General features: G+C 41.1%; 11 protein-coding genes and 2 pseudogenes across 20 annotated transcripts; 7 read left to right on the forward strand and 6 right to left on the reverse strand.

Annotated features, from left to right (window-relative positions):
- Positions 1–199: 199 nt before the first annotated feature.
- grk1a (G protein-coupled receptor kinase 1 a) lies at positions 200–7,386 on the reverse strand (the record flags this gene model as incomplete). Its single annotated transcript, XM_083776813.1, has 7 exons — positions 200–486; positions 608–812; positions 925–1,049; positions 2,467–2,550; positions 2,870–3,027; positions 5,216–5,343; positions 6,691–7,386. The coding sequence occupies 7 exons, from the start codon at positions 7,384–7,386 to the stop codon at positions 200–202; spliced, it is 1,683 nt and encodes a 560-aa protein (XP_083632939.1).
- Positions 7,387–10,184: 2,798 nt separating this feature from the next.
- LOC310866527 (transcription factor Dp-1-like) lies at positions 10,185–23,484 on the reverse strand. 3 transcript variants are annotated; one of them, XM_083776167.1, is made up of 12 exons: positions 23,362–23,484; positions 21,134–21,219; positions 20,856–20,925; positions 20,520–20,641; positions 19,780–19,901; positions 18,620–18,785; positions 17,371–17,517; positions 16,705–16,773; positions 15,673–15,824; positions 13,441–13,607; positions 11,767–11,845; positions 10,185–11,324 (listed from the first exon to the last, which is right to left on the reverse strand). In XM_083776167.1, the coding sequence occupies exons 2-12, from the start codon at positions 21,143–21,145 to the stop codon at positions 11,186–11,188; spliced, it is 1,245 nt and encodes a 414-aa protein (XP_083632293.1). In that variant the 5' UTR covers positions 21,146–21,219; positions 23,362–23,484; the 3' UTR covers positions 10,185–11,185. The 3 variants fall into 3 exon arrangements, with proteins under 3 accessions (XP_083632293.1, XP_083632292.1, XP_083632294.1); XM_083776166.1 differs by lacking the exon at positions 23,362–23,484 and adding an exon at positions 22,004–22,054; XM_083776168.1 differs by lacking the exon at positions 23,362–23,484 and adding an exon at positions 21,575–21,847.
- Positions 23,485–25,819: 2,335 nt separating this feature from the next.
- On the forward strand, positions 25,820–32,122 carry dcun1d2a (DCN1, defective in cullin neddylation 1, domain containing 2a). 3 transcript variants are annotated; one of them, XM_083777013.1, is made up of 7 exons: positions 25,820–25,907; positions 27,057–27,273; positions 27,435–27,603; positions 30,300–30,430; positions 30,637–30,719; positions 30,870–30,966; positions 31,417–32,122. In XM_083777013.1, exons 1-7 carry the CDS (start codon positions 25,905–25,907, stop codon positions 31,494–31,496), a joined length of 780 nt encoding a protein of 259 aa, XP_083633139.1. In that variant the 5' UTR covers positions 25,820–25,904; the 3' UTR covers positions 31,497–32,122. The 3 variants fall into 3 exon arrangements, 2 of the variants coding, with proteins under 2 accessions (XP_083633139.1, XP_083633138.1); XM_083777012.1 differs by lacking the exon at positions 25,820–25,907 and having other exon boundaries at positions 26,790–27,273; XR_014569980.1 differs by lacking the exons at positions 25,820–25,907; positions 30,637–30,719 and having other exon boundaries at positions 26,790–27,273; positions 31,417–31,469.
- Positions 32,123–33,876: 1,754 nt separating this feature from the next.
- On the forward strand, positions 33,877–38,845 carry LOC310867178 (growth hormone-regulated TBC protein 1-A-like). The gene is made up of 8 exons (XM_083777039.1): positions 33,877–34,021; positions 34,870–35,015; positions 35,294–35,452; positions 36,641–36,765; positions 36,869–36,965; positions 37,134–37,306; positions 37,866–38,051; positions 38,603–38,845. Exons 1-8 carry the CDS (start codon positions 33,966–33,968, stop codon positions 38,702–38,704), a joined length of 1,044 nt encoding a protein of 347 aa, XP_083633165.1. The 5' UTR covers positions 33,877–33,965; the 3' UTR covers positions 38,705–38,845.
- A 3,323-nt stretch (positions 38,846–42,168) lies between these two features.
- lamp1b (lysosomal associated membrane protein 1b) lies at positions 42,169–50,201 on the reverse strand. Its single transcript, XM_083776248.1, has 6 exons — positions 49,821–50,201; positions 47,765–47,961; positions 46,261–46,383; positions 45,595–45,661; positions 45,248–45,415; positions 42,169–43,822 (listed from the first exon to the last, which is right to left on the reverse strand). Exons 1-6 carry the CDS (start codon positions 49,885–49,887, stop codon positions 43,683–43,685), a joined length of 762 nt encoding a protein of 253 aa, XP_083632374.1. The 5' UTR covers positions 49,888–50,201; the 3' UTR covers positions 42,169–43,682.
- A 2,120-nt stretch (positions 50,202–52,321) lies between these two features.
- LOC310867022 (T-cell surface glycoprotein CD3 zeta chain-like) lies at positions 52,322–56,811 on the forward strand (the record flags this gene model as incomplete). The annotated part of the gene is made up of 5 exons (XM_083776815.1): positions 52,322–52,475; positions 53,855–53,952; positions 54,398–54,427; positions 55,663–55,701; positions 56,803–56,811. The coding sequence occupies exons 1-5, from the start codon at positions 52,412–52,414 to the stop codon at positions 56,809–56,811; spliced, it is 240 nt and encodes a 79-aa protein (XP_083632941.1). The 5' UTR covers positions 52,322–52,411.
- Positions 56,812–61,684: 4,873 nt separating this feature from the next.
- Positions 61,685–65,815, forward strand: LOC310867023 (uncharacterized protein; the record flags this gene model as incomplete). The annotated part of the gene is made up of 5 exons (XM_083776816.1): positions 61,685–61,736; positions 62,223–62,465; positions 63,064–63,336; positions 64,567–64,809; positions 65,543–65,815. Exons 1-5 carry the CDS (start codon positions 61,725–61,727, stop codon positions 65,813–65,815), a joined length of 1,044 nt encoding a protein of 347 aa, XP_083632942.1. The 5' UTR covers positions 61,685–61,724.
- A 2,891-nt stretch (positions 65,816–68,706) lies between these two features.
- On the forward strand, positions 68,707–71,131 carry LOC310866644 (gamma-crystallin S-1-like; annotated as a pseudogene). The gene is made up of 4 exons (XR_014571066.1): positions 68,707–68,831; positions 69,658–69,727; positions 70,019–70,246; positions 70,643–71,131. The product of XR_014571066.1 is annotated as a gamma-crystallin S-1-like (transcript).
- Positions 70,696–79,395, forward strand: LOC310866643 (gamma-crystallin M1-like; the record flags this gene model as incomplete). The annotated part of the gene is made up of 4 exons (XM_083776332.1): positions 70,696–70,772; positions 72,005–72,069; positions 78,689–78,940; positions 79,108–79,395. Exons 2-4 carry the CDS (start codon positions 72,055–72,057, stop codon positions 79,393–79,395), a joined length of 555 nt encoding a protein of 184 aa, XP_083632458.1. The 5' UTR covers positions 70,696–70,772; positions 72,005–72,054.
- Positions 75,540–76,435, forward strand: LOC310866408 (gamma-crystallin M2-like; annotated as a pseudogene). Its single transcript has 3 exons — positions 75,540–75,548; positions 75,742–75,982; positions 76,163–76,435. The product of its transcript is annotated as a gamma-crystallin M2-like (transcript).
- A 5,732-nt stretch (positions 79,396–85,127) lies between the features above and the next one.
- On the reverse strand, positions 85,128–102,068 carry LOC310866640 (gamma-crystallin M2-like; the record flags this gene model as incomplete). 2 transcript variants are annotated; one of them, XM_083776326.1, is made up of 4 exons in its annotated part: positions 85,128–85,400; positions 85,557–85,796; positions 101,370–101,612; positions 102,039–102,053. In XM_083776326.1, the coding sequence occupies 4 exons, from the start codon at positions 102,051–102,053 to the stop codon at positions 85,128–85,130; spliced, it is 771 nt and encodes a 256-aa protein (XP_083632452.1). The 2 variants fall into 2 exon arrangements, with proteins under 2 accessions (XP_083632452.1, XP_083632453.1); XM_083776327.1 differs by lacking the exons at positions 85,128–85,400; positions 85,557–85,796 and adding an exon at positions 100,186–100,467 and having other exon boundaries at positions 102,039–102,068.
- A 3,371-nt stretch (positions 102,069–105,439) lies between these two features.
- LOC310866641 (gamma-crystallin M2-like) lies at positions 105,440–112,914 on the reverse strand (the record flags this gene model as incomplete). 3 transcript variants are annotated; one of them, XM_083776328.1, is made up of 3 exons in its annotated part: positions 105,440–105,733; positions 105,851–106,093; positions 112,882–112,914. In XM_083776328.1, 3 exons carry the CDS (start codon positions 112,912–112,914, stop codon positions 105,440–105,442), a joined length of 570 nt encoding a protein of 189 aa, XP_083632454.1. The 3 variants fall into 3 exon arrangements, with proteins under 3 accessions (XP_083632454.1, XP_083632456.1, XP_083632455.1); XM_083776330.1 differs by lacking the exon at positions 112,882–112,914 and adding an exon at positions 106,196–106,216; XM_083776329.1 differs by lacking the exons at positions 105,440–105,733; positions 105,851–106,093 and adding exons at positions 112,129–112,422; positions 112,540–112,782.
- An 8,618-nt stretch (positions 112,915–121,532) lies between these two features.
- LOC310866642 (gamma-crystallin M2-like) lies at positions 121,533–122,346 on the reverse strand (the record flags this gene model as incomplete). Its single annotated transcript, XM_083776331.1, has 3 exons — positions 121,533–121,832; positions 121,953–122,195; positions 122,332–122,346. 3 exons carry the CDS (start codon positions 122,344–122,346, stop codon positions 121,533–121,535), a joined length of 558 nt encoding a protein of 185 aa, XP_083632457.1.
- Between the last annotated feature and the right edge of the window lie 3,275 nt (positions 122,347–125,621).

The following is a 125,621-nucleotide window of genomic DNA, read 5'->3' on the forward strand; positions in this document are numbered from 1 at the left end:
TCCAGCAAAGCTTATGGTTGTTAAACACATAAGTTAGAATTCATTGTCATATACCGATAGCAGCACCTATTTGTCCAGGAGCTTATTGGTATTTTGGTTCAGACCAATTACGAACCGTTACCAAATTGGCACTCGTTCTCGGTACCCCCTCCCCAGCTATGTGTGGGTTTGGTTTGGGGGGAGCATTGACCGCATCACTCTATGACACACAGCAGGTAGATGACTTGGCGTCTCCATCTCCCGTTGACTGATCCCCAGCAGGAAGGCTGCCATCAGGGTTCCACAGGTTGAGCTCCCCGTAGATTCCGGTCTCGATCATTTCCTCCTGCCAGGGTATGGAGATGTTCCCTGAAGAGAACTCATCAAAGAAGATGAGGTCAGGATTGTCTATGACCACTCCCTTCACTGAGGAGAATTCCCCGACAGCATCTAGACCCTTGGCATACACAACTCTAGAGTCAGGGACGAAAGGTGGAGGCAGGATACCTAAGGACAAGAAACAGAGCAAATCCAACATATCAGACAAACGTGATCTAATGTGCTATGGACACAGCAAAAAAAAACCATCAAGATTTGTGGAAATGTGAGGCATCAGAGAATATAGTACCTGCGTTCAGTTTCCTCCAGTTGATATCACCGAAGAAAGGGTCTGCTCTGATCGCATCACAGGTTCCATCCTTAAAGCCCAGTCTCTTTTCCACGTCTGCGATAAGGAGCGCTTGACAGAAGGCCTTTGTATTTTTATTGAATTTGTCATTTTCATATTCCACCTCCTTGGTCAGGATTCGTTCCTTCCATTGTTCACGCTCAAGCTGGATGATAAAGCAACAAGGGAAAATCACAGAATGTCAGAAAGACTTTCAAATCTATGCCCTGAGTAAAATGAAGGTCTGAACAAAACATTCAGGCCAGTCAAGGCGTTACCTTTTCCCCCTTGGTCCTGAAGGGGTTCCTAGCTGCAATGAACTCATACAATGTCACCCCGAGGCAGAAGTAGTCCACGCAGTAGTCATATTTATCACCGCCTAGCATTTCTGGTGGCATGTACCCTGCAGGGTGGAAATTAAGATATTAGACAGCTGTAGGTGTAGGCTACTCCCTCTTTCTTTGCTGTTTCGCCAAAGTGGGCGTGGTTACATGGCTATAAGAGCGTCGCAGTCCCGCCCCCTCCCGAGACCCAGAAGTGAATTCCCTGTTAACTTTTCTCATAGACTTTTCAAAAAGTATTTATATAAAGACGTTCACACCGCGGACAAAGCCAACTCGCGTTGTGACAAATCATGACAGTAAACACAATGTTTTGGGCCGATCAAATCATTTGTAAGAAGAAAAACATGGCAGGTTACAACACTTTTTGTTTTGTTTCTTGTTCACTTTCTCTGTGACTGTCGGCGGCGTCTGCCATGATTGGGGTCTTGGTCTATCGATAAATGTGTGTATTCTGTGTTCATGTCAAGGTGCGGGTTTGTCAAATAGAATCAGAGAATCACTGTGTTTACTTATTCATAACCATACTATTAAATGTTTCCCTTAAAAAACGGCACTATCCACATTTAAATCATTGAATCACATCGTATCATCTATGAATGAACCAATCAATATATCCCATGTATCGTATCGTCAACCATGTATTGTGATGCGTATCGTATTGCTGTTAAAATGTATCGTTACACCCCTAATGCCTAACCCTAACCTTAAAGAAAGGAAAAGAAGCAAGCACTCAGTTGAGTAGTTCAAAGTGATAGAGTCTCGGGTGCACGGTTCAGGTAGATACAGTACATAGAAAAGAATACCAGCACTCACATTGTATCCAATAGGATTCTTTTTTTTTATTTTCAGCGTTCCCCCAGCAACAAGCAAACATGAGATGCGATTTACACTGTGTCTACTCAGCGTGAATATCAGATTTACGCTGAGAAAGGCCTCTGAAATAAAACAAGAATCCTATTGGATAGAACGTGAGTGCTGGTATTCTCTTCTATGGACTAACCCTAATCCTAACCTTAACCTCACAAAAACGATGCCTAAAATGAACCTCAGAACCACTCCTACTTAGGCGAAACACCAAAGAAAAAGGGAGTCTCGTAAGCTACCACTGTTAGTTAAAGGTATATTCAGTGATTTCACTTAATTCAAATATCACTTATTTTTTTGTTTTGTTGTGATAATCCTCCCTACTATAGAGTGTGCTGGCCATATAAGGAGTTCCTCCCTGTCCCCAGTTAACCCCTGGGGGTCAAAAAACCGTAGGTTTCGTTTTTGACTCTCTATCCTGATTGGACGAAAGGCTGGGTCCCACAGCCAAAAACGAAACCTAAGGTTTTTTGAGTGAAATCACTGAATATACCTTTAATAGTAAACACTGTTGTTGAGTGATCAAAAATACTTCATCGTACTGTCATACTGTATAAAACCAAGAACATGACTCTGCTTAATAGTTTTGCAGATACAAGAGGTGAGACAAACCTGGAGTTCCGGCATAGCCCTTGGTGTGTGTAGCACCTTCTTTTAACTCTAGAGCAAGACCCAAGTCAGATATACGCACATTCCCTAATGGAAGAAAGAAAAGCACGCGCACGCACACACGCACACGCACACGCACACGCGCACGCGCACACACACACACACACACACACACACACACACACACACACACACACACACACACACACACACACACACACACACACACACACACACACACACACACACCCACACAAACACACACACACACACACACACACACACACACACACACACACACACACACACACACACACACACACACACATAAATAAATACATCTCGCACACAAATGTTGCGCAGATATGTATATGTTATTGAGCTTGCCTCAAGATACTGTAGTTACCTTCATTGTCAAGCAGCACGTTTTCTGGTTTGAGATCTCTGTAGATGATTCTCTTCTGGTGGAGGTGCTCTAGGCCTTGGATGATCTGGGCAATGTAGTAACAGGCTCTGGGCTCATTAAACCCCGGGTTTGCCTCATCCACCAAGTAGACATGGTACCTAAAGTGATTTGGGAATGAGAGAATGTTACCCTTTTGTTTATAAAATGTCTGCAATGTATAGAGACTTGAATATGTACATAGATAGCAGAGAAAGTTGTAACACTCTTGTTTCTATGAGCTGTAGCAGAAATAGTCTAATCTGTTGCGCGGTGCTTTGCTGAGATAAAGTCCTGGCCCTGCATCCTAGACAAATTGTATAATTGAAAGCAATAATAACTAGAAAAAGTGCCCTTCCGGGCACAGGTCTCCACCAGGTTATCCACAGATCCGTGCAGTTAGAGGTAAAAACACTTTTCGGCCAGTTATAGCGCCACCTTGAGGCTGAGTTGAAATTGTTCATGTGGCATTTCGTCCTCGGCCTAGTGGGAATGTGGGTGCACAATTTCACGGAAATCACGCGATGTGTTCATGATTTGCAGCATTTTGTTTGAAACTGAGCACTCCTGTGAACTTTGGAAGCCAATCTTAACCAATCAGGATGGAGTCTGATAAATCTGAAAGACCCGTTTCGTTGAATGGCTCTAGAGAGACTGTGTACCAATTTGCGTGATGTTTGGACAAAATCTGTAGGTGTACTGTGCAAAAACTTGTTTAGCACAAAGCGGCCTCCTGGTGGCGCTATAACAGGCCGTTCTGGAAAGTTTGGGGCAGAGGTTCATGGTTGGCATCCAGGGAGTGTGTGTGCAAAATATGGCATCGACCGGGTTAACGGTGGCCGAGATTAGCTGTTCACGGACACACGGACGGACGGACGGACGGACACACACACGGACGGACGGACACGCGGACGGACGGAGTGCAAAACATACTCTCCCCACATGCCTTCGGCCTGGTGGAGACAATAAATAATGCAACTTTTTTTTGGGGGGGGGGGGGGGGTTTATACATTTGTATTTTGTCAAATCGGTATGGTAGAGCAGTGTTTCCCAACCAGTGTTGGTGTTCCATGTTAGATGACAAAGTATGTTAGAGTATGTTAAAACGACACAAATTTTGACCTGAAGGTCAAAAATGTCAATTCTCCCCAGAGCAAGTATAGGCATTAGCTCAGTGGTAATAATGTTAATCTAAGTACTTGCGCAGGAGGACCAGGGTTCAAATCTGGGTTAGAGTTAAGGGGTCACCACTCATTAATAACATGGTTAAAATGGAGTTTGACGTTTCAATGGGTTTATATAGGAAGGGGGCATGTCTGATCAAAGGCATATCAAATATCTAAACACTGAATCAAGCAACTTAAAAATGGTCTGGGGTGCTCACAAAGGCCTAGACTCTAGAGGTTAAAATGACACTAAACATGTTTGAAAGTGAAATATCCCGGCTTTACTCCAATAGAAATATTGTGGAAGGGCCTTAAGTGAGCAGCTCCTGTGAGGAAACCCACCAACAGTTTAAACTGTTCTGTATGGACGTATGGGTTTAAATTCCTCCAAGCCAATAGGATAGGACAGTTAGAACAACCTTTTAGCTGCAGCTGCTGCACAAGGCGGTCACACCAGTTATACTGAAAGCAAAAGGTTCACATACTTTTGCCACTCACGGTCATAGATATATAATGTTGGGATAATCTTCCGGAATACATGATCTATGCCCTCCCAGTTGTTTAATTGGGTTTATCTTTTTTTAGGCCTGTGAAAATCTGGTCTTTAGGTCATTCTCAAAACGTTCACAAACTTCCAAGCATCACCGCGAATTACCTTTGTTCCTGCATTTCTCTTATAACTATGTAGAGAAGCTAGTTATGTGTTGTTTAACTCAATTGTGATTTTGCTTTAAAAGAAACCACACAATTTTATTTGATTTAAGTTGATTGATTAATATCTTGTTTAAATGCAGCATAATTACACCTTCATTATGAATTAATGAGTTAATTTGATTAAAGTAAGTTGATTGGTGCCATTAGCTCTGAGTGGTGGGACTGGTTGTCATTGTTGATCGTCATGCGGACTGGGTTTCCACAGATACTCAGAATCAACATTAACTATATAATGGATTATTATCGTTATGCCATTTCATTGCAAACATTTGTAGGTACTTTCTGCCCCATTGAAGTCCATAGATGAAATAACCGCATAGTAATGGGGTAATAAGAAGGGGGAAAAAATTGTTTTAACTGTCTCCCACTTGCATGGCTGTGTTGTGTTTGTGCTTTTAAGTGTTATTTTGCATCAGACTTGTGAAGTTACTTGAGATCTCCTCCGTTCATGATGGTCATAACCAGACAGAGCTCCTCCTTGGTCTGGAAAGCATATGCCAAAGACACAATGAAGCGACTGTGAACCCTGGCGAGAATATTCTTCTCCACCATTGCCCCCTGCAGGAGAAGATTATGATCAACAACACTGAACAAAGTATGTCAACAAGACCTTTTCTTGTGTTTAAAATGCAAAGTGAACATTGTGCAGACATGGCTCATAGGGTCAAATGGGTGTGTTGGTGGAATACGTGCCTACTTAAGTACATTTTTGTCATCTTGTGAAACTATTTGGGAAATATGAATGCATTTCATGATGACCCCAGATGAGTCAAGGGCAACATATAATCATGCCACACAGTTCCATTCAGACCGGCTTTCCACTAAAGCTCTCAGTAATCACTCTATCCCCGTCTCAGTGTTTAATACCATGAGCTAAGGCCAGAAGAGAGGGAGGACAAACATGATTAAGTCCTATCATACTATATATCCTGCTCATTGCAGATCATTCTGGAACTGAACAGGCATATACATAACATAATATACATGTTTTTGGACCAGGCAAACACTGTAAATAAAATAATGTCTGGGAGGAAAAAAGGAGATGAAAATATACACCTACTTAATATTAACGAACACATTTCAGTTCCATTTTTAAATAATGCTTAAAGGGATATTTCACTTTCAAAAAAACTTTTGGTCATTTTATCGTCTACTCAGGCTTATGTGAAAACCCCAGACAGTTTTTAAGTTGCTTGATTCAGTATTTAGATATTCGATATTCTTTTTAGCGCCCCACCCCCTTCCTATACAAACCCATTATAACTTAAAACTCCATTTTAACCATGATAGATTCATCGAAAACACCCAACCTTTTTTCTATTGACTGTCCTTCTAATACGCGAGGGGGCCGTGGATTTTCGTTCACGGTTTTCATATCTTTTTTATAATTCTTTTTTATTTTGTGAGTGGAGCTGGAGGAGGTTCTTTTCCAAAAGAATTATTAAAAATAAATGAAAACAGTAAATGATGAATCTATCATGGTTAAAATGGAGTTTGAAGTTATAATGGGTTTGTATAGGAAGGGGGCGGGGCAGCTCAAATGAATATCAAATATCTAATTACTGAATCAAGCAACTTAATAACTGCCGGGGGTGTACACATTAGCCTGAGTAGACGATACAATGACCAAAAGTTTTTTTGAAAGTGAAATATCCCTTTCATTACATTTCATTTCCTGTCCCATGGCACATTTTAGCCTTTATGCCTGATTTGGACACACCTAATAAATAGTGGCCTCTTATGCCAGTGTTCCTCCCTGCAAATACAATATATTATTTCACATAAATGATAAAATCATGCCATTATAATTACTCACTTCAGTGATCTATGGTTAAGTAACCAGCCACTTCTAGAGACTTTAAGTAATGATGGGACAAGTTCAAGTTCAACAGTTGTTTGTCTTACCTCAAAGCCATTCCTCTTCTTCAGCCTCTTTTTGCCGAGCTTCTTAGTAGCATATAGTTTCCCTGTGGCCTTCATCTGACAGGCAGACACCTCCCCGAACCCCCCTCTCCCAAGCACACGAAATTCCAGAAACCAGTCGTCATCCATGGGTTGACTCTCCAGCCATTTCCACTGCGTGTACCTCTTCAGGAACACGCTCTCCAGGAATAACTTATATGGGTCCGCACGCAGAAAATCCAGAACTGAGGCCAATGTTGGGGCAAACAGTCCATCCGAGGCAGTCCCTTGGTCTTGTTTCGCCTTGGCTGTGATGTCTGCCGGTAGGAAGGAACAGAGTCGCTTGCCAGCGGGTTCCATGTAGCGTTCAACAATCTTGGTGGCCTTCTGCAACCTGTTGGCGTCTTCCTCTAGGTCGTATTCCTCAATGTCCCTCCAGAGAGAAGACGCGTTTTTGTAGTCTGGCTTTGCTTCCAGGAATTCTCTGAACAGGCGCTTGCCAATAGGTTGATCCATGCAGAGTGTTTCGAAGGACAAATCCAATTTATTCTTCAGGCCTTCACATACGCCGATTGCAGGAAGCTTGAGGCGGGAAAGGTACTTCTTGTCTCGTGCAGCTGCCGCGCTGCCATCAACGCTCCCGCGGGCAGAAATGTAGGCAGAATTGGCTACCACTGTGGTTAGGCTACCCAAATCCATCTTGAGTGACTCAAAGGGAGACCACTAGAAAAAACTGAGGGAGAGAAGTGGTGGGGAGTCCAAACAGGTGTGAGCTGGTGAAAGAAGGGGGCTAGGGTGAGAAAGCTAAAGGAATCAACAGCCGAGAGGAAACACAACCTAGTGATGGAGCATAAGGAGGGAGACTGAAAGAGAAATGGGAGATTTGAGACTTGCGTCTGCACCCGACCTAGGCATACTCCGTTGAGCGCTTTACCTTACACATTCCCCCATAGACACAAGTACAAGTGTGCACATATAGACACACATACCTGAGTCAACACCTTTCTCCAGTAATCCACCACTAACACCTTAATGCCCCAGACAATGTGCACGAGCTCCTGTTGAGACAGAGCGATACAGACAGGTGGTGCAATTAGGCTGCCACAGACATCAGGGGAAAACAAACTTGCAAACTACTTAAATGTTGCTTGTGGTAAATGGTTTTGAATGCCTAATTCAAGTAGGAGACCATCTAAATATATAAAAGGAAAACCACTTCCCCCAAAGTTTCAGCATTACAGTGTTGGTGGTGCAGGTCAATGAGGTTAATGAGGGGACATCCCATTGGCTTCACGCAATTAGGGATAGCTGGTAGTTAGTAATGCGCCAGACGGACCATTGACATTTCATGGTTTAAAGTTTGGAATGTATAGAATTCCAGAGAAATTGTCCATTGCTAATAAATGCCAATATATCCTAATAAACCTACATATACATTGAGTAATTCGTGTAATTTAAAGAGCCAGTAATCTAGCAAAATATGAATCCAACCAGTGTTTACTGTAGACTATGTTCAATCTGTCATCACAATAGAAAATAATATAATAGTTATGCATACATTTTTGTCTCCATCAGGCCAAGACTATGTTTTACCCCGACCGTCCGTCCGTGTCCGCCCGGCACTATAACGGGCCAGTTTTTACCTATAACTGCAGCGATCTGCATGGAGCTTTCCACAGACACTCCCTACTAGAGGCCAAGGAAAGACCTCTGCCATGCAATTTACACATCTGCCTTTTATAGTGCCACCAGGAGGCAGACTTTTGTGAAACACATTTGATATCACTCCTTGAAATGACACAAATCGGTACACAGCATCAAGACGGATCTTTTCAGCAGAAAACTCCCTGCATTACATTTTAAACTCACCAACATTGCAGCAGTACGGAAAGCTTGAATTATCCCGTTAGGTTAGCCAATCGAAGCTAAAAAGGGGCATGACCCAAAAGAAACTGCAATACTAATCTTTTTTTTATTTTTATCCTTAGGGTCATACAATAACATTAAATACAGATTATATAAATTGTGGATCATGGTAAATTCAAAGATTGCAATTTCTGAATCCATTCCAAGCATTAGTTTTGCACGAAAAACACTTCCTGACCTCATCACATTTGTGATGACGGCTATTGTTGTCACGGAAACGGTCAGTGGCGTGACGTCAGGCCACGACGTCACGTCACCCTATAAAGTATGGCTCAGAAGACAGTTCCTCAGAAGTGTTCCAGAGAGATTACCTCAGAAGCGTCAGAAGCATTCAGTGTATTCCAGAGTTCCTCAGAAGTGTTCCAGAGAGATTACCTCAGAGGCGCCAGATCTAAGTGTACCAGTCAGTGTCAGGGGAAGACTGACAAAGTGTGCCAGTTCAGTAAGGAGAAGATCAATATAATATAAGCACTATAAAAGGTGGTACCCGAATTAAGATACTTCGGGCTCAAGCCTTAAATCCCACCCACAAACCTACCAGCCCCTTGACAGCTACCTACCAATATAGGAAATCGTTATTACAGCTATGGATATGACTGGCCTATTTTATCAGTTTGGATGTGCTCGTTTTCAATAACCAAACTGGATTTTGATTGGACAGAGCATGCATAAAGTCAATGGCAAATCACGTGGCAAAGTGAGTGAAATCATTGTTTAACACAATCAGATAGGACTTTTGTTTGGATGCACGGTCTGTCAAGGCCAGAAAGTAGTTTTGACACTCAGTAGGCGTTCCTGCATAACTTCCAGGTATGTCCAGAGATGGGCAAAATACATTGAAAATGTATTTTGATACAAAATACAAATACTGGGTCAAAAAATTTATCTAAATACAAAATACTTCTTCCATCTTCCATCCCCATCGAAATACAAATTACTAATTACAAAATAGTATTTCAAATACATGTATTTCAAATACTGCCCATCTCTGATGGGCAAAATATATTGAAAATGTATTTTGATACAAAATACAAATACTGGGTCAAAAAAATTATCTAAATACAAAATACATCTAATTTCTTCCATCTCAGCGAAATACAAATTACAAAATACAAAAAAGTATTTCAAATACATGTATTTCAAATACTGCCCATCTCTGGCGTATGTCACATGTATGTCACACGCATCCCCTCTAGAGAACGGCGGATGGAGTTTATCACCCGCAAATTCATTATACACCCGGAATCCAACCGCATTAATTATATCAGTCTATTTATAATTATATTAACTGTGCCAGCCACGAGCAGCGCAGGGAAGCACATGGGATTCTTTAAAGTACACCGATACTTTGTGCATTTTAAAAGCTATACCTACAGATAGATGCCATGAATTTATTTCTAGCATCATTTCACCAGCAGTTTATCCAATCTTAACTATTTTATTCACTCAAATCCATCCACAACTGCAGTTAACTACTACATCCATTAACTGATTTAAAATCTATTCCTTTAAAACAACTCACTAAATTAAAGAACTCACAAAATTGATAAGATGCCAACTTATTAAAACAATCTATATTTTATTTGCAAACTTATATTAGATTACAGAAAAGGTATTTGGAAGAGTCAGTACGTGTTGCTCAGTTTTAAAAAGGAGATCTTTGAAGGGTACATAAAGACCTTTACAACCACATATTTGATACATCAATAATCTTCAGGTCTACCTTTCACCACTGGCCTCTAAAGGATACTATAAGCTACAAATCAATCAGGGTCCATAATATATGTATTCAACAAACAGCTTATTTTCCTATAGGGAGCCTGGGTTATGGAGGTCTTTACCTTGCTGGTGCAATTTTTATGTAAACACTACCAAGGTGTGACAGGGAAATGAAGGAGAATCCCTCAACAACTCCAGAATACAAAACAAAAATAAACAAGCAAACAATATCAGGAAAGCAGCTGCCTACAGAACAGAAGGAAGCCAGCCCAACACAGTGGGGGATAAGAACTTTTTGAGATCAATGTCCAGAACAAAACAAAAAAAGTATCCACACATTCGATGAACCATCCTGGGGTACCACGGCAACTGTATAGGCCATTATTGATTTCATGGAGTCACACTGTGTGTGTCAACACATTTTAGTGGCCATTTGGGAACATTGGCTCATCTGAAAGTCTGCCAAATGCAAGCATAACATAATAGGGGTAACTATTTCACACACATTACACTATACATTCTCCAACAGCAGTGGGTTGTACTTTTTAATTTTCAAGTGGGATGGCTTTTTTGAAAAGTGGGTTCAGACATAGCCACACATACTACAGTTCCCCCAGAGCTGTGGTGCAGGTGCACGTGAATTCAGGAGCCACAGAAAAGAAAAGGGTGTAACACACACACACCTCTTTACCTCAATATTCATCCACACCCCTGAGAAAGCCAGGCTGCGAAAAATACTGGTAGTGGGGGAAGGGAAGGGGGGGCACACACACTAAAGGAGATTGGAATCCTTCTGTGACGGTGGTTTTGAAGGACTGTGCTTGTTGGAGAGAGCAAGGCGTGGAGTGGCAGGTTAGTCTTCATCATCATTCTCATCATAGTCGTCCTCATCATCTTCGTCCCCCATGTAAGACACCGGGGTCTCCACACGAGACCCACTATAGTGAGAGTCGTTAGAGCTGGAGGCCATGGTACCGTCTGCGCCACTATCGCTACAAAGGAAAGCACACAATTTGGGGTCTTTATTATTACTAAACACTAAGATAATTTAACAGAGATTAAAATAGGCTGCATTTTGCATCCCAAAACGCAGTTTATAGTTAAGGGACGCAATACAACGACCTCTGCATCCATTCTACATGAATATAACTACATTATAACCATATAAAATGAAATGGGAGTTAAATGCTGCGATTTGTAAAAATGACAACATATGACTCCTAACATCTCTGAAGTGGGACTCATCAAATGTCCCTGGGACTCATCTAAAAGAACACCATCCCGGGACTCATTAGATTGAAAACCTATTTACATCACCGTTTCACAAAGACAAGATAATAAACAGAGAGCAAGGAGTTCCGAGGTGAATTTGGGTCATTAAATGTCCTTTAGTTTGTCGTTTCTGGTCTCTCATTAGTTTGCGAGGCCTCTCACCTGCCCACGGGGTAACGGGATCCATTGGCAGAGGACGTTCCAGTGATGTAGACATTGTTGATGGGACCCTTTGCCATCTCTGTGGGAGAAGAGACAATGATTGACACATCGAGAAAATAAAGCGAAGATGTTGAGATGATTCCATTTACAACACAGTTGACACGTCTTCAGAAACATGTGCCACATGTAGAAATGTCGCTGGATTTGTGGTCATACTAAAATAAATGGAAATGTGCCCATCAGACATCAGAATCCATTTGTGTAAAAAATAAAAACTGATTTGATAATCCGACAAATTACATTAATGTCCCATGATGTCCCATCATGACAAAGAAAACTCTTGTAGGCAATAATAACTAAAACAACTCTCATCTCGACTTTTGCATCTGTTGTTCATTGCATATGGAATATGGAACATATACTTTTACGAAGCAATAGTTTAAGGTGAGACATGATAGGTGAATAGGGAAAAAAGTTAATGGCTATCACAATGAAACTTCTCCAGTTGATTACTTATATTAAGACTAAGATTTTTGTATTATGTTGAATTATTCCTGAAATTATGTTTAAATATGAAAATTACGCATTATATGCGCTAATTTGCATCGATTTCGGGACGATAAATCTGAAGATCGGATAAAGCCAGGTTCAAAATGATGTTTTATTTTGTTGACATATTAGAGACAAAGAAAAGAGGGGATTTTAGATATCTCTAATTATCACTCGACAAATCAAAAAATTGTGTCAACAGGCGTAAAAAGAAACATTCGCCATGTTTTTAGGAATAAGATGTGATGTAAATCAACAAAGCCTTCTTTAAATTCCTGCAGAACATAGTTATGAATAAGACTGGTTTGGTGTATGTGAGTGCAACTGAAGTGGAGATTATTAGGTATGAGGAAAACTCATTTTGAGAAAACGACTTTAAAGATTTCTATTGTAAAATTCCAAAACGTTTTATTTGAAGCCACTATTTTGAGACAAAATATCTCATCCAAACCTTGGCAACATCATATCATGCCATATATCATTGGAAAGGTCTGGGCCTCGAGCTGGTTTGATCCAAATATGGTCACTTCCATTGTCCCAACAACCAATGATGAAAATAGAGAGGGTGGATTTTCACCCAGCAAAACGAGCTGTCATTGGCTAAAATAAACTACTAATATAAACAACAAAATCTGTATTTTGAATGTTTATTTTTGCTTTAGTTTGAAAGAAAACATGTTTAGGAAGAAAGATAGCACAAAATCTCTAAATTGAAAAATCATGATTTCACCTGCCATGTCTGGCCTTAACTGCTAGTTTAGCACTACTGTAGTGTGTTCTTTTCTTATACGGCCCTGCTACTGCAAATGTTATTGAAATTTCTATTCAGTTTGTAGAATTGGTACAGATCAAACTAAAGTAGCCTACACGGGTCATACATAAAATCTGACTGCGTAAAAAACCAGAAAAAGCTCTCAAGACTTGTTATATCAGGGTACTCCATTTTCAATTCATCATGACATTTAAAGGGATAGAAAAACGTCTATACTGACGGGCAGGTGGGTCAAATTTGTCTAAAAGATATATATTTAAAAAAAAAACGAATTTCGCGTGTGCATGCACGCGAGCTCCGGCAGCTAATAATTTACAAATTAAGCACTAGATAACACTATCTGCGTCTCTGACCTGTGACATAGGGCTCCAGGGCTTTGGGTACCAGGCTGCGGGCAACCTTCAGGTCCTCCGGTGAACACTTGCCCACTTCCAGACCACAGGCCATGCCCATACGTTTCAGAACCTCGATGTCGTCATGGATCTCAAACATGCTGTCAAAGTTAAACAAGTACTCAAACCTGCAGACAGATGGAAGGAAAATGTGAGTTAATGTGGTAGTCCCTAAATAAATACAATGGGTAAATAAATAGCCCTTTACTACACAGGGCCATTTTAATGTACATTAGCAGAACTGTAAATATATGGCGATAAGGACAGCTAACATACATTAAGATGGCCAACACAGACATGTATATTAAAGGGTAAGACCACTTTTTTTTAGAGGTTTGGGTTGTTTTATCCATATTATGGGCAAATAGTCCATGCCATGAATTATTTCGCTCCGTTGTGTTGTTTATTAGCAATTTAAGAAATACAGTTAGGGTCTCATAGTCTTCCATTGTAACGGGGAAAGGGATCTCGAAGTCACTCTTTTAGCACATAAACTAACGCAACATAGGCCGATTCTGACAGTTTCACATCAGGAAAACCCATGCGGTTTTATAAAGTTACTATTTTGTTTGGATATATGAAGCAGTACTGCAGCGTTCCCAACTCACGGGGACATCTTGCGAGGTTTCGTTTGTAAACAAGTCGCCACACTGTTTGAGATGCACTCAGCTGCAGTCCCAGACACACTTATTCTAAGGTGTCTTCTAAAGCAGGGGTCTGCAACCTTTTTTAAATGAAGTGCCATGTTTTTATTTTCTAGATCGTCAGTGTGCCATATCAACATTAATTAATTTTAATGACACCACAGGAAAAATTCCAACTTATTTTGATTGTCAACAAATATAAAGTTTTTCCATCTTTTTAAATATTTTCTTTCACGTTGTTATAATGATCATTAGACTCAGGGCAGAGTTCAGTTTTAATGAATGTAGAATGCAGGATGTAATTTACACACTAATGTGAGGGACTTCATTTATTTGACTGCATTTATTTTAAAGTTTATTTAAAACCAAAAATACTCTCTCACACACTTGCCAGTGTGCCAGTGATCACCCTCCTTTGTGCCAATGTTGGCACTGGTGCCTAAGGTTGCCTACCCCTGTTCTAAAGTGTCTCCCTCAAACACGGGCATTGTGTATGTTTTTAGCGACAAGCGGACGACATCAAATCCGTTAGTGTACATCCCCGTAGTGGCTCAACGGCATTCTAATAACACGCTTCCGGAGTGGGTGCACAGATTTGCTGTGTTTACATTTCCAAAATGCTGAAAAACTGCACACCCACACAGACACACACACACACACACACACACACACACACACACACGGAGATAGAAAGAAAGAAAGAAAGAAAGAAAGAAAGAAAGAAAGAGAGAGAGAGAGAGAGAGAGAGAGAGAGGGGGGGGGGGGGGAGAGAGACTTTTTGTGATAAACAGTGCAGGTGCCAGAACTGCTATAAAACAAGGAGCATATGTCAAAAGCTGCGATTGTTTAAACTCTAACACTTACATATACACATGCACACACACACATGCACACATGCACACACACACACACACACACACACACACACACACACACATGGTCGAGCTCCAAGTCCAACAGTATCTATTATCTGGTAGTGTCTATAGCAGGCACGCCGTAGCCTCCGTCCGTCCGTCCGTCCGTCCGTCCGTCCGTTTTCCTTTTTAACTTTTGTCAAGAAATGTCCAAATGCCCCCTCATATTTCTAGGCATATTTTCAGCACATAGTATCTCAGATCGCAATGTGTGAATATAGGTGTAATCATCGGGGGTTAAAGTACTATTTTATTTTAGCTTACTTTCACCTACAAGCATCACCACCATGGGCAACCAACCCACAGGTTAGCTGCCTCCCGACAGTGAAATGCACACTCCTTGTGCAGCAACACACCTGGATTGTGTACTTGCAGACTCCCAGGGTGTTCCACAGTCAAAAGTCAGAATCAGCTTTTGTTTCGTTCGTTTATGAGTGACTTTGAGAGCTGTTTCCCCCCTTAAAATGGAAGTCAATGAGACCCTATTTTATTTCTTAAATTGCTAACAAACAACACAATGGAGCAAAATAATTAATGGAATGGACTAGTTTGCCCATAATATAGGTAGGAAAACAACCCAAACCTCTAAAAAAGTAGTCTTACCCTTTAAAGATGGCCATCACACACGCACATACTTGTCATTGGAGATGCTACAGTCGATGACTGTCTTCTTGCTGGTGTTGACAATAATGAAGGGGAGGTGGATAACAGAGTTGGGAGGCGGGGGTCTGTTTGTCTGCTGCTCTGCCTGTCTGTTCCTTTGCACCAGGTTCTTAAATGCTATTTGCTGCAAACAAACAAGTATATCCATTGAAAACACTCCAGGACTTAAAAATGGCACCCGATTGTAATGATCTTATGGCTTATTTGGGCGGGAACCCCTTTTGGTGTTGGCATTATGTTATGCTTTAGCTATTGAAAAATAGCAGTTCTACAAGCTACGAGCTTGTAGGTCTGCAATTTTTGAAAAATCGAAGAACGACTGACATAGAAACATAGCTTTTTCAGAAAACTGTAATTTCCAAACAGACATTTTTAGAATCTGATCTCAGATCAAAATGGGTAAAAAAAAAGAAGAACACACACACACACTTTAAACACCCGTGTGAAGTGAGGGGCCCTCTTATCATACATCATCTCATTGCAGCCAATCACAATTTGCGTCCTCACTTTTGTCTTCAATGTTTTTAACCCATTTAGACCGGACTTAGAAAATGTCTTCTTTCTTTAAAACTTGTTTCTGCATCAGTGGTGCTAAGATTTGAGTTAAAATGTTCACTCTGTAATAATATATATATATATTCAAAGATTTGAGGCACATTTTCACGATTTTTCAAAAATATCAGAACTACAAGTTCATGAGCTTGTAGATCTGCTATTTTTTCAACAGCTAAAGTATAATGCTTTAAAACACCAAAAGGGGTTCCCGCCCAGACTTACTTACTCAAATCTGGACATAAAATCTGGACTTTTTTGAGGGGGGGGGGCTAAAATGAACGTAACAAAATAGTAATAATAACTCTTTTCTTCAACTTTTGACTTATAATTATTGTGGGTCAGGCAGGGGTTTTTGACATCTATATATCATTTTCAGATTCATTCTCTCATATTTGCGTAAATCTGGGTAATGGTATAAAGGAGTGGCGTGCCCGTTTTCTTATTCCCACCTGCAATATGAGCTCTTGAAGCTGCGACTGTTTCTGCTTGATTCTCTCTAGTCGTCTTTGTCTCTCCACCTGCAATTGGAGGGGAATTGAGTGACACAATTGGGGAAAACGTTAGTTTTCGCTTTAGGCCGTTGCTAAATTTTTCAACTTCCTCCATCAGTCAAATGCAATATTCCAATGCCTTACGTACAGTGTTGATTTCGTCGACTAAAACTAAGACGAAAAATGCTCGTCGACTACCTTTTTTCACTGACAAAAACGATTGGAAACTAAATGAAAACTAAGCTACGATATCTAAAAATAATGACAATTTCGTCTACAAATTAAAACTATACTAAAATGTTCGGGACTAGTGGACAAGAGATATTATAGTATAAATAGATATAGATAGTATAAATCATTTTACACTTGGTTACATGCTGAAAATAGCCGATCTAGCTGCGACGCGTTGAGCGCTTGTAGATCGGCTATTTTCAGCAAGTCTAAAAACACTCATCAAGGCCCGCCAAAATACATTTTAGTCGAGTAAATCAACTGTAGATTTGGTCGACTAAAATCTTATGACATTTAGTTGACTAAAACTAGACTTTTCAGTTTCAGTCCAAAGACTATGACTAATATACGAACTAAAAAAGATTTGCTGCCAAAAATAACACTGGTGTGCACCTCTAGGTTTTGGCACTCCTGGGCCGAGTTTGTAGGTAGACCAATCCATTTGATTTCCTTCTTTTCTTTTGAGATGATGTTCATGGCCATGAGCACATTAAGTGCATCGTACACACGTCTCCGGATATTCTTCTGGTCATATACATGCTGCATTGAAGAAGAAGGAAAGAAAGAGGGGGAAATGGATGTGAGCAACTGGGTGAAACCATACAGGCTGGGTCGGCACCGGTCAGTGGGGGATAGTTAGGGAGAATTAGCAAAAGTTGTGGCAAATCTGCAAAACAATGCTAGTTAAAAGGTTCAACACACTATATTGTAACACAGGTCTCCCCATCTCTTTAACCCATTTAGACCTGAGGACGGTCCAACAAAAATGTTTTCTGAAAGTCCTCATGTTTCTATATCAGTGGTGCTCAAACTTATTCATATCAAGGACCCCCAGAATGATCTGTATTTGGCCACGGACCCCCATCTGAAGATATTTGTTCCAGGGAACCCCCAGAAGCAAAGATTTGAGTTAAAAGCATTCGCTGTGTGAGAGATATATATATATATATATATATACACACATACACACAAAGATTTGCGCCACATTTTCACCATAGCAGACCTACAAGCGCACTAATACTTAAAACACCAAAAGGGGTTCTCGCCCAGAATGAGTTGTTAAACATTTTTTCGGTCATGTTATGAACATAGAATGTATTGGCTTGTTTAGATGGCCAACATGACACATGCACTAAACACAGGTTACACAGTTCTGTATCCAAGACCATCAATATGCAATGCTTCATTGTGGACATCATAAACATTGAGCGGAAGCTACTCCCATTAATCTATATTTCTGATTGTTTTATAGCCCTATAAAGCTGTTATATGTCGAGCCTGATTCTGGAAGGCCAGCATGCCATGTGATATCACATGGAGTCCGTTTGGTTCCGAGTGAAGAAAGCAAAGCCAGCGTTAATGACTGCTCTTCTTTACACCACCATTGTGGATCTCTGTACAAAAGTGGCTATAGAGTTTGCTCATCATGCTGCTAAATACGAATGCACTCCATCTCCATAAAGTATTGCCATAATATCCCTGAGGGAAGAAGCTGTTCTATCATAGCTCAGAATTCCATTTGAATGGGATGTTATAATGGACAGAGCTCTGCCTTCATATCAAAGAATTTCCCAGGGACAAAAGTCTATTGCGTTTGCATGACGTTCATGTAAGGTCAAGGCTTTATTGTTGCAGCACTAACCGAGTCATTGGGCGACATGTGGTTGTCTGTGGAGCTGAATTCTGCAACCAGTTCATCTGCCACTTCATTGTAGGTCGTGACACCTTTCTTCTGCACTTTCTCACAGACCTTCATGGAGAAATGCCTCAAGCCCTTCCCATTCTTCTCGCCTTTCTTACCCCGTTTCCTGTGAACAGGAATACCAACACATTATATCATCAAACACAGAGATTCTTAGTACACAAAAGCAGTTAACACACATTTAACAAAACTGACAAGCGCTACAACAATACAATATTAGAAGAAAAAAAATGATCAATCTACTGTCACTATTTTGGCACAATACCATTCTACAGAATAAAAGACAGCTTAATTGGTTACGGGTAAAATGAGGGTGCTCGGGTGCCATAGTGGTAAAGTAGCTAACCGGTGACCAGTCACCACGCCACCAGTCTGGGGTTCAAATATACCGTAGTGCATCCAGCTTTGTCGAGCTCAAATGAACACAATTGGACCCCGTTTGGGCCGGGGAGGGTAATATTCAACACTACACATACTCCTACAGGCTGGGTTGGCACCAGTCAGCGGGGAGTGTTGGGCACGAGGAGTAGGACGAAGGCTTTACGTCCTCCCGATGGGGGCTACTCACTAGCAGGTGAGACAGTAGGATACAACAGCAGTGACAACACACAGAAATGTGTTGTTAAAAGTATATATTTTTTTAAGGTTAAACTCACTACATTGTGATAGTAATCATTGCTATGGAGTAGTTTGTTCAGTAAGAGGGGTCTCTCCATCTCTTTAACAAAATATATTTGTCACAGGTCGAAGAATTCCAGTCAATCAGGAAAGAGTACACATTTATAAGCTTCAATTTTGTCTGCTCATTTCTTTACCCCAATTTGGACTGAGGCCGATTCTAAACGCCTTCTAAATCCTGATCTACATTTTCTTCACATCCATGTTAAAACCTATAAAGGTGCAAGCAATATGACACTTAGTATATATGTAAGCTACGGCAGTAATGCTTCCCTCCAGAAAACCCCCAAATCTGTACAATTATGCTACTGTTTTGTCGTTTTCTAGGTGTGCATGTAGGGAAATGCCAATCTGTGTTAATTTCACCGTGTTTGGGTGAGACCAGGTTGATGAAAGTTAGGGTGGACTGGTTAACCCCTTACCCCGACGACCATGGAGAGGCATCTGGTGGCTGACTCTGGGTAAGGAATTGGGAGCTGGGTGTATGTGGACTGTTCACCAATATGGTATTTGAGACAGTGGGCCTCTGGGGTGTTCCAATCACCTGCAAAAGGAAAAATAAAATATTTAAATACACATGTATCCAATACAATACTTTGTGCATGACAACTTGGGACATCCAAAAAAAATTGTCCCAAAAATAAATATGTTCAAGTAATGGGTCTGTGAATAACTATTTACCTTTTTTTGTTAAAATATTTACATAAAAACAGCAAAAAGACATCCATTCATTCAGATATCTATTACATGTATATAATGGGATGATGGGAGTAATCCTGCTGACGGTAGTTTGATTAGATTAGGATCAACCACCCACCCTCCCCCAGTCACCTCACCATGCTAATAGAGGGGCTTAAATAAACATGTGAAAGATACACAGCGGAGCACCTGGGCAGGCAACTTGATGCACAATTCCAAACACCAAGAGGCTGTGAATGAGTAACAAGCCTTAAGCTATGTGAAAGGTGTTCTTAATTATGGCATGATAAACCACACAATCAACAACCATGCTGGTTCATATAGATAACTAATATTCTCAAAAACTGTCTTTAGGCAAGCAAGCTGTTAGAAGAAGCCGACTATACACATTAGAATTACATATTGACCAATATGTGCTTCATCATTTCAACCATGATTTATTGCTGTGTGACACATCACTCACCATGTGTGGCAAATGTTGCATGTGTGGGGCGATGTTGACATTGGACGGCCCAAGGGTTTTGGGCAGTAGCTGTTTGGCCAAAGGAAGACTGGCAGGCTGAACGGTAACCAAAGACAGTACACCTAATAGAAGTTAGAGAACGGGAACAGATTAGATTAGGCCTCTTACCTGAGGCTGAATTGCCCCCTGTTGTCAAACCAGATACACATGGGCCTACACCAGAGAGGTGGAGCTACAACTAAATCAATGCCTCTTTGTGACTAGCATTAATGCATAGAAAGTAAACAGTAAAAGTAGAAAATTATAAGTGCAGAAAATATTTAGTATAAGTTGTACCTTTACTAGCAGGGCTCAGATTCTGATCGATGAAAACCTTCAGCTCTCCATTTGTTTCAATCAGACCAACCTGTAGAGAATTAAAATACAGTAACTCTTGTTCATCATTCTCCATTGAAGTACACTACATAAACAAGGGCACTGTGGACAAACAGAAACCAAAAGCAGATATTCTGTAAATGATTAAGGTTATATACAATATTTTGGGGCTCGAAGCCATACTCATATTGTTATGTTAAAGCATCAGTGTATTGTTGCGTTGTGCAAGTGTCACTTACATCTTTAGCCATGATCCCAAAGGACCTGAGAAGTAAAGCTTCAGATTGAAAAGAAAAGCTTCTTCTATTTTTCACTAATCAGATACCTGCAAAAGAGCAAAATGACATGAAATATGTGTTAATTTCTTATATCTCAGCAAATACATATATTTTGAATACAATCAATAAGTATTTTGATCGGAAACTACACAAACAACTCAAAAGACATGTCTTGAACAAGGCCCTCCGCATTTGCTTGCAGCCAACACAATTGTACAATGCACCCCCACTAATGTTAGCTTTACTAGCAAGCTCCTCAGTTGACGAGCACAAGACGAAACTGACGGATGGGGGGGTAATCGGATAACCACGTCGATTGCATACATATTTGAACAAATTTCGAAAAGTTTTCCCTGTATCCCAAACAACGTTAAACCCACCAAAGATGCTCTCAACTTTTACCATGCTAACTGGGTAGTAAGGCCTAGCTAAGACCACGTCCGGGAGAGATGCATCGACGAACTTCAGCTACAGGTCAACTTAAACTCGCTAACTTCACTTTACCGTTGAAGAATATCGCTGTTACCAAATGAGGTTTAATATTAGGTTAAGAACGATAAATTGCATATGGCAGCAACAGCACCCGATGCCAGCTCCCGATGCCAATGAGCAAATCTTTTGTTGAGTTCAGCTAGCTGCTGCTAACAGTTGGGTTAATGTTGCTGACGGTAGCTAGCTAGTTAGCTTATGCACGTTTTTAAAATGGGAATTTCACAACTAATTATTTGCTGTGAAAGATTCGATATTAGATTTGAAAATTATTGGAGGTACAATTAATGTGCAAGCATCTGCAAGAAAAGTAACGCCAATATTATGTTTCTGTGCACTTACGAGTGCACTCTCTTGCTTCTTCGACGGCTGTTTTTGTTGGCATTTGAGAATGGAGGAAGAGGAGGTCTAATTCCCTACCGCCAAACAGGAAACTAAACTACTCAATGTCTAAGTAGTTTATAATTAATTCACAAAATTCAGAAACATAAATTAAGACTACATGTTAACCTTGCCTGGGTGATGTTATTTATTATGTTTGACAGTTTAGGATCAATCAGCTGGCGTTAATTATCAAGTCCTACCAAGTTTTGCCTGCTAGCTTTAAAATGGGCCCTTTTCGAAAAGTCTTGACACTTAATCTTATACATTGACTAAAGTCAACAATCACAGTAATATACAACATATATATTCCAGTTACAGCCTGTGAACATTAAAAGTCTCACTTTTGGGTTTAATTTATCATGAACAAAAAAGCAGAATGTTAAACGTTCTAAAGACAAGATTTGTTCATTATAATTCACTCTGCCAAGAAAACTGACCCCCTGCTTCCCCCATCAATGGTCCAACTGCCGGGTAATTTACTACATCTATGTAGTTATGTTTTAGATTTAATATTGGATGCCTAACAACTTACTTAACAAAAAAAAGTAAATAACGTTTCCATAAAGTAGTAACTAAATCTGTTAACGAGTCGTTTGTTTATAAACAACACTGACAGAAATATTACATTAGCAAACATTGGCTAACGCTGTGGTTAGAATGACAACATCGGTCGACAACTTTCTTTCGCTCAAATGACAAATGACGTGTTAAGACTTTCTGCATTTGAAAATACGGCGTTTTCGTCGAGCGAAAGGTTCACGCGATCAAGCCATACGTTTAGTCCATAATAACTCTATGGTTTAGTCCCCCACGTTAACGTTACTAGAGTGTAGTAAATACGCGACTTTAGTATTGTTTGTTGTAATTAGTGCTAAGAGAGAAAGTTGGTTGCTAAAATCTGTTTAACTTCCTTGGGCGACTAAATGCAATTCCACACGGCTGGCGTGTAAAGCTTACGATCGAGTCATTGTTAGCCATTGGTTTTTAGCAGGTAGCTTGCGTGGTAGTTAGCATGGCTACCAGCCTAACTAGACCGATAAGATGCTAACGGCGCGCTGTTAGCCAGCCGGGAGCCTGACAGCTAGCTAGCTGATCGGCTAATCCACACAGCTGTCACCAACAGAGCTACTACTACCAGGATGTATCGACAACACTGCTGTTCTGAATCGAGCGTTTAATAACGCCAACATTTGCAAATAAAAGCTTTGACAATTGCACCCGAAGGTACATCTTAGCGCTACAATATGATTTATCCAACTTCACGAACTTTACGCATCGTGTAGATGGCCCGCTGTGGCTCAATGAATGCGGCTTACCGGTTCCGTTCAAACAGCAAGTACATTAGCCTCTTCAATCCGTTCGCTCTATGCTAGTACTAGTAGTAGCTAGCTACTAGCCTTGTTGTACTGGAGGAGCGTCTCACAATCTGATCTTGGCGGTGTCTAGCATTTGCGATGTCTGATTGGACAACGTCATCACGAGAAAGCCACGCCTGTATCTGTTTCTGGTTGGTTGGCTTCGTCGAGAGCTTGTGAGCCTCTTGAACAAGGTATTCCATTGGTCAGAAATGTCTCCTGTGGCCCTCCTCCTAAAACAACCATAGAAAACAACACGAAGAGCTAACAGCAAGCGCATCTTTCTGAGGGCAGTGTTTGATGTTTCTCAAATTGGGGAAGAAGAAGTAGGGTTCTCTGAAGTTTATACATTTGTTTAGTTTAGTTTTGGTCTGAAATTGATTATGAACAATATATAGCACACATACAAATATAATCACCATTGTGTAGTTGAGTTGAGTTGTAGCAGATACCATTCATGGTGTTTATTATTGTCTCCACCAGGCCGAAGGCCAGTGGTGTAAAAAGTACTGAAATGCTTTAAAGTTTAAATGCTACTGCAATATAGAACTACTCTGTTACAAGTGAAAAGTTCAGAATTAAAAATGTACTTGTGTAAAAGTACAAAAGTATTGGTATCAAAATGTAGCCTACTTAAAGTTTTGAACATCTTTTAAACATAAAATTAAATGGAGAGAGATTATTAGAGATTATGCTTTGCACTCCGTCCGTCTGTGTACAGCTAATCTCCGGCACCGTTGGCCCGTTCAATGCCAAACTGCACACACTCCCTGGATGGCATTTCCCTGGCATAGTTTTGGGGACTATATATAGTTTCATGTTCATTCGAACGTTATGGCAGAAAACGTGTATAATAGTAGTAGTAAAATATCTCCACTTTTCCACAAGCTGCACACGGACGACATTCTCTCCGGTGAGGGGCCCGGAATGAGTGCAGGACTGATAATATCAATTTTAGGAAGCACAAATGTATGGGGCACACAAAATAGGTGGTGTGATCAATTATCCCACATCAATCGCAACACACCTTGTATGCCCCATACGTTTGTGCTTCCGTTTGTGATTCTGAATCCATTCCAAACATTCGTTTTGCACAAAATACACTCCTTGGGCTAAAAACAGCCATGACCTCATCACATTTGTCATGACATCTATGGCCGTTTATTTTTAGCCCAAGGAGTGTTTTTTGTGCAAAACTAATGCTTGGAATGGATTCAGAATCATGAAAACCCCCTAGTTTGACATGTTATGTATGTTACTTAAAGCAAAAGGAAAGTTTGACATTTTTGACATTTTGCCTGCCATATGATGTTAATGGTAGGGTAACAAGAAACCACTATACAAAAAATTGCCCAATAGTGACAGCCGGTCAGCAAGTGGATATTTTAGGCCAATAAAAAAGACCAAATTTCCCACTTTAAACAAAAGAAGCCTGTCGGCTGCCGGACTAGAGGAAAATTTTAGGCTAATCAAATCTGATGCATCTCATGTAGGGATGTGCCGATGAGACATTTTGGCCGATATAGATATCCGATATAATGAATTGCTGTTATGGCCGATAAACGATATTACCGATGTTGATATGCTCTCATTCTGTATTTGAAAATTATAATAATTTTGTCCATTCTGATGATAAATACATGTAACAGGGTATCTGCACTGCAGGCTTATAGGCAAGTTATATTTAACTTTAATACCTTATATTTAATATTGTGAGCTTGTAGATCTGTTGAAGCTGTTACTTTGGGCTTGTTTATCTGTAAAGACAGACTAATTAATCGGACCAATTCATTAATCGGTCTGATTGATTAATCGAACCGATGCCGATTAATCTAAAAACAACTCGAAACGGCCGATACCGATGTGTTTGCCGATTAATCTCCCAGGCCATCCCTAATCTCATGTATATTTTTGGATCTATAGATCCAAAAAGCTGTTTATTTTCCTTATGGATGACATATATGTCATCCATAAGAAAAAGAAACAGCTTGAAACAATGTAAAAAGAAACAATCCTTGATTTATGAATTTGAAGTTAAATTTTATCTAAAGTCAGGCAAGCCTACATCTTTAATTAAAACTCAGACCACTTAATAGCCCAGCACAAAAAAGGAAGGCTGACATCCAGAGATACTGTATCAGCCAGGGTGCTGCCTGTCGTTTATACTAGTAAAGTGGGAGATAAAAGTCCCATTTTAGCTGATCCTCCCTTCATGCCTCCAATATTTATGTTTGCCAAGAGATGACCTCAACATAGTCCACAAATTCCACAATATTGCGTGGGCGTGGCTCAACAATCAACACCGAACAATCATGGATTTTGGGACAATGTTTTTCTTAATGTACAAATTCTCTACCATAAATATCGGTGTTTATTTATGTGCTTATTTATCTGGCAGAAATACATACAGCATAGCTATGAAATAGCTCCTCTGCCTAACTACTTCCGCGCAAGCGCACATTGTTCAAGCGTCAGGGCAAATTGGTGAAACAGCGGCTGTGAAAATGGTAGGTGACCAAAATAAACAAAAAGACAAGTTTCTGGCGGTGCTAAGGCTTAACCTATGGCTGATTACTTATGGTAGAATCTCGTATACGCTTTCGTTTACCTTGTATTGGTAGTTTGTCATTTATTATTATTTTCTGCTATAAAAAAATGAAGGTCAGTTGCTTATATTTTGAGACTAGCTAGCTATAGCCGTCTACCTTCTTTGGTATTTTTTGGCTATGAGCACAGCAGTTGAAAGTGTCCAGGCAGTGTGACGCACGGTAACTAGTGGAAGGCAATCCCAACTGTATAACACCGATGTCAATCTGTTTGCCATGCTGCGTTATGCCCAACATCAACGTGACTGTCAGAGTAGCTAGCCTAGCTAATGTTATCCTACACACATACACACACAAGCTGGTGAAGAGATCATGCCAAAGTAACTAAATCCATGGCCACACGCCCACACCATGTCCCGTTTGGGGTTTTTATGTTTAACACGGACGTTGGCCTATTTCAGTAATATGACAATTACATTTAAAGTTGCCATGGTCTTTTTAGTGTTCATTACTTCAATTACATTGATAAGGTTATTTTAGACGCACTGCTAAATTGCATGAACTGATGTGAAAATCTAGTACAATCACATTCAAATTCAGCTAGTGAGAGTGAGAGAAGATTGCATGGTTAGTGTCGGTGAGGAAATGACTTCTATACATTGACAGGGTGCTTGTGTTACACTCCAGACTTGTTGCACCTCAAGGTCTTGTTGATGGCATCTCCCTACTCATGTTACAGCCATGACTACTTATTTGAGGGGCCTTCTGGGGTGCAGCATGTGCTTCGACTACACTCAGTGTTCAACCTCAGAATAGCTCAATATCTGCCTTGCTTTTGGAGAGGACACCGTTACTATCAGCTTCTTTGCTTTATTTGTGTTGTCTGTTCACGGCACGGTTGACCTTTTTTTTTTTTAAACTATGTGTCCTGACTCCTACTATATCGCTGTGTTTCCTGGACTAGTTTTTGTTGCCTGAATGCCTTTAGATTTGTGTTTCTCTCTGTGCGTTCTTCTTTGTGTCTCAGTCTGTGTATATTTGTTGATGTCTGTACTCCCTGGACTGTGTGCACTGGTGCCTGACACTAGTCCATGCCCTGTATTTGTGCAGCATAAGCTGAAGTCGTCGCAGAGGGACAAAGTTCGGCAGTTCATGTCCTTCACACAGGCAGGGGAGAAGTCAGCTGTGTACTGCCTAACACAGAATGACTGGAAACTAGAGGTGGCCACGGACAACTACTTCCAGAACCCAGATTTATACTGTAAGGAATCCATGAAAACGTCTGTAGACCGGAAGAAGTTGGACCAACTTTTCAATCGCTACAAAGGCAAGTGTGCTTGTTAGCATGCTTGAGTTGTGTGCCAGAAGGCCTGTGCCACTAACTGGAAATTAGATTAAATACAATGTCTCTTATCTCGTCATTACAATTATGTTCTTTTTTATGGTGGTATTTGCATAGTGTAAATGTGTCATATCTTGTTTGGATAGATCCTCAGGATGAGAACAAGATTGGCCTCGATGGGATCCAACAGTTTTGTGATGATCTCTCACTGCATCCAGCCAACATCTCTGTGTTAGTTGTGGCTTGGAAATTCCGTGCCGCCACCCAGTGCGAGTTCAGCAAGAAGGAGTTCCTGGATGGCATGACAGATCTTGGGTGAGTGATATACTGTAACTTCTCCAGCCTTCTGTGGTGGTACTACTGTGCTGTAGTTTTGTGACAGGAACATCATAGTGTTCTTGTTTTTTTTCCTGTCCCCCGGCCCTTGGCTATGAATAGACTCACTCAACCACACCTTAAAGGGCCACTTCACCCCAGATCTTATTGTAATGATGTTTGGGAGACAAGAAACACTTTCCTGGGGTTTTTAGATATTTTAGTATTTTTAAAGTGTCTGTGATGTCACAGACACTGGTCTCACTTCCTTCCTGGACTACATGCTGACTCAGCATGATCAAAGATGGTCTATGTATGAAGATGGGCCAACTTCATTGGAGCCACTATAGGCGAAATGGTACACAAAGCCTACAAATGGTCTCCTAAAAATAGTAGGCGTGGTTTGCTTCTCCCCGACCTCCCCACCCCCCCTCCCCTCTCCCAGGCTGACAACAACACTGACAACGTCATGTGGATGAGCATTGAGAGCATTATATGGCAAATGTCAAAATCAGCCCCCATCAACCAAGAGTCTAAAGCCCTATTCGCACGGGACTAGTATTACACCAGGACCCCAGGTAATATGGAATAATCACAGAGGACGTCTGTGTTTTTAATCCCGTGCGAATCGACCATGTCGGTGATTTGGGCTGTAATAATTACAGGCCAAATTACCTACCATAAAAAACACACCGGGGACTCGGGGTAATACTAATCCCGTGCGAATCGACATGTCAGTGATTTGGGGTAGAATTGAGTTTTTTTCTTGTCCTTTAAAAAAAAAAAGAGTACTGCGACAACAAGCGCCCACTCTGGTTAAATTGCTTTGCGTTTAGGCTACCACACAGAATTCTGTCATGTAAACTCGCTCTATATAGCCTAGAATGTTCAAAGTCTGATTATTAATTCCCCCTTGTGCCATTATCATCTGCCAGTATAGGCTACCAATAATTGTACAACTTTAAATGTAGCGTGCATGCGTATATATATATACATTCATGTTTCACTTTTCTCTCTCTCACTACGGCTTTTGAGAAAGAGGACATGTTTTCATGGTCATCTTATTTCAGACCTCGCTGCGTGACAGCCTAATTGATCTGACTTGACCTATAGGCTACTTTTGCACAGCTGGAATGATGCAATTAATTATTTGACAATATAGGCTATGCACATTTTAAATTGCTGCCATACACGTAATTGCGGTATTTTCTCACATGAGATTTGAGCCTTGTAGATGGAAATGTAGGCTACTCAGTTTGGGCTATTTTATAACTTAGACCTGCCTACCCCGCCTGCCTCTGATTGGTCATCAGAGCTCGTTGTTGTCAATGTCAAAAATAATCAAAGATGGCGGCGCCCTGGAAATACTTCTAAAAACATGCTTTGAAAGTGAAAAATGAAACCAAATGGAGTAATGGACCCTGGAGTAATGGACAGAATGACTGAATGTCGTAGTATTGCAAAGGTGAACGCAATACACACGACATGACGCTCCAGAATGCAGCCTTGTAACTTGTAACATAACTTTTATTTTTGTAGAAGAGGCAAACTAATATTGTTTATGCGGTTTGCTTTGATTGAATAATTGAACACATACGCCATACTATGATTTGATTTGGGTGTTATAACATATGAAGTGTTTGTGTTGATTATCGTGTGTCCGTATCAATATTTATTTATGCCCTCGTCGGGTGTTATTACAGTGATGGTCTATATGTACGGTACAATATGCCATATTGCCAGGATAAAGATGAAGGGAATAGGTCTTTTTACAGTACAATACTTTTTCAAGATTATTTTGCTCAAACATCTGCTAGCGTGCTTGCCTATGGATATACATACATACTGTTGACTTTGTCATCAAGACTCATAACACATACAACTAAATTACATTAGTGCTGCAGATCAAACAGGCAGCCAATCAGAGGCAGGTGGGGCGTTACCAAGGCTGGGTCTCTGTCTAGAGACGGACGTAGTATTGACAATATGCACACCGCTGCCGCTGTACAACTTCCCATTGACAGCCCATTCATCCAAACAGAAAAGTCCTATCTGATTGAATTAAACAACTTTAAACTCACCAACATTGCAGCTGCTTGAATTATCCTCTTTCAATCTGCAAAGTGTTTGTTTCATAAAAATCCACTGTAGACATGCACTTCCTGTCAAGAAATTGCAGATGATTAGTTTTATAAGTGACTTTGGAAGCATTTCATTATCCGTAAAGCAACCTCTTGCTCCCTCATGCATTATTAGTGCAAATTCAAAACAGGTGGTACACATGGGCTGTTGAGTGATAATCAACACTCAACAAGCACTTCCAAACTCCAGCACAAAATCCAGCACAAAATCACCTGCAAGGAATTTCTTGACCGGTAGTAGCTCATAGTCATAACATGTCTACAGTGGATTTCTATTAAACAAACACATTGCCGATATAAAGAGTTTAATTCGTGAAAATATTTATTTCAGAAAATTGGAGGATTTAGAAGATTTCTTTTCTTTTTTCGAGGTCAGGCCTAAATGGGTTAATACAATAGATAGGACTTTTCTGTTTTATTGTTTATTATTTTCACAAGTTTTTACTTGCATGTAGTCTTGTTTGCTTACTTATATATATATATATATATATATATATATATATATATATATATAAATAAATAAATTCATTCATTCATTCATTCTCTCCTCCCCAGGTGTGATGGCCCGGAGAAATTGAAGGCTGTTTTACCAAGATTAGAACAGGAGCTCAAAGATAGTGGCAAGTTCAAGGACTTCTACCAGTTCACCTTTAACTTTGCCAAAAATCCAGGACAGAAGGGTCTAGGTAAGCAGGATGGGACTAAAGGTTTCAATCCATTCTTTAATTTAAAAACAGGGCAGGGACAGGGGTAGTAATGATATCTTTATTTTTCTCTCTATACTTTTGGACACCACAGTGATGCAGTCAGGATGAATACTAGGGTAGTAATGATATAGTAATGCAATGCAAAGTGCTGATCTAAAGTCACACCCCTTTCTCTTTGTCTTTAGATTTAGAGATGGCTGTAGCTTACTGGAACCTGATTCTGACAGGACGTTTTAAGTTCTTGGATCTTTGGAATAGATTTTTATTGGTAAGCTGTGAAAGCAAACTTTAGAATGACAGTATAGTATACTCAACAATATAATACTCTGGATTACAGACAGAGATAATTTTAAATATAGATCCTTGTTTGAAAATATGTTGTGTAAGCACTTAACTTTACATTTAACTGCTTTGATAGGAACACCATAAACGGTCAATTCCTAAAGACACATGGAACCTGTTGTTGGACTTCGGTAACATGATTGCAGACGACATGTCAAACTATGATGAAGAAGGTGAGAGAGCTGGGAATGACAGAATGGCTGAGAGCTACTTTAAAAAATACCAGCTCAACAAGATCTACCCACCAAAAAAAATTATTATCCCATTGCTGAAATGTACCTGGGGGGGGGGGGTGTTGGAATAGCGGCGATCGAATGGGAAATAAAGGGGAGAAATGTAATCGGTAGGGTTTTCTTGCATATAACATTGTAATGCTATACTTGAAAACAAAGTATTTCATTATGGTTTTGAGCCGAGAGGCCAATGTGGTCTATACCCGCCCAGCCTTTGTGATCAAAGGCTCACAGGATCACGATATACCTTTTGGGCACCGCTGGCTTAGAATATTTCAGGTTAAACTTCAGCGTATTTGCTTCTGAAGGCATACAAGAAGTAATGATATTTTGCCATTTCACTTTCATTTTTAAATTTTTTTACATCTGTTTTTTCCCCCTTTCTCAAAGGTGCCTGGCCTGTCCTCATAGATGATTTTGTGGAATATGCCCGACCAATTGTTACAGGATCAAAGCGTAAAACTCTCTAAATTGAACGCTACCTCTGGAGAAGCAGAACTGTGTTTCCTCTAAAGTGACTTTGTAGGTTTTTTTCTTCTTTTCTTTTGAAGACATTAACAAAATGAGACAATTGTAGACTTCAGAGTAAAAAAACAACAATAACGGAAGCACTTGAACTATCAGGAAAGTGAGGAAACCACGTATCTGGGAGCTGAGCGAAACCACTGAGAACTGGTTGTATTTCTGCCCTCGCAAGATTGGGGCATCACACACACAGACATTGCCAGATTTGCCTCTGCAGATTTGCCTATTTGGTACCCTTGTCCCTGCTACCAGGAGAAGAGCTATCTGCCAGACACAGCTACAGCCTTTGCAGCCGTGGGCATAGACGGAACGCAGAGCGGACGGGACTGGATTTGTGTATGTGGAATTACTGGAGGAGGAACATGTTTGTTCTCGTTACAATTGGTGTATTCTGCAAAGCTCTGAAGGATCTGTTCCTGTGGCTTTACACAGACTTTGGGATAGAGTGCTCACTACACCAGCGCCAACAGAACTGTCGCAGTTGTTGCTGTACATACTGTATCTATTAAGATGGTTTACAAAGAGCTATATGAAGAATAATATAAACATGTTACATTTATACATATGAAAATGTGTTCTTTTTTTTGTGTGTATAGTGAATGTTCAAATCTCTTACACATACAGGATGATGCCTGATGTATCGTTTGATTGATATCCTATAGATATCCATAGGTGTAGGTGCATCAGGTGGTTCTATGAAGTTCAGACTACTCATATTGAAAGCATGTTAACCATATTTTTGTTCACGTCTGTTCATCAATTTAACAAATAAATTAGACATTTAAGTAAAGTTGGTGCTCATCTTCTACAAATGCAGTTCAATGTCTACCCTAGAACTGACCATGATTAGCAGAGAGTTTTGTATGCTGTTGTCAATGTGATTCAATGGAACTATAGAGAAGAACAATAAAGCACGCACATCCACTAACTAAAAACCAGGGCCGAGGTTATGACAAAGCATAAATGTCCGCACACTGGATCACATGCTCCAAAACCTAAAGGTTTACACCATGGATGTGATGTTTCAAGAATGTAGGCTCTGGTGAAGGACCTTATACCTTTCTTTGTTATTCAATAGAACCATTACATTGAAAACCAGATGAGTTGGAGTGGGTGAATTAAACCAATACACGTAATGCCCACCTCATTAACTGGAGGTTAAAGAATATTCTATTTTTCGTTCACTCTGAACAATTACTCATGATACCCCGACTAGAATAACATCTCTGTGGGAATTGTTTTGTTATTGCGGGGGGGGGGGGGGGGGGGGGCTTGGCATAATATACCCCACCCAGTTGTTCTGCTTAATTCTTTGGTTAATCTGTATATGCTACAGAAACCACATTTTTTAAGTATTACCGCAGGTAGTATAAATGAAACCATATTGACCCGTTGTGTAAGTAAGTAACTTATTAATATTAAGACGCTTGAATAAAGCATGCATTTGTTTAAATAACAATTATAGTATTTTTTTTATGACACGACTAATTACGCCACAATATTTCCATGTTGAACAGATGAGTATTTGCATTTGTTAATGTTTGTCTTTGTTTTGAACTGTACACAGGTCTGACATGCTCAACAGGTACATTTTATATCATACTCACAAATACATTACCATCAAACCTTTGATATTCTTTCTTGATTGTGATCGGCACCACTGGGGGATTTAAAATCAGACTTCTTGAATTTTGTCATTGTAATATCCTATCCTATTGAACATGTAAGGCCATATATCCATATATATTTTATAATCTTCATTTTGTGAAAGATTAATAGATAGATTGATTGACCTTTTGATTTGATCCTATGAGGGAATCTTGGTCTATTACAACACTGATAGACATGAGCTATGAGAGTGGATGGCACAAAGGTAGCAACTTAGATGCTACAGTATAATGCTCTAAATTGCTTGGCACTAGCACAAAGTCATGAGCAGGTGTCCCATATTTATATACTGTAAATGTTTTGCTTACCAACACTGGAGACAATATAGCCTATGTTTTGAGTTAACAATGGGACCAGAACATTACTTATTAGTCCTATGTGCTTGTGCTGAGCTGCTCAATGACAGCTATAAGCAATAATTTAATTTCCCCCAATGCTTGCCATGTCAACACGGTTGATAGGAATTTGCTTCAGTGCAAATACTAGCACTCAAATGCCTACCCTTGACGCTTTGTGCATGCAAATTGACTGCACAGTGCACACCTGCAGACTAGTACAGTAGCCTACCTGGGCGTTTCTTAAACAAGCCCCGCCTCCACGTACCATAGTATAGTTACTATGGTAAGATGAGGAGTTGGTTGAAATTTAGACCGCTACGTTTCCTTTTATTATTTATTTTGACAGCATTTTGACAACTTGGTGCACGCTGTTTCTAGTGCATTACCATTTAGTCACCAACTCATGTCATGTGCAATATGGATAAGGAAGGACATCCTGGTCAACCTCTATGCAGCAATGACAGGTAGTGTACAGATCTTTCTGCTTTAATTGATTTTTCAAGGATCTACTTTCCACATGATCACACAGACATAATTGCTGTCTTCTTTTTTTCATCAACCAAGATTATTATGATCGTTACACTACAACAACTATATCCGTTGTAGGATATTGTTGATCTGTTCTGATCTTGGAAGGTGGTTTATTTATTTATTTTTGTGGTGATTAGTGTAGTGTGCAAGGTCCTATAATTGCACAGGGCAGGTGGAATAATGGGATCCTATATCCAGCCTAAACCACCAGTCGACAGATTTGAAATCAATACCTTTTTCGAATACTGGAAAGCTCGCCTCAAAAACTCAAATACCCATCATCATACCCCTTTTATATTTTACTATGTGAAATACCTGTACCACTACACACAACACAAATACGTTTGTATGAGTTGTAAGTTATGCCCGGTTCCTCTTTGGAAAAGAAATGCAATACTGTGTGATTCAGCTGTGAAATCTGATCTCCCAGCAACAGAAACTCTATCCAGGTGAGGCTGTTTGTAGTGTCAATCATCAAGGAAAAAGATGGGAGTTACATTGTACTTGTAACAACAGTAGCCTAGTCCTCAGCTCTCAATTGTGTATGGTGTCTACTGTCATACTGAAATTACTTTAAAAGAACATGTAAATGTACATTTCTGAATTGTCTGGGGACTGGGCAACTGACACTTGTACATTTTACTCCTGGTTACTTTTAATGTTCTAGAATCAAGAAGATGTTCAAGAATGGAGAACCAGTAGCTATTTCTGCATTCATACATTGTGCATAAGAAAACAATTCGATGGCTAAACAAAATGCTAATTCAATTTGCCACTACAGGATTGACCCATATGGGTTTGAGAGAACTCAAGATTTTGAATCCTACAAGGAAATGATGGATGAGTACGTGGCTGTCGTCAACAGAAGATCCGAGAGATGGTCCAAACTCCTTCAAGGGAAAACACATGTGGAGAAGAACCTGACAGGTTGACCAACATTCTCTCTCTCTCTCACACACACACACACACAAACAATTTCTGGAAACGTTTGGGAACATTGGATTGAATTACTTTAATTCCATATCCCTATTACCCATCTAATTATAACAGATTCATACTGACTGTAACCCTAACTTTATGAAACTGCTGTAAAATCAAATCAAGTCATGCTGTCTCCAGTCAACTGGTTTTATGTCCAAAATGTCTTATATGACCTTTGATCATCTGCAGTAATGTGCTACTGCTTATACTTGCTCTTGTGGTAGTTAAAAGGTATGTGCGTAAAGGTGTGCCCGCTGAGCATCGTACTAGAATCTGGATGGCAGCCAGCGGCGCCCAGGAACGACTTGACGAGAACCCAGGTTACTACCACTCTCTGCTCGCCATGGAGCACGATGCCAAGCTGAAGGAGACAATTCATACGGGTCAGCTCTTTGCACTATAGTGTTCTCAAGCCACTTCACCATCACTTATTAGAACCCTAATAACCTAATAATAAGCAAATAAACCAATTATTAGATGGAAGCTAGACTTGACATCCAGACGTATGTTATTTTATTTTTGATAGATGTATACCATTTGCTAGCCCTGGACCAGGGCTAACCATTTGCTTACTCAAGGTGCCAAGTTTGTTATTTAGACACATGCTAGGGTGTTGATGTCTAACTGCTATTCTACTTACTTTGTAGCACCATCTTGTTTTCTTGGCACACTTACCATTTACCATTTAACCTGTTGATGGTTGACAAGGATTCATGTTGCACTTTGTACTGTAAGTCAATAGCGTTTGCCAAAGGAAACTGTAACTGTATCTATGCCTCTAGTAGCACACTAGGCTGTCCTCAAACTTTAATTTGTGGTCTCTTATCTTAATGAAATTCTTATTGGCCTGTAGTCTGATCGAAACATTATTTTAAATGGCCTGGGCCGGCCGAGCGGTCCAGGCACCTAGAATAATCCAGCTTGACAGCGTGTTGCGGGTTCGAGTCCCGATCCCGACGACCTTTGGTGCGTGTGTCCCCCCCCCCATCTCTCTCCCCCTTTCCTTTCAAACTACTGTTAATCTATCAATAAAAGGCAAACCCCCCCCCACCCCCCCAAAAAAGAAAATTTATATTTGTCTTTGTCCTCTTATACACAGCAAATTGATAACGAGAGACCCGGAAAAGAAATCCCCGTTCATTTTCCTCATAGACTTTTCAGAAAGTATTTATTTAAAGACGTTTACGCCGCGGACAAAGCCAACTCTTGTCGTGACAAATCATGACAACAAACACAATTTTTCGGGCCAAACACAGAATTAGAAAGTAGAAAAAACGGCAGGTTTTAACACCTTTTTGTTGTTTTTCTTCTTTGTAATTATTTGTTTGGTCACATTATATTGTGTGTGTGTTGTCATGATTTGTCACGACAAGAGTTGGCTTCGTACGACGCTTAAAAGGTCTTTAAATAAATACGTTTTGAAATGTCTATGGGAAAAATACATTGAGATTCATTTCCTGGGCCTGGCTTCGTCATGAAAGTGGGCGGGACTGCGACGCTCTATAGACCAGGCCATGCATAAATCATGAGAAATAATGATTGGTTCAAACATCTCTTCTGTTTGTCTGCAGACATGCATAGGACCTTTCCTGACAATGTCCTGTTCCGTAACAGCACCGAGCCGGGCCTACAGACAGCCCTGTATAATGTGCTGCTGGCCTACGGACACCACAACAAGGCAGTGGGGTACTGTCAGGTAAGGAGGAAGACACTGTTTACTATACAACATTAAAAATGCTTGTCCATCCGACACTCAGGGGTCACATGACTCGCGTCTAATACACTGTCCGATATTCCAGGGCATGAACTTCATTGCAGGTTACCTTATTATCATTACCAAGGATGAAGAGAAGTCATTCTGGCTGATGGATGCCTTGTTAGGCAGAATACTCCCAGGTAATGGTAGCTATGTGACATCCCTTGCAGCTATTTGGCAGCAAGGGATGTTTATTCTCTCACACTCTCTCTCTCTCTCTCGCACACGCGCACACACACACACACACACACACACACACACACACACACACACACACACAGTTAATATTGTGGTATTATATGTTGTAGACTTCTACAGCCCTGCCATGCTGGGACTGAGGGTTGATCAGGAGGTCCTTGGTGAGCTGGTAAAGGTCAAATCTCCAGCAGTAGGCCAGCTCATGGACCAGTATCCCGGCATATGGACCCTGGTGGTTGCACGCTGGTTCATCTGTCTTTACATAGATATACTCCCTATAGAGGTAAGTGGTATAGGATTTCTTGGTAGGGACATGTAACGCACATGGTGAGAAATAACTATTCTGGCCAGGATTGCCATAGAGAGCTTGACAAAAGTGGTTGATATAATATTTGCCCAAAACAATTCTTTTTTTTTTTTTTTTAAGATATTTTTTTGCGGCTTACGCCTTTATTGATTTTTTAAGGGATAGAAAGTAGGCTGACAGGAAACGGGAGAGAGATGGGGGGATGACATGCGGTAAAGGCCGTGTCGGGTCCGGGAGTCGAACCCGCGGCACACCGCGACTGGATCACCAGTCCGGTGCCCAGACCGTTACGCTACGGCCTGGGCCGCCCAAAACAATTCTAAAGAATTTAAAATTACTTAATATTAAATATATTTGTAGAAGCAATTGTACAACTTACTGGTTAAGAACAATGTCATTACAATGGCCATACTGTAGGTGAGACTATGTTCAGTTCATCTGATTTCTACCGAACATGGCAATAAAGCAAGCTGCGTACGTTCATTGCAGATTTCATACATAATAAATGTCAGCCATCCCTGTTCTCTACTACCAGACAGTCCTGCGGATCTGGGATTGCCTTTTCTACGAGGGTTCTAAGGTCCTGTTCCGTGTCGCTCTCACTCTAATCCGTCACCACCAACCTGAAATCCTGAGGGCTCGCTCTCTGCCCGACGTGTGCGAGTGCTTCAAACAGATCACCCGCGGAGCATTCACAATGGACTGCCACACCTTTATGCAGGTGAGATAACGCCGCAGTGTTGATTTCGTCGACTAAAACTTAAGACGAAAAATGTCCTCCGACTACCTTTTTCCACTGAGGAAAACTAAATGGAAATTAAATGAAAACTAAGCTATGATGACTAAAACTAAGACTAAATATATTGACGATTTCGTCAACAAATAAAAACTAAAAGTTAGACTAGACTAAAATGTTAGGAAGGGACCAGTGGACAAGAGATCCAGGATGAGTCATTTTACAATTAGTTGCATGCTGAAAATAGACGATCTACAAGATCGGCTATTTTCAGCAAGTGAAGAAAACGGTCATTTTGACAGCATCAAGGCCTGCCAAAATACATTTTGTTCGACTAAATCAACTGTAGATTTAGTCGACTAAAACTAGACTAACACTAACACATTCCAGGTGACTAAAATGTGACTAAAACTAAATTAAAACCATTCAAGAGACTACGACTAAAACTAAAATCAACATTTGCACACCGTCTGCTCTGGTGTATAGCAGTCTTGTTTTTTGGCATTGTGACTTTATCCTAATTTTCATGTTTTCAGAAAATCTTTGACAAACCAGGAAGTCTGTCGATGGCAACGATCACAAAGTTGAGAGAGACATGTAGACAACGTCTAATGGCGGAGAACACTATAAAAACATGAGATCCTGGATTTGATGGGGTTGTTTTCCGACCTCACTGCACAGGTAATATTTGACACCCAAGGACAGTGAACTCTCCTATAACTAAAAGGAAGACCTTCTAACCTTCAGGACACTGAGATTGTGTGTTTATGCTGTGATCGAGTGCAGCAGAATTTCTACTGTAGGTTTTGGATTTTGAGGCTCTTTTCCCCTAAAGGCATGTCTCAATCTCCTGTGAATAGTCCATTCAATACACAAAATGTAAGAGTAAATTGGTAATTATGTGCATGAACTGTGAGAAAGACAATCCTGTCTCCAATGGGATTATATGGACTAGTTCATTTGCCGTTTTCACCTGACACAGCTTTACTTACAGCGTGACTGGTTTCCTATGGTGTACGAAGTGACAAGACGTGTTTCGTTAAAGCATAGGCTAATAAGAAGTGTCTTAGACCTCAGGGATATACGTAAGAAAGTGATCTGTGGCTCTTAACTGGTAATAATAGTTTTGCTTCAAGTGTCCCTCTGAATTATTTTATTTTGGGTGAGGTTATGTTGAATGATTCTTCATATGTTGGTGATAGCAGTAGACTTCAACTGCATGCAAATACTCACTTGATTCTTAGTTGCACCAACAATGCTGTGGTGATGTTAATTAAACAATATCGGTTGCTGCTGTGCTAGGATCAATTTTATTTCTCCATTTGGCTTACTTTGCATCACCAATGTTGCCTCAATACATTTCAGACTAAGTGATGAGATTTTGTGCCTTTTGGTATTTGATTACCTGTACTCTACTTTATAACTATCATGACAAAAATGTGCACCGGTGTGATTAAAATGCTTTTTATGTAACAATAGTGAAGATGCAGGTACTTCTACCCACCCGAGGATCCGTGGCTCTGAGGAGAGGTGTAAAATAGATGTTTATAACGTTGTAAATAAATTGAGGTACAACAACTTAACAGTAGTACTGGAAGATTAAGTACATATATCAGTCAGTTGTTGGCGTTTTCTTTTAAGTAAAAGTAGCAATATATATATATTATGGCAATGTATAAAAAGCCTTTTACATTTGACTAAAAGGTAAAAAAGAATGCTACAAAGGTTTCATTAGGTACCAAAACTATAGGCCTACCCATTATGAATGGTATATTTAACAGTAATAGATAATTAGCGCCATCTTCTGGTCAAACACGAGCACAGCATTTACGGCTTCTCATCTCAAATAATTGAAAACTAACCAGAGAGCTGCTCTCACAGCAGCACTGGTGTAAAACAGTGGTTCCTAAAGTGGGGTCCGGGACCCCCAGGGGTCCTTTAGAGAGTTCCAGGAGGTCCCCAGCTAAATGATAGTTTGGAACCAAATGCACTCTTATGGGTCTAAAGGCTCATACATAGTCTGGATTTTCGGTGGTTAGGTGACCACCGAACTACAACATGACGTCACGCGCCACGGTGAAGAGCAAACCACCGCCACCGCTCCAGCCCTTCTCTGTTTTTACTCACCACCGCTCAACGTTATTGAGCGGTGATATTAAACAATATCGGTTGCTGCTGTGCTAAGATCAAATTAGTATCTTTCATTTGGCTTACTTTGCATCACCAATGTTGCCTCAATACATTCATTGTTCATGTTAACCGTTTCCATGTCCTACAAATTTAATTTGAGCATGTTTTAAGGGCCTCTCTGCCCAGACCTGAGGCCAATTCTACAAATGCCTTCTAAATCCTGACAGTTTTCTGGAAAAACCCATGTTTCTATGTCAGTGGTGCTCAAACATTTTCAGGTCAAGGACACCCAAATATATATAATTGGCTGCCGACCCCCATCTGCCGACATGTTGTTCCAGGGACCTTCCAGAAGCAAAGATTTGAGTTACAAATGTCCACTTTGAAATAATATATATTAAAAAAAGGTTTGTGCCACATTTTCACAATTTTTCAAATATAGCACATCTACAAGCTCGTTGCACTGCACTCTGTGCCACACTATGAGCTTGTAGATCTGCTATTTTTCAATAGTTAAGTACACATAATGCTTAAAACACCAAAAGGGGTTTCCGTCCAGAATGGGTTAAAGTGATGAAAAAGATTTGGAGATTCCAGGTGGTACAGTTTCTGCCCTTCACCAGAGTCCAGGTAGTGTTGTAGGGGGTAAAGTTTCTGTCCATCACCAGAGACTAGAGCTAAATTCCAATACCCAAAATCTCGGCCACTCACTCACTCTGGGTCATTCCAGCGTGACCCGGAAATGGTTAACGTTCCATTTGTTAAAGTGCTCCATCGAGGAGAGTGGAGTCGAGTGGGCTCTCCGAGACCGCATAGAGCGAGTGTACATCAGGTGCAGGCTCGGTGGGGTATTTTGTCTCCTCGTAGGGGATTTCCGCATCACGTGTACATGTTTTTTTTCCTTCTCCAGTGACATAAGTCCGCCTCCTCCACATGTGGCACAAAAACACTGCTTGAAACCCGATACTATGCACCTCCCCACCCCATCCACTAGCTGCCAGCCGGCTGACTGGCTGAAGTCACACATGCACGCACTGTTCAACTGTTTGTTGAAGAGACACATTTTCGCTGAATGAATAGAGCTTCAGAATGATAAAGTAGCCTATCTAGCCTACTTATGTGAAAGTGAAAGGACCACAACAAGTCACTGGCTTTATTGCATTGTGTGATATAAGCATAATAAAAGTAAGCTATATAAATTAGGCCGGCTATATTGTGCGCACCTCAAAAGCTATAGTTAATTTATCTCTGTGCATGCCTGAATGCACAGACTGCTATGAATGACGGTGACAAATTGACAAAAATGTATTTATTTATATGTGGACTGAACTGAATATGTAAGTCAGAGAGACTATACCTAATTCCTGTTATAGTGTCTGTTATTTGCAAAGACCGCGGAGGAGGACTGACTGTCGGAGGAGGGGTGATTTATACGTGTGCGCATCCTGGCACTTATTCACTATTTCAGGAATAAATAGCCTTGCATTGCACATCATGTTACCAATACATACACATTGGCCTCGGACCCTCGGTTACATGTACAAAATGATGAATTGTCTATTCTGTAGACTGTACGGCTCTGTTCGGAGTTCCAGTGATCCAGCTGTGTGACACTCCACCACTTTTGCTTTGGCAATGTTAACGTATGTTTTCCCATGCCAATAAAGCCCTTTGAATTGAATTGATACACGTCATTAGTGATCGCGGAATGTGCCGTCGCTTTGAAATGACAGCGTAGTACATTCCGATTCTAGAGGAACATTCGACCACCACTCTGTCCTCGCATAGAATCCTCTCCTCCTCCTCGCTGGGGGCGGAGCCGAGGAGCGAGTGGAGGACGTGAGGAGAGTGAGCGAGTGTTTAAGTTGCGGTATTGGAATTTAGTTTAGGGGTATGAATGCTCCATAGTGAGTGAACTATTTGAATGCACCGTTCGTCTATACTAGACAAACCAAAGTTAAAAAAATACTTGTTCTTCCACTTTTATTGGCCTTTTAGAAAACAATGCAAACATTCAATTAAAACCTTATTAAACCGCTACATGGATTAACATTTCTAGATGGAGAAAATGTTAACATACTTTTGACTTCATATAATGTACATCTTCAAAACAACAGTACAGGTTGGCTTAGGTATGTCCCAAACTTGACAGCATGCACCGTCTATGAGCGAGTACCTCTGGTATTGGCAAACCCATCGAATTCACAGCTGGAAAGGCACATGAAAATTTGGCATGGGTATTTTTGCCATCTTTAGTTAAATTGGGATTTCTCTCTAGACTTCAGTCCAGTCACTTTCCCTTATGTAACAAAAATCCAAGTTGCGTTTTAAGCTAATTCGCTATCGAGAAGGACAATGTTGTAATCTCTCAAGACCGATACAGGAAAGAAAAGAAAAGAAAAAGGGTTCCCAGATTGCTCATGTTGAGTCACCAGAACATCATCTCGACATTACAGTTAATCCTCCATTACAGAGACATCCTGAGAAAAGTTCAACCCCCTCAGTAAACAGTTATGAGGTTTTAGTCTCAATTAACGACCTTTGTGCGCGTGTAGTACCAGCAAATATATGGGTGGGCAGCAGTCTCAGTGCAGCACATACAGTAACACCCCGTTATTAGTTCACTTAACCTGGTCAACAAGGACACCTCAACTAAATCACACCAAGCTGGACTTTGTATCCAAGGTCCAACCATTAAAGAGCACAACTCCTTACACTTGCTTGTTTGAGGCCGATAGTCCCAGTGGACTCTTTGCAGATCTCTACTGTATGCACTCTTGGGCTGTGTGTTGACTTACAATATAAAACACTGGAAGGTTTCTCGTCTTCACAGAAGGGGATAGAATAGAACCATATATTCCCTTTACACTGAAGTAACAACAGCTCCTTTAAGACAAGACCACTAAAATGGCCACAAAAAACAAAATCTGATAAACAATAAAGAACAATTATTCCAATGCCTGCACAGAAAGAAAATCCCTCAAAATTCCATTGTCAGAAATCAATAAATAATATCTATGCTTCAAGCTAAACTACACACCAAGAAGCAAGCGAAGATTGTAGTTTGTGGAATATCTGACCTACGGTTCTATGGGTACTATAGAGCCAGCCAACACTGAACCCCTTCCTTACAAGGTGTAAGTAAACAGCTTTTGGTTGGTCCAATTACGATCTCTCACCAAACGTCCCATTTTGTACAAAGAGCAAGTCAGTCAAGAAGGCGCATATCACCATCAAGAAAACCCCCATAAAGGTAGTAATGACATTTTTCTAGTGTTTAGGATACAGGCAAATGGAGTGGGAGCAGCAAGGTTTCATACTATAGACATACAGGTGGTTTCATAGACACAGAAGAAAGGGGGGGCAAGGTAGTGGGATGAAGATGGGCAGGGGGGTGGGGTAGTGTCAGTCTTTTAAAATAGTGGTTAATTGCATGGGGTGGGATAGCGCTCTCTCTGGCATCTGGCCACATGACGGAGAGTGACCTCAAATGGTCTGGTAGCCAGCGTGACTCCTCTTCCTGCCGATGAGGTAGGCCACGAGGACAATGAGGACAAGGCCGGCCAACGCTGCACCGACTATGATGGGGATCAACATGTCGTCTTCATCCAGCTGACATTCCTCAGCTTGTGAGAGTGAAAGGAGACAGAGGAGTACAAATAAGTTGACTATGATGGGAGCCATCTTTAAGCCCCCCCCCCCCCCTTTTGGTTGATCATGGTTGTAAAGCAAAGATCCCTTTCCTATAACCAACTTTCAATGAATAGTTTAGATTTTAACCTAGTCATATCAAACGTTAAAATATTTAAGGTGTTTTTTTATTTCAAATTTTAGTTATAGATGGAAAGTATAATGTATTATGGTGTATATATGTCTTATTAGCCACAGATTAATTTCGAATTAGGCTATAGGATTCAGTATCAGTGTCATTTATTTGATTTCACACGAGAGCTAGTTCCATCCATGGTAAGATAAGAGACTTTCTGTGAAGGCTGTGTAGTCTTTAAATTAAGGTTTACGATTTACAAGATTTTATAAAAATAGATTGAGCCATTCGCCACATATACAATTTTTAACTAAATGTGTATAAAAAGCATGTCATCTTTGGCCGGTTTTGACAGCCCTAGTTGCTACTTTTACATTAAGCCAGATTCCCCAACACAGACCTGTGTAAGTACAACTTAATACAGGGCAAGAACTGTAGTGTGTGGAAGATGACATTGCCAAACCGTTTTGACCTCCTTTAAACAGCTATAGTTTAATGTTTGTGTTGTCTGAACACAAACATTAAATGCCATTGACAATGAATGGAGAATTTATGTCATTGTGTCTGAGCAAATCGGCATATGTATGGGAACCCTTGGCCAATAAGGGACCACCATTCTTGATGATGTACGATGATTAGAGCGCCCCTCACTTCACACAGGTGTGATTTATTACCCCCTTTTTTTATTGAGTGGTGCAACCACTCCAAGGAACAGCAATGTCCGTCCCTCCCCATTATGTTTAGGGTACCAATAGGGGCAAAAGTGGCACTGTTGTGCTAGAAACAGAGAGAGGTAGTGTTGCACTATTGCCTGCCAATTACATGTGGAGGAGCGTGCATGCATGCGCAAGAGCGAGAGAGCGAGAGAGAAGTCTGCTAACACAGTAAGTCTGTCATTTCTCGACTGTTTCGGATGCAGGGCGGCTTGCCGGAACTGGGCCAGCACCCTGGGCACGTTCATGAGAGTCTGGATGTTCCGGGGACCCCCTGGGGACGGCCACACGGAGTTGCACCACTCAGTTCACACGGGTGTGATTTTCTTTTTCATCATGTTTTGACTTCTTGGCCAGATTTTGTGAAATTTGTGAAATATCCTGCCTATACTTAAAATCTCAATGTATTTTTACTGGTGAAATAAAGGTTATAAATAATTAACCTTGCAATAAGGCAAAACACATATGGAACTAAAAGCAAGTGTGTAACGTGGCTATAATTGGACCTTTTGAAAACGATGATTCAATTATAATATTGAACGCACGGTCAAAAATCTTGAAAGCATATATACCTGCACCAAACTGGTCTCCATTGATGCCAAAGGGCTGCACTTGCAGCTGGAAGGTGTTGATGGAGAAGCTCTGGACCACATCCAAGGTCTGCTCCTGATGGCACATGTATGAACGGCCCAGGGTTCCCTGCAGGTAGTCCAGACTACCGTTAGTGGCTTTGAAGGGTGCTGTAGAAAAGGAGAAACAAAAAGAAAGTGAAAAAGGGGGCCAGGAAAATGCACAAGACAGAACAAATTGTTTGGGACACAATGGATGCCCACTACACAAGATATCCATTTGGCAGATTAGGGTTCGAAGAGGGTTACAAAATGTATGCATGTGTATTATTCATGCCATGTTTACTCACCACTCATGTCTGGCCAGTCTGCTGACACTGACACTCCACTTAAGTGGTACTTGCTGGTTGTAGCATTCTGAGGGTAAAGAATCAATGACAGTCACATGACATTCAAACAAGCAATAGTTACTTGCATGGTCTGAAGCTGCCATTTAGTGGTGCTTAAGAGTAAGTGAAATTTTCCTTGACAGCACTTTTTTTATTATCCTAGGTGCCGATAGCAGACATTCTGACATGAATGTGACACACACACACACACACACACACACACACACACACACACACACACACACACACACACACACACACACACGATGTGTATGTTTATCGGCATAGTTTGACTGCATTAATAATGAAGATAGGTCTGCTTAAATCTACTGCTTTGCATACAATTCTGAAGTTTAAAACACGTTTAATTAAAAACTATCTGGCAAAGATATCTCCTCTCCTACAGAATTGTCGCTGCTAGTAGTGTGCATTAGAGAATTCAAGTGCCGCTTAAATAATTATGGGACATTTATCTCAGTTAAGATCCTAAGCCAAAGAAGAAAAAAAAGACAATTCTAACACACTCAGGACGACGGAGGATGAACGCTACCACACAGAACTTGTTTCTTCCCGTTCATTTAGTCACAAGAGTAATTAATTGTAAGACAAAAAGACAAAGGAGCTCACCAGTAAGAACACAAATGTGAGTTTGGTTTGGTCTGCTGTTAAAACCAGAGAGGCACTGTCTGCCTCACATGAACCAGTGCTCTTCGTTATATTTGGCTGAAGATTCACCAAATCCAACACGGTCTGCAAGTACAAAAGAGAGCAGGACATACAATATTATCACCAGTGTTTCCATGCGTTTAAGCAGGTGGACTTGTTACCCTCGACACAGAAGGCCTGGGCCGTGGCTCAGCGGTCCAGGCACCTTGGCTGGTAATACAGTCTGAGTCTGGCAGTGTGCTGCAGGTTCGACTCCCAATCCAGACGGCCTTTACTGCATGTCACCCCCACAGAAGCACATTGATGTTGTGGCTCCAAGCACTTTACTCTGCCGGACAGTATTGGTGGAGGAAGCACAAAAGGTTTTAGGGGGATTCCTTGGAAATCTTTGCACATGCTCAAAGAGTGTTTTCTTTTTTGTGCTGGACAAAAGTTTTGGTCATGCAACCATTATCAGTGCCCTGACAATGGAAAGACGGAAACTCATTCCTGGTGAGACTACCTCACCTGCAACCAACCAGTGAATTAAGGACAAAAAAGGTGCTAACAGTTTACCCAAAATCTGCAGTGGATAGAACATAATTATGGATTTTAAGGGGTATGTCTAGTTTGCGTCCGAGCATAGACATGGTAACGCCCCACCTGCCTCTGATTGGCCTACAGACACTGCCCGTCTTGACTTCCAGAGATGCGAGGATTAGTTACTCCGTTGGGAGAAATACTACAAGAGAATGACAGCTTGGCATGCATGACAGAATGCAGCCTTGTAACTAACTTGTACGTTTTCTTTTTGTAGAAGAGGCAAACTAATATTAATATACTAAAAAGGATAAAAGATGAAGGGCAAAGTCTGGCAGTGTGCCGCGGGTTCGACTCCCGATCCCGACGGCCTTTACTGCATGTCACCCACCCCATCTCTCTCCCAATTTCCTGTCAGCCTACTGTCTGTCCCATTTACAGAGCTCCATCAAGTCCTTGCACTTCAATCTATCTCGACTACTGAGGGAGTACAAATACTGTAAATAAAGACTTTAGTTATTAAACTTCGGTCCCTGAAGAGTCAAAGAATGCAAAGAGTTTTTTTTTCTTCCCGAGGTTGAGAATCATTAGTTTGCAGATTTGTGTAGGTGTTACAGTTTGATTGTTCTGAATATCTTTTTAATAAGACACAATGGTATAATACTAGTTACCCAGAATGCTGTGCAAAGATGAATCAGTAACAATAGCCAGACATCAGCTTGGCTGTTGTGTTCATTTTTAGAGGCACAGGAGTACCCAGCCAGCCCAAATCATGTTAGTAATCCTGAATAATATTCATTTCTGCAATGTTTTGGTCAAGTCAAGTGCATTAATTAGGAGAAATTGCACAACTACAATTTATAGGAAAAAGTATGCGTGTGTATGTGTGTGTGTGTGTGTGTGTGTGTGTGTGTGTGTGTGTGTGTGTGTGTGTGTGAGCACACACCTTATTCTGGGTGGCAGAGCTGAAGGAGATGTTGATCTGTAAGCCCATGCGTGCCATCAGACAAGCAGTTCCATTACTGGTCTTGACTGTGTAATTGCCCGTTTCTGGTCTTCCTGGGTTGTTGAGGAGAGGGGTAGTGATTTGCGGAGAACCAGTGGGTGGGGCATCAGTGGCAAAGCTCTGGTGAAAGGTGGCAGCTGATGTTGGGAGGACAAATGGGGTCATTGGAGTTAATGCAATATACTGTAGTGCAGGTGAATTAACAACCCTAATTTGTACCATTAAACCCTGAACAGTAAAGTGAAATCTATGTCATGTGTTGTGGCAGACTTTAGTGCTTGTGGTGCCGTCTACAAAGATGACAAATTATGAAATTTAGTCATGTTAAATTCTTGTCATGATGGAGGTTAAAACTAGATTTAAACAATGATTTAACTTGTGAGATGGTCACATGAACATTCCCCAAGTTACAAGTATCCAATGATCACCGAGAGAGGAATTCCAAAACCTTCAAAATGTGACAAGAGTGACAATTACACAAACTATCGTAGACGCCCTATGCGTTGCACAACAGTAAGAGGAGCCTTGTGATGAACATACTCGGCTCATATTGAACTCAGTCAAACCCGGGTAGTAAAGCTTGTCTGCTGCCCTCTAACATATGCAATTATGCGTACATCAAAGAATACGATGAACAGCTTTATTCTTTGGATTTCACCGTATAACCCTTTTCTTTGTTAATACATCTTGCCTTGTATACTTTACAATTTGTACTCCGCCTCAGTAATATTGTGCTGTTCTGTTGACAAATATGGTATGTGATGCATGTACACTAGTATGCATGCATGTTGGGCAGTAATGTATGGATCGTATGCATGTACTGCATGTACAGCTCAGGCCCAGGACAAAGTAACACAATAGTGTGACTAATAAGTCTGTGGTTATTTAAAGGTCAATAATTGAATATTCAACTTGGGCATGATACGTGTCTGAAAAAGACCATGGGTACGAGAGAGAGAGAGAGAGAGAGAGAGAGAGAGAGAGAGAGAGAGAGAGAGAGAGAGAGAGAGAGAGAGAGCAATTAATACATCATCAATGCCTGCATTCGTTTAAAAAATAAATAAATAAATAGTAAACAAAAGAGCAGGAATTGTGCCTTATTGCCTTGCCTGCCATATTATACTTAGGTGCCAATATCATATGTGATCTGAATCTGATCTGTAGGGTCTACTACTATGTGCTAAAATGACACCACAGGCAAAACAAGTGTCATCATCTGTTAGGCATCTGGCCTACCGTATGACTTGTTGAGTAACCTAACCTATGACGACTATGTGACTATGTGTACCAGTAGGGGCAATAGTGGCACTGTTGTGCCAGAAACAGAGCTGCACTGTTGAGAGAGAGAGAGAGAGAGAGAGAGAGGAGTTGCATCACTCAGTTCACACGGGTGTGATTTTCTTTTAGTTGGTCATGTTCATCAGCTCTCCTGAAGATGGCGGTAGCGAAACCAGTTGAGTTTAGTCCACAAATCAACCTAATGATTATGATTGTACTCCTGCTACTCCACTGTAGTAGTAGCATAATGAGTAGTAGTAGGGTAAATCTGTCGAAGCAAGCAACCGTTGCCCGTCCAATTTCAGAAAGTGAATTAAACTATTGAAATTTTGAAGGTATTCGTGCGCACTTTTTTGCCCTGGCCTTTATAAAAGACTTGCATTTTCTAAAGCTTTTTTTTTAGCAAACGACAAAGATAAATGTACTCGCACAACAGAAACGACAAGACTTTTCAGTTGAAAACATACGTCAATTTTGTTATTAAAGAGAAGGGGAAAAAATCACTTAAAATACTTTAAAAAAAACGACATCGTGCGACGGTGCCGCCGACAACAGCCGATCTGCAAGCTCAACGCGCGTTGCACCGCGACGCGCTGTGAGCTTGTAGATCGGCTGTTTTCAGGGCGCGACACCGTCGTGCACCGAAATATACAGAGGCCGCTGGTCATCACCACAGCTGGAGAGGAATGTAGACATATTAGACAACAATTACACTCACCTAATAGCACAATGAACAGCCCGAGAAGGCAGCTTGGCGTGTCGCAGTGACTGCGCTGAAGCTTCATGTTGGTTTATTAGTTTGTTTGGTTCCGTGTTCCTCAATAAACAACAACAAACCCGACGTCAACGTTGGATGCTAGTTTGTTTGCTTGCTATGCTAGTAGCGTCACAACGAGAAAGTCCCAAGGCAAGGTAAAAAAATAATAATAAAAACTACGTTGGCAAATAACGAGGTTCCAGCTAAACTAGAAGATCACACATGCATATTGGGATTCCGATGTAATTTCTAGGCTCTCTCGCTTGTGGTTTAAAGTAATAATAATATGGGTTAGAGGTTGTCCTGCTCGCCGCTGATGATACAGAAAATCAGAAATGACTTCAGAATCATGTGATTAAGAACCGCCCAGATGAAGTCACATGATTAATACAGAGGAACTAGTTGCTCTGGTTTTGCATTAGCTCATCATTGTCAATTTGGCACCCGATTGGTACTCACGCGTTTGAAGACTGTCCCTTTGGTATATTTTTTATTTAGTTTTAGATAATAAATTATGAATGCTTTGCATGATAGGCCTACTATATTTTGTGTTAATTCATTAGGGAAAAGTTGAAAACAAGAAAGCATGCTGATGTTTAAATGACCAAACAGACGTGTTTATTTTTGTATGTGTATGATGATTGGATTGCTAAAGACTCAAGAAAGAGTTTCATTTCACGTAGGCCAGGAATCCCAGGATGCAATCAGTCAGATGACAAAGGTCATGGTATTTTGACGTGCCAGTGTGAAAAAACATTCTCCTCTCGTTGCGGTTGTGCAAGCTACCACTCTAGTCTGCACTCTGCACCTCGGCGCCCTCCTTGCAATTTCACCACCTGTGCTCTCTCTGTCTGGTCTGTACTGTAGGCCTACTGTACTGTACTCTAAATAAATGTACCTTGCTGTCTCTCGAGCACTGAACCTGTGCTCAAACTTCTTCAGTCCAAGGTGGTAGGCTACTTTGTCTTTTTCATCACTGATAATTGCAATAAAATAAGCAATACTTGCTAAAAAATAATATCACTTATGCCGATATCTCATTTGACTGACCAGTGACCAGTTGAAACATTTTAAACCCATTTACAGTAGAAAAAATAAATAAATCATAGTTTGGCTTTGCAGGGCAGCATAGTTCTCTGTACTATTCAATTCAATTCAATTCAACAGGCTTTATTGGCATGACATTTTGATTTTACAAGTGTTGCCAAAGCACAATCACAGGTGACAAACAACAACATAACATAATATCAATGACATGAAAAATAAAATAAAAATAAAGCAGGTGGTGCAGAAAATAAAACATGGCATACTGTATGCCACTACTGGTTGTCCCTTTTCTTTTGACAGGAATTGACATATTTTGCAGCCAAAACTGCACATTCTTTCTGTTCCCCCAGAAGGAGTGGTAATTTTTCCCTTTCTGTCATACTTCGGAATTCTGGGAAATTTGTTTCAAATTTTGGGAAGAACTCCTCTCTAATATTTGTGTAGTTTTTACATTGTGTTAAAAAGTGTAACTCTGTCTACTCTATAGCTCCGTCATCACAGTGACAGCACAGCCTCTCCTCTCTGGGCAGCCAGGTCTGTCTGTCTGCCCTTCTCTATTGCCAGACTATGATCACTCAGTCTGTACATTGTCAAAGTCTTTCTCAGGTTTTTATCAGTTACTGTGGTTAGGTAGTCTCTGCCACAGTATACTGTCTGTTTAGAGTCAAATATGTTTCTTGTTTGTGTTGTGATTGTGTGAGTTCGTTCCAATATGTGATGTATTTATCTTTTTCTTTAGTTATAATTTGGTTAGGTCTAATTCTCTTATGTGCTCAGCCCTGAATACACATTTCTAGTTTCTCTGTGTCCTACATTCGCAGCCCTATGTGTTCTATGTTCTCTGCCGGGCCCTATGTTGCAGCCCTGTGTCTTCTGTTCTAGGTTCTCTGTTCTGTATGAAAGGTGCTATATAAATTGCCTTGCCTTGCCTTGCCTTGCCTTGCCTTCTCTTGCCTTCTATGTTGTCAGTTCTATGTTCTAGATCGGATCATCTCCTTGGCCTTTACCTCTTTCCTGTCTCAATTGTGTGCTTTAGTAAATATACGTTTTTATAGTTGCCTTTTTAAATGCCAGTGCCAAAAAAACATTTTCATCTGCAACTGGAGATTAACTTTTATTTTACCACTGCATCAAAGTGTAGCCACCAATCACCAATTTATGGAGGAAAATATGAGACACAAAACCTTATGAATGTTAAATTAATGCTAACGGTGCAAAATAAGGAAAGTCAAAAGAGAAAAATCTGAGTGGAACAGGGCAGGCAGCGTCAGTTACAGACCTAGATCTTAGAAGTTTGTACAATGCTTTGAAGAATGGAAACCAAGACTCAGTCCATATAAGTAGGCCTATGCAGTAAATTGTGTCAGGCTAGCCACTTCCTGTGATGAGAGTGAGGGGAAACAGCGTTGTGTGTTAAAATTAGACAACAAGAAGAAACCTGTTGTCAGCCCAAAAGAGAGACATCAACCTTTACTGAAAGAAGAGAGAGACAAAGAACGAACACAATGGACAGATTGAGGATGACTATGTTAGTGCTCTTCTTGGTCTTGTCGCTTGTATCATCTTCAGGTAAGTGTAGCAGACACAAAGGTGTTTGTACGAAAAGGGGGACATATATTTATTATAAAGACAGCAAGGGGGGGGGGGGGGGGGGGGGTTCTTGAAGGTGTTTGATAAAGATATAGGATTTTTATTCTTGAAGGTGTTTGATAAAGATATACGATTTTTATAGAATCCAACATCCCATTTGCTCATTTAGAGCCTCTGCATGTGCATCCATTCTTTGTTGTTTGGAGATGGGTTTGGAGCAAACAGTCCCCTTTTCTGCTCACCAAATAGCAAGATAATTGAAGCAAAGCACTTTGCTGTGGAACAATATAGATTTTTGAGACTATACTATAAGGAAAATAAATCTAAAACATTGTAGACGGGCAGAGCAATAACATGTACAATAACAGTGCAAACATAAATATTTTTTATTTTAGTAGAACACAATAGAATCACTGGAATCCATGTGAAAATACAGAATTAATAAAATAATGACAATTTATTGTATGTATTCTCTATATTTAATTTGTTTTAAATGTAATTAATAGTATTAGTTACAGGGTTTTAACAATAAACAATAATAACTGAACTGTAGTAACTTAAATTATCGAGGGGAAAAAAGTTAATAATTATTATTTAATTTAAGTTACTACAGTAACAGTTGACTAGTGCTACAGTTGACTAGTGTTATTATTAATTTATTAACATCAGTGCATTTTAGTACACCTTGGCAAGAACTATATACAGAGGTTTATTTAGAGAGTTATTAAGAGACGTTTCACAGACTTAAAAGTTAGACTTATTAATACATATGAAAACAGTTTATTCTGTCTAGATTAATTTGTGAGACTGCTGCTGCCCTTCCAGCCTGTTGGCATGGCAAAGATAATAACATACAGTAAAAATCACTTGGAATGTCCCTATCAGATAGAATCCAAATACAGTTGGTGCAATTACTCCAAATTTCCCCAAACCTCATGTGTTCCAGGGCATCATAAATTTGGCATTGCTGCCCTGATCCCATGATCGCAAGATGATCTGTAATTATTTCCTAATTCAGGACAATCAAACATTTACACACACGCGCACGCACGCGCACGCACACACACGCGCACACACACACACACACACACACACACACACACACACACACACACACACACACACACACACACACACACACACACACCCACACACACCCACACACACACACACACACACACACACACATACACACACACACACATGGACAATACGTATACATACATATATACATACTGTATAAACAAAGACATGTGTTTATTCATGTTATGTATATGTTTCTTATATCTTATATCTACTGTATGTCCTAGTCATGCTTTTTGGTCAAATTGTTATTTTCTGTACTACATGTTCTGTAGAGGCCCTAGGATTCAAGGATGCAGAAATCTGTTATGTTCTGGATGGGATTCTGCTTGTTTATTGTGTCCTTGCCACTGGGTTCTTCTTCAAAGAGAAGGTAAGCAACAGTAACATAAACGTTAGTCCATAAAAAATTGGGATTGAAGCGAAGACAATGATACAGTGTAGCCTCCTGACACTCTTGTTTTAGGCATGGCATTATATGCAAAGAAATATTAAACCACTTGAACACCCAACACCCTTTATTCTGGGGGGAACATTGGCCAGAAATAGCAGATCTACAAGCTCACAACACGTCGCGTGTTGTGAGCTTGTTGGTCTGCTGTTTCACGAAAGAATATAGGGTTTAAGTGTAATAGAAAATGAATGAATACTTTATGCAAACAGCACAAGATACATAATAGATCTTCTATTTGTGCTACTTTTGAAAATAGGGCTCAAGTGGTTAACCTTACACAGTAAGTTAGAGTATGTTTGTAAAAATACAAAGGTGTGATTTCACAGGAAATGTTTTGTTCTTGTCCCCTCTCATCTCTGTGCAGATTTTGTTTCTTAGGAGAGATTCAACACCTGTACGTATACTTACATAATTTCTATACACAATAAAATCCTCAGTGTTAATGTTTTTCTGGCTGTTGCAGGTGCTGATTATGCAGAGGTTATAGTCAGGCAACCGATAATTAGAAACGCTGGAAATTCAAACGATGAGATTTTTTTAATAATGTAACATTCTCATAATAAACAATATTTATGTACAGTACATTTTGAAAATAGGTGTTTGAACAGCTAACATTCAGAAACCATCCAGTAGATAAGGTTTTGTAATGTAAGCACTGAAGAAATCCACCTTATACAAAAACAAATAAAAGCATACATGTATATATCATAGTCGATATTCATTTATTTCACAGTTAACAGTGTAGACTAGAGGCCTCCAGAGCATAGTTGGCTGTGAATAGACATTTACGATGTAAATGTATAGGTCAATGCCAGTAAGACGCCTGGGAGCGACCTCGCTCGCTGGCGCTTTGGAATGGGGGGTCAGATCATCATATCCGCCTGGGTGACAGCAGACTGCTGGGCGAGCACTGGCGCTTTTGCATGGGGGTCAGATCAACATATGGAATGAATTCTGTACTGGCCATATATGGAGCGTGTCTTGAGTGTACAGGGTTTGATGAGGGCACAGGTAGGGCCGGGCCTTAATCTTCGGGCCTGTTGAGTGCTCTAGTTTTTGCCGGGCGCTGCTGCACAAATAACTTTGGGGCAGGCCCGGCTAGAGTTAAAATGGACAGATATCAGTCAAAAGGGAGACATCGAAGAGGAAGGATGGATGGGGAAGGATGAACATAGGGAATGTCAGAACAGGTTCTGCGTTCTTATATCTATATACTAATATTGATGACATTAGGGATCTCCATATATGGGCTTAATTGCGACATTGATGATTTACTATCATCCCTGATGATGTCATAGTGATGTCACGAGACCTGGGCACAATATATGACGTGACGTGACAAATTGAGTGACAAAATTGAGTGTGACATGACGTGACAAAAACGCACGGTTTCATAGTTACCGTACAGTATGTACAACTAGCAACTTCCTCCATTAGTGATGTCATGGTTCTTCATAACTAGAATGCTGCTTTTTCAGCAGTTATGGACAGATTCTATCATTTAGTTGTCCTTACTGTTGCCCTAAATAACTGAATAGTAGCCATATGACATGGTTCACAATCCTCTGTGATACAACTTTAACTTAAAAGACACTGATGTCATGTGTTTTTCAATATTTTCTTCCCCAGGCCAAGGGCACTGATTCTGAACAGGGACTTGAATTAAAGGTGAGTGAGTCATTTCCATTGAAAATACCATTACATTAAACCATTCATTCCCATTAGTCTAAATTTAATTATTATAATCCTGCTGCTATTTCGTCTACAGAAAAAAACTCGCAAGGAGAAGAAAGCACAAATATATGAGGTAATCAGTTATTCTCATCCAAGTTATTCTCATGCTATCAAAAGATTGCAAACAAAAAGTAACAAAATAAACTGTTGATTTAAATCAGTTATTATCAAAGTGGGGTATGGGGACCCTTGGGGGGTTCCAGGGGGTCCTCAGCTAAATGATTGACAGTTAGGAACCAAATGGACCGTCACATCTGTAACTCAGAGATTGTACAAATGGAACCAAACAGACCCTTACAGGCTGCAATTCGGAACTGGCCTCTGTAAAAAATCCAAGCCTATTACCATAAATGCACCCCCAAACTGCTTACTGTCCTCTTCTTGCTCTCTTTTTTTTGTATTATACAGTAGTATTGTATATTTGTCTGTCACTAAATTATTCTATGAATTGAATACTACCCAATGGAAACAAGCCATATAGTGCTTTCTTGGGTTCAATCCTTGTAGCATTTCATTTGTATTAAACTGTACTCTTCTGTGCATTTTTTTTGCAAACTGTTAAAAAAGTATTCAATCAATAAATCAATGAGCCCAGGTTGTGGCGTAACCGTCTGGGCACCCGACTGGTAATCCAGTCGCAGTGTGCCGCCGGTTCGACTCCCGAGCCCGACACGGCCTTTACTGCATGTCACCCCCCCATCTCTCTCCCGTTTCCTTTCAGCCTACTGTCTGTCCCTTTAAAAACCAATAAAAGGCATAAGCCTTAAAAAATAAAAAAATCAATGAGCAAAAAAACCCCAAAACATTTGTATCAAGATACATTAATAATTACTGAGTGTAATTTTGATTCGCTTATACGGGCCACCAATATTTTATTATGCAATGATGCAAGTTATGTTTATTAACAGCAGTAATAGTGTATGTTGTGAAATAAAACACCATGGTTTCATCCTGAGTCTGCACCCCCGGCCTAGATTTAGACCACTGGCGTGTGTGCTCAATGTGCTCTACTGCATCATGACAAATTCTTGTCAGGTGGTGTGAACTGGTTAAGTTAAGTATCCCACAACTTCCTCGGGGGCCGTGCAACGAAGATACAGACTTCCTTTTCAATTCTATGAACTTGCTGGTCTATTGATTTGAGTTTGTAAGGGTAGATCAGCAATTTTCACTAGTTTGGGTCCCAGGGAGAAATCACATTTCTCTTTTGGGTCAGGTGTGTGTGTTTAAATGTGTGTGTAAAATATGTATTTAAAATACATCTTACAAAAACACTTCCCATGTTTGCACTTGCAAAACATTCTAAATCCTCTTTCAGAGTCATTGATTTCATCTGTTCATAGTTTCATAGTTCATAATTTATTTATGCTTCTTCACACAATGGTGTCGCTCACCAAAAATCAGACCAAGTGTGTGATGAAGTATAAATTAGGCTTCAACATCATTACTGTCCTCTTCAAATTACAACCTGATTACAACCGTGGTGAGAAAGAACAGCCTGAAAACATTCTACACTGCTCTGAGTAACAGATTTACTAGAGTTAATGTAATTGACAAAGAGAATAAGTTATTAGAATACAAAATAGCCTACCTAGTCTTTTGAAGACTGTGTTTCATCCTGGCACTCTTTAACATATTTAGAAACTACCTGGGGTGCTCACATGTGTGTGAGGGATGTGCCGATGAGACATTTTGGCCAATATCGATATTGCTGTTATGGCCGATAACCGATATTACCGATGTCGATATGATTTCATTCTGTATTGAAAATATATAATAATTTTGTCCATTCTGAAAAATACATGCAACAGCGTATCTGCACTGCAGGCTTAGGCAAGTCAGATTTAACTTAAATACCTTTTATATTTAATATTGTGAGCTTGTAGATCTGTTCAAGCCGTTACTTTGGGCTTGTTTATCTGTAAAGACAGACTGATTAATCGGACCGATTAATTAATCGGTTGATTACTCGAACCGACGCCGATTAATCTAAAAACAAACTAAAATCGGCCGATACCGATGTGTTTGCAGATTAATCTCCCCATCAATATAAAAGAGTTGTTTAAAACTAACATGCATCTGTCATTTCCTTTGCCCAGTCTCTCCAAGCAAGGGATGCGGATGCCTATGAAAGTTTGAACCCGGGGGCCACAGCTTCAGCTTCGTCTAGGCCTCCACGGGCCACAGCCTCCACTTCGGCCACAGCTTCAACTTCGTCTAGGCCTACACGCTGACGCCCCCCCCCCCCCCTTGGTCACCACGTTCAACCCAGCTTGGGCTCAAACAAGGGGTTAAATTAATTTCGCTCCTATGCCACGAAAATGTGGAACGCCCTGCGAACAGCCGTTAAGAAATGTGAATCCCTAGACTCATTCACTTACGGGTGGCTGCAATCAGAAACTGGCCCCTGTAAAATAAAATAAGAGTAAAAGGCCCCCCACCCTCCCTTTATTTCTATACTGGGACATTCTCCTTTTTTGAGGATTAACATTAAAAACGCCATTGAAATGGACAGTTTAATGTTTGTTTCGTCTGATGATTATGTCATAAAAGATATACATTGGTAGCAATGTCGGAAGATGATAACAATGCCCCTCACTTCACACGGATTTTCTAACTATGATGATTTCTTTTTTTTGCATATAAAGTGTATATTTGTATGTCTTTCAATATTTTTGATGAATTGAAAATGGAGGACCCTTATGTAAAAAAGTCTTAGTGCTTTTTCTGGGTTTTATATCCCTTTGCAGAATGGGTACAGATCAAAACAAAATTTGCTAACTGTTCATACAATTTTCAATCAATCTTGCCTTTGAGCCAAACCATCTACACTCAAGTCACCTAATGACTTATACTTTGCCACAACAGTGTTGATTTACCAGCTGAAAATCTGTTATATTATTGAACATGCAACAAAGCAAATATTTGCCTGTCCCTTTGAATGGCTTTAACATGATGCCCACTCGAGATTGGTTGAATTATTTGCTTTGCGCCATTTGTGTAGGTTCTTGCTTACACTAGAACTTCTCTACCAATATATATATATATATATATATGCTATGCACGGTATGTACACCACATTCTTCAATAAAGGCCAGCATGAATGTCAAAATCACTTGGAAAATGGTTTACTGATGTTTACAACAAAAGAGAACTGTACAGTTTACAGTAAAAGATCTTTATAGGTGTATAAAAACAAAACAAACAAAAATACAGCAGACAAATGCATAAAAAACTACTATGTATCCTGATTCACATACTTAAAATTCTACACAATCGTCCAGTTCTATGCGCACCCCCATGACCGGAGGGTTTTTATGTACGGTAGTCGGATCAGAGAAGTGTCCCCGTTCCCCCCAACCTGGTCTGTCAGGTAAGCAGTGTTGTAGTCCATATAGTGGAACCCAGGATTCCGACAATGACATATCATGAGTGTCCGAGATCCTAGAGTTCTAGTGACACAGCTGATTCACAGACTGTCCAATCAGAATATAAGGGAAAAACAATAAAACAGGGGGACACATTCCTGTAGTTTAGCCCAAGCCTCCGAGTGAGTAATAAATGTTTGACAGAATTCAGTTCTTGAGATACACAAACGGAAGTAATATACATGTTTACCTTTTTTCTTTCTTTCCTATTCTCGTTATTCTCGTTTTTAAACCATAAACGCTTGGGCTGTGAATTGATATCGCACACATGACACACCCAAAACATACAAAAATACTATATCTTTAACCTACCAATAGTAAGACAGTTCTGCAATTAGTTCCATGCTGTGACAGAAAAAAGTGATACAACAAACCAACAAGAAGTTAAACAGATTTCTTTCCCCCACTTTAGGTTTTCTCAGAAATATACCAAAATATACATCTAATCTTTGGCATTAAAAAGCCTAAAGCCAGTGCTGGGTTTGTCTCTTAATACACAAGTTGTATGAATTACTGAGGCTAGGACTAAAGCCAGTGCTGGGTTTGTCTCTTAATACACAAGTTGTATTACTGAGGCTAGGACTAAAGCCAGTGCTGGGTTTGTCTCTTAACACATAGTGTGCTGGGGTATTCTGTGAGCTCAGGCTTGGTGGTGCTGAGCTATTAACATTGGACGAAGGAACTGTTTCGGGGCCCACAGCGAAATGTTCTCTTATAGCTCAAAATCATGATTTTACCATCTTCCATTCTGGAGATATTGACCTTTTTCTAACACCTGCTTTTGCCTGCACTCTGCTCGCTTGAAAAAACAGCAGAGATATGGAAGGTTGAAGTTGACAGACATTGACAGACATATATAAAAATGAACACAAATAATATCATATACATACTACACACTGAATGAAATCCCTGAATGTCTACTTTTAGGAGGAAAACAAATACACATTGATCCCATGTACAGTTTGTCAGTAATTGGCTATTGAATGCAGCTTGCGCCCACCAGAGAGAACTTTAGAGAAGACATGGACCTGAACAACTATTATTCACAAAATAAGGCCTATAGCGACATGTACATACTATATACCGTATGAAACAGAAGACTCTCTGCTTTCATAAGAAAAAAACTAATACTGTAATAATAATAAAAATCACACCCCTGTGAAGTGAGGAGTGCAACGTTGCACTGCTCACTTCACAGGGGTGTGATATTGGAGATATTGGTCTTAGCTATATGGAAATAAATGGATGTTGTTATAAGAGCCTGATGACATGGGTGGATCTGTTGTCAGTGGTCTGAAATGTTATGTAAAGCCTCTACTGCCACCTTGTGTTTCTCACACAAAACACATCTTTATTCCCACGCTGTCTCACTCACAGGACAGTGGATTGACATGACAACGTAACAACGTAACAGTCCACTACCTGGGTTCTCAAGAGTCTCTGCAGGATTGAAGATATGAGACTGTATTTCCTCAGCAAGTACTATGAATATGCCACCACTCAGGAAAGTTGTAACCCATTCCAATGGTGCAACACCCCATTAATTTATTTGTTTTCAGCCGTTTTGGTTGTATTCACGTAATTCTGAAGATATATGAAAGTGAAGCAACCTTCGGTTTCATATTATTCAATATTTCATATTAGTTGGACACAGCTGTTTCTAAAGTTTCAATGTATTATGTTGTCGTTATACTGTGATAAGATAGTTTGGCAATGTCGGTGTGGTAATCAAGTAATTTATCCTTTAAATGTATGGGCGAGTTTGGTAAAAAGAGAAGTGACGATTGTGAGTCATATATGTTTGATGATGGTTATTGTCATATGGACTGAGGTCCATTAATGTGATGATTGTTGATGGATACAGTGCTAGTTCCTCTCTAGTTTGCCACACATCCCAGACTCTTCTCCCTTCTGGCTCCCAAACTATGGATTGAACTCCCCATTGCAATTAGAACTGCAGACTCACTCCCAATAAGTAGCACCTGTCCTAGCCTCGTAGACCTTGCAGGCTAAAAATTTAATTAAGATAGCATGTTACGTATAGTCAGACGTGTTTATAGTTTCAATGTACCGATTGTTTACTTATGATCCTAGATGACCATTTCTATGCATTTGATGTCTTGTCCTCGCTTACTGTAAGTCGCGCATGGATTAGAGCATTACTGCTAAATTGTTAGTATCTTTGTTTCCCACCCTTTCTCTTTCAACAAGCAGTTTGATGGATTAGTGGATAAAATGTACCTCAGTCTCTCTCTCTCTCTCTCTCTCTCTCTGATGTCCATATCAATAAAAAGGGCATTGTGTGATAGTAATGTGCGTACTCAGACTTTTGCACTGATGAATCAGGGTTTTAACTCTATGGCCAGGATCAAGACTTTTGGCAGCAGGACCAGAAATCCCTGGTCATTCAAATAACAAATAGAGTGGGAAATACCAACCCTTTGATTGAGGTTTATATAGAGTGGCTCTGGGTCTGCTTTGTGAGACCACTATTTTCCATCGCGAACTGGCTCCAGCACTCTTTGCAGGATGACTAACAAGGTAAGACAATTCTTAGGTTTTTTGTTTCTCTGTATCTGTTACCTCATGTCTCATAAGACAGTCTAAACATAGCTGGAAGAACCCTGCAACATTTAACCCAAATGTATCAATGCAGGACATACAGTAATAACTTACATTATGTAGATTGTGTTGTGATCTTTCTGAACATGCCTGTGATATCACAAATTTATATAGCTGACATGAACATTTCTTAAACTAGGCTAGATTAGGTGACATCCAGAGCTGAAACCCACTATTATTTCATAACATTGTGTGTGTGTGTGTGTGTGTGTGTGTGTGTGTGTGTGTGTGTGTGTGTGTATTTTTTCTTTCTACAATGCAAGGTGTTCTAAGACTAAACAAATCTGATATAACAGAGGCACTGATATGCTTTATTTACACTGCACAGATCAATATCTTTGATTTAATATATGATCGTGTCATACATTCATCGTTTGCTGCTTCCCTCTGTTTGCCTGCACATAGATCACCTTCTATGAGGACCGGAACTTCCAAGGCCGCTCCTATGAGTGTGACTCGGACTGCCCTGACATGCACCCCCATTTCAGCCGATGCAACTCCATCCGGGTGGAGAGTGGCTGCTGGGTGCTGTATGAGAGACCCAACTACACCGGCTACCAGTATGTCCTGACCAGGGGAGAGTACCCGGAGTACCAGCACTGGATGGGTTACAATGACTCCATTCGCTCCTGTCGTAACTTCTCCTATGTGAGTCTCCTATGGGATGTGTACCTTCACACTTAAGGTTCCACGGAAACTGCTGTACATTAAAGTCTGGGATATTACTACTACTACTACTACTACTATTACTACTACCTATTCTAATAATAATAATAATAATGACACATCTAAAAATGGCTGTTTAGATGTGTCTAATGACACATCTAAAAATGGCTGTGTTATCAGCCATTTGACTGTGTTACCTGTGGTTATCTGAAATTCCAATTGTAAATTGCCAGTCTGAGGAAAGGTCACAGACCTTGTATGTCCAATACGGTTACTTTTCAGGAATTATTATTTTTGTGAACCAATGTAGTAGTTATTATTTTCTTCACAAGTTCTTGTTAATACTTCTCATTAGTTAAATATTGGTTAAATATTTATGGCCTGATTATATATATCCTATGTTAAACTATCTGATTTGTTGTACACTTAAACAAATAAACAAATTATTTTTATTTTTAAATACTGAAAATAGCAGGTCTAAAAGGTCTTAAATAAACAGATTAAATAAAGAGCAACAAATTGCTTTATATAGTAGCCTACCAATCAAAATGTGGTTCTTTACTGCTTTGTGCCTCTACAGACCAGCGAAGGGCCGTATCGCATGCGGATCTATGAGCGTCCCAACTTCCAAGGTCAGATGATGGAGTTCAGCGACGACTGCGAGTCTGTTCAGGACCAGTTCCGCAGCCGTGACATCTACTCCTGCAACATCGTGGAGGGCTACTGGACCCTGTACGAACACCCCAACTACCGCGGGCAGCAGTACTTCATGAGGCCCGGCGAGTACCGCAAGTTCAGTGACTGGGGAGCCACCAGCGCCACCACTGGATCCTTCCGTAGAATCACAGAATTTTAATCACTGAATTGGATTGTTGTATCAGAATTAATCTTGACATTGTCTAATTAAAACACCTTCTGCCTCCTTGAAAAGCCACCTTCAAGCAGGCAGTAAGCCTGTTGATAAAAAGAATGTGCCTTTCTACATATAACACGATGTAATACGAGACGGTAATGTCTGATTTTGGCCATGCAAAAGGGATTGACCTGAATATGGAATGATTTTAAAGTGATTTTAATAAATGGATCAAGTGTACACTTTTCTGTCTTTTTGTGAATAAACATTTTGGTGTTGATTGAATTCAGTTGACTGGTTTATGAAGACTGTGAGTTAGAAATAGTCACACCAGACAAAAGTAATGTCTAATAGTAAAACTAGCAAATGCTATTTTGTTCCATTCTATCCTTCCATTCCTCTTCTGATAGTGTTTATTATTATTATTCCTTTAATGTTCATAGATTAGTCTAAGTCCTGGTCCATGTTTTTCTCATTGATAGTTTAGTGTCACAATTGTGGGACACAAGTTGTGGGAAACAATTCCATTGCGTCTTTTTAAATGTCCCTAATCCGAAAAAGGGACTGCAGAAAAATACCAGAATTATTTGAATTATTATGTAACAGCTGCAGCTTTAGTAAACTCCTATTCACTCAACCACATATGACTCAACCACATATGTATTATGTTTAAAGGTGCTAAAGAATTAGATGAATATCATGATTCATGACTGATTGAAAAAGGAACGCACAATAGTTGTTCATGTATATTTATGCACCTATAATTGAAATTCACTTTCATATTCAACACAAGATGAATGACAATGCCCCTGTGACACTGCGCTTTCTAGCACCTGTCAATGCTGTGGTTCTTGCTGGAAGCTGAATTGTGCCTGTGCTGGTAAACTATGTCAACAGGATTGGGAAGACTTCTGTAATGTTTCTGCTGACAGCAGGCCTGATTTGAATACCTACACATTCAGTGGTACCTGTATCCCCAGCCGAAACTATATATAAACGTAACCTCTATCTCGTTGGCAAACGCATAGTGCGCAGCTCAACCAGGCAGCAACCATGATGGGCAAGGTTTGTGTTTAAACCAGCAACGACACCATGCTATAACTTTATTTCTCACATTGTTGTCAAATGTGTCTTTTTTTATCCTGAGAGCTGGACAAAATTGATGAAATTGTGGCCTGTATTTGCTTGTCTGCTAAATGTGAACCACTGCTTAACCCCCCCCCCACTCAGATCATTTTCTACGAGGACAAGAACTTCGGCGGCCGTCACCATGAGTGCATGAGTGACTGTGCTGACCTGCACTCCATGTTTAACCGCTGCCAGTCCATCAGGGTGGAGAGCGGCATGTTCATGATCTATGACCGTTCCAACTACATGGGAAACCAGTACTTCATGAGGAAGGGAGAGTACGCCGACTACATGCGCATGATGGGCATGAGTGACTGTGTGAGGTCCTGCCGCATGATCCCCATGGTATGTCCTAATATTATATGTCTTTGCTGTCGATTGGAGACTATATTCTATTTCCAAAACTGTTATTTTTCAGGAAATGGAAATTCTATGTCCAGAGAGAGAGAGAGAGAAATCAGTGTCCCAACAGATACAATGTAGTTATTATTTAGTCACTAGATCTTGTTAATACATAAATATTTATATAATTCCTATTTTGGGCATGGAATTTTAGGTGAAGATCTTTCAAAAACCTTTGACATGTTCCGATAAGACAAGTTTGGAACTTATCGTCGACTTCCACTACTTCTGCATGTAGTATAAAATAGGGCATTCATTTATGAAAGCACATTAAAATGGCTGCTCCATAACACATTGATCTTTAAGTCTTTCAAAACTAAAAGCAGCTATACTGCAAGTGATGTTATTTTGTAACTCCTGAATTGATATACCACTGTATGTGAAGGTGTTGTTACAAAACTGTTTCTCATCTCAGAGAACAATGTTACATGGAGCACAGCAATTTTGCATGTGATAGTGAATTACACTATCATATTATGATATAATGAAGTACACATTTGAAGTGAGACGGAGAGTAGAAGTTGCATACCACCACAATGCCCATGTATTTCCGAGTAAAGACGCATTATTGTCTGAGACAACAAAGTGATGTCTATGTATGTCAACGTCATTGTCACAAAATACCATTGTTCACCTATAACAACTGCTTGAACCTATTGTCTCTGTCCCCGTTTAGCACCGCGGTAGCTACAGCATGCGCCTGTATGACCGCTTCGACATGGGAGGTCAGATGAGTGAGCTGAACGACGACTGCCCCGACCTCATGGGACGCTTCAACATGTCCGACTTCAACTCCTGCAACGTGATGGACGGCCACTGGCTGATGTACGAGCAGCCCCACTACAGGGGCCGTCACTTTTACATGAGGCCCGGCGAGTATAGGAGGTACAGCGACTGGGGAGGCATGAGCCCCAGGATTGGATCCATCAGACGCATCATGGATCTCTAAAGACAGCAACGTGCTCGTGAAGTGTCTCCTCTTTGCCTTGTCACACACGCTGAATAAAATGGCGTCAGTGCTCAAGTGTTTTCAGTTTTGTTCTTGCTCTCTGCTTTTGGAGGGCACATTTTCCGGCGTAGACATAATGGGAGCGGGGCCTGACTTCCTAGCTCTGATCAGCGGCTTCAATAAAATACTAGCAGCATTGACACTAAACACGCCTCAAGACTCAAGCGTTATCTATTAAATGACTGCAGAAATGTCTTTGTAGTAGTCTCTAGAGAACTCAGTCCATCTGAAAGTAATTTTCCGAACAGTATTTGTCCCTCCATAACATTAGAATGAACTCTGTACATCATATTTACAGTGAGCATGAAAAACACAGATGTAAAGATAGTTTTAGCTACATCTTAGATTTTTAAAATCGCTAAATTTAATTAAAATATGTAAAAAAATGTTAAAGTAGCAGATATACAAGTGACTCGTGATGTGTGAGCTAATCTATCTATCTATCTATCTATCTATCTATCTATCTATCTATCTATCTATCTATCTATCTATCTATCTATCTATCTATCTATCTATCTATCTATCTATCTATCTATCTATCTATCTATCTATCTATCTATCTATCTATCCATCCAATTATCTATCCAATTATCTATCTATCCAATTATCTATCTATAAAAACAGTGCCCAGTGTACAACATTGACTTGTTTGTTGCCCATGAGTCATGAGCTGTATGCAGCATTGTGTTGATTAATTTTCACCAGGTGTATTTACCTATGTTATAAAGAGAATAAGGAATTATACATATTCATTTACCACAATGAATGTACTTTATGTATTGGACTTATTGTAGGAGGTAATGGCAAATCTAATTTAGTACAAACAACTCTGGGGGTAGACTGGTTCAGTTGAGCAGAGAGCATACCCAGTAATCTATTTACTGGCTTAAGTTAAATTACTTTAACTGCAAGCAGCTATTAGACGAGGTCAAGCCCAAAAAAGAAGGGAAAAAATCACACTTGTGTGAAGTGAGGGGCGCTCGTATCATCATAGCCTGGTTAATAAACCAGACCGAATCAGCCGTTGGCAAAAAATAAATTGCCTGCCGGCGGATTACGGTCTGGAGAGGCTCAATTGTACGCCCATTTCCTACACCAGAGAAATGGGGCGGCCAATCGGGACACGGTATGCAATATGGGCGGGCTTTGGTACAGTGACTTTCAATGCTTGAGACCTTTGACTGACAGTAGCTCTGACCAATTGCGTCAAAGAGAAAATGTTTCAACCCGCCCCCCTGGAAATGAAATCCAAGCTGAGCCTCCCCAGACTAATATCCCACGGTCTGTGCGATATTAGTCTGGTTTATTAACCAGGCTATTATCATCATACATCATACAAGGGGTTGTCTGTCAACGCTGTAGTCCCGTAACCAGGCTTAGACTCCATTCACATGTATGGAAAAAATGCGGTTAAAAAGGATGAAAAGTGGATCGAGCAAATCATAACAATTTATTTAGGTCAGAGGTATTTTGACGAATGAGTGTGAGCTTCAGTTCCTGAGGGATCCTCTACCATTGTGACGAATTTCGTGAAGAACGATAGCACAGAACTGCTAAAATGGTGGAAATTTCACAGAAACAATAAGGGGTCTACGCCCATGGGGCTTGACCCATAATAATAATATATATAATATTAATATTATTAATATATTATTAATATTATTTATATTATTTATATTATTTATATTATTATTTATATTATATTTATAGTTAAACTTCAAGAGATATTTCATTTTCTAAAAACACCCCAGACAGTTTTTAAGTTACCACTTAAAACAAACTTAAAACTCCATTTTAACCATGATAGATTCATTGAAATTACCCAACCTTTTTTCTGCGGACTGATATTGTCCTTTTAATACGCGAGGGGCCGTGGTTTTTCGTTTACTATTTTCATTTATTTTTTAATCATTGGAAAATAACCTCCTCTAGAGCCGCTCAAAAAAAATCTGGCAGTGAATATAAAATATCTAATTACTGAATCAAGCAACTTCAAAAACGGCTTTTCACATAAGCCAGTGTATACGATAAAATGACCAAAGTGATATCCCTTTAATACTTATTGTAGAGACTGCTGTGACTTGTGATACATACATACGTTCACTCTGTCCTACTGTATGTCTGAGTACAGACAGCGTGTATGTGTGTGTGTGTGTGTGTGTGTGTGTGTGTGTGTGTGCGTGCGTGTGTGTGTGTGTTTTCAGACTCCATCATGGCCCATAGCACTTACCCTACCCCCTTAGATAGCATTTATGTTGCCTTAGATAGCATTTGATACAGACTTATAGCATGTTATGTAGACAGCACTATAATTGTATTGTATTTAGTCATAGCACGCCATAGTACATATGTATAGCATAGTAGTAAATATGTATAGTTTATATGTATATATAGTATTATATGTATAGTGTATGTATAGTTTCATTATATGTATGTATAGTTTCATTATATAGATATTCCACTGTTACTTTCTTAGCTTACGCATGTTTCATGATAAATGCTTTTATGTGATGTATTCCCATGCTTTTGTTCTTGCTTAAATGTAAGTCGCTCTGGATTAAGAGCGTCTGCTAAATGCCTAAATTGTAAATTGTAATTGTAAATTGTGTGTGTGCGTGTGTGTGTGTTCGTGTGTGTGTGTGCGTGCGTGCCTGTGCGTGTGCGTGTGTGAGTAGAACCTTTGACCCCTGTCTGAGTAGGACAGGGGTCCTGCAGCTACTTAAGTCAACAACTGTGCTTGGCGCCTCCAAGGCACTCCAACACCACACACACACACACACACACACACACACACACACACACACACACACACACACACACACACACACTATAACACAGTATTATAGTCACTATGTAATAAACAATAAAAGTATAGTTCCACCGCCACTGAGTTCGCACGGGTGCGATTTTTGTTATACTATACTCCTACAGATTTTGTCCAAAGCGCATGCAAATGGTACGTACACATATGATCATCTCTTAATCACCTCTATGGTCTTCATGGTCTCATGATCATGATATCTCAGCTTTGTCAGATTCCTTTCTGATTGGCTATGAGGCTTTCAAGGTTTGCGGGAGGGGCCTGTTTTGCACTAAATGCTATAAATCATGAACCAATTGGTATGAAGCCTAAACACACTGCCAACAGGTCAAGGAAAAAACTCCACACCAAATGTGCAGTTGTATTCTGAATTTTACTGTATGTATATTTTTAACCACCAGAGGGCAGTAGAATGATTAGCAGTGTAATAAACATCCAAATTATGATTTCATTGTTAATAATTTAAAGAATAGAACAAAGAAGAATAAAAACAAAGAAACTGAATTTCAAATATTGTATGGTCAAACAGATTGGTCCAAATATCAGCTATTATGTTGGTGGAATTCAGAGTAAAACAGTCTGAGTTATAATAAAATGAAAGTCACGAAAAGCTTTCATCTTTCGATATGTGAAAATACTCCTGTATATTTGATTTAAATATATCACGTAGGCTATACATATATCACTTATAAGGACTAGCTGTTTGAGGGAATGTTAATTTCCTTAAATTTCCCACACAAAAATAAAAACAAAATAAAACAACTGGAGTTGATATTCAGTAATTGCTCATGTCTATAACAATGACCCAAACACTAATGAGAACACTTACTTTAAATAATCTCTTTGGGGGGGGGGGGGGGGGGGGGGCACTGTGTGTGGCAAGTGCAAAAGGCTATTACAATATGAATGACACACGCAGAGTTTGCATTTTGCATTCACTATAATATAGCCTATGTGACAGGTGTGTCTTCAATGAGCTGGATGGACCGCACATAGGACAAGGCAGAGTCCAACCAGCTAACATGGGGAAGGTAAACAGAATTGCAGGAATTCATTCTTCAAGTTTATTGTTACCTTTATTAAGTTGTTTTCTTAATAGGGGTACGTTTTCATTTGATGATCTTGAGACTTATTTGAAATCATTGTGAGTTTTTATCATAATATAGTCTAGTAGTCATCATGCGGTAACAATATTGTTTATCATAGATATTGTATAGGCCTATAGCTATTTATATTAATAGTTTAATGTGGATTTTGTGTATTGCAGAAACTGTAAGGGAACATTTATATAACTGTTAATAGCAGCATTTCATATTGTCTAGATTATCTTCTATGAAGACGAGGACTTTTGTGGCCACCATTGTGAGTGCACCGATGACTGCATGGACCTGCTTTGCCACTTTAACCGCTGTCACTCCATCAAGGTGGAGAGTGGACGCTTCATGATATATGAAAAGGCTGCTTACACGGGAAACCAGTACTATCACCCTGACTACCACTCCTGGATGGGTGTTAATGACTCCATCAGCTCCTGTCGCCACATCCCCAGGGTAAGCTCTGTAAATATTGGGAAAATACCTTATGACATAGGCCTACTTAACCAGAATGTTGTTGTTTTAATTTGTTGTATTAGTAATAATAATAATAATAATAATAATAATAATAATAATAATAATAATAATAATAATAATAATAAAATGTCACATGCTACATGCCCAAAATAGAGATGCCAGGTTGCAAGTGGTTAAATGAGATAAACAAGCTTTTAGAAGGGGTGAGGATCATGTAGCACATTTTCTCTAGTAGTCTGTAAGGGCCTTTAAGTCTTTTATCTGGCATCTTTTATTGACATTGGCTGCCAGCAATTTAAATAAGATTATATGCATGATTAATTTGATTGAATGACAAGTTGTCTATCTTACTGACTTGTCTGCATTCACAACCAGGAATCTGGGTCATTCAACCTGTGTCTGTACCAGAGGATAAGAGTTTGACGGTAAGATAATGGATCTTGGGGAAGAAGACTGCCCCTGCGTCATGGACCGCTTCAGCATGAATAATATCTTTTCCTGCAATGTAAGAGATGGTAACTGGATCTTCTATGAGAACCCAAACTACCGGGGGAGGATGTACTTGATAAGGCCTGGCGAGTATGTAAGATTCAGCGAATGGGGTGGCAGAACCGCCAGAGTGGGCTCCATCAGACGCATTGTGGATTATTAAGCCTTTTAGTCAATCTCTCTGCAGGTCACCATCCTCTCTATTACATCATCCTACTTCCAGGAATAAGACATGAACTTGGATATCAAATTACAATTTGAATATGGTCTACTTTGACCCTAAACTTTTGGACTGAAGAGACATAAAAAGGTCATCGGACAATCATTACCAGGTCTTTGTCCTTGTTCTGATCAAACACATACATTGTTACTGGATTGCCATTGGTTATAATAATATCATATTTATGTCTGTTTACGTTGAAGATGGAGTGCATATATCATCAGGTACTATGATTATACTAGGAGGAAGATTTATTTAAAATAGAAAGTGAGTGTAGCAGTGGCTCAGAGCTTCTGCCTGATGGCCTCAAAAGTCTAATATCTCACGTGGTCCATAGGGATATCCCTTTGGTCTAGTGGTTAAGATGTTGGACTTTCACGTGGGAGGCCAGAGTTCAATTCTTGGGTGTTACATGTACATAGTGTTAAAATGATGATTTTATGTCTCCACACCCACCATTAAGTATACCTGGTATACCTTAGCACCACCCACCTGAACTTGTTGTATGATAATGGGGGAGGGGTTAGGGTCATGATGTCACTAAAGTACTGTATTTGCCTTATATGACTCAAAGGCTTTTAACTTTCAGGAAGAAACCAAAAAGTCACATGAAAGTCAAACTCTTCCTATTGTTAACTTTCATGAAATCAAATGATACTGAAGATCTTATTATTCTTTATTATGTTGTTGGCCCATACCCTTCCAAACAGTAAAGTGTTATTGTATTATCTTACTGCCCAATGCAATGTACAAGACCCTATTACACATCTGCCATATTTTTGCTGAGACTATGTAGTGTGAACTGTACTGTATCGGTCCAGTGTGCTGTAGTGTTTTCGAGGAGAATTGTGATGAACGTAGGGAATGAACAATAAATCATTGGACACCTATACTGTACATAAACAGATTGTTGCACCCACAGACCCCCACCCCTGATCCATCATCACTATGAGGGATATATTTGAATGACAATACTTTATGCTGTGCAATCACACAGCTGCCCTTTTATTTCTTTTTTTTATATAAAGGACAGTGGCTTGGCCCGACGGACAGCACTGAGCAGTAATACAGCCTGATCATGACCATGGGGAAGGTAAAGCATCATTCTCATTTTATCCTCTTTTATAAATACACATTTGATCTTACATTAAAAAAATAAAAAAATGCTTTGGTGTTCCTCACTGAGATCCTTATGTCTCTTTCCTTTACAAGACAGTGGCTTTACCTCTGAATTATAATGCATACAATTTATTGAACATTACTGTGTGTGTGTGTGTGTGTGTGTGTGTGTGTGTGTGTGTACGTGCGTGCGTGCGTGCGTGCGTGCGTGCGTGCGTGCGTGCGTGCGTGCGTGCGTGCGTGTTCTTGTGCATGTGTGTGTGTGTTACAGATCATTTTCTATGAAGACAGGAACTTCCAGGGACACTCTCATGAGTGCAGCAGTGACAGCTCCGACCTTCACTCCTACTTCACTCGGTGTAACTCCATTCGGGTGGAGAGTGGCTGCTTCATGGTCTATGAGAGGGTCAACTACACGGGAAACCAATACTACCTGAGGAAGGGAGAGTACGCTGATAACCAGCGCATGATTGGCATCACTGACTGCATCAGATCTTGTCGTTTGATTCCCCTGGTAGGTGACGCAACTGGACTGACCATGTCACTTGCCAGAAATCTGTCAATTTCAGCTAGCTACACAGGCATCTGGCAAAGGCCTAACATAGACCTGGTGCATGGGAATATAAAAAAAAGAATAAAAAAAGAAAGAATACACACACACACACACACACACACACACACACACACACACACACACACACACACACACACACACACACACACACACACACACACACAGCACATTATTATTAGTATAATTTTGTAGATTTTATATATATATGTTAATGTGACTATACATTTTATGAATGTATCTAGAACCACTTCAACTAATTAAACTGCATATTAATACTATACAATGATTTGTTCACCATCCATAATGCCCAGACAGTATTCATGTAATCCTCCATTGATCATAAATTATTTCCTGAAATTTTTACATGTTATTGGTGTACCCAATACAATGCATATTGCCTTTGATAAATATTTGGTTCATCCAAATAATAGACATTAATTTGGAAGGAGGTTATAACTCTTTTACCTCTTCCCATTACTCCTGAAAAAAGGAACCTGAATTAGCTTTGAATACCATTCACCCTGTCTTGTTGTAGTAACTGAGTGTGCGATTATGTGCCAGCATCGAGGCTCCTACAGGCTGAGGCTGTATGACCACGCTGACCTGGCTGGACAGATGCTGGAACTGGTCGACGACTGCCCCAGTGTCCAGGAACGCCTCCGGACGGCTGACGTTAGCTGTAACGTGATGGACGGCCACTGGCTGATGTACGAACAGCCCAGCTACAAGGGCAGAGCGTGCTACCTGAGGCCCGGAGAGTACAGGAGATACAGTGACTGGGGTGGCGTTAGCCCCAGGGTCGGCTCCCTCAGAAGGATCCTCGACAACTAATTTTGTCTCTCTGTCTTAAATAAACATTGACCAAACAAAACATAAAGCTTCTGGTTATGTCAGTCTCATTCTATGGCCTATAGTTGATATTTGTTGAGTGTTCTTTGTAAACAAACTCTTCTGCACTATTTAATTTAAACTGCTACTACTTTAAACTATCCATCCATCCTCAACCGCTTTTCCGTAAGTCGGGTCGCGGGGGTAAGATAAGGATTATTCAATAGGGTATATTATATGTTACCTTTATTTAAATAATATAGGAACATAATTGATAGCTTATACTCTACATTATAGTTAAATCCCTAGTTTATTACAGAAAAACATTCCAGAGATGTGTAATTTACTTGCAGTGCAGTCAGTAGAATGTGTAGTCAATTTGAACTGTGTATCACTGTCACATACTGATCTTAAGGAAAGAAAAATATGAACCAGAAAATATGGATCCGAAAATGTCTTTGAAATGCTGCACAACATTATGTATTACATAGTATGCATACTATGTAGATACAAGTAATAATAATATATTTATTATAATATCTCTCCACACTGGAGAGATTCTTTTTTTACTAATTCAAACTAATGTTTTCCATTTGATCACTCAAAATTTGACGAAAGAGATACTTTTGAAATGAAATGGATGTAATAAAAAACAAACGGAAAAAAGTAAAGAGAGCTTTATAGTATGTGGTATATACAGTACTAGGCCTATAAACATTTACTAATGGTTCTCAAAGTGGGGTCCAGGGACTCTAAAGGAACCCTTACAAGCTGAGAGCATACAAATGGAACCAAATGGGCCTGTAAGGATCCATTTGGTTCCATGTGTATACTCTCTGAGTTATTGAGGTCCTTGAAATTCAAAGGTTTAATAACTTGTATAAACTATAAATGTTATGGTCCATATTAATGGACTGACTTAATATGGTATATATACAATATCCGTTTTATAGTCCAAAATAACATACTGATCTGCTATATATCATACAATACTGTATATCTTATGGTCCAAATTAATGCAATGGCTTTCTATGGCATACAGTTTTGTTATGGCTTTCATAAACTTGTCTTATACGACATCTATTATGGTCCAAATTAACCGACTGACTTACTATTGCAACTGTTAAGGTCCTTGCAGTGATGGAATAATACAAATTTGCCAAACAATTCATTACTTGCTTATAAAAATACCATTTCTGAATCTACAGAATACGTACGTCTGATCATCCACAGAGTTAAGTAACAGAGGTTCAACTGTAGGGTACAACGTAGCCAGTAGATTCCAGGCAATATATAATACGCCTTTGACTGTAAACAGTAAACAGTTTTCAGTGTAAATCTTACATTAACCACCAGCTATACAGCCAATTGAACTCCAATGAGATACATATCTGAAATGAAAACAACAGAGCCGTTTTCCACGTGGTATAACTCGGGTATGATTCAAACAATAACATACTGTATGGCTGTGGTAGAGCAAGGGAATTGTAGTCCATTAACACATCAGTTTTGAAAACATTTGAGTGTAGTAGTGGAAGAGATGGTCAAAATTAAAGAAAAATAAGACAATTAAAATCTTGGCACATACAGTACATTAACACAATACAAATCATGACAAATTAAAATTGTTCAGTTGAGTATATATAGCGTAATAGTTCTGTATGTTTATTTGCATACATGAGGGCTGCCAATGCAGACCACTAGGGAGAGTGAATGGCTTCCTGCTCAGTTACGGAACATATTTAATGCAAAAGGGGTGTTCCATATTGTTCTGTAGCCATTGTCCATTGGACGTGTGGATACCATACTAGTCTTTTCCTTTGTCCATGCGTGTCAAAACACCAAACCAGTTAATTATTTATCCCTTTTTTTTCAGATACAAATCCATATTTCTGGCTCAATGTTGTGCTGTAACAAAAAGGTAAACATGTGCTAGTAGCCTTCAATTATTACTGTGAGCATTTGAATAACAATACTTTGTTTGTCAAGAGGTAGAGTATAAAACCCACTGAAAACATGTGGGAGTCTCTCCAGTGGAGATCATGGGCAAGGTAAGTAGGACTTATTTTCCTCTCTGTCAAAATGAACTGTTAGCTGTGTCACTATCCTGCTCTCTGTATTGTTTTATTTAGCCTATGATACAGAACATTATTCTTTTCTCCCAATTGTCTGAAGCCAATTTTTCAACCACTATATACAATATTTTCAGCTGTTTTGCTCTTGACTTTTATTTCCAAAATACAGATTATCTTTTACGAGGACAGGAACTTCCAGGGTCGGAGTTATGAGTGCAGCAATGACTGCACAGACCTTCACTATACTTCAGCCGATGTAACTCCATCAAGGTGGATAACGGCTGCTTCATGATCTACGAACGGCCCAACTACATGGGCCATCAGTACTTCATGAGAAGAGGGGACTATGCTGACTATCAGAGATGGATGGCTTCAGTAGTTGTATTCGTTCTTGCCGCATGATTCCAATGGTAAGCACCCATCATTTGATGCCACAGCAGACACACTGTAGCCTAAGCGTGACCAGAGGAACTATTGCCTCACAGTCTGGAGTTAATTAAAAAATTGTAACATAATAGTTCTCATTTGTGCTGGAATTGATGTGTTATTCTTTACATTGTGATTGTCTTTTTCTCTATTGGTTCCAACAGTATCGTGGTTCATATAGGATGCGTATCTATGAGAAGGCCGACTTCAGTGGTCACATGATGGAGTTCATGGACGACTGTCCCTGTGTGTCTGACCGTTTCCACCATCGCCACGTCTACTCCTGTAACGTCATGAATGGCTACTGGATCTTCTATGAATACCCCAACTACCGAGGAAGGACAGTACTTACTGAGACCGGGGAGTACAGGAGATACCGTGAATGGTGTGCCACCTGTGCCATTGTCGGCTCCTTCAGAAGGGTCTCTGACTTTTAGCCATTTTTGCTAATACTTGCTGTAAATACCTACCCTTTAGTTTATTAAAGATATTGAATTTTTAACCAGCTTTTGGAATTTGTTATCTTTTCTTGCCTAAGATTGTCTCGTTGCCTCTCATCTCTCTCTAGTCAGTGTATCAAGAGTACATGGCTACGTACATTTAGTGGGGTTCTTATGAATTGAGGAAAATATAGAAAACAAACCATGAAGTCATGTTTGCAGTGCTTTTTCTTTGCGACTTCTAACCCATAATAAAAAGGACATAAGATGTGTCTGTAGGCTAATTGTGATGTAATTATGCCTCAAAGTCAAGCTGGCTTCATCCCATTTAACTGTGTTTGGCATTCTCAGCCTGTAGTTGAACATAAAATATTCTACCACAGTATCTTGACACTATGAGAACATTGATGGGCAGGGCTGTCATAAAGCGCTGTAAAGTGCCCATAGTGTGTGGACAAGGAGTTTTCATGAACCCTAGTCATATTAGTCATTGTATCAATCATATTGATTGTTTGATACAGACTACACATCTACACTGTGTATTCTTTGCTTATTGTGTTTTGTGTTGTATAATTTTTTGTGAACTGTACAGAGACCCCTTGGGGTGATGTTGCACTATTAATACAAACCAAAACTGAACTAAAGAAACACCACTATAACGAATGTAATCTGTGAAGACAATTATCGATTTTTACACAAATTAGATTGACAGAAGAACCCCACCACCATTTCAAGTAGTTGACTCTGGTTCTTTGATTATTAATTTCATCATTATACTATGTTTAAAGGAGCCGAGTATCATCTTCTCATGGGGCCCTACTGGCAAAGGCCCTTATGCTGATTTAAAATGTGGTTATCAAAGTACTAGTGGTTATAAAGTACAGGTGCATAACAAAATTTGATATGCAATGATGGATCCTGTTATGTTCAAGAAGCCGGCTTAAAACAATGCAGATCACACTAAATTATTATCCAAAACAAGAACGTTTCTTCCCCTATGGTGAAAGATAATTTAAATGTCAACATTTATATTGTTAATGATGTTCTTTGTTTCATTAATGTCTCTATAGTAGCCTATACGCAATGGTTGTTGAGACCACTTCAGTAAAGAAATATTTGGGAGCATAAAATGGTCTGCAGATTTCTTTCATTTCTTGATTTGTGACTTTATTTTGATCCAGCACCCAGCGGTAGATGTGCGTGTCCTTTTTGGCTGTTTGTTCAGCCTCCTCTACTGGTTGTACATACCTGTACTTGTTAAATGAATATAAGAAAAATACAACAATATAATAGTTTACAAAGTCACAAATTATTATATTATATGAAGCCTAAAGGTTATAAATATCACCTTGTCTCACACCCTACAGTATTATACCAAAGCACAAATGCAGCTTTATTTTGAATTCTGTAATAAAATCTGTAAATAATTTTATTGGTGACATAGTACAATCAATAATCAGGGCAGGGGGCGCCCGCTGGCCAAGTGGTCCAGGCGCATGCCACACATAGGCTCCGGCCTGACAGCGCATCACGTGTTCGAGTCCCGTTCATGACAACCCTTGCTGCATGTATCTCCCCCCCCTCTCTCTCCATCCCTCCCGTCCATCTTCACCTGATACTATCAATAAAGGTAGAAAAAACAAATCTTTTAAAAAAAGAAAAAATTAGGGCAGCACCTACTATTTTAATTTATGTTCTCTTGTGCGCTGAGCAGAGATGATGTGGGTGCACTCTGGTCATGTACTTTCCATTAGTGATTATCAGACCACATACTGTACAGTACAGTACAGTAGAATGTTCTCACTCATAGTAGGTGACACACAATGCTTATGCTTATAATAGACAATGGGGGTCATTGCTGCCAGAAATGTATGGATGGACATCTATTGTAACACATTTATAGGCACCATTCAGCAAAAGTCATACTGCTAATTCATCAGCTTTGTGCATTTGAATAACAACACAACATGGCCCCGGGGTTTTGTATAAAATGGAACCGGAATCATGGAGTTGGCAGAGCAAGTTGATACATCCACTGTGCAGCCACCTAAACTAACATCATGGGCAAGGTAAAGAATCTGTATTTACATCAATATAACACACAATTTACACAAATGTAAAAACAAAACAACTAAACCAATTCCAACACAATTAGAGAAAACAATAGCTACACAAATTCAATGTATGTCAATGCATCATTTTTGGAAAGATGGCTACAAAACTTAACTGCCCAACTTTCTTCCGTTTCAGATCGTCTTTTACGAGGACAGGAACTTCCAGGGCCGCTCCTATGAGTGCATGAGCGACTGCTCTGACATGTCCACCTACCTGAGCAGGTGCCACTCCTGCAGGGTGGAGACCGGCTGCTTCATGGTCTATGAGAGGGAGAACTTCATGGGCCAGCAGTTCTTCATGAGGAGGGGAGAGTACAATGACATGCAGCGCATGATGAGCCAGGGACTGACTTTTGATAACTTCAGGTCCTGCAGAATGATCCCCCAGGTAAGAAACTTTATGTGCTGTTTACCATGTCATTTAAACTAGTGTGTTTTATTCTCATTATTTTCATCAAAAACATCTTGAAAGACATACTGACGCCACAAAACTATCATTTATAGCGTGTATAGCAATGCTTGTTAGTAATAATGTCCATGTATGCGGCATTACAGTACAGAGGCCAGTTCAGGATGAGGATCTACGAGAGGGAGAACTTCGGCGGACAGATGAACGAGCTGATCGAGGACTGCGACTCCATCATGGACCGTTACCGCATGAACGACTGCCAGTCCTGCCACGTGATGGACGGCCACTGGCTGATGTACGAGCAGCCCCAGTTCAGAGGCAGGATGATGTACATGAGGCCCGGAGAGTACAAGAGCTTCAGGGAGATGTACATGGGAAGTGGAATGAGCAACATGAAGTTCATGAGCATGAGGCGCATCGCCGATATGTGCTAGACTGTATAGTTTACGAAAGTAAATAAATGTAATATGGAATTCATACATGTGATGTGTCTATGCTTTATTTATTTTAGTATGTTGTCCTTAGGACCTTTATTGCAATTTCTCTGAAAAAATAATTATAACAACAACTCAGTAGTTCTAATACCGGTACATGTATTCAAACTATTCACACACATAATATAGAAACAGTATAGGCAATCAATGCTGCCTGTGTCAAGCTGCGCTTAAAGTGACACTACGATTGTTGCCCAGAGCAGCCTGTGCGGATTAGTCTATAGGAAAGGGGTGCTATTATCCATTGAGACTTGAGTACAAGAATGACAGTAATAGTAGACTAGATTAAATACCTAGACCACCAACACTGCAATCAAAGCAAGTCCACTGAAAGATGGCATTTAGGTAAGAGTAAAGTAGGGGAGGGACAGACCTGAAGTGGAGTAGAGACTACTGCAATAGTAATAGCCTAATGTTATTGATGTGTTAATGTTATACAGTATCTTGATAGAGCATTTCAACTGTTTTAGTGAGTGTATGTTTTGATATTTTATATTCATTTCACTTTACTAAAGATGGTGGTGACAAACTTCAAGCCCAGTCTGTTCAATGGGGCAATACTGCAACATACAGTATTGAACAGTTTTGTTGCAAAATGCAAATCATTGATGTGGACCAGACTTATCTACCTCTCAAAATAAATGTATGTACAATATGTTTCATAGGTTTAGATCCATTTAGATCCATTTAGTGTAGCAAAGACTTTCGGTGAAAGAACAATAGCTGCACCCTGACTGTTTTTAATGGAATCTAACCGTAATTGGTATCATGGGTGACACAAGTGGTAATCACGTGTGGGTGGGTTAGGGAAGCCACAAGGCTAATAGTACAAGGCTAATAGTGCTCCATCGCAGGGGTAGGCCATTGGGCAGCCAGTTGGCACAGTGCCAAAGGTTGGAGCTTCAGCAGTGTGGCTGTGGCATCATGGCTGGCTCCAGAGCTTCAGCAGTGTGGCATCATGGCTGGCTCCAGAGCTTCAGCAGTGTGGCATCATGGCTGGCTCCAGAGCTTCAGCAGTGTGGCATCATGGCTGGCTCCAGAGCTTCAGCAGTGTGGCATCATGGCTGGCTCCAGAGCTTCAGCAGTGTGGCATCATGGCTGGCTCCAAGGCAACTTGCTGCTTTATATTCCAGAGGGGAGTAAAAGAGTTGGTGAGAAAATAGACCAAATCTCAGCATTTCTCAGGCCTCTTCCTATGAAGGGCAGAGAGGTCTTTTACGCCGAGCTGGGAACGAGCTCAGCGTCGGTCCCTCCTCCCTCTCCTCTGCTCTCCATATACTGGCCAAAGCTGGAACTGCAGGCGGAAGAGCATGCAGCTGGGGTTTAACCAAGGGGCCAGTGAGGCACTCCAACGTTGAAGCACTGGGCCCTAGTCGTAAGAGGAAGGACTGCAGGCGGACGGTCGCGGACCCGTGGATTCATGACAAGGAAACCCCGTGCAGCAGCTGGGCTTTAACATTGAGCGCTCGGTTGCACTTCCGCATTTGGGCACCAAAATTTGGTGCCCAAATGCTGAATCGGCGGAAATAGACGGTCCTTCCGGGTGCTTCAAAACGCCACTGAGCAACTTCCACTGACATGAATAGCGGAGGGGGCGGAGCTTTGCGCCAGATCAGTCTCTATCCTTTTAATACTCTATGGGTTTAACACATGAGCCCTCGTTCATGAATCGATTCAGCCGAGTTAGCACTTTTCTTGATGAATGCGGAAGTAGAGCGTTCTTCCGGGTGCTTCAAACGCCACTGAGCAGCTTTCGTAGCAATGAATTGCTGGGGGCGGGGCAGTCCTCCCTAAAGTTTATAAATACCTCTATGGTACAGACCCCTGGGGGACCCCGGTCAAGGGAGTAAGGGCGGATGAGAGCCAACCTTTACAAGAAAGTTCAGTACCGTAGTTCCGACCAGTTAAGCAAGAGGATAACTACTAGATGTACTAGTTCTGAAGTGCACACACGCACGCACACACACACACGCACGGCACGCACACACCACACACACACACACGCAGCATTATATGTTACTAAGATTATGCTGGATTTTATTGCTGAACTCGAAGAAGTTACTTAGACTAGCAGTGTATTAGAAAAGCAAAGAGGTAAAAGAAAAGCTATCAGACTTCAGCACCATGGATAGCTCTCTGACATGTGGTAATGTAAACAAGCAGTCAGTCAAATAAACAAGTCAATTAATCAACTAACTACACAAATGTTTGGATAGCTGTTATTGGGCAGAAGAAGAAAAATAACTTTATTTTACTCATCTTAATGGCATTGTCATTTTAATGGCATTTAATGAGGCATGGTGCATTGAGCATTGTGCAAAAATCTTCTTGCATTGTTCTAGAAGGGTGAATGTTGTGATGATGATTTTGTGTGCACGCATGCTTTTCTTTATTATTTCATTTTGAGCTGCAGTGTTTTGGAAGCAGCCAGCATTATTGATGACTCTAATTAGAGAAGTAAGTTGAACAGGTGCAGGGCATGAACTAATGACTTCATTGCAGGCTGCCATTGCATGGTTCTGTCTGGAAGGCTCTCCATATTTAAAGGCCACGTGTTGAAGACTGAACCAGTTTTGCCCTATAGACACGGTATGTGAGTGACACTCAAGAGGACTCCAGCAAGGACAGAGGAGAGGACCTGGATTGGAGAAGGAACCAAATGGACCCCCAGTGTCCCCACTGCCTGGAAAGGGAAGGAAATGCACAAGCCACTTAATCTGCACTCAAATTTGAATCATTGGAAATTGTGGCCTTTAATGGCTCTGCATTCTGCATCCTATAGTGCTTTAACCTGGACAGCTACGAAAGAAATAACCCTTTGCTTCATTGAACATTGAACTGAATTGCATATTGCACTGCTCTGCTGCTCTGAAAGAAACCCCCCCTTTATTGAACTTTGAACATTGGATATTATATTCCATTGCTCTGCTTTTATTATTCCATAGTGGTCACATCTTATAACTGTATTTTAATTATTGTTCACACACTATACTGTGTAACACTGTCACACACGAAATCACGTAATGGCTGCTAAAAACTCAGCTTCCCATCATGCAGCTGTGCACAGTGTGAAGCTCAACAGTGACACCTGTTGGTACTCTAAACAGGCATAGGGACAGACATTGCTGCAGAAGGAGCGAGCGAGTGCATTCTCCAGCAACGGCATCAGCCGCGACGCTGCCAGGGGTGGGGGGACGCTGCCAGGGGTGGGGGGCGGCAGCTGCCCTATGTCACGGGCTGTTGCCGACATGCGGTGCGCGAACTTGCGCCGTGCTTGCGGTTAGGGTTAGCCGCAATTTGCAACTCTAGATTTTTTTTTAAATAATGGGATGAATCTAGAGTTGCAATAATACCCTCCATTGACTACCCAGGCTACCCTTCATTGACATTGGGCTTGTTTTGGTTGCTTATTTGCAATGTGAGTCACATTGCAAAGTTGCACAGTAGCTCAAGTATTGCTTTTTTTTTATTGATTGAAGTATTTATTAACAGTTTGGAGAATCACAGTACATTACAGTATTCCATCTCTTGTAATCTGTGTAATCAGGAAGTAATGGTATCAGTTTAAATTGGGGTGCTTTTAGTGTACAGTAGGCTATAGCCTATCATTCAGCTCCCTCTTTACCCACATATTGAATTGCACGTGCATGCATGGCTACAATGAAATGCAGGTTGGCATATGGCTACACTTGTAATAACTTCTAAGACTTCAAAGATTAGTCTTTCTAAATGTATGAAATCAGTCATAATAGAAGCGAGCTTATCAAAGCTTATGCTTAATGCCGTGACTTTGACGTGTATTGTTCTCTCAAGCGAACCCTTTACCAAATTCTAGAGAACAAAAGATTTCTCTAGCAAAAAAACGTGCCTTCCTTTTCCCATTGTAAATTCTGATTGCCAAGCGTAGCTCTTTTATATCCTCCCGAAATACAAACATTGTTGTTAGTCAAAATGACTTGTCAGCCTTTTTGAAAAGATAGCGTGGGTGCCAAATTACAAAAGACATTATAGTTTTAATTGTCAGGATTGTGAATCACCACTTTATAAATAACAATAGCCTCAATGTTGAAAGTGAACTCCTTTATGTACACAATTCCCAATGGTTATACCCTTGATACATTGAGAGCATTATAAAAAACATATTCTAATTATATATATATAGGGCTGTCACACGATACGATTTTTATCAGATTAATCAGTTTAAAAATTAACCATTCGAACACACACACACACACACACACACACACACACACACACACACACACACACACACACACACACACACACACACACACACACACACACACACACACACACACACTATCCATATATAATTAATCAACAATAATCATTGTCAAATAATGTATAAACGAGAATTACATTTGACTGTTATCTGTAAATAAAATGGAGACAATACATGGGAAACAAAAAGCCATATACAATTACCTCAGTGGGCTATTGAATATTTAAACTTTACATTAGTAGACTTATGCCTTTTTACAGGCATAGAGGTCATATTTCATCTAGGCCCATACTGTATTTACAGTATTAATATCCATCCATCTTCAACCGCTTATCCGTAGTCGGGTCGCGGGGGCTACAGCTCCACCAGGGAGCCCCAGACTTCCCTCTCCAGAGCAATATTTAGTGACTTCCTCCCGGGGGATCCCGAGACGTTCCAAGGCCGGTGAGTCGATGTGTTTCCTCCAACTGCGCCTTGGTCTGCCCCGGGGTCTCTTCCCAGTGGGACGTGCATCGAGGACGTCCCTAGGGAGACGCCCGAGAGGAATCCTAACCAGATGCCCGAACCACCTAAGCTGGCTCCTTTCCAGGTGAAGAAGCAGCGACTCTACCCCGACTCTCTCTCACGTGACTGAACTTCTCACCCTATCTTTAAGGGAGATGCCAGCCACCCATCGAAGAAAACTTATTTCGGCCGCTTGTATCCGCGACCTTATTCTTTCGGTCATGACCCACACTTAACGACCATAGGTGAGAGTAGGAACGAAGATTGCTCTGTAGATAGAGTATTAATACACTGTATATTTATATATGCATTGTGAATACAGAATATACATACTGTATGTTTGGCATGTTTGGTATAGAAGACATTACAGATTCATCTGGGTTGTTCTGGTCTGAACTTAAGTGTTGAAACCCTTATGAAGTGAAATAGAGTATAAAGCTGGGATGCTGCTGCTGTCCTATGGAGTAAAATGTAGTGACCCATAGTAAGCTCATGCCTGTATGCTGGATGTTTGCTCTGTTCTACTTACAGTACAGTAATTGCAACACCTATAGAACATGTACAATATAGGCCTAATTGTATCATGAGTTCTGTACTATGCTGCTGATTTTGTAGCAAAGCATGTACAGTAAGAGACCTTGGTTATACCGTTTGTGGCAAAAACTTAAATATCTAAGAATCACACAAAAGAAAGCCCTTGTACTTTTTGTGGCAAAAGCGCTCAAACGTTCTTTATTTTTCCTGCTTATCCCCTTCCCCCCTCCCTTTCTTAGTTAATTGTTTTGGAAAAAAATGTCACGATGGGAACTATTCTGATTCTGTGAAATTATATCCTTTGTGATGCAGTAAGTAATCCAGGAAGCCTTTTTTTTGTTGTTGAAGAAATGCATTCACTTTTATTGTATACACTTTTTACACGGTTGCACTAATAACAGGAATCCATGATGCGCCTCATGCTCATGAACTTCATGTTGCCCATCTGACTGAAGTTCTTGTACTCTCCGGGCCTCATGTACCACATCCTGCCTCTGTACTGGGGCTGCTCGTACATCAGCCAGTGGCCGTCCATCACGTTGCAGGACTGGCAGTTGTTCATCTGGAAGCGGTCCTGCATGTTGTCACAGTCATCCATGAGCTCGTGCATCTGTCCGCCGAAGTTCTCCCTCTCGTAGATCCTCATCCTGAACTGGCCTCTGTGCTGTAGATGGGACAAGTGTGAAGAACCCCAAAACATGATCAGCTAAACTGAAGAAGCTGTTGTCATAGATAGTACATAATACGATTCAATCTATATTTGTAGATCTTGGGACCTTTTTCAGTTAAGGTGACGATGCAAACAAGTAAAATAAACTACCATGGGGATCATGCGGCAGGACTTGAGGCAATCGCTCATTCCCATACGCTGGTAGTCTCCGTAATCTCCCCTCTTGACGAAGAACTGGTTTCCCATGTAGTTGGAGCGATCGTAGACCATGAAGCAGCCGCTCTCCACCCTGCAGGAGTGGCACTTGCTCAGGAAGGAGGTCATGTCAGCACAGTCATTGCTGGTCTCATAGGAACGACCCTGGAAGTTCCTGTCCTCGTAGAAGATGATCTGAGAAAAAATAAATACAATTATAATAAAGCTTTTTTATGAATGCTGCAGGTCTCACAAATATACGTATATATCTAGCATAATACACATTCCTTCAACCCATTAAGACCTGAGGCCGATTCTACAAATGCCTTCTAAACCAGCAGTTTCTCAGACTTTCAAGATTTCTCATAAATGTTCAAAAATAGCAGATGTGACGAGCTGTGAGCTTGTATATCTGCTCATTTTGAATAGCCGGTGCAAAAAACTAAAAATGGCACGGATGCTTTTGTGGTTTTAATGGATTAAAACCATGTTAAATCACACTATAACAATAGTCAAAACAAATGTTTTTCACACCTTTCCCATGGTCATGGTTGTAGTGTCTACCCTATAGGTCTAAAAACGATTGCACCGTTACCTCAATGCCGGCCCTTTCTCTTTTATACCTGACCACACACCCAAAGAGTACATGACCCTATTGTTTAACCCATTCTGACCGGGCACCCATTTTGGTGTCAGCATCATGTTATGCTTTAGCTATTTAAAAATAGCAGATCTACAAGCTCATATCGCGCCACCGAGTGGCGCGATACGAGCTTGTAGGTCTGCTATTTTTGAAAAAAATCGAAGAACGACTGACATTTTTAGAATCTGATCTCAGGTCAGAATGGGTTCATCAGACCAGTGTGTGTCCGGCGGAAACCTCGTATGAATCTGATCTCAGGTCAGAATGGGTTAAATTCCTGACAGAGCAACATGGAACAGAGGCCCCCCTTTACAATGCAATTGAACGTGGCCTTCAACGCATTGTGATTCGCGGCGGTGTGCAATTGTTAGAAGAGGCCCAGCTTTGTATTGTCCTTGTGGAATAACAACATACTCCGATACAGTTTAACCCATTCTGACCTGAGATCAGATTCATACGAGGTTTCCGCCGGACACACACTGGTCTGATGAACCCATTCTGACCTGAGATCAGATTATTAAAATGTCAGTCGCTCTTCGATTTTTCAAAAATAGCAGACCTACAAGCTCGTATCGCGCCACTCGGTGGCGCGATATGAGCTTGTAGATCTGCTATTTTTAAATAGCTAAAGCATAACATGATGCTGACACCAAAATGGGTGCCCGGTCAGAATGGGTTAATTCCTAATATTCTTTCAATATTGAAGTATCATAATTGTAGTTCAAACTATGAGACAATATGCAGTCTGCACATTTGTTTATTATAAAATGTTTGTATGAGCTTATACATGGTGCACTCATGAATACAGACCCAATCCAATGAATCCATATACAGTATCAACAGTGGCGTGCACAGACATTTAGAGGGGCAGGTGCTAAAGTAAAAAAAACGGGCACCTTGTGCAGCCGGTTGCCTTAATAGTGTGAGATTTATATATTTTGGGGCATAAATAATATATTAGAAGCTTTTTATCAAGAATTGATCAATGTCACCATGGTCCACACACTGTAAGCCTACAATACTGTACAGTGTACACTGTACAAAAGGGCACATTGCTGTCCAGAGGGCAAAGTGCAGGTGCTGTAGCACCACCTAGTGGTGAGAATGAGTGAGAAGTTCAAAGCAATTGCTATTGGGCGCCCATGCTGCAAGTTGCAGCCGTGCACAAGCTTCATTTTCCATCCACCAGCTGGTCAAAAACCAAGGACTGTCTAAAAAGGACGAGACGCGAAGACCGTAAGGGCGCCACCATGTTGCTCACATGGTGCTCCATGGAAGGAAAGAAACATGCACAGTTGAGACCAAGGAAGCTGAACAAGGAAGTGTTGGCTGCATATAGCCCATTGCGCATGTTTCTTTCCTTCCATGGAGCACCATGGAGCAACATGGCGTCGACCGTACGACGCCATGTTGTCTTCACGTCTCATCCTCTTTAGACAGTCCTTGTCAAAAACCAGGAAGTGTCTCCTGCTCTTAAACCTCAAGCCCTGAGCCCTGAACCCTCATTGACTTTATAGTGACGTCAGCTGTAAGTGCTTGAGGGTGAGAGGCTGCAAGGGCTCCAAATTGTTGTGAAAGGAATGGGACAGAACTTTGAAGATGAGTCCGCCATTCATGACACTTTATAAAAACTGTCCTTATTCACAGACAGTGCCTATACATGCTTGGCCTATTTATACATGTCTATAATTTCTATTTTAGTATTTAAGCTGATCGTTTTATTATTAGTTTTATAAATACACTTCCCTGTGTGATAGGGGTTGTAATATTCATATATAATAATATTCATTATAAATTGCATTTCCATATTCTTTTCCCTTATTATTATTGTTATTAAATATATAGCCTATCCTTCCATTCTGTCTCCCTTTGAGAACAGTGAGAAAGCACTATTGTGTTTGTTGACATTCTAACCGCGATACATAACTCATTTGCATACTTAAATGATTGACGTTCGGAGGATCCCCCTCATTCCCCCGGTAACGCTATAAACTGTGGGTCATTTCTTTGCCAAAGTCAGCCAAAGTCAACATCGATGCTGACTTTGGCAAAGGGCACATAAAGGGGCGGGGCTGAGCACTCACTGATTTACCGATTTCAAATGGGACATCCCTCAAGTCCTCGCAGACTTCACATGAACGAGCAGCTAAATCATTGAGGGCTCATTGAGTCAGCAAGGGAGCAGATTGGGATTTGGCTTTAGCTGCATCTTGCATCTTCGTGACATAACTGTCTGGATGCAGGTTTATACTGTGTGCATATAACCCATTACTCACATTCTCACATTGGTATGAGAAAACATTTGTTTACATTGCCAAAATGGAACAATACAATCAAACAAAAATAATAATCTCTCTCTCTCTCTCTCTCTCTCTCTCTCTCTCTCTCTCTCTCTCTCTCTCTCTCTCTCTCTCTCTCTCTCTCTCTCTCTCTCTCTCTCTCTCTCTCTCTCTCTCTCTCTCTCTCTCTCTCTCACTGTCAAACGTGTCACAGTGTTTAGATTATAAACAGAAGAGCATGTTTAAATGCCATGATTGCAGGCTAGTCCTGTCCGCCTCGGCTGGTACTGTGTTCTGTCACTGGGATGGCGGAAGGTTTCAATGGCAGGCTGGCATGGCATCGCTGTTGCCAGCCAGGGTGTTCTTGCTGGTGGTGGTTTCATTGTGAACAAGTAGCCTAAGCAGAGCACAGTACTGTATGCATGCATACCCTTACCTACCTGGCAGGTGAAAACAAGCACCCAGATTAGCATTTCAATGCCTGATCTGCATGCCACCATGTCTGGTTGTCAGTCCGTCATGTCTTGTGACACGCTCCATATGTGGCCGTCTCTATATACGAAGATCACTGTGGCGACTGTGGCTCAGGAGGTAGAGCAGGTCGTCCAATGATCCATGGGTTGGCGGTTCGAATCCCGGCTCCTCCTGTCTACATGTCGAAGTGTCCTTGTGCAAGACACTGAACCCCAAATTGCTCCCGATGTGCTGGTTGGTACCTTGCATCGCTTCCACCGCAATGGGTGAATGTAATGCACAATCTATGTAAAGCGCCAGGCGCTATATAAATGCACCATTTACCATGTGTACAAGGGGACAGTGAGGAAAAAAGAGGTGTTAAGATGCCAGACTTGGATGGTTAGAGCGGCGCGATTGCATGCAAGACGAGAATTGCGCGAACGGGCGCGGTGCGACCTGACAAACGGGACGAACCGAGGCGAATATATATTCAGGTCCAATTCCTCATGGGGGCTGAGACCCCTGGTCCAAATCCTCATGGGGGCCTTGGCCCCTTGGCCCCCACAGACTCTACGTCACTGTGGTGTAGTGTAGTCTCAAGTCTAAAATATTTTTTTTTGCCAAAAATGTTTTTGACTTTTATGGATACGATCAAATATTGTAAACCCTGTTTCTAAATAGGCTATAGTCTGCATGTTTTAATAGTGTGTCTGTGCGCTTTGCACACATGCACGCAAATGCGCATGCATGTGTGCGCGCATGTGTCTAATGGGCAGGGGCGTATCCACACATGGTCCTACCTGGGCCTAGGCCCAGGTATTTCCTAACTCTGCCCAGCCAATTGTTTAAAGAAAAATGTAATATGATGACAGTAGCGTCATTGCATAACATAATGTGAATGCAATCACTGCATTCAATTTAGCAAAATATGGCAGTGGGGGGTATTATTCATTTTCCTATTTGGATCCGAAGCCACTGGCACTGCCTATAGTTTGTCCATCTGTACCTGCATAGATTGATTGGTCATGCCTGCCTGATCCCTGTCATCATGTGCTTGTTTCTAGAATGCGGCAGATTTGTTTTTCTTCACACTTGCGTCTTTGTTTATGATTAAATATATTTAGAAGCCTCTCTGAGAGGCTTCTAAATGTTAGCCTCACAATGTCAAACGTCTATTGCAAAGTTTTTGGAAAGACATTAAGTCAGCAGTCCCTAGAGGAGCTAGCCTATACTGTATACAACAGTTGTATCCTGATGACTTAATTCAGCTTTACTGGGCAACTCCACAACAGCATCCGGCCTTGACTATGGATTACTACATGATTGAAGACATCAAAGGTCATAATTGAATTGTAATTTTTGCTGAATGGATTTTCATTGATTGTGCCCATGCTGTCTGCTGCTATGCTATGGGGTGCTATCTTGCAATTTTTGAGTGGTGCAACCACTCCTACAACCAGGAATGTCCGTGTGTATCATGTATCAGAGAGAGAGAGAGAGAGAGAGAGAGAGAGAGAGAGAGAGAGAGAGAGAGAGAGAGAGAGAGAGAGAGAGAGAGAGAGAGAGAGAGAGAGAGAGAGAGAGAGAGAGAGAGAGAGAGAGAGAAATTGCACCACTCGGTTCACACAGGTGTGATTTTTTTAATTGGAATGAGTTGAAAGAAACTAGCTGTTGTTACACTCTGCAGTCTATCAATACTCAACACTACTACTTCAATACTAGTAGGCTGCCTGGGAGAGTGTGCATGTTGTTTTATGGTTGTTGAGGAGCCTATGTCCAGCTGAGGGTTTGTGTAAACAAACATGGTTGTGTGAACACAAACATTGAATGCCATTGACAATGGATAGCCATTTTTGAATGTTTGAAGACGAAGGTGTGATTTTTACATTTGGGAATGTGATGGGATGAAGTGTCTTGTAGCAGCCTGACATTACACCTGTCAATCTGTCACACCTGACTTTGCATTTTTAGGAAATTGAAGGAACACTCATATTTTGCTCAAAACTTAAATTTATCAAAAGTTCAAAACGCATGAAACCGTTCATACTGCATACCATCAATGAGTCTCTTGTTGCACCTAGACCCGCCAGGCAACCACAACAAGCCAGCCAGCTACTCTGATGGCCGGGTGTGGCTCCCCTTTATTCAGTCAGCAGCCAGGTGTCACAGCTGTCCTGAATATGGGTGATTGGGTAGTCACATCACATGTCTAGGAAAGCTCAACTCACTACAAATAGATACATTTCTATGTACCAAGATCACTCGATGCAGGTATAGTGCAGGAATATACACAATGATTAGTCTTTAGGGTGGTTGTGTTCCATTTGATATCCTATCTCCTATCACAGCAACTCACAAATCATGCTGCTGTGTTTGCACATTGTTGTACTTCGCCCAGCAGATATGGGAGTTTTTTGTCGTTGGTCATGTTTTCAAAATCTCTGTGTGTGGTTGTATTCTGTGGGAAGTATGTGTCTCTGATGTCTTGGTACAATGGACAGATGGTTAGGAAGTGTACAGTAGCTCGGTTTCCACTTCATTTTGTGTGCAGTGGGTGCATAGTCTGTCTTCTCTCAGGATACAGGTGCCTATGACGGCCTTTCTCGATCGCGAGACTTACACATTAATGATGCGCATTCTGCATAGCTAGTTCAGACAGACAACTCGTGAGCGCGTCTACCTGGTCAGGTGACTAGTCTCCTGCACTCTCTGCCTGGCCAGAGCGGCTTATTTAAACTGCTCTGCCTACCTGGTCATTCCTGGCTTCTCTCTCCTGCTGTGTGGTCGTCACTGCTGCCTCTGCCTCGCTGCTTAACTGCTGTGCTCATGCTCATGAAGTTTTGCAATTCCTACCGCCTCCCCAGCATCCACCTGTAGGCTCTGTTTCTATGCTTCATATATCTATGCTCAATTTTGCTCAATAAATATATATTATAATACCTATAATCTTACCTATAAGAGTTGTCTGACTGAAATGCATTTATGTCATGTTTAGGCCTACATGCTTAGTTAAGCTCTGACATGAGTGAAATGTAGCCTGATATGCAGGGGCGGCCTTAGGAATCTGGAGGCCCGTTTCAAGACCAAATATGAGGCCCCATATATACCTATGACATAATTATTTTGTTGATACAGCCGTATATTGATACGAATAGTTTGACTGTTCAATATCACAATATCACACGCAGCCATTACTTATTGGGCTTTGTTTAGGGTTAATTCACCCCATGGCGCCTCAATTAGCCAGTGGTAGGTTTTATGACTAGCTCGTGGCTTCCTGTGAGGTTTAGGTTTAGCGTTGGGATTTAGGTTTACGTATTTGGTCTATTCTTTAAAACTATATATATTTTTGTTATTTGAGTTTTTACTGTTTCCATTTAAAAAAGAAAAAAACCCCAGGCTCTTCTAATTAACATTTATATTTCAAGGTGTACCTGTCTTTTGTTTCCTGGGCCCGGGGGCTAATGGCCCATTGGGTGTCAGTGACACCTCTTGCTTCGTGTCCCAGGTTGGCTTGGTGTGGAATGTGCTAATTTGTCCCCTATATTCAAAGTCTGATTCCCATTGATTGTTGGCTGTGTTTAGCATGTATATGGCTGTGGAGTTTTGGTACAAAATCAAAACAACTTGTCTAATTTGTTTAAACCTCTAGGAAAATCCGTGTTGAGGTTCTTGACCCACTGTTTTTCATTAAAATGTCTTTGTCCTACTGTCCAGTTGGGATTGTGTTGAAGTCCAGGTATACTTTTAGAGCTTCAATGCCATGTGCCATGTAATGTTGAACAATCCTTGTAGTTGTCTTTTTTGCATTGTTAATATTGTATCTGTGTTGTCTCAGCCTTGTAGCTATTGTTTTACCTGTTTCTCCGACATATTGTAAGCCACATTTTTCACATGTGATTAAATGAACACAGTTGCTGGTGCTGGCTGTTATCTGTTGTTTAATCTCCAACATGCGTTTTGTAGTTCTATTTTTAACTATTTGTTTGGGTTTGAAGTATTCTGGTCTCTGGCGTACTGGTGTGTTGATTCATTTTAGCTTGCTGTGTAGCCTACCAGATAGTCTTTAAGATTTTTGTTTTTTCTGTATGCCGATATAATCTTTTTTTCCCCTTTTTTTAAAAAGTTTCGCTAAAACTACAATTTTTTGGCAGAAGGAGAAGGGAAAAAAACTAACAATAACAATAAAAGACCAAGTGCTTGGTCCTTTAAATAAAAAAAGATCATAGAAATAAATATACAATAAAGAGAGTTCCACCGTGTTCAGTTTGGAACATACAGACACAGGTTTGCATTGTGTTGGACGGAACAATTGTCATTGTTTGATGCCTAGCTGAATGGTTAGAGAGCCTATCTGGAGAGAAGGAGTCTCCTGAGGTTTGAATCTCAGTAAGTGATGCTGAGAGGTGGCTCACCATCAGGTGGGATGAGATGTTGATCCATCATTTCATAATCTTTCTGCTGTTCCTTCGTCTGGAATGTGGTCTCGGTTGTTGTCATCTGTTGTCGTTGCTTGCCATGGCTGCCAGTTCCCACCTGATGTCGTGTGGGAGTTCTGATTGGTCCAGAGCGTACTGAATGACTTCTAGCTTACATAACGTCTTAAGACAAGGACTCAAGTCTAAGATGAACAGCTCATCAGAGATAGTGTGATCTCCTTTGGATCCTCCAAAGAGGATGATATGATCTCCCACAATGCAACAGCACATACTATACATTGGACATGGTCCTTTCCACTTGGGCTCAACCTTCTTCCAGGAGAAGGTCTCTGGACTGAATTTCCACACATCATTGAAGGTCTGGTTACCGTTCCAGCCACCAAATATGTACAGCTCTCCATTGTAGATAAATGCTGAATGACAAGAGCGTCCTTCTGGTAGAAGTTGTGCAGAAGGTGTGTCCAGCCAGGCGTTTGTCTCTGTGTCAAACACTCTGATGGTTTTGTTGACCCCCTGGTACCCCCTCCAGCCCCCGAATACAAACATCTTTGTCCTGACGATGGTGGCAGAATGATGTTGTGAAGCAGGAGGTGGAGTTCCTCTGGTGTTAATTAAAGTCCAGACTATTGTGCTGGTGTCCAACTTGTAGATGTCATTAGTGTATTCAGTCAGTTTGGTGTGTCCTCCATGGATAAACATGACCTTCTCCAACACACAGGCTGAGTGGTGCCACCTCTCCTCTGGAACAGTCCCAGAAACCCTGGGTTGGAACCATCTGTGGGAGTCAACATCAAATGCATAAAGCACATTGTATAACTCCCCACTCCAGGATCCTCCCCAGATGTAGACTGTATCTTCAACCAACACAGCTGTGTGGCCACAGCGCTTGGATGGAACCTCAATCTCACCGTCTCCTTTTCCAGGTTCCACTGGAGGTAACTTCTTCCAGCATAAAGACACTGTGTTGAAGACATGAACATCCATCTGTTCCATGTTCCATGACCTGTTCCAGGTCCCTCCATCATAGCCTTCAAATTAATACAGTTTGTTCCTCACTGCTACAGCAGCATGATAGTATTGCTTTGGTCCTCCTACTTTGGAAAGAGTCCAAGAAAACATCACCCTGCCTGCCTGCCTGCCTGCCTGCCTGTCTGTCTGTCTGTCTGTCTGTCTGTCTGTCTGTCTGTCTGTCTGTCTGTCTGTCTGTCTGTCTGTCTGTCTGTCTGTCTGTCTGTCTTCTCTCTCTCGACGTCTACAGTCATTTTCAACATGGTGCAACATCTTATATCTTCTGGTGTGAAATCACACGAGACACAAACTGTTGCCATGCACGCCTTAACGACACCAATTAGTGCAGCTGTTCTTCATCTGCACCCTTTGAACTCTATTGCTATATTTATTACTTAATTGCGGCTACCTTGGGGTCTATGGATCTATGGGTGTATGGATCTATGGATCTATGGGTCTTCCACACGCTACCTGAGCTGTGTTGTATTTTGAGGCTGTGTGTGTGTGCGTGCGCGCGCGGAATGTGCTCAAGCTGACTGGCTCAGCACGGAATGTGATGTATGTACGTCACGCGGGTGTGATATTTTTCTCCATATCGCTGTGTGAGAGACAGTCCACTGAGCAACTCAAAGTGAGGCTGAATGACAAGCATTTTGCATTCTGGCTCTTTGAGGGGAGCTAGCGCCCCCTATGGCCAGCTTGGTGTGTTTGTGTGTTCTTAGGGGCGGCCTTAGGAATCTGGAGGCCCGTTTCAAGACCAAATATGAGGGCCCCTATACCTATGACATCATTATTTGGTTGATACAGCCGTATTGATACAAATAGTTTGACTGTTCAATATCACACGCAGCTATTACTCTCGACAATTAGCAACAACACCTTTCCTCATCCTGTCGTCCCTTCACAATTAAAGTGTCTCCCCTTTACCTCCCAATGCCGCACATTTTACCATGTTATTTACATAAAATAGGTGTAACATTACCATTAACATTGTGGGAGAGAGCAAGTGAGAGTGAGTGAGCAAGAGAGAGACAGGGCCAAGTGTGGCGGGGGGTGGAGGCTCCCCTGAGGGTGGAGGCCCCCCCTGAGGGTGGAGGCTCCCCTGAGGGTGGAGGCCCCCCCTGAGGGTGGAGGCTCCCCTGAGGGTGGAGGTCCCCCCCTGATGGTGGAGCCCCCCTTGAGGGTGGATCCCCCCCTGAGGGTGGAGGCCCCCCTTGAGGGTGGATCCCCCCCTGAGGGTGGAGGGCACTGGAGGCCCCCCTGAGGATGGAGATCCCCCCTGAGGGTGGAGGCCCCCCCTGAGGGCTGGAGGCCCGTTTCAATTGAAACTGGTGAAACATGTATACTTAAGGCCTCCTATGCTGATATGACAGGATTGCTTCAGACCATTTTAGAGAAAAAACGAAAAGGAAAATAAAACGTGTTTTCCCTCTTGTGGAAAGATACCATGATGTCTGCCCATCAATCAGCTTCAGTCACATAATGTAGATATTATTTTGTTTCTTTTCTTGCTCCCCCCCCCCCTTATTTTTCTTCCCTTTCTCTTCTGTGGAAAAAAGTGAAAAAAGCTAACTATGCACAACCCCACCCCCTGCACTCTTTTACATCTGTGATGTGACAATAAAGCTGATTCTGTAGAGTCACGCTGTCACTATTTCCGTCGAACGTGGCAAATTGTTAACTGATCAAACTGAAATGATGTAGGCCTAGTGTTGCTGTTGCAACATTGCTCCATTTCTCCTCTCTGCCAAGCTGCTTGGGAACTCATTGTACTGCAGGGCCAGTTCCCAAGTTCACCAAAACATATTATCCACACACATATAAAACGTATACAAACAGTGTCCAGGACATTACTGTAGCTATGTCTAGTTTGTAAACCTGTAGGTATTACCAACATAATATATTCTAATTATTGTATTATTACCAGAAAAACGACCTGAGGGATGAGAAGCAACCTCTCCCTGAAAAAACAGAGCTTCTTAATACGGCACAGTTGAGAAGCACAAGTTAAATTAATTAATCTGGTGTAGGTGAGGTCAGATGTGGATTTGCTGACCCATAGGAACGCACCCAGGGTGCCGGCCTGATTCCGGCGAGCCGCCCCGCGTCCGAAGTGGTTTAGAAATGACAGAGTTATCGTGTGGGGGTCCCTCTACTGTACCCTCTTAATGTACTGTCACTGTACTGTACTGGCACAACCGAAATCACCATACTGTATATACAGTTAAATTTGTGCGTGTGTGTTTGTGTGTGTTAGGTTGCGCACAGGTGGTGACCATGCTGTTTTCATGCTCAGACGCACCCACCCAGCCAGGCACCCACCCACACACATAGCTCCGTAAGGGAGTGGTTGCACCGCTCAAAAATGGCAAATACGGGATAAGAGATAAGGGTGGCGCAAGATGGAGCCCTATGTGTACTATGCAAACTTTTCATTTCCATTTTCCAGCCATTCAGTTCCAATATTGCATATTTCTTGGTTGTGGTGCACACTGCATGTGCATGTCACTGTTGTCACATAATAGATGGGTCAAACCAGTGTTGTAAAAGTTAAAGTAAGTATACTGGACTTAAGTACAATTCTAAGTACTTTTACTTAATTGGAGTATAATGTTCAATATTTTATACTATTTTATACATCTCAGAGGCAAATATTGTCACAATTGCCACTACAATTATTTGAGAACTTTAGTTACTTAGTTAGTTTTGACTTCTTCCTGGTGGATACTCATGCAGCAATTTGCTGGATTCCAATCAAAAAGGAGTTGAAACTAAAGATGAGATAAAGCTGTTAGATGAAGCCCATGTAGGCTACATTGTAATAGAAATGCATGCACAGTACCGAGACATTGGAGCAATGCAGGGGCAGTTTTTCAATGGGGCAAGGCTGCCAGACCGATACATGAACCACACTGACTACGTCTCGTTTTAACTCTCATCTCCGAAAAAGTCGGAGCACGTTTTTGAGGAGGCTCTATAAACCACAGATTTGAAGGTTAAACAACGACATTGTCGCCTAAAAATGACATTATGTGACACAACAGTTTAATCAACATAAGAGTTTTGTTGTGTGTTCTCTCCTCCAGAACTGTAGTTTTAGACCCAAGATCCACCCTTTCAAAGCAGTCCACAGACGAATGTACAAGGTCACATGTGAAAAAGGCCAGCTGAAATCATTTATTTTTATTATTATTATTATTAAATAATTTATTCTTGTCGAACCACCTGAAACAGTGTATGCCCACCCACCCATACTAGTGCTTCAGAATAATCACGGTCAGGTATTTATTTTTATTTTTTTAACTGGCATATACTGTAGCTCTGGTCCCTATAGCCTTAAGGACTTCTCCGTAAAGGCTATTACTCTAGACTTCATGCAGGCTGCACAGCCTGTCGACTTATGCAAAAACAAAAAGAACGATTTCGCTACTCACCAATTCAAAGACGCTTTTATGGCGGCGAAAGGCTACCTTCCCTAGTGAACGCACTCTGGGCCCCGCCCCCTACCCTACTTACTTAGTCCTCTTGCACTTCAGGGCACGTAGACCATAGCAACCAGGTCTCTCTGGGTCTGTTGTGGGCAAGATGTTGTGCTTGTGCCATAGTCACGTTACATGCTTTAAGGTCCTGGGCTATTACATCCAGCCAGCGGGTGCGGGGGGGGGGGGGGGGGTGCCTCTAGGTCGTCTCCAACCAGCTTGCTGGGGATTAAAGGCCAGGATGGTGCGTGTTAGGTGTTCCTCTGGCAGGCGAATGACGTGGCCATACCAACAAACTTGCTGCAAGGCGATATGCTGAGAACTGTTGGGTTAGCTCTCTATGTGCCGGTGTCTCCACAATGGCCTCCACAAGGACTGCATGACGGAGGCTGCGAGGGCGCGACTACGGTCAACCTCTGTTTGGAGGTCACCGGTGTTGGTCACTGTCGAGCCGAGATATTTGAAGGTAGAGACAAAGTGGACAGGGGTGCCATCAAATAGGAAGGGTGGTGGGTCTGGTCCATCGCCAACATGCATGAGTTCAGTTTGAGCCCCCTACCACACGTATGAAATGCACTTTTTGTCCAGAAAAGAAAATATTTCAATGGGATTTTCTATTGACAATGTCTGTAGAGTAACTAAAACATGTGCGTTGGGGGGCTCAGAGTGCATCCACTAGGGCCAAATTAGCCATTGGGCCGTTGGGGCCGTAGCCCAGGGGCCCATGGCTCTCAGGGGCCCGTCTGGGAAACTGGGCCGAGCGATACTGGGTTTGAGGGACTGACAAGGGCTCCTGGGGCCCTTCATTGGCCGTTGTGTTAAATTTAGAGAAAAGAGAAAACGAAGAAAACAAAAGAAGTGGAACATTTCGCTCGCAAGCTCGTATTAGCGGGCCCTAAAAAATTATCAGCCCAGGGCCCTCTGTGTGTCCCCCGTGTCCCCTAGGGTAGGTACACCCACAAAAAACATGCAGTAATCCTGGTCTCGACTAAAACTACCTCCCCCTGGCCAGCTGGGGCGCCTGATGGAGGGGAAAGGAACTGGTCGGAAAATAACGTGTTCCTTCCACGCGCTATGTCTGGCCGGGGAAATTCCCCCCTGTCAGGTGAAAAGAAGCAGCTTGGACTCCTCATGCATAGAAGGAAGCATGAGGTCAGTCCGCTGCCCCCCAGGTTGGCAGAGGAAGTGCAGTGCCCAGGATTACATTAGATAGCAAAATCGTGGGATAAAAAAATAATTCAATTTCCAGCCTCTGCCTCAACCAATTGATTGCAATGATGGCAACCCCACACCTGACAATTGATTAGCCTACTTAACCACAGTCAGTCAGTATGTATATACTGAACCCTAGCTTTAAAACTTTCGGTTTTAAATCTCAAATCGAAATCAGACCAGCCTCTTCTCTTTAGGGTAAATAAAAATAAAGTTTTGCTACTCACCAAAACAAAGGCGGGTTGTGTCATTAGAAAGCCTAATTTCCTTAGTGGACGCACTCTGAGCCCCCCACCACACGTATAAACAGTACTTTTTGGCCAAAAGGGGATTTTGTTTCCACCGGGAAAAAATACTTTTAGTTACCCCACTGCGCCTTCTACCGATATTGCCCAGAGAATTGCCTCATAGAGAATACTTTTCCTCCGGCGAAAAGAAATCCCTTTCTGGCCAAAAGTACCGTTTATACGTGTGGTGGGGGGCTCAGAGTGTGTCCACTAAGGAAAGTAGGCTTTCTAATGACACAACCCGCCTTTGTTTTGGTGAGTAGCAAAAACGTTCTTTTTATTTACGCTAAAGAGGAGAGGCTGGTCTGATTTCGATTTGAGATTTAAAACCGAAAGTCCCATAGCCTTATACTGCACGGCAGAATCGTAGAAGGCTATGGACTATGGAGTGTGATAGCTGTGTTTTACCCTGTTTGAAATAGTGAAATTTGTACTTTCCTCATTGTAATTTGAAGCAATATTAATGGAGCATTATATCCTCCATTTTGAAAATACAGGCCAGAAATTGCTTTGGTAATTGAAATTGCATTTTTTTTAAATCTAAATTCATATAGAAATAAAAGAGAAAGGAGAGTTTAGTTTTTGCTCGTTTTGCACTCTCTCTCTTTCTTAAAAAAATAAATAATCCTTAACGGTTTTATCATTATCTATTTTCTTGAAGGAAGCCAACCTAAATAAGTTTTACAGCACAACCTTTAAAACGTGATTGGGTAGAGAAATTATGACGCATGAAAAGGTTTTTATGATTATATCACCAAAGTTTATTTGATGATGGCAGTGTCTAGTACATGCTGTCCATGATGCGCCTCATGCTCATGAACCTCATGCCGCTGCCCCAGCCCATGTTCTGGAAGTTCCTGTACTCTCCGGGCCTCATGTACATCATCCTGCCTCTGTAGTGGGCCTGCTCGTACATCAGCCAGTGGCCGTCATTCACGTTGCAGGACATGCAGTTGTTCATCTGGTAACGGTCCATGATGGAGTCACAGTCGTCCATCAGGTCGTAACTCTGACCACCGTAGTTCTCCCTCTCGTAGATCTTCATCCTGAACTGGCCCCTGTGCTGTTTGTGGAAAAAGAAAAGGTTTATATGGACTGCCATAAAAATCGAGATAACTGTTTTAATTTACTGTTTTTAATTTAATTTGTTTCGCCAAATACAATATATTTATATTGCTTTATATGGATTCAGAATGGTCTAGCTAATATTAATTTTCTAGCAGCGGCCCGGTTGCTATATAGACACACAGAGACACACAGAGATTCACAGAGGGTTTCCTGGGTGCGGCCATTACTGAGATGTACCATTAAGCGCAACTGATTAGCTACACCTGGCCTACGGAGCACCTGCTCCATGGATTACACCTCAGTAATGGCCGCGCCCAGGGCACCCCTCTGTGAATCGGTCTATAGGCCCGCCGTCCACCGGTGATTGAACAGAATGCGGATGTTCTGGGCTCATTTCTTATTTTTTTGCTGCGTCACGGTTACAATATTAACGCTTCTGAAGAGAAATAAAGTTTGCTAGATGGACTTAGTAATGGTGATTTTGTCTTCCTGATTTTGGGGGAATGGTGCTGCAAAATAAAAGCTCCATGCATCCGGTTGGCGGTCAAGCGCTTACCGCTGGATGTCTTTAGTGGCAGGCTGGCAGCCAATGTTAACTTAAAATGTAGTAGTATTGAAAATATCCAGGAGATCATCCTGTAGAGTCCCTCAGTGCTCTATACTATTGTTTCTGTTTACGCTCTACATTAAATATCTTTGCTGAAAATAGCCGATCTACAAGCTCACAGTGTCGACACATTATGAGCTTGTAGAGCTATTTTCTGCAAACGTTTTCACCACAATATGGATGTTGAGGTTTAAGTCATTGAATGAAAAGGAGCACTTTCAGGCCACTTTGTGAGATGATGTACAGACATCTAATTAAAATAGATGTTATGAAAATTATGTTTATCCTACCTGGGGAATCATGCGGCAGGACCTGATACCACCGGTCCATCCCCACATGCTCATGTAGTCGGCATAATCTCCCCTCCTCATGAAGTACTGGTTTCCCATGTAGTTGGGGCGGTCGTAGGCCATGAAGCAGCCGCTCTCCACCCTGCAGGAGTGGCACCTGCTCAGGTAGGAGGAGAAGTCGGAGCAGTCGCTCATGCACTCATAGGAACGGCCCTGGAAGTTCCTGTCCTCGAAAAAGGTGACCTGAAAAAAGGAGAAACACCCATGGTTTTAGGAGAAAGTGCACATCATGCATTCATTATGATTTGATTGATGTATTGTGGTGGCAAAAATGCATATAAACACTATGGTATTGATTCATTGAATGTAGCCTACTAGTAGATGATACTGTACACTCTAATTACCACCTGTTCCTCACTGACAAACAGTTTGAAACTCATTTTAGAATGCCAACTACAGTGCCAGATATATGCATTATTGTGTATATATCTTCCTTCCATGTGTGTGGGGAGTTCGGAGGGGAGCTCTGGTGTGATGACATATACAATAAAATAATGAAGTTCAAATCCTGATGGTTGAGTCCTGCTTCTTCCTGATGTTGTTTACTTACTAATAGTGAGAAGATTACAGTATTCAATGGAGTTTTGTGATTATTTTTATGCCACTCACTCTGCCCATGTTCATGCCGGAGGTGGTCATTCTGGTGGGATTGAGCTGCTTCTGATGCTGCTGTTACTGCTGCACTGCTGTCCTGGTTGCGGTTAACCCTTACTTTTATACCTGACAAAACCCTAAAGAATCTGTGGCCCCCATTGTGAAAACCCCTGACCCAGCACCACAGAGAGGCCTGCTGTGTGTCGAGTCACTGTGTCATACATCCACGTGACTGGGCCCTCGAAGACTTTAGAAATGTTTTTTCTGTCCCTTTTGACCAGGTAATACAATACCTATTTTGTGAGGCCCACACAGCGCTTGTTCCACTGACAGTATATGTTTAGGTATAGGGAGGTTTTGACTATAACTCCCGTCCATTAAACCTGCCAGTAAATTATTATCAAGATTTCTTTCCATCCACAATACTTAATATCTTAATTTCCACAATAGCTTTAATAAATATCAGCATCACCCATACTGTATATCAATTAGGTTTTAGATGTAATCAAAGTGCATCAAGCAATATATATATTTCAAATATATTTATCATGACAATGTATATAATACAATGTACTGTATTACATACGATTTTTTTTAATTAAACACTAACATTTCTATAATAATGATAATCGTAGTTAATTGTCAATAGATCACTTTTCAACATTTCCTCTTAAGTTACTTCCACTAATACTTAATTGTACTTGAACCGTTAAATTCAGAAGAACAATACAATACTTAGATTTCTTTTTGAAAATTGCATCAATTGCAAATTATTTAGAGAATACATTCTGATGTAGGCCTACCTGGATTTGTTATGTAGTGATCTGTTATTTATAGAGTAATGTGTGAATAACATGTCATTCGTCATGCTGTATAATTCTTTTCTTTCCAGGTCCATAATAGAAATAATTCAGCCAAGCCCTCAGGATTTATTGTGTTTTCATCCAGTGTTCTTGTGCTCTTTTATTATGCCACCAAATAAAATCAATCAATCAATGCAGTTTAAGAGCTTTTGTAAAATAAAGAAAATGAACAAAAAAATGAACTAGGTTTATTCCTGTGGAGCACACACTATTGGTTAGGCAAACCCTGTACCTGTTGTACCCACTGCCATTGTCAGAGTACTTAGTGCAGGACCCATTCATAATATTTGGAGGCCAGTCTATGACGTGGAATGCTTGGAGGGAATTTCATTACATCTAGCACAAACATCCACTTGGACCCTAGGATGAATTGATAATTGATCATTTAGTGGTCAGGGTGACTCGATAGATGAATGATTAGGGCACCGTGGGCACGTACCACAAAAAAGCCTGAAAGCGAATCTCTGGTTTGACTCCTGGGTTGGACCGTTTGCTGTAGTACTTGCCCTATAGCCTCGACTTCCTACAGGCGTATGCATAGGCGTATGCATGTAACTTAAAAAGCACTTTATGTAGACATGGCCCTCTGTAGTGTATACACATATAGTTTCCTTAGATAGATATAGGTTCTTAAGCTTATGTACGATTCATGATGACTATTTTGATGTATTTGATGTATTACCATGTTTTTTTGTTCTTGCTTACTGTAAATCGCTCTGGATTAAGTGCGTCTGCTATATGCCTAAATCATAAATTGTCTGCACTCCCCCCTGTCTCCCCTTATCCTGTCTCTTTTTCCACTCACTATCATAATAAGGGGGACAATTATCAAGTTTTGTATTGAACCCACAAGGCTTTTGGTTCAGCATGCACTACAAACCAAACAATATGCTCTATTTTTTTAATTGTTTTTTCAACAAAAAAAAAACGCCACTGACTGACCTGGGCCATACTGCGATTGAAATGTTGCAAGCTGTTTTGTGTTTACACCTTTCTTTGTGGGCTTATATATCTTTATTTGTACATAATACATTTGCGCACTGCATGCATGCACGACCAGTTGACTTTTGATTGATTGATTGATTGAATACTTTATTGAAAAATATATTTTCAAAAGGATAAAGTCACAAGAAATCTGTTAGGCTTGTTTCCATTGTGGTCCTCTAAGGTGGGCGAGTGCGTTCCAAAAGATTGTTATACCCTACACCTACACCCTGAAGGGAACTTGATTCAGCTGGAGGGGCATGCACTCCTGACCCATGGAACTTCCCAAGACCACTTGTCAATCAAGGAGCTGCATGGATACAGAAAGGGCGAGAGAGAGAGGTTACCGTACAGTAGATTATTTAAAAAAAATCACACCCGTGTGAAGTGAGGGGCGCTCTAATCATCGTACATCCTCATCAAGAATGGTAGTGCTGAAGGCATGCGTCACTCACTGAGTCACTGCCCAAGTGACATCATTCATGCGACTCCTCCATGTCTACTTGCTGCCACTCAAGCCAGACGGGGAGCATACTTTGATCCGACATATCATTAGTTCGAAGGAGCATTGGTCCGACTCGTGATAGGGTCGGGGGTTAGGTTTAGGCGTGCTGCCCCGTGCTCGCGGTTATGGTTAGGGTGAGGGTTTGGGGTAGGTAGTCGATCGGACCAATGGTATGTCGGACCAAAGTATAGCAACCAAGCCAGACAGGAAACGGTGGAAGGTCTCACGATACTTGGTACTGTACTGATAATAATCGTCAAGGGTGGCCATAAATTGAGTTTCGGAAACATTTGTTTATCTGGTGTCCTGGTAGTACTTAAATTTAGCTTACTTCATTTAAATTTTGAAATACACTGTATGTAATTGTTTGCTGATGCAATTGCACTGGTATTGAAATGATTACCAACCAATTGAATTGACTATTGCATTGTTTGACAATTAAAAGTAATACACCTTTTTTATTTCACCCAAAATAGGGATGACAGGCTGAAAGTGGTCAAACGCATAGCAATCAACAGACCCACAATAGCTGTGCTACACTTTATATTAGACACTGTGAACTGATATAATCCTGGGTTGTTGTTCAGTGTTCAGCACAGAAGCTTCAATTACAAAAATCATATATTGTGACTGAAAAAACAGTAGCATTCAGCCGGCTGTGACATAGCCATTTAAAAGCCCCAGCATCCGTATTGTGGGGAACGGTTTTGTTGAACACGTGGCATGCAGCGAGACGTGGTGTGAGCATGTCGATCTGCTATTTCCTGCGAAAGCTTGCACAATGTATTCGCCTTTGTTGTCAAAGCATACAACAACCTGATTAAGGTGCCCATTAAGGTGTACATTAAAATGTACGTTGAAATCATATTGTATGTTCAGAAAAACAGAAAAGACACTATTGTAGAGACCCATGTCCCTGCATAGGTCTGAAATGACCATGTGCTGTTGGCAAGGAATAGGCTGAACTGCATCATCTCAACAAAAGAAACCAGGAGAAAATGAATAGTGGAACGGATGTATTTTTTATTTCAGTGGCAAAGTAAAGTGAACATTTGCGTCAACATTTAGTAGTAAGAGTCCATGATGCGCCTCATGCTCATGAACCTCATGTTCTGGCCCTGGCCCTGGCCCATTCCCATCTGGTTGAAGTTCCTGTACTCGCCAGGCCTCATGTACCAGTGCCTGCCTCTGTACTGGGGCTGCTCGTACATCAGCCAGTTGCCGTCCATCACGTTGCAGGACATGCAGTTGCTCATCTGGTAACGGTCCATGCAGTTGTCACAGTCATCCATCATCTCGTGCATCTGTCCGCCGAAGTTCTCCCTCTCGTAGATCCTCATCCTGTAGTTTCCCCTGTGCTGTAAAATGAAGAATATCTCATTTAGGAGTTTGTATATGACTATAGACTCAGGGTATTCATGGATGAATGAATGGATTAGAAGTCATTAAACAAATCAGAACGGTATTAAGCTTACCATGGGGATGTTACGGCAGGACCTGATGCAGTCTCTCCATCCAAACATGCTCATGTAGTCGGAGTACTCTCCCCTCCTCATGAAGTGCTGGTTTCCCATGTAGTTGGGGCGGTCGTAGGCCATGAAGCAGCCGCTCTCCACCCTGCAGGAGTGGCACCTGCTCAGGTAGGAGGAGAAGTCAGAGCAGTCGCTCATGCACTCATAGGAACGACCCTGGAAGTTCCTATCCTCGTAGAAGGTGATCTGAAAAAGAACACATTTGTCAACAGCATTCATAATGGCCATATTTAGAAAGAATTATAGACATGGATAAAAGTATTAAGTGAATCGTTCAAAAAGCAGTACCTTGCCCATCATGTTCATTCCGGAGGACATATTTGTTGCAGTTGAGCTGTTGCTGTACCTGAACTGTATTCCTACCTGGTTAACCTCTTCCTTTTATACCTGACAGAACCCAAAGAGCGTGTGGCCTCTCTGTGAGAATCTCTTAGTCAGCAACATGCTATAGTGGCCTATAGAGTACCAAGGTTACGTCCTTTAGAAAGGCCCTTTCTCTTGACACAGAAAGGCTTTTCAACACTAATATTTCTGTAGGCGTGTCTATGTTGAAATGGAAAAGTGTATTCCTTTCAAAGCAACACGCACGCACACACACACACACACACGACCTCACCCTTAGTACACGCATCTGCCTGGGTGACAGCAGACTGCTAGGCGAATTGATTGATTGATTGAAATATTTGTAAATAACAGTTTGCAGAATTACAGTACATTTCAAACACAACTCAATACAAAGACTGTTAACTGTGAGTGGACGACCCAATAAAGCATTACACTTGTTTACAAGAGGGTCCACCATGTTCAAATCATCAAAACATTTAAGAGACGTACAAATAGACACTTCTATATAGCCAAAGAACAGAACAGGAATTCATCATAAAGGAGGTAAAACAGGGAAAAGGAACATATACAGTGAGGGGAAAAAGGGGTGGGTGGTGGGGGGAGGGGATTCAGATTCTACGGGGGCCTGTTTCGAATTGCAGCCGTCTGTAGGTGCCTTTTGAGAGCGGTTTTGAAGGAGTCAAGGGATTCGCATGTCTTAATGACTGTTGGTATGGCGTTCCACATTTTGGTGGCATAGGAGCGGAAATAATGTAGTCCCTTGTAGGTGCCGAATCTGGGTTACACATGTTGCGCTGGTGCTTTGGCATGGGGGTCAGATCAACATAATAGAATGAATTCAGTACTGGCCATATAGCGTGTCTAGTGTACAGGGTTTGATGAGGTCAGATCAACATAGGGAATGTCAGAACAGGTCAGCTCCATATATGGAGATCTAAAGGTGGCAGATGAGGGCCCAGGTAAGTACATTTTTATTTATAGGTAGGGCCAGGCCAGGGTTTGATGAGGCCTGGCGGCTCTGGCCATATATGGAGCATGTTTTGAGTGTACAGGGTTTGATGAGGTCATATCAACTTATAGAATGTGAGAACAGGTCAGCTCCATATATGGAGATCTTAGGGTGGCAGATGAGGGCCCAGGTAAGTACATTTTTATTTATATATTTATTTAATTTTCAGTCCTGTTGAGAACTCTTTTTCGCCGGCTGCCGGGCGCGGCTGCACTAATAGAGTTTGATGGTCAGGTATCAGTCAAAAAGGGAGACATCGAAGAGGAAGGACGGTGGGGAGGATCAACATAATGGAATGTCGGAAAAGGTCAGCTCAGCTCCATATATGGAGATCTAAGGGTTTGAGGTCAGATGTGGAGTTGTGGAGTTGCTGGCCGGCTCCATATACAGATCTAGGTGATGATCCAGTCTTCTCCATGTATGGCTATCCAGGGTTTGATGAGGTAGGTTTTCATACTGGCAGGTTTTCATAGTAATCTGGGTGTCATGGTCCGGCTCTCTTCCTGAAGAAGATCCCAGTGATCGAAACGTTAAATTAATTAACCAGTGGAGCTGAGTTTTCCCTAAACTTCTTTGCCTTTTTTTGAGCACTTACCTCCGCTCCAATACGCAGCTATGTGTGTCTGTCTGTATGTCTGTCTCTGTGTCTGTCTGCATGTCTGAAAGCTGCAACACCTAAAGTGGCCAGTAGAGGACAGCACAGAGTAAAGTGGCACAGAGTACACTACAGTACGAGCCCTGGGCCGTTCCTGGGGCTCTGGATGTTCCAGGGACCCCGCCACACGGTAACTGTCATTTCTCGACCTTGTCAGATGACAAAATAACATAACCTTGATCCACAACAGTAATGGGTATAAACTTTATACCCTAACTTGTCCATTCCACCGCGGGCCGTCAGAATTATGCTTCCATTGTAGCCTTGCAGTGCGTTGACTGTCGGAGATATCAAATAATTAAATACACGCTGTATGGTTTCTTTGATTTGGGCGTCAGCTGACAAAATAACATAACCTTCAGCAACATTCCCAAACAGATGTACAGTATGCTCTGCTCTCTACCTGTCCTCAAACGAGCATGACAGTGTAATCAAAGCGCGGCTATCAGATCAGAACACCCGAACATTTTCTAACAACGAATAATAATAATAATACCACCGTCGATCCAGAGCCATATAGAGTAGAAGAATTGTGACAAGTCAAAGATATTAGAGAGATGGAAGATAGTGTACAGTATACACACCAGCGTCACTGACAAGCAAACTTACGAACTACAGACTGGCAGCCAAGTAGCCTAGCATCCTACTAGCCTACATGTAGGCAGCAAGATGGCGCCCAAATAAACCAAAATCCTACCGTGTCACTATGCCCTCCCCCTATAGACAGGGCAAACCCTATAACTATTCGATAAAAGGGTGTACCAAACCTTTCTCAGTTGATCCTTAGGCCTATGTATCTTTTCCTGTAGAATCCATTTCTGCAATGTACATTTTTTGTATTGTGCATAATTAATGAAATAATTAGCATATTTGACACATGGGCGGAAATAACAGGGAAAACCCTATAACACTTTGATACAAGGCTTTACCAAACTTTTCTCAGTTGATCTTTATGAATTTCTCCTGTGGAATGCACTTCTGCAATGCACATTTGTGTATTGTGCATAATTAATGAGACATTTGCATATTTGACACATAATTTGATAAGCTGTGTATGGATAATTTGGCAGTAGGCTGACAGAATTGTCTTTAGGCCACAACATATTCACATTTTATCAGATATAACATTATTTGTATATACAATTGTGTTTTTAGATGAGATTTGCACATGCAGTAATTATGCAAACGAGTAATTATATACTATACTATAGTGTAGTGTAGATGTATGAGTTATTTTTTTATGATTTCTATGCAACCACCATGAAGCAGATACAAGAGTTGTTCGGCATGCATCGTTATCTGACAGACCTGTAGTGGTTGTTACAAGGGACAATGTGATTTTTGTATTGCTACATCTGTAGTTTATGAAATGATGTGATAGCAATGTCAAAATGGCAGCTGATTACTTGTTTTCGGCCATTATATCTGATATATGAAAGAATTGGTATATTATATAGTGAATGGAAAACACCAAATGACGTCTATAGATGTCAATGGCTGTCTGTAATGACTAGAAACTAGTCATTGAGGAGCTAGTTTCAAAAAGGTCTCATCAGCCCAGCCCTGCATTACAAACCTGTGAACACTTCTCCAATCTACTCATGCTCCCTGTAAATACTGGACTCATTGCAGACTGCACACACACACACACACACACACACACACACACACACACACACACACACACACACACACACACACACACACACACACACACACACACACACACACACACACACACACACACACACACACACACACACACACACTGTCAGAACATAAGTCATTGTCCCGTGCTCAACTTTGGTGTTGTTCCTGTGATCTACCTAGAAATTCTGCGGTTTGCTGTTTTGTACTTCTGTAAGGTTTTGCCATTTTCTGGACTTCTTGTTCATTGCCTTTGTGCTCTGATTAGTTTTGCCTTTTGCACTTCCTTATTTTCTGCTTTGTACTTTCCTGAGTTATTGCTTGCAACTACTCATTTTGATTGTAAGCTAATAAGCTGCTTTTTGCTTAAAAATCAGTAAATAAATCAGTTATTTTGAAAATGTCTTGCCTAATTATTCAGACAACCCCAGAAAATCCACTCTCTCTATAGGTTGTCCTCAGACAAGCTCGTCATCGTCCGGTCATTCTGGTTCTCCATACATCTGGTCAGCTCGTCGGTGCTTTGCACCATTCAGTTCACACGGGTGTGATTTTAAATAAAAAATAAGGGAACCCATAACAATGTGTCCACGACCCACACATGGGTTCCATTAACCCAGTGTTTGGGAACCAGTGATAACTGGTACTGGTACTAATTAGCGTTCAGCCGGAGGCCAGCCTTGGCACACTTTGATTGTCTCTACCAGGCCGAAGGCATGGGGAGAACGATGGATGAACGATGAACCTCTGCCCCAAATTTTTAAGAACAGCCTGTTATAGCCGATCTGCGTGAAACGTTGCATGCACACTCACTGGAGGCCAAGGACAGACCTTCACATCTGCCTTTTATAGCGCCACCAGGAGGCCGACATTTGTAAAACACATTTTTTGTTATTACAAATCATTACACAGTATCTCTATAGTCATGTACTCAAGACCGATCTGTCCGATATTTCATATTCCATCCTAATTGCTAAAATACAGCCCCAAGCCTCAAATCATGAACGCAGCATGCAATTTATGTGCAATCTTTTGCACACTTTCCTACTAGGCTGAGGAATATATCCCACCCTTTTCACATTGGCCTGTTATAGCGCCACCAACAGGTGGATTTTTGCAAAACACATTTTTGGAACAAAATGCCTCAAATCATCCAATTGGCATCAAAGGCGTAAGAAGAAATGGCACCCTTTTCACATTGGCCTATTATAGCGCCACCAGGAGGCCACAACCTGACCTGGCCTGAGACCTGTGCCCCGAGGGGCACAGAGTGGAACTTTCTAGTTCCACTCTGTTCAGGAGCTCCTGAGCTTGTTCCACATGGTCGGGGGGGGGCAGGCTGATGTCCGTGTAGTCCAGGTCTGTCAGGACTGTGGGGTGTCGTCTCGACTTCCTTGGAGTTAGGGTGAAGCCAAGATCCTGCTCTCGTCCAGGACTATGACGAAAAGGATAGGACGCTAGGGTGTCCCTTGCAGTACCCCATAGCCAAGATGTCAAACTCCACTGTTGCTAATCTGGGGTCACCACCTTGGCCCTTGTTCCTGCATACATGTTGTCTCTATTGCCCGGAGTAAGTTGGGAGGGACACCGACACCGTACTGTAGGCCTTAAGGATCATTGTGCCTCTGTGGATTTAATCAAATGCCTTTTTGAAGTTGATAAAGCACAACACGGCAGTCTAGGTTATTCCTTTTAACCTTCCTCCCTGCACTCCTCAACTCCTCCACTGAATTTTCAAAGTTCAGGTGTTTAAGGTACACTTGACTTGAGGTCAGAAAAACTAAACAAATAAATAAGGATGTCACCAAGACCTAAGACATTTAAATGTTCTCCAATTATGACATGCCCAAAATAAGGTTGACATGCTGAAAGTGGTCAAATACATAGCTGGGCTACACTTTATATTAGACACTGTGCACTGGTATAGTCCTGCTGTATAATTCACAGCACAGAAGCTTCAATTACAAAACAATATCATAAATTGTTTGTGACTGCAAAAATCCACAGTAGCATTCAGACTGCCGTGACATAACCACCAGTTTGGCTTTGTAGTGTATTGTATTTATTTTTTGTCTAGTTTTGTTTCATTTGTTGTCTTAATTGTTTGTACAGTATGATTATTTTATTTACATTCTCAAGCATTCTATTTCCTAAAACTGAAAAAAGCAATAAAATATGGAAAAAAGCCCCAGCATACGCATTGTGGGGAACAACATGTCACAACATGTCGCATGCAGCGAGATATGGTGTGAGCATGTCGATCTGCTATTAGTGTATTCGCCTTTGTTGACAAAGCATTCAAACAACCTGATTAAGGTGCGTTGTACATTAAAATGTACAACGTTGAAATCATATTTTATGTTCAGAAAACAGAAAAGACACTAGTGTAGAGCCCCATGTCCCTGCGTATGGACTAGTAGGTTCATGTCTGAAATGAGTAATGACCATGTGCTAGGAATGGGCTGAACTGCATTATCTCAACAAAATAAACTAGGAGAAAATGAATAGTGGAACGGATGTGTTTTTATTTCAGTGGCAAAGTAAAGTGAACATTTGCGTCAACATTTAGTAGTAAGAATCCATGATGCGCCTCATGCTCATGAACCTCATGTTCTGGCCCTGGCCCTGGCCCATTCCCATCTGGTTGAAGTTCCTGTACTCGCCAGGCCTCATGTACCAGTGCCTGCCTCTGTACTGGGGCTGCTCGTACATCAGCCAGTTGCCGTCCATCACGTTGCAGGACATGCAGTTGTTCATCTGGTAACGGTCCATGATGTTGTCACAGTCATCCATCATCTCGTGCATCTGTCCGCCGAAGTTCTCCCTCTCGTAGATCCTCATCCTGTAGTTTCCCCTGTGCTGTAAAATGAAGAATATCTCATTTAGGAGTTTGCATATGACTATAGACTCAGGGTATTCAAGGATGAATTAATGGATTAGAAGTCATTGAACGAATAAGAACGGTATTAAGCTTACCATGGGGATGTTACGGCAGGACCTGATGCAGTCTCTCCATCCAAACATGCTCATGTAGTCAGCATAATCTCCCCTCCTCATGAAGTGCTGGTTTCCCATGTAGTTGGGGCGGTCGTAGGCCATGAAGCAGCCGCTCTCCACCCTGCAGGAGTGGCACCTGCTCAGGTAGGAGGAGAAGTCAGAGCAGTCGCTCATGCACTCATAGGAACGACCCTGGAAGTTCCTATCCTCGTAGAAGGTGATCTGAAAAAGAACACATAATTTGTCAACACCATTCATGATTCATAATATTTAGAAAAGTATTGGATAAAAGTATTAAGTGAATCGTTCAAAAAGCAGTACCTTGCCCATCATGTTCATTCCGCCGGAGGACATATTAGCAGTTGACTGTTGCTGTGCTGTGAACTGTATTCCTACCTGGTTAACCCCTTCCTTTTATACCTGACAGAACCCAAAGAGCGTGTGGCCTCTCTGTGAGAATCTCTTAGTCAGCAACATGCTATAGTGGCCTATAGAGTACCAAGGTTACGTCCTTTAGAAAGGCCCTTTCTCTTGACACAGAAAGGCTTTTCAACACTATAATATTCTGTATAGGCATGTCCATGTTGAAATGGAAAAGTGTATTCATTTCAAAACAACACACACACACGTGCGTACACACACACGCACACCCGCCCGCACAATACAATAATACTTTATTGTCATCTCACACTAAAATTTGTCCCAGCAGATGCATGTGTGAAACACATAATACACTAGTAAGACGCCTGGGGTGAGGGCGCGTGCACTGGCGGCAATATATGGAGCGTATCTTGAGTGTACAGGGTGTGATGTATGATCTAATGACTTTCTGATATGAACAATAAGGCCATCACACGACTAGCACTCTCAATATCAAATTACACTGATCATCCTCTGTATCGCTTCTTTAACCTCATGCCATCTGGACAAAGATACAGAACATTGCCATGGAAAAAGGTCCGTTTTAGTAGGAGTAGGAGTTTTGTCCCCTCAGCCATCGCGGCATTAAACAAACTGCCCCGCCGATAGGATGGTTCTGTGCACAGTGGGGACCCCATGTTTTGTTTTTGTATTGTCTTGGTGTTATGTGCTCTGTGTTGTTTTTGATGTGGGTGTTGAACAGATTGTGAGTCTTCACAATCTGTTCAACACCCACATCAAAAACAACACAGGGGAAATAAAGATTATTATTATTATTATGATGTGTGTAGTGGCTAATCAACACCAACAATAAAACTTTAAAAGCCACTAAATGCACCGGGCAGCGAATCTTACGCAGTTGCAGGAATAACACCAATGTCCAGTCAGGGGCAGCCACATTTGATGTTGTTTTTATTTGCTCTAATCCAGACAGACATAGGGTAGGATACAATACTACTAGCTGCTGCTGGTAAAAAACCGTGTGCCTTCCCAGTGCTCTCTGACTCCCTGAGTGCTCTCTTAATTAAATAGACTCAGCTGTGAACTGCCCATCACCTTCAAAATAAAAGCTTTAGCTGCAACAGAAATAATGGCTGTAAACAAACCAATTAAGCAAAGTAAATTAAACTAAAAATAAGAAATGCATTACATATATAACAGAAATACTGAAATAGCAAATCACTGAATATAGCTCCCACAATGTGGTCAGATCAAGATATGGAATGTCTGAACAGGTCAGCTCCATATATGGAGCAGCGGGGGCAGTGTATTGCATATACAGGGTTGATGGAGAGATGAGGGCCCAGGTCTTGTGTGTTAGTTCATAGTGTGGAGGTTGTGCGGCTGTTACGAAACGCTCTCCACATTGGGACCGACCTCGAGATTACATTACCTGAATAGTGAATACCCATACTGTATACTGTATGAGCAGATCAACGCTGACGTCATCATTTGGATCAGGTGGGAATTACTAAGACATCACTCTGACAGTATCTGGATCATTTTCAAACGATTGCTATGGCGCCCCTTTGGCCAATTGGATTAAGACAAAGGTTATTTGGCATGACCCTCTACCAAATGCATGTCTCTCTGTGTGTGTACGTCTGTAATCCGCGTAACTCGAGAACCGTTCACCCCACCCCACTCGCCTGGTGTCAAGTCTGTCGGATCGCCGGTTGTCCAGAACCAGCACAAAAGCCTCTGCCCAGGCTCTTGACTGCAGGGCCCAAATCCAGATCACCCCTATATCTCCATATATGGAGCTGGCCTGTTCTGACAATGGTGTTCTGACATCACAATGATGCACAACCTTGTCCTTTATTAGCCAATTGATCACACATGATCACCCCCCAACGGGCACTGTTCTTTTCTAGTACAGTAAAATGTCATAAACATGTGACGCTGTATTAGGGGCAGAAGAAGAAATTTCATAAAACTGCAATTTTCATTGGCTTATATAAAACTGCAATTTTGTCACTTAAAAAATGTACTGCTGATTTTTTTTTGTCCGTATAGGTCCAAAGTTCACGTGTAGAAATCTTTGCATTTTGATCAAAGATCCCAGGAGGAGATAGATTTTAACTCTTTTTCATAATAATTTACAATGGTGATCTAAAAGGCATATGTCAAAAGTCAGAACACGAAAGTTGTTCGGCATGAGGAGACGCATATGTATGTTGAAGTTTTTTACTGATGGCAAAACGGTTCATTAGCTATGCCTGTTCAAAGTTTGCATTTTCAATTGAGTGCTATAGCGCCACCCTTTGGCCAATGGTCGTGGGCTTCGGGACTTCACCGTTTGGCATAGCTCCTTACCATATTGCCAAGTTTCGCAAAAAACGAAGAAAACAGACAAATACAATAAGGGACCAAAGTCACAATTCTTTGGGCTTGGTCCCAATGTCCACCGGCCACCTCTCAGCCTACCCCTGGCCAAACTGATTAAGCCGTCTCAAACTCGACTTAGACAAAGGACAGTCTGTCTGACCTTATTGTTATAAGCTGGAACACTGTATCTCCTTCCTATTCCTTCCTAATTATAAATTCTCCGTACAAAACATGGCTAGTAGGGTGGATGTTCTTATTTGGCCTACTGTGAGTTTCACATGCATTCATGATTTGTAGCAATTTGTGAAAGGCCCAATTGGAATGTGATATGATAAATCTGACAGCTACGTCTTGAGCACATACAGTACAGACAACGTGTACCGGATTGGGCAGGTTTGGACAAAATCTGTCCAAACCATATATATATATATATATATAAAGCCATGCCTTTTTTTTTATAATGTTGAAAAATAAAATAAGACTCAGATGGATCTAACAGATGGATCTGTATTACCATATTTTTTGTTCTTGCTTAATGTCAATTGCTCTGGATTAAGAGCGTCTGCTAAATGCCTAAATTGTAAGAGTGCCTTTTGATCTTGATTATGTGTGAAATAATTTGTGCAATGTGCATGCATGATTTTCCTTACGCCCGAAGAGCTATAGGAAATCTTAGACTAAACATCAATGTGGATTTAGGAAGGGGAACAAGGGATCTCATAGAATCAGAGGTCAGGAAGGCTCAAGTGAATGTGAAAAAAGCATATGATTTATCGAGAGGAAAGAAGGGTTATTAATTAAAGATTCAATGTCCAGGTAGTTCAGCAAGAATGTTGTGGATAACCATAATATAATAATTAATATTAATATTAATAATATATTATAATATAATATAAAGAGTGTTATCAGTCCTTTCCTTTGTTGTTTTTTAATAAAGATTAATTTTGTGCATGACAATATTGGACAAACCGGCAAGGTACTGAGATGATAAGGCACTGTTGAATAGATGAAGTAACGTTGACTATGGTGTGAAACAAGAGTGGCGCAGTGTTTTTGCTTGTGAAATTATTCTACACTGCTACAAAACACGCACAACAGAACATGCTATCAAATGCGTGTCTGTGTTCTAAATAATGCATATCAAACTGGGGGTCCTTGAAATTAAAAGGTTTTGAGAACCACTGTGACAGGTGTGTTCATAATTTATCAGCAATATTCCAATCTTCTCTGCAGGCTAAGTCCTCAAGATCGTTTGTTCCCATAAGTATAGGGCTTATGGGCCCCATCTCAGTTCCGTGCATAAAGTGGGTGATGTTCCTCTGGGACTATGACTGGTGGCCTTCTGTTGGCATTGTTTCTTTATTGTCTATGTACTGTGTGATCTGTTTGTTTGTATATGTTTTCTGTATCCTGATGACCTGATTTCCGAACAGGGGGGCAGTCAGACAGATATTTTGTGAAGCCACACAGACTGTATTACCTTAATAAACATGGTCATGAATACTTTCATTCTATGTTCTGAGAGGCGTGGCTACCGTTACAGTCTATGAACGGGATCCCCCACCCACTCGAGTCAAAATAAAAACCAACAAAGAAGAAGGGGAGAAGTCCCGCCTCGCCTCGACTGACAGGCTTCATTTTACGTCCATATCAGACTCGGAGAACGCTTTGTCCATATTTTTTTACAGTCTATGTTTCCGAAAGGACAAATAAAGTATCTGTCTGTCTGTCTGTCTGTCTGTCTGTCTGTCTAGCTCTCTCTCTCTCTCATTCTCTCTCTCTCTCTCTCTCTCTCTCTCTCTCTCTCTCTCTCTCTCTCTCTCTCTCTCTCTCTCTCTCTCCATCCATCCATCCATCCATCCATTCCAAAACTTTCCCTTCAATTTTTTGTGTGCTTTTAGGTTTTCATGGTGGGTTGCAATCTTGTTTTATTCAAGGTGTCTTGGTCTCACCAATTCTGTCACCCAGTTGTACCAAAGAGCACCTTTGTGTAGATTTTTACATCAGCCAAACAGATGCACTCATTCTTCTCCCTTTTCTCTCTTCTTTCGCCTTTTTTTGCTGATGATGATGGTTTATAGTGGCTTGATGATTTTGATGCTATATTAAAAAAAAAAATCTGGGGATCCCCTGGAACCCCCTGACCCCAATATGAGAATCGTTGTGCTATTTTCTACTGTGATTACAGGTCAATCATATCAGTAAACACTGAAGGAGAGTTCTGCAACAAAGGTTATTCAGCCCTTTAAAAATGTATATATTTTCTGTATTCACATGCAAGTAAGGACATGGTGTCATGCAGCAAAAATGCACTGGCAGGTACTCTTATAGCTTTGTGTAGTGCCTACACATGTTGCGACCAAAGGTCGCAACATGTGTAGGCACAGTGCAAGGAATAAATGCATTCGCCATGTATCCGAAGGAAGTCTGATCCAATCACTTTTAGATTTCTCCAGTTCAATCCAGAGTTTAAGTTTTGTTGTGTTCAAGATCTGATTTTAGGCATGTTTTAGCCTCCAGGAAAATCCGTGTTGAGGTTCTTAATCCACAGTTTTTCATTAAAACGTCTTTGTCCTACTGTCCAGTTGGGATTGTGTTGAAGTCCAGCGCATTTTAGAGCTTCAATGCCGTGAGCCATGAAATGTTGCACAAATCTTGTGGTTGTCTTTTTTGCATTGTTAATATTGTATCTGTGTTGTCCCAGCCTTGTACCTATTGTTTTACCCGTTTCTCCGACATATTGTAAACAACATGTGATCACATGTGATTAAATAAATGCAGTTGCTGGTTCTGGCTGTTATTTGTTGTTTAATCTCCAACACGCGCTTTGTAGTTCTACTTTTGGCTAATTGTTTGGGTTTGAAGTATTCTGGTCCCTGGCATGCTGGTGTGTTGATTTATTTTAGCTTGCTGTGTACTAGATAATCTTTAAGGTTTTTGTTTTTTCTGTAGGCCGATATAATTTTATAATCTTTTAGAAGATCATCCGTTCGGTTCTCAAAATTCCTTTTTATTCTGTTGTTGGCTAGTGTGCTCTGTGTTGAATAACTGGTTATCAGGGCCAATTTAGGGCCTGGATCCCGCACTCGTATTTCTAAGAAGGTATTTTGAGCTTTCCGGAGGAATGTCCTAGTGTATCCTCTTAGTCTGAGAGCATTAAATAGAGTTTTACAAGCTATTTTGAAATCACTTCTTTGCGTGCAAATCCTATGGAATCTTAGTAGTTGTGATTTGACTATCCCCTGTGTAGGAGTGTGTCGGGTGGAATGACGTTTTGTGTAATAGGGCGTGAGTGTCTGTTTCTTCTTAAAGGAAAAATCATTCTGGGTTAGATTTAAGTCTAGTAATTGGAGTAATTCCTCCTCTGGTCGGTTTGTGTCTGGGTATTTACTAAAGACTTCTCTAACTGCTTGTAGCCCTGCTTCTGTCTCAATGTTTGTGTAGAGGCTGTCTATATCTATCGAAAACAGAAAGGCCTCCTTTCCTACTATAATAGCTTTAATTTTGTCCACAAAATCGTAAGTGTCTTTTATAAAACTGGGGTGTTTTATCGACAGTGGGTTCAGGAAATATTCAATAAACTCTGCTGTCTGATAAGTTTCACTGCCACAGTCCGACACAATTGGTCTCCCGGGTGGAATTTCATATGGTATTGTCCATGAATCCGGGCTTTTGTGTATTTTTGGTAAAAGATAAAATATCCTGGCTCGTGTGTGATGTGAAATGTGAGCTTTAGTCATATTCCATCATATTCAAGTGCTTTTGGAGAGAAATGTGAGTCACTTTCAGTAGTAGAGCACTGCAGAGAGGAGCTGTGTGTGTCTGTGACTGTAGAGGGGAGCTGTGTGTGTCTGTGACTGTAGAGGGGAGCTGTGTGTATCTGTGACTGTAGAGGGGAGCTGTGTGTGTCTGTGACTGTGCCCAGGTGATGATGGTCGTTGATGCTCATCAAGGAAGGCAATTATGTTTCTGCACTGTCAAAAGCAATGCTACTTCTTTTGCAATGTAGTTAAATAACGATTATAACGGTAATTTCTCTTTAAAATATATATTTTTTTTAATATCGTGAAAAATCGCATCGTGAACCTCATATCGTGATACGAATCGTATCGTGAGTTGAGTGAATCGTTACATGCCTAGCACTCGGTTTCCATATTCATTTCATTAAGTGAAGCACTTTATGCTGGATTTTCTGTATGAAAGTGAAATGTATAATAATTAATATGATTATTATGATTATTATTTTCAAAATGTTTTTATTGAAGATTTTTCAATGATAAAAATATCTTGGCAAGCGAATAATGAAGACTATGCTGCAACCCATTCCCCTCCCAGACAAAAGGAAAAAATAACACCTTTTCTCCCTTTCTCCCTTTTCTTTTCTATTTTATAAAGTGAGCCAGGGGCACCACAGCAGAAACCAGGGACCCGTCCCAAATTATTGATTTATTAACTGTGGATGGTCAGACAATCAATTGCATCGAGGGGTATCACCATCTGGTATGGAAATAGTTCCCCTCTACTCGGTCAGCTGATGACCATGGGGAGAGCGCACAAATAGTAGGTTTTTGGGATCCTATATGAATCCTGTATTCATGCTTCTGCTGCATGAATATGTGTGTATATTATATACATGTATATTCTGTATATCTGTGTTTGCTCATTTGTTCATCAATTCATAATTCTCAATGTTCTACATTTTGGTCTCGTCTCCACTAAACCCTCAATCCTAATTTATTCTTTTCATATTGATGACTCAGAGTCCCATGAAGTATATTTCCAAGATGTTTATTTCAAGAAGTACAGCTTACAGCAGTGAAACAAAGCATGAGCTCACGCCAACCAGCGAAGTGGCTGACGTCTCCTGCACACAAGGCTTGCGCCCCTGACTGACTGACCACTCATTGTATCCTGGTTAACCTATTTAAACAGTTGACATGGGTGTAGGGTGTCAGACTTTGGTTTGCATATTATTAGTGGCAAGTCTTTTGATCAACCAGTCTGTTCCTTCAGTTCAACCAACTCCTTTGTTACACAAATAGGCTAGCCACCGGCAGCTCCAGGATATATCACCCTAGAAGGCCGACACCCGGATGCTAATCCCCAAAAATAGGTCTACTGTCTGTAGGCTATGCAAGTTGCAAAAGGCAGAAGGACACAAGAGCATTGTCAATCACACAAGGAATGAGTATAATTATGGAATATATTCTTCACCCATAATTATGAATAAAGTACAACTTTATTTAAGCAAAATTATTATATTATTATAAACAATATTGCCACGAAAGTGATGCGGTAAGGAACGAGACAAAGTCGAGTTCCGCAAGCATCACTGAAGTGTCAACAATCACGTTAAACCACACCCTCGAGTGTAATATTGCAATTATACAACAGTTACCCTTAAAACTAAGAAAATCGCTGAAAAAAATATTTTTTTAATAACAGATGTAGTCACTACAACCACAAATGTCCCAAGAAACTAGCTAGCCTAGCCAACGAGTTTACTAGCGCTCTGGGAGAACAGAGCAGCTGAATTCTTTGTTTTGATTACCGTAATTTCCGGACTATAAGCCGCACCTGAATATAAGCCGCACCAGCCAAATTTAGGGAAAATCCCATATACAAGCCGCACTGGACTATAAGCCGCAGCTACGTTAGCTCAGAGCCTGAGATGGCTCTGCGTTAGCTGTAAAAATCCATAGATTAGCCGCACCGTTGTATAAGCTGCAGGGTTCAAATCATGGGTAAAAAGCCGCGGCTTATAGTCCGGAAATTACGGTAGGTGGTGAATGGTGCTGGTTTAACCCACGGCTAGAAGGCTGTTTCAACCAATCAGATTGCTTCCTCGAAACGACCTGTGGTATAATTTCTAATATTTAACATCACAGTGTATTCGCCTTTGTTGACAAAGCATTCAAACAACCTGATTAAGGTGCCCCTATAGCCAAAACATGTGAATTGTCATTGCAGGCAATAGGTTGTCTATTTTTCTATGGTGACAACATTCAAATGTATGATGTTGAAATCATATTTTATGTTCAGAAAACAGAAAAGAGACCCATGTCCCTGCGTATGGACTAGTTGGTTCATGTCTGAAATAACCATGTACTATGAATGGGCTGAACCGCATCATCTCAACAAAATAAACTATAGGAGAAAATGAATAGTGGAACGGATGTGTTTTTATTTCAGTGGCAAAGTAAAGTGAACATTTGTGTCAACATTTAGTAGTAAGAGTCCATGATGCGCCTCATGCTCATGAACCTCATGTTCTGGCCCTGGCCCTGGCCCATTCCCATTCCCATCTGGTTGAAGTTCCTGTACTCGCCAGGCCTCATGTACCAGTGCCTGCCTCTGTACTGGGGCTGCTCGTACATCAGCCAGTTGCCGTCCATCACGTTGCAGGACATGCAGTTGTTCATCTGGTAACGGTCCATGATGTTGTCACAGTCATCACTCATCTCGTGCATCTGTCCGCCGAAGTTCTCCCTCTCGTAGATCCTCATCCTGTAGTTTCCCCTGTGCTGTAAAATGAAGAATATCTCATTTAGGAGTTTGGCAGTTTGCATATGACTATAGACTCAGGGTATTCATGGATGAATTAATGGAAGTCATTGAACGAATAAGAACGGTATTAAGCTTACCATGGGGATGTTACGGCAGGACCTGATGCAGTCTCTCCATCCAAACATGCTCATGTAGTCGGCATAATCTCCCCTCCTCATGAAGTGCTGGTTTCCCATGTAGTTGGTGCGGTCGTAGGCCATGAAGCAGCCGCTCTCCACCCTGCAGGAGTGGCACCTGCTCATGTAGGAGGACATGTCAGAGCAGTCGCTCATGCACTCATAGGAACGACCCTGGAAGTTCCTGTCCTCGTAGAAGATGATCTGAAATGAAAATAATTCAATATATTTTTAAAAGACAGATTAAGACAGACATCATCTTATTGATCAATTGTTGTGACTTGAAAAGGTCATAATATTGGAATATTGAAAAATGTGCCTCTAAGCTCACTGGGCTTACCTTGCCCATGGTCATGGCTGTGGTTGTTTGCTCCTCAGGACTGTGTTAGTGCACTGTTGTCATCTCTGTTTTAACCCTTACCTTTTATACCTGACCAAACCCAAAGAATCTGTGGCCCCCATTGTGTCTAAACCCCCTGACCCAGCAACATGGTATAGAGGCCTATAGAGCAGAAGAGTGTTTGTCCCATTTCCATGTGACTGGATCCCCTAGAAGACTTTAGAATAGATGTTTCCATAGAGTAAGTAACAATACATTCTAAGAGACAATTGTGAATTGTCCCTTTAACGTAATTCGAAAACACAGTCTGTGTCCTTCTCTGTGTCAAGTGGATCCCTAGTTGTGAACATTTCCTAATTAATTCCCAGTACATACAGTATACGACATACAAATAACGATTGAAAATAGCACTTGTCTCTTACTGATGGTGAAAAATGCTACAGTACTGTACATGCAGCACCACTCACGTTATGTTGATATTTGCATTGCACTGGTTCAGTTGTTACACTGATGTGTTCATCATACTTTCTGCATCAGCCTATTCTAATGTCACACTGTACATTTCACTCATAATAGCACTGTCGGTGGTTTAAATGATGATGATGGTCATTGTAATGAAATTAAAGGACCGCTATGTTTCATAGTAGTAGTAGTGCATCATGATGCATTTCAGTGAGCAATTGTTTTAGTTTATTGTATTAAAGGGAACTTGATTTAATGATTTAATGTGAGGACAGATGGAAATTCAGAAGAGATGTGATATTATTCATTTATACTTCAATTACAGATTGGAATCCAATTAGTTTCAATAATCCAATTTTTACAAATGCGATTTCAGGAGATGCATCTCAGTCTGAATGCAGTAACCTGATCTAACCACACACACGAGTCACATATCAAAGAGCATGCATGACGTCTATACTGTATGTCGTTACCATAGTAAAGCAGATATGTTGACGCAGGGCGGCTTTCGGTTGACGTTAAAATCAGTCTGAACACACCTATCTGTGACAGATCCGATCTTGTCACTTGCAAATGCAGTGTGAACAGTCGAGCCGAGAGTATTGTATTGTATTGAACCGAGAGTACGAGCTAATGCCATCCGGTAGGAGATATAGAAGTCCACGGCGTGATAATAGATTTAAACACTCATTTGTTCACTCAATCAGAGATTGCCGAATGGCAGCAACCGTAACTGGCTAGATGCACTTTATTGACTAGTTGCACTTCATCAAGGGGATGTGTGCAATATCTCAGTTATGGTGTGTTTCATGGTGTTTTTCTTTTCCTTCTGAGTATGTATGTTAATTGTATGCAGCTGTGACTCTGAGACAAATAAAGACAACCTTGACAACCTTGAGCCGGAGCTTCATTTTCTCCACCAGCCCGAAAGCATGAGGAGAGAGTATGTTTTGCACTTTGTCTATCCGTCCCTCCGTCCGTGTATCCATCTGTGTACAGCTGATATCCAGCACCTTTGGCCCGGTCGCTGCCAAACTGTACACACACACACACACACACACACACACACACACACACACACACACACACACACACACACAGTACCTGCATGCCAATTCCGAAACTCTGCCCCACATTATAGTCAGCCATCATGAGGCTGATTTTTGCAAAAAAAAACATTTTTTTATGTTACTCCTACAGATTTTATCCATATACATCATGCAAGTCAGTATACACTCTGCCCTTGTCAGTTGTGCCGTTTTTCTGCGGGTTCACAGGCCAGCTTCCCTCAGCTGTCCTGTGGAACTTCAGCCAGTTGCCATGCTTGTCCACGGTGTGGGCCTGTCCTCCTCAGTCCTCAAACTCCTCACTCATGGTGTTTCGAACCAGGCCCGGTACTGGGCGGTCTGGCAATTCTGGCATTTGGTGGGGCTGGCCCAAGCGCAAAAAAACCACCGGCCTGCTGCCGGCCGGCCCAATTCTGAGCCGGCCCAGTCCACTCTGTCCATAATCGCATAAGGGGGTTGAAGTGAATGTGACATTGTGGAGGGGTGGTGTAGCCTGTGTTCCCCACCGGGCCCTCGGCCGCTGAAGTGGTTTGCTCCGTTTTACTCTGACTTATGCTAATTCAAAAAAGGCTGGCGCGGTGAAGGACATTAACAGGTAACACAGCGGAAGAAAAAGTGAATGAAAAAGTGACATTATGGATTAAAAAAAGCCGGTAGAAAAGTGTTGTTGGCGGCGACGAAACTGCAGAGGAGCCGGCTAGCACTAGCAGCACCGCTGCGGGTGGTGGTGGTGGTGTTTCTCCAAGCGCTGCTGCTCCGGTTCCACCACCACCACTGTGCATTGTTATCCCCGAGGACCCCGAGCCCTAGCCGCAATTTGCAACTCTAGATTTTTTTTTGTGGTGGGCATAGATTTTTTTTTTTAATCTAGATTAATCTCACTGCAATTCTGGAGTTAATCTAGATTAATCTAGATTAAAATGGCTCATTTGAACTCTGCCGAAAGCATTGAAAATATGTGTGCGCTACCTAAATAATGACCAGAAGTAAATCCTTGAACGGGCCACGTGGCCCATTAGACCAGGAGCCCTATCATAATTGGTAATGAAAATATAATAATAATGTTCAATACGATGTACGTGTGTTATACATTGTTTATTCAGTTAAACACGAATAACCATAAACACGTTACCATACAGGCAATTTTAAACAGTGGGTGCAAGAACAACCCCCTTTTCTGGGATATGACATTAATTAAACTGTAAACCTAGAGGTGATGAAGAACTGTTTACAGTCAGTAGCTTTGTGACATGATTTGAGTCCAACCTCTACCTCTCCTTGTGATAGTTCGTCTTGCAGGTAGTTTGTAAGATGGGTCGCCTGTGGCCGCCTGGAGAAGAAGCTCGAGCCCATCATCTTCAACCACACTGATAGGCCGGCAGTTGATGGCAATCCACTGAGCTAGGAGGTTAGTTAGCTTGGCTGATAGAATTGGGCTGACGGGCTTGCCACGGTTGCACTCCAACATTGTAGTTTGACGAACACTTTTCCCAGGAGCCATATTAGTGCTTGGCCCGCCGGCAGCTTCGCTATCATCAACCAACACAAAGGGATGCTTGTGCGTTAGGTGATACTTCAGACTTGAAGAACTCCTACAGTAAGCCATTTCTGCTTTGCACAGGGTGCAAACCACCTTGTTCTTGTCGAGGTTTCCATTGGGAAGCTTCTTGTAAAGAAATTTCCCCTGAAGCAAACCCGGGTTCACAGAGTCCTGCATGCTGACGTTTGATGTGGCACGCCGCACTGTTCATTAATTTCACC

This window comes from Protomyctophum parallelum, assembly GCF_964188405.1.
Source record: "Protomyctophum parallelum genome assembly, chromosome: 11".
Classification (NCBI taxonomy): domain Eukaryota; kingdom Metazoa; phylum Chordata; class Actinopteri; order Myctophiformes; family Myctophidae; genus Protomyctophum; species Protomyctophum parallelum.

Bases quoted from the DNA above. Each gene is read 5' to 3' on its own strand.
- LOC310866527 (XM_083776167.1), bottom strand. The intron at 17,518-18,619 runs GTTAGTGCTGCA...TCTTCAATGCAG, and splicing joins ACATGTCGCCCAATGACTCG to CATGTATATGACCAGAAGAA. The intron at 13,608-15,672 runs GTATGTGCGTGT...ATCTGTCTGCAG, and splicing joins TGTAGCATCTCCAATGACAA to GTTTGAGTACTTGTTTAACT.
- dcun1d2a (XM_083777012.1), top strand. From the start codon at position 26,925: ATGCCTTTAGATTTGTGTTTCTCTCTGTGCGTTCTTCTTTGTGTCTCA. The intron at 27,274-27,434 runs GCAAGTGTGCTT...TTGTTTGGATAG, and splicing joins ACTTTTCAATCGCTACAAAG to ATCCTCAGGATGAGAACAAG. The intron at 30,431-30,636 runs GTAAGCAGGATG...CTTTGTCTTTAG, and splicing joins TCCAGGACAGAAGGGTCTAG to ATTTAGAGATGGCTGTAGCT.
- lamp1b (XM_083776248.1), bottom strand. From the start codon at position 49,887: ATGAAGCTTCAGCGCAGTCACTGCGACACGCCAAGCTGCCTTCTCGGG. The intron at 45,662-46,260 runs GTGAGCTCCTTT...CTTTACCCTCAG, and splicing joins TCACATTTGTGTTCTTACTG to AATGCTACAACCAGCAAGTA. The intron at 43,823-45,247 runs GTATATATGCTT...CACTCTCACAAG, and splicing joins TGGAGACCAGTTTGGTGCAG to CTGAGGAATGTCAGCTGGAT.
- LOC310867178 (XM_083777039.1), top strand. From the start codon at position 33,966: ATGTGCAATATGGATAAGGAAGGACATCCTGGTCAACCTCTATGCAGC. The intron at 36,766-36,868 runs GTAAGGAGGAAG...CCGATATTCCAG, and splicing joins AGGCAGTGGGGTACTGTCAG to GGCATGAACTTCATTGCAGG. The intron at 37,307-37,865 runs GTAAGTGGTATA...CTCTACTACCAG, and splicing joins TAGATATACTCCCTATAGAG to ACAGTCCTGCGGATCTGGGA.